This window comes from Hippopotamus amphibius, chromosome 16 (genome assembly GCF_030028045.1).
Source record: "Hippopotamus amphibius kiboko isolate mHipAmp2 chromosome 16, mHipAmp2.hap2, whole genome shotgun sequence".
NCBI classification, from domain to species: Eukaryota; Metazoa; Chordata; class Mammalia; order Artiodactyla; family Hippopotamidae; genus Hippopotamus; species Hippopotamus amphibius.
Genome location: NC_080201.1, coordinates 47,433,696 through 47,556,123, shown reverse-complemented (window position 1 = coordinate 47,556,123; position 122,428 = coordinate 47,433,696). Strand labels below are relative to the sequence as shown.

The following is a 122,428-nucleotide window of genomic DNA, read 5'->3' as shown; positions in this document are numbered from 1 at the left end:
TCTCATGCCTGCCCTCAGAGTCTTTTCCCCAAACGCAGCCAGGGGGAGCCTGTGAACACCTGAGGCAGATCAGAAACCTCCTGGCTGAGCCCTCCTTCGGCTGTATCACACCACAAGTAAGAGTCAAAATCCTCACCATGGCCATCAAGTCCCTAGTGATCTGTACTCTCACCTCTCTGCCCTCATCTCCTCCCCCTTAAGAAAGTGAGAAGAAGCCCTACTGGCAGCTTGACCTGAATATTTCCAATTGAATGCAGACAAGACACAGACGAGGAGCATCTGCAAATGCAGCAGCATCCAAAGAGTCCCTTGGGACTTCCCTGGTGGTCCAGTGGCTGAGACTGCACGCTGCCAATGCAGGGGGCCTGGGTTCAATCCCTGGTCGGGGAACTAGATCCCACATGCCGCACATAAGACTCGGTGCAGCCAAACAAACAAAGAAATCCAAAGAGTCCCTCTCTGGTCCCACTTGGGGGCTGATACTCCATTATCAAGGCCCTCTCTAACCCCTCCTTAGTGCCTCACCTCTTAGAGCCTCAAGACTACACCTCTCAGATCCTCACTTTAACCCCACACTCCCCATTCCACCTGACACCGCTCTCACCATGTATCATCTGCTAACATACTATACAGTTTAGGGACTTCCCTGGCGGTCCAATGGTTAAGACTCTGAGCTTCCACTGCAGGGGGCTTGGGTTCGATCCCTGGTTGGGGAACTAAGATCCTACATGCCACATGTCACAGCCATACTATACAGTTTACTTATTTATTCAGTTTCTTTTCTGTTTCCCCCACTGGAATGTGAGCTCCTCGAGGGCAAGGATTTCTGTCTGTCTTGTTCACTGCTATGTACGCAGTGCCTAGAACAGTGCCTGGCACATCTTAGGTACTCAGATATTTGTTGAATGAATGAAATGTTTTGTGTGGATTTTCTCATTGATTTTCAGCACCATCCATGAGACAGTACAACAAGCATTACTAAAGTCTTCCACCATCTTCCAGACTCCTTTGAACTCAGACATGGTTATGTGACTTGCTTTGGCCAATAAAAATGTGAATGGAAATGTTGGGGGTGTCACTTCCCAGTAGTAGCATTTAAAAGCCAGCGCAGGATGCTCCATGCTCTAATTCTTTAATGCCCTCAGGTTGCCTAGGCAACCCTGGAAGCTATGCAAGCACAGATATGCCACAGGAAGGAAGCTAGTTGGATCCGTGAGCCATGGCATGGAGGACATCTGCTGGTTTCTGTGAGCAAGGAATCTGTGTTAGTCCTCTAAGGGTTAGAACTCATTTGTTATCTTCACATAACCTAGCCTATTCTGACTGATGCAGGTAGAAGTTATTATCATGCCATGAGTTAACCAGAGAGATGGGATTACTTGTCCAAAGTCACACAGCTAGTAAGTGCCAGAGTCAAGATTCGAACCCAGGAAGGCTGATTTTGTAGCTTATGCTTTTTTTAGTTTCTCTTTTTTTGGCCATGCCGCAGAGCACGTGGGATCTTAGTTCCCCAACAAGGGACTGAACCCCCACCTCCTGCAGTGGAAGCACCAGAGCTTAACCACTGGATTGCCAGGGAAGTCCTGTAGCTTATGCTTTTAATCCTCACAATTTGCTGCCTCAAAGATGTTAATGTTACAATGCCGCCACCAATTAATAAAACTCAAAATAGTCATAACTACCCTAGCTAATGCCTCCTGAGGGTTTGATGGCACCAAGCTGGAGTAACTGCATTACAGGCATGTCTTGCAAGGCCTTTCACAACCCTCTGAGAAAGGAACAAACATGAAAGGAAGTGGAGGTTCGGAGAGATGGAGTCATTTGCCTGAGGGGATGGCAGAGCCAGGTACGAACCCAAGCATGGTTGATGCCAAATGGTTCTGTGATGACTAATTCAGTTTACTGTCCTTTCACTGCACTCCCTTCACTGGTGTAGTAGTCAGGGTTTTCCAGAGAAACAGAATCTATAGTATAGAGAGAGAGAGAAAGAAAAAGACTTACAGGAAATGGCTCACAGGATTATGGAGGCTGAGAAAACACATGATCTGCTTTCTGCAAGATGGAGGCCCAGGAAAAACCAATGGTTTAAGCCCTGGTACAAGTCTGAAGGCTGGAGAACCAGGGGAGCCAATGGTGAAAGTCCCAGTCTGAGGGCAGGAGAAGCGGAGAAATCTGATGTTCCAGCTCAGTGGTCAGGCAGAACATGAATTATTCCTTCTGAATAAGGGCCATGCCCTTTTTAGACATACAAAATATTCGGCTTTTTGTACCAATTCATTTATCTTGGGACTTCCCTGGTGGCACAGTGGTTAAGAATTGACTGCCAATGCAGGAGACACGGGTTCGATCCCTGGTGCCCGTGTGCCACAACTACTGAGCATGCACTCTAGAGCCCACGAGCCACAACTACTGAAGCTTATGTGCCTAGAGCCCACGCTCTGCAGCAAGAGAAGCCACCGCAATGAGAAGACTGTGTACAACAACTAAGAGTAGCCCCATTTGCCACAACTAGAGAAAGCCCACGTGCAGTAACAAAAGCCCAACGCAGCCAAAAAAATTAATTAATTAATTAAAAAATAAATTTCATCTATCTTTTACTTGGTGGTTTGTTCCCCCACTACGTTGAATTTCTGAAAGACTTTCCTCATACAGAGGTCATTTACTATTTGCTGGTGAAAATCTTTAGCTTTTCATAGTGCAATTCCTAATTACACACATCAAATACCTAATTGATGTTTCCCCCCAAAAGGTGAGGGATCAACACAATTGTTGTGACATGATGCTTCTATTGTCTTATAAATTCTTATATTCTCCAATCTGGCCAATGGTTCTTTTATATTACCCGGTAGATTGCTCTTACACTAAAACCACTCGTTAAATTATGTAAGCTCCATGAAGGCAGGGGTTTTGTCTGTTTTGGTCACTGCTGTAGCCATAGAACCTAGAAACGTGTCTGGCATGTGGCGGGATCTCAATAAATATCTGTTGAATGAATGAGTGGGTTGATGGGTGAATGAAGACATATTCCAGGCCCTGTGCTGGCATTGTGACATTTTTGTTTATGTATTTATTTACCTTTAATATTTATATATTTATTTTTAATATTTATTTATTTATTTATTTACGCTGTGCTGGGTATTAGTTCCAGCATGCAGGATCATCATTGTGGCATGTGGGATCTTTTAGCTGCAGCATGCGAATTTCTTAGTTGCAGCACACTAACTCTTTAGTTGTGGCATGCATGTGGGAATCTAGTTCCCAGACCAGGGATCAAACCCGGGCCCTCTGCATTGGGAGAATGGACTGTTACCCACTGGACCACCAGGGAAGTTCCCTGTGATTTTTTTTGTATTGTGAAAAACATGTAATCCCTTCTTCTGCAAAGCCAGAAAACATTTCCTTAATCCTGTGTCAGTTAGCTTTTGCTCCATAACAAACTATACCAAAATTAGTAGCCCACATGAATAATAATTAACTTTTTATGATTCTGTTGCTCAGGAATTTAAACAGGCATGACTTGGTCTTTAAGTAACATCTAAGACAGGAGCAGGGAGCTATCCAACTGGCGACCAATGTGTACATCAGGAAAGGGTCTGGGCTGGAGATAGGGCTGGGAATCCCATGTAGATGGTGATTAAACTCACCAGAATAGATCAGAGGAGAATGTGTAGAATGAGGACAGAGAAAGCCCCAAGTTAATGATTTAAAGAATGTTCTTTACAGGAGGGTGGGACTATTTGAAAAATGACCACCAGGGCTCTGACATTCCTTGTATCAAGAATTCAGATCTGGAAAAAAAAAAAAAAGAATTCAGATCTGGGACTTCCCTGGTGGAACGAGAGAAGCTCAAGCACCACAACGAACACCCAGTGCAGCCTAAATAAATAAATAAATAAATAAATAAATAAATAAATAATACATAAATAAACAAACAAATAAATTCAGATCTATGTGGCCTCCTCTTGAATCTGGATGGGTTTGTAATCACAGTGATCAATATACAGCGGCAGAAGTGATACTATGTGACTTCCGAGGCTAGGTCAGAAAAGTCTATGAAAAAACCACTTCCCTGGTGGTCCAGTGGCTAAGACTCCGAGCTCCCAATGCAGGGGGCCCCGGTTCGACCTGGTCAGGGAACAGATCCCACATGCATGCCGCAACTAAGAGACTAAGAGTTCGCATGCCACAACTAAAGATCCCACATGCCACCACTAAAAACAAAAAACAAACGTGTTGCATGTGGCAAAGATCCTGCATGCGGCAACAAAGATCCTGCATGCCTCAACTAAGACCTGGCACCACCACCCTCACCCCCAACAACAACAACAACAACAACAACAAAAAATAGCCCATGCAGGTTTTGCCTGGTTCTCCTAGGACACTCACTTTGGAGAAAGCCAGCTATCATGTAAAAAAGTCCAACTACCCTGGGACAGCCATTATGGAAAGAACATGTGAGGCGCTCCAGTTATAGTCCCCACTCAGATCCCAGAGAACAGCTAGTGTCACTGCCAGCCAAGTTGCTGAGTCACTTTGGACATCCAGCCTGATCAAGCCTTGAGATGACTCCAGCCCCAGCCAACTTCTGACTCAAACACAGGAGAGCTCTCAAGCCAAGCTCGGCCCAAATTCCTGATCTACAAAAACAGGAAAACAGGAAAAATAAAGTGGCTACTGAGGTTTAGATAAAATTTAATGCAGTTATAGATAACTGGAACAGTTGCATTAGGGAGCTATTGCTACTAACAAATTAAAACCAAAAGTTAATAGCTTAACACAATATTATCTCACATTTTCTATGGGTCAGGAACTCAGGAGTTCCTACTCCTACTGGCTACTCCTGGCCTATGCACAGCACTGTTGGCTGGAGGCCTCAGTCAGTTCCTTGCTGATTCCTGGTAGGACTCAGTTTCTCATCTGTAGGACGGCTTGAGTTTTATCACATATGGAAAGCTGGCTTCTCCCAGAGCAAGTGATCCCAGAGAGAGAGCAGGATGAAGATACAATGCTTTTTAAAAAATATTTATTTATTTATTTATTTATTGGCTGTGTTGGGTCTTCTTTGCTGCACACGGGCTTTCTCTAGTTGTGGGGGCTACTCTTCATTGTGGTGCGTGGGCTCCTCATTTGGTGGCTTCGCTTGTTGTGGAGCACGGGCTCTAGGCACGTGGACTTCAGTAGTTGCAGCACGTGGGCTCAATAGTTGTGGCTCACGGGCTCTAGAGTGCAGGCTCCTTAGTTGTGGCGCACAGGCTTAGTTGCTCTGCAGCATGTGGGATCTTCCGGGACCAGGGACCGAACCCATGTCCCCTGCATTGGCAGGCATATTCTTAACCATTGCACCAGCTAGGAAGTCCCGATACAATGCTTTTTATGACCTGATCTTAGAAGTCCCACACCGTTACTTCTGTTATGTTCTATTCCTTAGAAGGAAGGCAGTAAGTCCACCCCACACTCAATGGGAGGGCTCTTAAAGAGAGAAGTGTCAAAGAATTTGTGGACATATTTTAGCTATTATTTATTTATTTATGTTCTCTTTTTTTTAACTGAGTTGACATACCATGTTATGCTAGTTTCAGGTGTGTTGTGGACATATTTTAAAACCACCACAACAGGGATTACACTTTTTTTGTTTTTTAAATTTTTTGGTTGCACTGTGCAGAGGATCTTGTTTCCCCGGCCAGGGATCGAACCCTTGCCCCTTGCATTGGAAGTGTAGAGTCTTAACCACTGGACCGCCAGGAAAGTTCCAGAGATCACACATTCAACTTCTAACTCTAATCCTAAAGCAGCCAGACATGTCATGTAAATCAGTGAGCAGGGCCGGGTCTGAACAACAGGTCATGGTGGGAACTCAGGTGCAGAGGGTACCCCATGCTGTGCTTCTCTGGGCTGTATTTGCCCCATCTGTTCCTTGCCCTCCCCTTTCTGCTCCAGGCCACAGTTCCCAATCTCCCCTTCATCTAGATGCATCTGAAGCTCCACCACTGGGAAATGTGGGCAGGACACCAGAGAGAGGGAGGAGCTGTAGCAGCTTCCTGCTGCACTAGTTTCCAATTGGTTTACTGGCTCCTGTTTGGACCCTCAGCTCCTCCAACAGCTGTGTAACCACCTCCATGTCCTCTGTTTTCATATAGGAGTGGTTTCAGTATCCCAGTTAGGTCCTGACAGGTACAGCAGACCCAGCCCATTGGGCCCAAAAGAGAAATGGGCTCTGTGTTGTCAGATATCCCAGTGTGGTAGAAGCCAGAAATCAGGATTGTCATGTTGAATGTTTGCATATTTCAAATACTGGGGACACCTGGGTGTCTCTGAGACCTTTTCAGGGGGTATCTGAAGTTAAAACTATTTTCGGGACTTCCCTAGTGGTCCGGTGGGTAAGACTCCCAATGCAGGGGGCCTGGGTTTGATCCCTGGTCAGGGAACTAGGTCCCATATGCAGCAACGAAGATCCCACGTGCCACAACTAAGACCCAGTGCAGCCAAAACAAATAAATATTAAAAATAAAATAAAGTAAAAAAAAAAACCTATTTTCATAATAATACTAAAACATTTTTTCCTTTTCCACTTGCATTCTTTCACAAGTGTACAGAGGAGTTTTCAGAGGTTATATGATAATACTCAACAGTTTGCATGCAAAAGCAGATATGAGAATCCAGCTATCTTCTCTTAGGCCTGACATTAAAAAGGTTTTTTGTTTTTTTTTTGTTTTTTTTTTTTAATTTTTTTTGGCTTTGCATCGCTTGCCAGATCTTAGTTCCCCAACCTGGGCCCTTGGCAGTGAAAGCGTGGGGTCCAAACCACTGGACCACCAGGGTTTCCCTAAAAAGATTTTCAAAACGTAAAACCATGCCACTCTTCTTGTTAGTTTTTTTCAAAAGTTACTTTTTATTAAAAAAGTTAATAATGTTAACATGTAATGGTTTATTACTTTCAAAATGAATGTTTAAACATTTTAATTTCCAAAGTGATAAATATCTACAGATATAAGCCTCATAAACAAATGCTCTTTGAGGCATCAACAATTTTTAAGAATGTAAAGAAGTCCTGAGACACAAAAGTTTGAGAACCACTGGTCTAAATGTCAGCTGTCATTGCAGTACCAGTAAGTTGAGATGAAGAGTTGCCTCTTGAGTTTTAACAACAAGGAAGGGCTTTAGCAATAAAAAGAGTTTAGTTTTCGTGGAGTTGGGAGAGGGTTGCAGCAAGGACCGTGTAGACACCTCATTCCTACACTTTGGCCGTGGTTTTAAAATGGATGGATCTGGCAGACAACACAAGAATCCAGAACTGGAGCTTAACATCACAAAAAGAGAGACAACCTCACAGTATGTGCCTCCTGATGGAAAAACTCAACACCATCCATGAAGTATAGTTATCCTAAAAGTGAACCTGGATTTGACCCAGTTTTTGGATCTACCAGTTTGTAGAATACACAGGGATAGAGGGGTCTCCAAACCCCACTATCAGTCCGCAGCCTGTTAGGAAGTGGGCTGCACAGCAGGAGGTGAGCCGGGTTGAGCAAGCAAAGCTTCATCTGCTGCTCCCCATCCTTCCCCATCGCTTACATTACCTCCTGAACCATCGCCCCCATCGCTGGCATTACCTCCTGAAACCCCCCTCAACCCCCACCTCCCCACCTGAAAAATTGTCCTCCACCAGACTGGTCCCTGGTGCCAAAAAGGTTGGGGACCGCTGTATTAAAGGGCAGCAGGGGGTACAACCAGCCAAATCCCACAGGGAAATTACTGTAGAATAGAAGACTTAGAGCTCTATCAGCCAGATGCAGTCTGAACCCTATTTGGATTCTGATTTCAACAAGCCAACAGTAAAAAGACATTAGTGAAACAAATGAGGGCTTTGTTTCATATGTAATAACATTGACCGTATATTAGATCATACTAAGGAATTATTGCAATTTTTGTTAGGTGTGAATGAAGACCTCATATCTTTTAGACAAAGACATAGAAACAGAAACATTTGTGGATGAGATGATATGCTGCCTGAGATATGCTTTAAAATGACAGGAAAAATAAGGGGAGGCCAGAAACGATTGGCCTTAGGCTGACAAGATGGGTGACAGGTAAGAGGGGAAAAAGGATATTTTTTCAAGACAGCAGCACCTTGACCCAGCTTGAGAGTTGACCAGGAGCCTGCAGAGTGACCGGTTGAGATGCGGCAAAGCGGACGGGAGGGAAGAATGCGCCAGCCGGGAAGAGTTTGCCTGGGTTCTTCCACTGCAGCCAGAAAGTCAGCTGAGGCGCCCCCGCCAGGACATTGCTTCTCACTCTCTGATTAAACCATGGCGGGCACGACAGGCCTCCCGCGCTTGCGCAGCCCCATCCTCCGCGAGGGAGCCAAATCCCTCCCACCCCACAGTTCCCTGCGCCGCATGGCGGGAGCAAAACCTCCGCTTCCAGACTTGAATAGGCTTAGACCGAGGGTGTCGCATGGTTTTCTGGGAAATGCAGTTCGCGTGTCAGGCTGGGAGATGCCGCCCAAAGACACGAAGACTACGCATCCCACAGTGCGCCCCCAGCGCGCTGCGCTGGGCAGTGCGCTGCTGCCCCCACGTGGCGACTGAGAGGTTATTGTCCGAGTCTGGGACCGTGCAGAGGCTAGGGCTGCTGAGGCTTCAGGGACTTGGGAGGCGGTGCCCTCCTGGTAAGCTCACTGGGGAGGGTGGCACCCAGAATTGGGTCAGAAAAGATAGGATGAGGAGGTAAAAACGGTGAAGAAATTGGGGATAGCACCTGCTGTGAGAATTAAATGAAGCCAGCAATGTAACTGTTGACTGTATACTGGCTTTTAAAAAATTAATTAATTTATTGGCTGTGTTGCAATGCAAATAGAACTGATTGTTCTTTTTCCTCTTGAGAGCAAGGAAGACAAAGAACGTAGAACAGGCTAGAGGAGAAAGATAACTTGGCCTGAAAAGAGTTAATCATTCCTTGTTTTACTTTAGCTGTCACTAATCTGTAGTAACTCGATTTTTACTTCACAAAACTAACTCCCTGATACTTAACTCTGTGTGAGTTACATCCTGCCTTTCACTTGCTAACCTTATTTACAGCTTGGAGGCTGCATTCCCATATGACCGTTGTAACAAATCAACCTCTGTGATTTGTTTGGCATTTCAGAAAGAAGTTCCCCAGCTGATAGACTGGAGGCAAAAGGACAACCAACAAACTGCCAGACCCCAGTTACTGGGTGGCCTGACGCCAGCTATGACTGTTTTAGAATAACGCGAAGGACAAAGAATGCAAGACCTCCACCAACTTGATCCTTATCACATACCCCAGACTGCGAGCCCCCCACGTATAAAATCTTCCCCAACTCCCAAGGACGAGGTTGGGGTGGGGGTACAGTTCTTGAGGTGCTAGCCAGCTGTGTCTTCCTTTTGCCTGGCAAAGGAAAATAAAGCCATCTCTCTCTTCCTCCAAAAATCTCTGTCTCCGTATTTCTATTAGGCCTCAATGTACAGAGTAGCCGTTATTATGGTAACAGCTGTGTTGGATCTTTGTTGCTGTGCCCGGGCTTTCTCTAGTTGCAGCCAGCGGGGGCTACTCTTCATTGTGGTGCGTGGGCTTCTCAGTGCGGTGGCTTCTCTTGTTGCGGAGCATTGGCTCCGTAGTTGTGGTAAGCGGGCTCTAGAGCACAGGTTCAGTAGTTGTGGCGCTCAGGCTTAGTTGCCCCATGGCATGTGGGATCTTAGATCCCCCACCAGGGATTAAACCCAGGTCCCCTACAGGTTCTTAACCACTAGACCACCAGGGAAGTCCCGATGGTTGACTTTCACATAGCAAGTGTAGGGTTCCTATTTAGAAATTACCAGCATGATCCCTTCCACTGTCATCAAAATTTTTAATGTTTTCCCATGTTCTGATGTGGACAGCTTCTTCCACGCTGACAGCTGGAAGGCATTAAATCACACCCTGGAAGTTTGTGCTTAGATCTTCCACTGCAGTTTGACAGATCCTCATATACACTGATGCTGACCCTTGCTTGGAGCTCAAAGGTGTGATTTTGGGTGATCGGGGTCCCGGAGAGCATGTGATCATCTCGCTGCCCCTATTCTTTGGCCTCATCACATGCAGGTGCACACTGGCCCTGATCTTAAAGTGAGCCTCAGGTCCTCAGTGCTGACCCATTAGCTGAGCTAATTCTGCTGAACTCTGGCTGAACTAAGGTTGGTAGGTTCTGGTTGAGAATTTGGGGACACCCCCTCTAATGCTCCTCACTCTGAAAACTCCATCATGTGGAAAGGACCTAAGCTTTGGGGTCCTTTTATAAAGTAACCAGTTTTGTAGATTGACAACTTCATTGATTTGTGTGTGTGCGTAGGTGTTATGTCTATCCCAGGTGGGTGTCTGATGTGACTCTCTGAGTGTATCCTGTGTGTAAGTCTGGCTACCCTGTATGTGTGGGACAGAATCTTTGTGCACTGACTTCATTTCTGCACATGTGACCTCTAGGGTCTGTGTTTTGGGTGTTTCTTCAGTGTTTGAGTGTGAGTCCAGGTGTGCAAATGTTCTATGTATCTGAGTGGGTCCATGTATCAATACATTACAGTGGACATCAGAGGATGTACGTAACAGGCTGTCTGTGCATGTGAGCAGCCTCCCCAAGGATCCCTTCAGCTCTCAGGCATTTCAACCTCACTCTGCTCACTGCAGTTGCTCCCACCACTGCCAACTTCTTCTCCAGAAGTTATAATAAAGTAATTGCAACAATTAAGTAGAATCTCCCAAATAGTCTTCCCATCAGGAATCCCTTCAAGGAGCTAATGAGGAGTTACTGCGCCTGCAGACACATACATGGTGGAACAGGCTCCCTAGAAGGCATGGGCTGCTTGCACACATGCCACATACCTGAGGGCACAGTGCTTTTTGCCCAGGTCTACACCACTATGAGGGGCCTCATGCTTTTTTTTTTTTTTTAAGATTTTTTTTTTGATGTGTACCACTTTTAAAGTCTTTATTGAATTTGTTACCATACTGCTTCTGTTTTATGTTTTGGGTTTTTTGGCCACGAGGCATGTGGGATCTTAGCTCCCCGATCAGCGGATCAGGGATCGAACCCTCACACCCTGTATTAGAAGGTGAAGTCTAAACCACTGCACTGCCAGGGAAGTCCCATCATGCTACTTCTAAAGACTTGAGATTTCTTTCTTCTTTCAAATATTAACTGAACAGGTCCCCCACCTGCAAGGACAGTGGTAGAACTACTTGTTGACCCCCAATATCCCTTTTCCCCAGCTTCTGTAGCACAGGAAATTCTGATATTTGGGTAGGAAATGGCCACCCAGAATAAAAACTACATTTCCCAGCCCCCTTTGTGCAACTACAAGTGGCCATGAGACAGAATCCTGGCCAAAGAAATAAGAACAAGTTTTGAGGAATATACATATTCCTTAAAAACAAGGGGTACCCCCCTCCCTCTCCTTTTCCTGACGCCTGGAGCAGATGAGGTGGGAATCACGAGGAAGAGATGGGAGAGCAATATGATACATGGAAATGGAGCCTGGCCCCTGACATGGAGGGGGTATTAGCTCTTGGTGATCACACGAGACTTTACATGAGGAAGAATAAACTTCCACCTTGTTTAAGCCACTATTATTTTGGGCTTCTCTGTCATAACAGCATAACATTACATGAACTAATAAAGGACAAAGAATAGTCTCATGGCCTCCAGCTACCAGCTACGGGATAAAGCCTCACCCTGCCCAACTTCAACTGTCCTCAGCCTATCTCACCCTCACCTACCCAGCTGTCCCCAGCACACCCTATAATTTTTGAGTCCTCCAAACACTTCCCACATTTCCGGCAAATTTAATACATGTGTCTCAAAAGTCAATGGCAAGGGTAAAGTGAATAAAATAAAAACGGGGTCACGGGGAGAGGGCATGGGCACACACAGGGAAGGGCGATGAGTAGGTGAGTTAGCTGGAGCAGAGGGATGCCCTTCCTTGGGCGTCACATCTCATCCAAACCGTAGTCCTCCTCAGGGAAGTCCCCCACTGTCACAACGGATGGCTTGACGAAGGCGCCGTACTTGGCCTGGCATTCAAAGTAGCGTTTCCCATTCACACTGCAGGGCATGACGGGGAGGCAGTGTCAGAGGGCTCCTACTCCAGATGCTAGCCAGCATGGGTGGGCTCCCCCAGTGGTACATGCATGCACTTACACATAAACGCACACATATGCACGCACAGGCACACACACAGATACTAGAGTGGGAATCTTTACCTGCCATCGTTTTTCCCTAGAGGCTCATCATAGCGGACGCCGATCCAGTAGCCAGGCTTGAAATCTGTAAGTCCTGCCCAGGGGAGAAATCCTAATTAAACCTCTGTACGCAGCTCACCCCAGGTTCATGACTGCCCACTGAGTGTAAAGCCTGTCCTGGCAAAAACCACTCCTCACTACCACCCAGGTCAACTGCCATCTCCTGCCCACACCAATATGGTAGGCCCCCTTCACTGGTCTCCCTGTTCCTACCCTGACCCCCTATTCACTCAACACCCTCAGCCAAAGGGGGCTTTGTAAAAAAACAAAGCGAAATAGCACTACTGCCTTGTCCCAAATTCCTCAAAGGCTGCCCATCCCACTCAGCATAAAATCCATAGTGCTTATGACCAAATGATTTCTGACAAGGGTGCCAAGACAGTTCAACAAGGAGAGAAGAGTCTTTCCAACAAGTCATATTGGGACAACTAGATAGTCACATGCAAGAGAATAAAGCTGGACTCCTACCTCACACCATACACAAAAATTAACTCAAAATGGGTCAAAGACCTAAATGTAATATGTAACAGTATAAAACCCTTAGAAGAAAATACAGGTTTAAATCTTTGTAACCCTGTATTAGGCATTGGTCTCTTAGATATAATACCATACACATATGCAAAAAAAAAGAAAAAAAAATTGGATTTCATAAAAATTAAAAATGTTTGCGCTTCAAAGAACACAAGAAAGTAAAAAGACAACCAACACACAGAATGGGAGAAAATATCTGCAAATCATATATCTGATAAGGGAATTGTCTCTAAAGTAACTAAAGAACACTTACAACATGTAATTATGTCCCCCCAAGTTCACATGTTGAAGCCCTAACCCCCAGTAGTTCAGAATGTGCTTGTATTTGGAGACAGGGCCTTTAAAGAGATAATTAAGTTAAAATGAGGCCATTAGGGTGGAATCTAATCCAGGCTGACTGACAGCCTCATAAGAGGAAATCTGGACCAAGACTCCAGGGATGTGCTTGCACACAAAGGAAAGACCATGTGAAGACAAAGAGAAAAGGCGGCCCTTTGTAAGCCAAGGAGCGAGGCCTAAGAAGAAATCCAACCTGCCAAGGCCTTAACCTTAGACTTCCCACCTCCAGAACTGTGGGAAACAAACTTCTGTTGTTTAGGCCACCCAGCGTGTGGTACTTTGATACAGCAGCCCTAATACACCACTCAACAACAAAAAGACAAACTACCCAGTTAAAAAAATTGGCAGAATATCCGAATAAAAAATTTTTCTAAAGAAGACATACAGGGAATTCCCTGGCGGTCTAGTGGTAAGGACTCTGTGCTTTCACTCTTCAGTCCCTGGGAGGGGAACTAAGAGCCCACAAGCTGTGAGGTGTGACCTAAATATTATAAATAAATAATTAAAATAAAGAAGATATACAAATGGCCATTAGCACCTAAAAAGAGGCTCAATATCATTAGCTGTCACAGAAATGTAAATCAAAATCATAATGCTCTACCACTTCATACGCATTAGAATGACTATAATCAAAAAGACAGATGATAGTAAGTGTTGATGAGGATGTGGAGTAATTGGAGCCCTTATACATTGCTGGTGGGAATGTAAAATGGTGCAGCCACTGTGGAAACACTGTGGCAGTTCTTCAAAAGGTTAAACAGAGAGATATTATGTGACCAAGCAATTCCACTCCTAGGTATAGAGAAATGAAAATACACGTCCACACAAAACCTTACACAAGAATATTCATAGCAGAATTATTTGTAATAAGCAGAAAGTGGGAAGTGCCAAGGTGTTCTTCAACTGGTAAATGAATAAATAAAAGAAATGAAATACTGCTACACGTTACAACTGTTAACATGGATGATTCGTGTAATTAAGAAGCCAGTCACAAAAGACCACATATTACATGATTCCATTTAAATGAAACTTCCATTATAGGCAAATCTATAGAGACAGAACATAGATTAGTGGCTACCTATACGGACTGAGGGAGCTGGGGTTTCAGAAATGGGGAGTAGCTTCTCATGGTTATAGGGTTTCTTTATGGGGTGATGAAAATGTAAAACTGACTGTGGCGATGGTTGTGCAATTCCGTGAACACACTAAAACCTAATGAATGGTACTCTTTATTATTTTTTATTGTTTATTTTTTTCAGCCATGCCGAGGGGCTTGAGGGATCTTAGTTTTCCGACCAAGGATCAAACCCGTGTCCCCTGCAGTGGACGCACGGAGTCTTGACCACTGTACCACCAGCGAAGTCCCATGAATGGTACCCTTTAAACGGGTGAGTTTTATGGTATATAAATTATATTTCTATAAAGCTGTTATTAAAAACAAACCAACAAACCCACACTGCTCTCTCCTGTCTATAAGCCCAGCACAGTCCAGCCTTGCCCATGGCCCGGGCCTGCCCTGACCACTTCGGCCTGTGCTTCCCCCCATCACAGCCGTAATAATTCTGCCTGTTTCCCCATCTCAGCTCTGACCACTGTGCCCCAGGCTTTCACCTCAAAACTGATCACTCTGGCCTCTGCTTCCACCATCACAACCCAGGTCATCTGGCCTCCGCTTCCCACTTCCCTGCCGTGAACATACTGGGCTCTCAGTCAGCCCCTGGTCTGCCTCCCCTCCTGAACCGAGATCCCCTTGAGGGCTGGGTCCCCAGCCCTGCCGCCCTCAGGGCAGGGCATGAGGCCTCAGTGGGCTACGTACCTACATACATGACAGTGCCCCGGCGAGCGGGCTGCCCAGGCGCCCGCACCTCACAGCGGCTACCCACGGGGATGGCACCAGCCTGGGCCTCCTCCTCGATAAGGCGCTGGGAGCTCTCAGCCTCTTTCTGTGCCCGCTCTTCTTCATTGTATCGACCCAGCTTGTGGCGCTTCATGAAGGAGCGGACTGAGTCTGTGGGTGGGGTGAGGGGGTCAGACATGGGAGACCACCTGGGAGACCTCTGGCCTAATGAGATAATCTGCCACCCCCACAGGGCCAGCGTTCGTAGAGAAACCCTTCCATTCTGGGTGGGGAAGGGCTGTTGCCCAAGACCCTCAAGTCTCCCACCACAGCCCTGGCCTCTTCCCAGGACCCCTTGGCCTCCCCACTATCCCGAAACTAAAGGGAAGATGCCTGTCTCCAGCTTTTCACGTTACCCCATCTTCCCCGTTCCTTCAGTATCACGCTTGCCTCCATCCAGGCCCTGAAACCTTCTGCATCTCCCCCACCACACAGTCTGATCTGTCCCCACATGCCTGCACTCATCACCACACTGTCCTGTCCGTTCCGCATGTTCTACCATGCTCTGCCTGCCACACCGTGCTCCCAATGTGACCCTAACCAGCCCCCCACACCTGAGCCCCCTACACACCCTAGACCTTCCTCTCAGGTCTGCTCTACTTTCCCATGGCCCTGTCCGCCTGCCCACACCCCCCCCCCCCGCCTCCCAGCCTGTCCACCCCGACTGCTCTCCTATGACCCGTCTGTCCCCATGCCAACCTTACCCCGCCCCCTCCACTCCCCTACGCTTACCTGCCCCACCGCCCACACCAGCGGCTTCCCCTCAAGTGTCCCTGTCTCTCCGCTCTGCCCCCCACACCTCCACCCACCCCGACACCCTCCGTCGAGCTCCCACAGGCCCCCAAGCATCCCGGTACGCCCCGTACTTTGCCTCTGGTCGTAGGCTTCTTGTGCGATCTCGTATTTCTCCACCTTGGACATGTCCTCATACTCCCCAAGGTGGGCACCGCTGTGGTCAATGACCTGTAGTGAGGGGAGGGAGGTCAGTGGGGATCAGGGTCTGGGCAGGGAGGCCTGGGATACTGTGCGGGGGCGCGAGTGTGGCTGCACACTGGAGCATTCGTAGATTTAAGTCTCTCCTGTCTCGAAAAAACCACATGCCTCTACCCTCACCTTTACCCCAGCCTTCTCTCCTCCTCCCCTGAGCCCAGCCGAGGTGGAGGTGCGAGCAGGTGTCTCCAATGGCCATCTCCCCCTCCGCACCCCATCCAAGGCCCTGAGGCTGCATCTGCCTCCAGACGACCTCCACATGCTGGCATCCACATCACTGATGGCCCCAGGACACTGGAACGAAGGGCAGAGCTCGGGCCTTGCTTATGAGCCCTCTGGGCAGGGTGTCTACCCTCTCTGGGCCTCTGGGACCCTCCTAAGCTGACCGCAACTTCCAGATCCTGCAGCATCTCTTCCTGTACCACCCCCAACATTCATTCACTCATCGCCTGCTGAGCTCATCCAAGGTGCCCAGTGGTCCCTGCGCTGGGTACTAGGGACATGGTGCAAAAACAGATCAACCCCTGCCCTCAAGGAGTGTTCATTCTGCTCAGAGCCAGACCAGAAACAAATGCACAGAGATATGTATTACACACCAGACAACAACAAGATTCTGTGCAGACAAATACAACAAAGAGGCTTCTGGAAGGAGGGGATGTCTGAGACAAGCCCTGAAGGAACAACAGGCACAAAGTCCCAGATGTAGAAATGTCTTTAGCCCCTTTGAGGAACAGCAGGGCCAGCATGCCTGGAGTGAAGTGAGCCAGGGGGAGAGTGGGAGACACAACAGATCACTATAGACTTTGGCTTTTATCCAGAATGAGATGCAGCCAGGGAAGGGCTCTGAGCCAGGAGGGCTCTGATCTGACTCAGGGGTTCACAGGCACCCTCAACTGAGTGTGGGAAGCAGACAGAGGAGCACAGGGATGGGAGCAGGGAGACCAGGGAGGAGGCTGTCTGATGGTCCAGGAGGGAGAAGATGGAGGCTGGGCCAGGGTGGGGGTGGGGTGGGGAGGAGAAGAATTTGAATTCTGGATAGATTTTATGGGTGGAGCCCATGGGGTCTGCTGACAGATTAGATATGGGTGTGAGGGAAAGAGGGGTCAGGAAGACCCTGAAGTGTTTGGCCTGAGACACTGGGCAAAATAGAAATAGTCCTTATCTCTGGCCAAGGATCACTAAGAATTTCTATCTTCTATATTAGGGATTTTTGTAAGTTTGAAGTTGCTATCATTCGTTGCTGCAAGAAATATGGGTGATATTTATAAACAGAAAAAGACTTTTAGAAAAAATACAATTCTCCAGAGGGTCCACCTCTGGGAAACTTTCCTTGTATGGCCTCAGAAGTCAGCAGCCTGTCTATACCTGAATCCATGTGTAAAACTCTTCTGTTTGAGGACACCACTGCCCTGCCTGAGCCACCAGCATCCCTAGGCTGAGACTGCCCAGGTCAGCCCAAAGTCAGTCCTATGAGCTCAGCACAGTCCTGACCCGCTCCCACGATGGTCCAGGACCCATTCCAGGACTATGGAAGCAGCCTCCTCTGGTCTCCCTACTCCTCTGTCCTCCACAGTCTGTTCCCCACGTGTAGTCAGAGGGAGCTGGTGAACCCCTGAGTCAGACCAGGACCCTCCTGGCTCAGAGCCCTCCCCTGGCTCCCACTTCCCTCCATAATAGGAGAGGTCACCCTTCAGCCCCTGTACTCACTCTGCTGCCTCCCACCTCAGAGTGTTTGCGTATGCTGTGCCCTCCTCCTGGAGCACGCTTTCTCCTTCTTCAGTTAACTCTTCCTATTCTTCAGGTCTCTGTTCAGGCAGCACCTCCTCCAAAAGGCCTCCTGGATCTCACTGATGGGTCAGGCTCCCTAGTATAGAATCTCCCAGCTCTGTGATCTCCTCTTGCATGGCCCTCATCTCACTGACCCTTCACATTTACTCCTGTGAATATTTAGCTAACATCTACTTCACACACTGGACAGAGCTAAAACACAGACCGTCTCAGACTTGATTCACAGCTATGTCCCTGGCGTAACACGTATGCTCAATGAACAGCTATGAATAATTGAAAGAGACAAAAAAGACCCAGTTCTCTGGGTACACTGAGTTCTGGAGCCATGCAGACTGAGGTAAACATTCTAGCTATGTTCCTTCTCAGGAAAGTAAATTCCATCCTGAAACTTGGTTTTCTCTTCCGCAAAATCGGGTTAATTACACCATTTTTCAAGTCTTACTTTATGGATTCAACTCATCATTCAACAATGTTTCACTGAGCATCCTCTCTGTGCCAGGCACTGTTTCAGATACTGGAGAAAAATCCACGGTATGTCACTGGATGATCAGTGAGAAAGACAAAAATTAAATAAAATTTAAGTAAAGACTAGAAGGAAGAAGTGTGCCATGGGGGCATAGAAAAAAGAACCATTCAGGTACAGGGAACAGCATATGCAGAGCTCACCTGGGATGCTGGGATGTCTGAGGAGTTTTTGGGGGGAGACTGAGGACAGAGAGGATGATGTGAACTGATGCGTGCAAAGGTCCTCTGTGTTCTGGCTTCTCCCACTATGTGAGCCTCTTCGCTCACCCTGACCCACCTCACACTCTGTCCCCTCCACCTGGCATGCCCCTCCCATCTCTTCTCTTAGGTTGCCCTTTCCTCATCCTTCAGGTCTCAGCCCAGGCATCTCTCCCTTCATGAAGCCCCTTCTGATACCTCCGGGTGGAGTCAGGCAACTCTTCTGCATGCCTCCAGTCCCCTAGGCTTTTCTCAGCCCAGTCCAGACCACTCTGGCTGCCAGTGTCTGGTGATGGGTCTCTCTCTCTCCCTGCTGGACTGGGAGCTTCATGCAGTTAGGGCCTATCTTGGTTATCACACAGTGCAAAGCACAGCAAGCATCTGTTGAATAAATAAATGAACAGAGGAGAGACCACAGGTGGGAAGGCCTCACATGGATGCGACAGCCATCGTCTACGGGGTAAGAGCCAAGCAATGCGTCGTCCTGATCCAGCTTGCTGTACAACTTGTCGTCGGGTCCATACAGCTCCAATTCCATGCAAGAAGCAGGGCTGCCCACAACCAGCTGTAGTTTACACTGTGGGGGTACAAGATGGAGAGGCGGGGAAGAGGTCGAATGCTGTCAGTGGCCCCACCCTCTGCCCTGAGGCTCCGCCCTTTATATCAATAACCATCACCCCTTCCTTGCTCCTCCCAGAGACCTACCATTTAGGACCAACCTGGTTATCCCTGGTCCTACCCTCTTGGGTCTTGTCCCCACTCCCTGCAAGCTCTGATCTTCCCTGGCCCCTCACCCATTCTCTGGAACCTCAGGTTCCCTCTGGCCTCACCCCGCTGAGGTCCGGTCCCCAACCTCTGTAACCTCGGTTTATCTCTGGCTCCTTCCCTGCGTCGGGGAAGACCCTCCATTTCTTCCAGGCCCCGCCCCCTCAACCATACGCCCCGCTCCTCCGGACCCCACCCCCACGGCCACACCTTGAACTCTGCTATGGTGAGGCTGCGACTGTACCGCTTCTGGGAGCGGAAGCTGTTGAGAGAGCTACTGATGAACACGGTCACTGTGGGCGCCACCAGCCCCGTCACCTCCATCTCGCTGCGCCCTGTCTGGGCCCGCAGCCCGCTCCTCCGCCTCACACCGGCTCCGCAGCCGCCGCCGCCGCCGCTGCTTCTGGGATAGCCCCGCCCCCTGCTCACGGACCTGGCCAATCCGCGCCCTCCCGCCAGGAGGACCCGCCAATCGCCGCGTCTCCTCGCCGCCGCCAGGAAGGGGGCTCTCCGGTAGTCGGGGGTAGGTCCAGCCAATCCTGAGAGGTGCACAGTTCTTCCAATCGTGGCACGAGAAACGGCCTGGCGGGCGCAGGCTGAAGCCGAGGAAGGACTGGCGAGAGCTACCCGAGTCCGCGAAGGGTAAACTCGCGCATGTGCACTGGCCTTCAGCCCGCAAAGAGCCAAAGGCGTCTTCATTTATGCTCAGGACTTTGAGGGGTACGTGACGCATCATTTTACCGGCTCCCGTACCACACTATTTTGTAAGCTGGGGGAGCGAGGCCCAGGAGGTGGAAACAGTTATTCTAGGATATCGAGGGATTGACGCAGGTGATTAATCAAACCTCAGCGCAGAGAGGCGAGTACAAAGCCGCTGGGAGCCAGCACTTGTGTGCAGCTCCGCCCCTCTTTTGGCGAAGCGAGGAGATCTGACCCTTCCCGCGACCTGTCCCGCGGCGGAGCAAGCGCGGAAGGCTGGGCGGGCCGCGAGTCGCTATGGAACCCGACGGGACCTACGAACCCGGCTTCGTGGGTATTCGATTCTGTCAGGAATGGTGAGACCCGGCCAGCACTGGGGAAGGGGAGCAAATAGTGGCCCCAGTACTGACCTCTGACCCCCCTCCCCCTCCCCACAGTAACAACATGCTTTACCCCAAGGAGGACAAGGAGAACCGAATTCTGCTCTACGCGGTGAGCGCGAGCCCGCCGGGCGCCCGGGTCTTCCATGACCGACACCCTGGTTCCCAGCGTGGCCCCGTCCTACTCCCAGTGCCGCCCCCAACCTGTCCTGGTTTAGCCGCCCGACTCTCCCCCTAGTGAACCCGACTTTCTTGTCTTCCCCATCCGGGAGGTGATCCTCGATTACACCCCATGAATCCCAGCCTCGAGACGCCACCCCCTAGTCATCCCCTCCGTGGAAGACCCTGCCCTTCCTTCCATTCCCATCGGGGATCTCTCTGTGACCCCCTTCCCGCCACACCCACCCTCTCGCAGTGCCGGAATTGTGATTACCAGCAGGAAGCCGACAACAGCTGCATCTACGTTAACAAAATCACGCACGAAGTGGAGTGAGTGGCAGGACCGGAGCTCGGGGACGGGGTTGTTGGCTTGGGAGGCCTGGTCTAAGCATAATTATTCACCCTCCATTCTCTCAGTGAACTGACCCAGATCATCGCTGATGTGTCCCAGGACCCCACGTTGCCGCGGACCGAAGACCACCCGTGCCAAAAGTGAGCGCGCAGCTGGTACTGGGGAGGGAAGGGAAGGGAATGGCAGGCTCTGAGCGGCTGTCTGTCTCCTCAGGTGCGGCCACAAGGAGGCGGTGTTCTTCCAGTCACACAGTGCTCGGGCCGAGGTGAGTGGCTTGAGCAAGGCTTTCTAGGTGGGCCTGCTCCTTCCCCGGGGGTGGGGATACCAATACTGGGGAGACCTTGCCCTTCCAGCCATCCTGAGCTGGACCTTTAGCACTGGGGAAAGCCCCCTAGTCTGTTCTTTTGGGGTGAGGCTTTTCTGGATGGAGGTTCTGTGTTGTACACCCCCCACCCCCAACACCCTCCTCACGTGGATCTAGACCCTTCCTAACCATGCATCCTTTCTGCCAGGATGCCATGCGCTTGTATTACGTGTGCACGGCCCCACACTGCGGCCACCGCTGGACCGAGTGAACCACTCTCCCCCTTGTGTAATAAATGCTGTATTCTCTGCGTGCCTTTCCTCTGTTTATTTCCCTCTCATGGGTTGGACACGGGGTTCCCAGTCTCAGGCAGCGCGGTGCAGGGCACGGTGCTGCGCGTAGGTGTCGGGCCTCGAGCTGGTAAAGCCGCAGTCCTCACACACGTGCAGCTTCTCACGGCGCTCACGATAAGCGTAGCTCGCTGGCTGCCCGTGCACCTTGGCAAGATGCGCTTCAAGTGAGCAGCGCTGCGTAAATGCTTTCCCACAAGCTCCACAACGGAATGGCCGGATCCCTGCGCAGGTGGGCCAGAGGGAGAGAGGACAGACAGAGCAATGGCTCGCAGACCAGACCTCCTCCACCTCTCCCTCTGTGAGCATTTCTCCTTTCCTATTCCAAGTTCGCCAGACCTCGGCCAGCATCCCACCATTTACTACCTCCGCCCAGAGCAAACATGGGCCAGACACCTGTGTCCCCACCCTCCTCACCAGGATGTTCCCCTGGAGGGGAAGGTGGAAGGATTTCCCTTGCACCCTTCAATCTGGGACCTGAATCCTGTAACTAGTACCTGTTTTCACCGTGTATCTCTCAGCAGGCCCCTAGCTTGGCACCACCTGACACCCAGTGGCTGGGAGCTGAGGTGCGTGGTGTTCCCAGCCTCCTGATGGCTGAGTCTGTGCCCCACAAACACAAGTGCCACTTGTGCACGGAACTCAAGTGCACGGAACCTCCACATCCATTTTGTTCCATCTCCTCGCAGCAGCCCCTCCCAGTCTCTGCCACTGCTCACCTGTGTGAGTCCTCATGTGCCGTTTGAGGTCGAAGGCGTCGTGAAAGCCCTTGCCACAGCAGTGGCACACGTGGCGGCGGGCAGGGCTGTGGCACTTGAGGTGCCGGGTCAGCATGCGCTGTAACGGGAAGGCCTTGGGGCAGAGCGGGCAGCCAAGTGTCCCAGGGCCCCTAGAAGTGGCTGTCAGAGTGCCCTGGGAGGGCTGTTGGAGGGACATGGGAGTTAGGACCCCACCCCACCCCTCCACTGGACCAAATGGAGCGCCTAGAACTGAAAACCAAGGACGTCTGGGAAGGCTGGAGACTGCAGTTTGTATATACAAATGCCACCCCTCTCCAAGGCCTTCCCTGACCACTTGGCCCCCATTGCCCTTACCTTGTTTTATATTTCTCCATAGTACATACTATCTTCCAACATAATATTTCCCCCCCTAATTTTATTATCTATACCTGCAGCTCTCACCAGATTATAAGCTTCAGGAAGGAATGAGTTTTTATCTTACTCCTAAACACCCATTGCCTAGAACAGTCCTGGCTCCCAATAAAAACTGAAATAGTCTCCAGCACATTTACATCCCGCCTAGGGCTTTCCTTCCAGTGCATGCACAGCTGATATCCCTTCTGAGAGGCCCCAAAGCTCCTCCCTCATCCCCATCACAGCCAGGGTATGTCAGGACCCTTACCCCAGCACTCTGGCCCCCATCCCACTCCTGTCACCTTGTCTAATTCTCTGACATAAAGCAAATCACCATCCACTTACTGGTTTCAATCCTTACTGGTTCTTCTGCCCTGCTGGGCAGAGAGTCCCTGAGGGCAGGGGCTGTGGCTGCCCACCCTTGGGAAAGGGTACTTGGAATGAGGCCTGACAGTGAGCCCACAACTAAGAAAGGAAAGGCATTCCCAGCAAAGAGGACAATGCATGGAAAGGTCCTGAGGCTGGAGGGGCATGTGGGGATAAGGGGCAGGCAGGTTCTCTGGAGGCTGAGAGTAGGCAGGGGTGAAACCGAGCAGGGTCTCATGGGCCAGCTACAGACTCACCGCTGCCCAAGAGTCCCCTCGGCTGGAAGGCTGGTGTGCCAGCGGCCCCCCCAGGCTGCTGCAGTCTGAGGAGAGAAGCCAGATGGTGATGCTTTGTGTCTCCCCTGCCCATCACCTCCAGGCCCAGTGAGGGGCCCACCTGGGACATAGGCATCTCCCCGGAGCTGGTCAGGCAGGTGGCCCCAGTTGGGTGGCTGTGGACGCCGACTCCTGACCAGGAAGACACGGGGCATCACCTCCAGGGACAGGGAGATGGCTCCACACACACACACACGGCTGCCTCCTCCACCTGCTGTCAGACCTCAGGCCCAGGATGACTATCCCAGGTGGGAAGGAAGGGGGAAGCCACAGAGAAGCCTCATTCTCTCCATGCAAATTTTGTGACAGGCTCAGGGGGCAGATTTAGCTGGCTCCAGTTACCTCTGCCTTGGGCCCTGCCATTCCTCCCTATTCTCCTCTGCCATGTTCCTAAGGACACTCTCCAGCCTCTAGGGGAAGACAAGCGCTAGGGCCCCCAAGGAAGTCAAGCAAGGGCAAAACTGGAACCTAGGTGGCTCTTGGGGGTGGGGAGAGGAAACAGAGACCCCAGTGGGGCTGAGTGTCTTTCCATAGTACCAGCAGGGTCTGTTTGCCAAGCAAATCAGTCACTACTGGACATCCAACAGCCTGCTTGGTTATTCAAATCACAGCAGCTGTCTGAGCAAGCAGGGGAGGAGGTGACTGTGATTGCTTGCTCCACAGGGTGGAGGGAGAGCAGAGTCCAATTGGTAAGGTCAAAGTGAGGCTCCAGCCTGTGCATCAGGCAGGAAGCTCTACCTCTCTGATCCTCGGATGTCCAGAGCTGACGTTCAGCCAGAAGCACTGTTCAAATGTAGCAGGTATCACAATACTGGTTTGTTACTAGTCCAACTCCCAATAACTGCACGGAACACCACTCTCTCACTCTCCAATGGTCCATGAACTATAGGTGGTCACCTGACACAGCCAGGGGATCCCAGGACCCTTACCCCAGCACTCTGGCCAGGTTCTGTTCTAGATTGGTCATTGGCTTCTTAGCCAGGGGTTAAAAGTTTTTTTTTAAAGATTTATTATTTATTTGTTTTTTATTTTTGGCTGTGTTGGGTCTTCATTGCTGCACACCGGCTTTCTCTAGTTGTGGTGAGCAGGGGCTACTCTTCGTTGCGGTGCACGGGCTTCTCATTGCAGTGGCTTCTCTTGTTGTGGAGCACAGGCTCTACATGTGTGTGCTTCAGTAGTTGTGGCACGTGGGCCCTAGAGCGCAGGCTCTGTCGTTGTGGCACACGGGCTTAGTTGCTCTGTGGCACGTGGGATCTTCCCAGACCAGGGATCGAACCTGTGTCCCCTGCATTGGCAGGCAGATTCTTAACCATTGCGCCACCAGGGAAATTCCAGGGGTTAAGGATTTTGAATATTCCCTATGCTTACTTTCTCTCACTCACTCACCCAACAATTTTCTGCATTCCAACTATAGGCCAGGCCTAGCTCAGCACTGAAAATGAAGACATAACTTGGTCCATGGGGGGAGACACACCAGTGACAGCCCAGAATGACCAAGGCTATGATGGGGGAAGCACAGGCAGAGTAACCCAATGGGAAAAAGCCAGGGGGCTCAGGGAACCCAGGAGAGGCTTCTGATCCAGGCTAAGGGTTCAGGGATGACTTCCTAGGTGTAAGCCTTGAGGGAAGAAGAGGTTTCTGGTAAACAGGGAGGGTTTTCCAGGCAGAGGAACAGTCTATAAAAGTCTATTCATTTCTTCACATTCCCTGAGAGTCAGTCTTGCTAATTCATTTGTGGAAGCGACAGAGGAAGCTCTGGAAGTCTGCTGGCCCAGAGCTTTGCCAATGATCTCTGCAGGACCTGGGCCAAGTCACGTCTTGTCTTGCTGAGCCTCAGATCCTTCATCTGGAAATGGGGCTAAATGAGTCTTCTCATCATTGGTTTGTGTTGAAATTTCATGTAGATCACCTGGGGAGAGGGTCTGGCATGTGGCAGACATACAAACAGGGGTTGTTCGAAAGTCTTGAAGGGTGGGGTGACTAGGCAAGCATCTGAGTTTCAGTCAGCCCATGTAAAATGGGATTTTCTGGCCGCACTGCACAGCTTGTGGGATCTTAATTCCCTGCCCAGGGATCGAACCTGCTCACCTTGCAGTGGAAGTGCGGAGTCTTGACCTCTAGACCACTAGCAAAGTCCCTGTAAAGTGGGATTTTAAGTGTCTCCATCTCCTAACTGTTGGACTTTACGCAGCCGTGACTGGTGTGCCTGGCCTGGGTCTGGCGGCCCAGTATCTAGGACCTGTCCGATGTGGGGCCAGATGCACTGGGGTCAGATGCACTGAAGAACGAGCCAGTGAGAGGGTTACAGGAGCCATTTTGTTCCTCTCAGGTGCCCAGTTCTGCATGCCCAACCCCATGTCTCTTGGGACAATTGGCTCTTGAGTTGTTGCTGAAAACACATTAGGGAGAGAACCCTGGGGCCTGGTATCTTTACTTGCCCCCAGGTCCCCTTTCTGTCCTGCTGTGTCCTGGGAGGCTGACCTGGGTGGGTGGCATTATTTGGGCTCCTGTTCCCTCTGGCTTCCAGCAGGGTTAAGACAATGGGGAGCCGGGTAGACGATGGGGGAGGGGTTCCCCCAACGCCCTCCCTGTGGGGTTGCCAGGAACACAGCTCCTCTCAGGGCAACTCTCTCCAGGATTTGCTCTTCTGGGCTCCACTTTGCTCCCTGTGCCTTGTGGCCTGAGCGGGGAGTAAGAGCTCTCCTCTGGTACCAGTCTGGAGTACTGTACTGGCCCTGAGGTTTCCCTGTTCCCTGCCCACATCTCTGCAAATGATCCCTTTGCTAAACTCTCTCTGCAATATCCCACATGAGCATGCTGTCCTCTCCCTGCTGGGACATTGTCATATGCACACACATTCATCAGCAGTGGTTTCTTAACCAGTCGGTTTGTCCAAGGAAAGTCTGGTCCTTCCAGGGCTGAAGAGCTCCGCATTAGGAGGTGGTGACTGACGGACACACTGATCCTCTCTACCAGCCCACCTTCCTTTTGTGCTGAGAACCCAATTTTGTTGGAACATTAACATGCCCAGGACAGGGGAGATGGCTGGTCCAAGAAAATTAAAGCTGTCTCCATTCCTGTTGCCTGCAACTGCTCTGAAAGGGAAGGCAGCAAAGAAAGCTTTGTACTTTTTTTCCCACTACCCTGGTGGCTGCCCTGGTTTGTGCCTTTGCTCCTGGTTGGGTGAGGGTGTACTGTTGGGAGCTATGGCAGCCTTGTTGCCACCATGAGGACCTAAGCTAGAGAGTGAAACCAATGCACAGTGAATGAAACAAGCAGGAACAGAATCAAGAGTAAAATGTCCCTATAGCTTGGGGCCCTGTAAGCCAGGTGTTTGCTCCCTGGAGTTGAAGACTTAACAATGATACAGGGTGGGAGGAGGGGTAAAATCCATGAGGGATAGAGGCTCAAGGTGGTCCCCTGGGTGTCCAGGGGCCTGGACACCAATTGCCTTAGAGATCTTAGGCATCTGTGGCCAAGCCAGGCAGGGGCAGGGCAAGTGGGTCTCCAGTCTGCAGGGGTGGCCGGTGAGCCACAGCAGGAAACGTCCTGGCAGAAGTATGGCCCACCTACAAGTTCTGGACCGCCTGGGCTCCCTAAGGCAGGGAGAGGGAGCCTTGAGAAATAAACAATACTGGGCATCTTCCCAAACACCGAGATCAGGGATTTTGTTTAGGGGAAAAAAACTGTATTGTGAATGTGTCTTGGATTCAAATGTCATGAAGCAACAAGGCTGTGCCCAGTGGGACCCATTCTTTCTCCCACCTCCTCTCCTACCCTCTCCCTGAGCTCACTCCATTCCAGCCTCCTGGCTTCATTACTATTCCTTTCATGTATGTCTGAGCTTGCCATCGGGCCTTTGCATTGGCTATTCTGTCTGCCTGAATACTTGCCCAAGTGTCCACATGGCCTGTGCCCTCTATCAAGCCTCAGCTCCAGTGTCACCTAAGAAAGCCCTTTAACCAACATAGGGAATTCCCTCAGTTTACGTACAGTTAGACAGTTATTTTAATTCCTGTCGTGTTTCACTTTCTAGAAGGTGAATGCCATGAGGGCAGACGCTTTGCTTGTCCTGTTCCTCACTTTCCCCAATATGTAAAAAAGTGACAGCAGCTGGGGCCAGTAATTCCTGGGGGCTGGTAGGATTTTTTCAACAACTGCATAATTGCTTCAATGTTTACAGGGGCAACAGAGGGCCACATCCCCTTGTTGAAGAGTCTGGCTCTACCACCAAGCAAGCCTGGTTTGAGTCTTAGCTCTGTGGTATCCTAGGCGAGACACTGGATCTCTCTGAGCCTGTTTCTGGTGGACCATGATCACCAGACAGAGCAGGAAGGAACTCACAGGCAAGTGGGGGTTCAGGCCAAGCAGGCGCGTGGTAGGACTGTGCTTTAGGAGAGGGCCCTGCTCTTGCTGGCTTCCTTTTATAGACTTGGGACAGTGAGGGCTTCTGTGGCCACAAGAGTGGCCTTCTTAGCAGACATGCCATGTGGCTAGATGCCTGCTGCCTGGGGAGGCTGGTACTAGTGCTGGGAGCTCAGGGGATGTTGAAGCTGGACACAGTCCTGCTGGGGAAGGATTTACTGGTCCCAGCTGCTGGGTATCCTTGGTACGCTGCCTGGATTGTCCAGTGGGTGAGCCTGTTTGTCCTTGCTCACTTTCCCCTGCTGCAAATGGGGACAAAAGCCTGGCGCTCACAGGATCCAGCATGGGCCTGGCCCAGGGGCTGTCAGACGGTGTTGTGGCAACATGTGAACTGGTGGCCAGGGTCTGGCACGTGGTGATCACAGTGCCTCCAGTGGGTTCTTGGGCATCAGACGGGAAGAAGGGCTGGCCCCTCCCTAGGATACAGCTGGGCCCCACTGGGCAAGAAGCACACGTGACTCCACAGCAACTCCTTGGGCTGGGGACAGGTGATGGGGGAGCCAGGAGCTGGGGTCATCATTACTGCAGTTTCCAAACAGTCCTGTGTTCCCCACGACAGAGTCCTGGATCAGGGCCTGGCACTGGGGCATCTGTGAGTTCCCTGGGCTCTCTACCCCCTCTCCCTGCATCCATCCGAAGGGGGCTTTGCAGATGCGCCAGGACAGGCACCAGGAACCACGCCTCCAAGCTGTCAGTTTATTTGCTTAAAATACCTATTTCTTCAGCTACGGTGGAGGGGGCTGCTGGCCCTCAGTCCCCCCGTGCCTTCCTCCGCACGGCCTGCACCAGAAGCTCCGAGTAGTGTTCCAGCAGGGCACGCAAATCTGGGTTGGCCAGGGGGCACAATGTAGGTGGGGAGGGGGGGCCTGGGCTGGGCAGGGTCTGGGCTGCAGCCACATGGGTCCCAACCACCCAGTCGTTGGCCTCTAACTGGCTGTGGATCCAAAGGAAAGTGGAAGCCAGCTCAGTCCGTGCCTGCCTCTGCGCGGCGCTCACCTCGTCACTGGAGACCATCTGCAAGGGGTGCCCATCTTGTTAGGGGCCACCCAGGCCAGGCAGTGCCGGGAGCCCCTCGGCCCTTTCCCCTGACCCTGAGGCTTGGCTCACCAGCTGGTAAAGGTCCAGGGCTTCTTGGAAGGCAGTCTGCAGTTTGTGCACGATGGTCCCCACATTGCTTAGCCCAAGGGAGTCTGGGGGTAGGACCCCAGCTGGCACCCTGGGTTCCCCGCAGTGTCCAGCGCAGCCCTGGACTGGACTGAGCACATCTGGGGATGGAGGGGAGGAAATAAGAAAGACATTTCTACTTTCTAGCTGCTCTAAAGAGGCCAGGGTGGCTGGGCTGATCCCAACTGTTGTCTCTCGGCCTGGGACACTTTCCTCAGTCCCCAAGGCTCCCTTCCCACCCCTCCTGCAGGTCTCTGCTCAAATGCCACCTTCTCCCTAAAGCCTTTTCTCATCATGCTGTTTGCAACTAACCACTGCGCGTACCTGTCACTCCCTAAACCCTTTCTTTCTCTTCTTTTTCTCCTTAGCACACATCACTTCGTGATACACTTAACACTTTTCTTATAGATTTAGTCTGGGTATCTCCCCCAGTTAGGGTATCAATTCTCTGTAGTCTTGTTTACCACCAGATCCCATGTCCCCAGGGCCTAAAACAAAGCCCAACACACACAAGGTACTTGCTAAATATTTAAGGCAATGAATGAATGAATGGCACAGCGCCTGTGGCCAGGTCAAGGGCCCACCTTTGGAGCTGAGCCAGCTGTTACACAGGATGAACGTAGAGGACAATCCCTTGTCCCAAGGATGGTACTCACCAGGGGTGGGCTCCAGGAGGGAGGTGATGCTGCCAGGGACCTCAGGCCTGGCCTCTGGAAGTGGGGGGCTGTTGGGATGGGCAGGGGTATTGAGGGACTCAGGGGCCAGGAACCTTGGGAGAAAGGTGGAGCTGTGGAGCCTCGGGGAGCTCCCATCCACAGGGCTGGGGGCCAGGAAGCTGGCTGTTGTGACCGTGACATTGGACTGGGTGGCCACAGGCTCCTGGGACCAGGTACAGGTGGTGGGAGGCTCCAGTTGGGGTGGGGGCAGCAAGAGCCCATCACAGATGCTCGACAGGGTGAGTTTCAGGTTGGTGCGGGCCTCATGGTTGCCCCGGGAGGGCAGGGCAGGTTCTCGGCCCTCGGTGTCAGAATTGGGTGTCACTGCAGTGATGATGGCCTGGAGCTCCTGGCTCAGGGAGGCCAGCTCCCCCAGGGATGAGGGCCTACAGAGGGGCCTGGCCATCTCAGCCAGGACATTCCCCTCACTGCCCTCGAGGGAAATGCTGCGTGACATCTTGGCACGGAAACTGGCAGTGGCCTCCATATAGGAGCGTGTGGCGGGGGTGTGGACACCCTGAGCCAGGCCTGGAGTGGGTAGGGCTGTGGGTGTAGGAGGCTTCTTGTCTGTGGGCAGCACAGAGGAGGAGGGGATGCAGGGCGCCAGGCCCGTGAGGCAGGGGGCTGGAAAGGAAGCAGGCGGCTTGCTCTCACACCCCAGCTCAGAGCTGAAGGACAAGGACCCCCACCCAGGGTGGCTGCAGGGTCTGAGTGGACCCTGTCCATCCCCACCATGGCTCAGCTAGGCACCCAGGGCCATTTGCTGAGAAGCCCAGGGCTGTTCACCTGGGGATGGGGACACTCACTCAGTGGGCACCAGGCTTCCAGGGTCTCCTCAGCCTTCCCCCCAGAGATGACCTGCAAGCACAGCCTTGTGAGGACGAGCCCTCCCGGCTCCCAGCCCTATGTCTTGAGGGAGGCGGCCCGAGTACTCACGTTGGTCCTGCCTGGGGAGGTGTAGCCAGTACCTGCTCTCAAGGGCTCTGCTCTGGGCTGGCTGCCCCCGAGGTCCGTGAGTTTGACCTCTGGGGATTTCACAAGGTGCAGGGGCAGCCGGGAAGGGAAGGTGTGGGTGAACCTGTAGGGAGGACAATAGGTGGCTGTGGCTGCCCTGGGGGTATCTGGGCACACAGCCCCGCCCTGCAGGGAGACAGAGGGCTGGAAGCTGGGGTGGGGGCTCACTAGTTCACCAGCTCCCACCTGGATGTCTTCTGGAGGCGTGAGAGAAACTGAGCTGAGATGCTCAGCCTGGGATTGAAGAAGTCGTCCTCGGCCTCAGAGGCCTTCAGGTCTCTCAGGGATCCGTGGAAGAGCTCTAGGGCAAGATGCAGAGGGAGCCCTCAGAATCCCTCCAGCCAGCCAGCCCTGGGCCCAGGCAGACCCAAAGACCAGCAGACAGATCCTCAGAAACCCCCATCAACAGACAACACACACCTCGGAAGCAAATGACGCAGGCAGAGGAAACCGTGCAGCTTTGGCTCCTAAGTAAAACGTACGCCCTCCCACCACCCTCGCCAGCCCTGCCAGGGAAAGCCCTATCCTGGAGACGCCTATACTGGGCTCAGCCCTGGATGCCACCCAGCCAGGGGTTAGAGGTGGGCAGGGCTTACCCTCGGGGTGGGCGTCAGTAAGCGTCTCAAAGTGGTGGCGGAGGAACTTCTCTTGCTCAGGAGTCTGGGGCAAGGAGCTGTTGGATATGCTTGGCACCTCAGGCAGGGACAACTCTTCTGCAGCACCTGGGCAACCTGGGGAGAGAGAAAGGGGGTGGAGGAGAGGGAGTGGGCAGGAGAGAACCGTCAACACCATGAGTCAGGGCAGACGCCCTGAAAAAGCCTCTGGCCGCTTAACAATGGGGAAAGCTGGACGCGCCCATCACACACCCTGTAGCCACCGGGTGGAGAAGGAAGGGCTAATGGCTCTGTCTTCTAGGGGAGGAAATTGGGGCTCAGGGGCCACCAAGTGCAGGGCTGATGTCAGGCCAGTGGTTATTTTTCATGACCATCCCCGAATCTGACCCCTCTTACCTGGTGTGGGGGGCATCACCTCAAACTGAGGGTCTGGGTGTGGCTGTGGAGGGGAGGAATGGATGGTGGTGAAGCTGCACTCCAGGTCAGCCTCTGACTCCCCCGACTCTGGAAGAGAGGGTGCGAGTGGTCAGGACCCCAAAGCTGGGTCCTGACTGAGTCAGGTAAGGGGCTCTGGGTCTCAAGGCGTCAGTTTCCTCATTTGGAGAAGCAGGCTGATAAGACCTGTCCCCTATTTTTATGGACCAGCAAGGCTACACTTCAAGGAAGGTGCAGAGCTGGGCTCCCACTGGTGGGCTGCTGGGTTCCAGAATTCTAGGGTGACAAGAGTAGGGACGATGTCTGTCTCTGTGACAGACTCTGAACTTCAGGAAGACTGGATCAAGGTCACCATCAGTGCCCAGAGAGGGGCCTGGCCAAACGAACAGACTACTGCAGGGTATACCGCCTGGCGCTCACTCACCCTCAGGTGGGCTCTGATCCTTCGAGCTGATGGAGGGGACCCTGAGGTAGGAGTCACCTTGCTGGTCTCCAGGCGCCCTCTCTACCTCCTCCACACAATACTCGCTGCAGTGCCGGTGCAGGTGGGGCGAGGGAATGATAACATACTGGTTAGTAAACAACTGGCCCCCACCCAGAACCCCTAGGCATCTGCACCTACTCCTACTGGGAGTACAGGCTTGCCTCTCCTGCCTCCTCCAGAGGCTTCCTGCACCTCTTCCTGGAACCAGGGAGACAGGCAGCAGCAGAGGCTGCAGGGCTCCTGCACCATCTGGGCCTCAGCCGTCTTGCCTCCCTCCTACAGGTCCACTGGGAGAGCGGAGAGCAGTTCTCCCAGGGTGTGACTAACCAGCTGAGGCTTCCTCTCTCCAGCTAGGGCTCCCCTTGGTGCAAAGGACACCCACCTGTCTGTCCCTATGACTGTCACTTCTGTCTCCAGAGGGTAGATGATGAGCTCGCGGGTCTCAGAAGACTCCCTCTGCAGAGGTGTTAAGGAGGGATGCCCGCAGCCATCCTCCTGGGGACTCTCTGACTGTGGGTGAAGAGAGCACAGCCATCAGAGGCAGCCGTGGCAACCAGGACCCCCACAAGCTGCTAGGTTTTCCGCCACACAAGCTGCTAGGTGTTCCGCCAAGACTGACAGTAACAGTAAAGCTGTCGGGGGTGACGGCAGCCCTCACTGTTTTTTTTGTTTTTTTTTTAATTAATTAATTTTTATTTATTGGCTGTGTTGGGTCTTCGTTGCTGCACACGGGCTTTCTCTAGTTGCGGAAAACAGGGACTACTCTTCATTGCGGTACACGGGCTTCTCATTGTGGTGGCTTCTCTTGTTGCGGAACACAGGCTCTAGGCATGTGGGCTTCGGTAGTTGTGGAGCATGGGCTCGTTAGTTATGGCTCGTGGGCTCTAGAGCGCAGGCTCAATAGTTGTGGTGTACAGGCTTAGTTGCTCTGCGGCATTTGGGATCTTCCTGGACCAGCAATCAAACCTGTGTCCCCTGCATTGGCAGGTGGATTCTTAATCACTGTGCTACCAGGGAAGCCCAGCCCTCACTGTCGGAAGCTCCCTGTGAGCCAGGGCCTGGGCCGGGGCCATCATGAGCTCATTCCATGCTGCCCCTGCACCATCAGCCCCCTTACAGATAAGAAATGGGTATGGCTCCTCTAAGAGTCTATTCATATGAAGTTCAAGAATAGGCAAACCAATCGATGGTGAGAGAGGTCAGAATGCTGCTTACCTCAATGGGGGTAGTGATTAGAAGGGCACAAGGAGGTCCCCCCAAGACCCCCTTTCAAGAGGTAGAAAATGCTCTATACTTTGACTCGGGTGGTGGGTACATGGGTGTGTACACAGGTAACAATTCATCGAACAGTATATTTATGATTTGTGCACATAACTGTATGTATATTAGGCCACATAAGAAAACTTATATAATAGAATAAAAAAGAATTTTGTTTGGAAAATAATAGAATAAGAGCTAAAGTTGCTTCAGCACCTTTTAGGGCCCAGACCCTGTTTCTGGCACCGGATTACTGTAAAAGCCCTCTAAGGGCTTTTTTTAGTGACCATTTTAAAAAATGACTTTTGAAATCTTTTTTCTTAGTCATCTTTTTTTTTTTTAATTAGTTAAGTAATTAATTTGGCTGTGCTGGATCTTCGTTGCCGCATGAGGACTCTTTTAGTTGTGGCATGCAGGATCTTAGCTGCGGCTAGACCAGGGATTGAACCCAGGCCCCCTGCATTGGGAGCGAGGAGTCTTAACTGCTGGACCACCAGGAAAGTCCTTTTTTGGTTTTGTTTTTTGGAAATGACAATATTTTTGAAAACCAAAGCCCAGAGAATCAAGCCTTGCTGCAAGTTACAGTGCTGGGAAGGGGTAGGACCAGGGCTCCACCTGCTCAAATGCCCCCCAACTCAGGCATCAGTCTGCCCTCAGGCCCAAGCTCTTAACCCCCAAGTGACTGCCTCCCCACTTCCTGGTCTGCCCTGGGAAGTTTCATTGTGCACCAGGCCCAGGGCTCACCCTCCTGCCCTCTACCATCTCATGTAATTCTCTCGCACCCCTGGAGTGGGACAGTCAGTCTTATTTTCAGAATGAATGCGCTGAGGCCCCAGGTCCTGGGCCAGCAGTCATGGTGCAGGGGCTGTAGGCCAGGCTGGGGCTGGCGATCTGTACCTCACTCAGCAGGCCCACCAGTCTCTGCGACTCCACTGTATCTAGAACGGAATCCTCCAGGCTCTCGGGCTTCATGGGGGTAAAGCAGCAATCCAGGTCCCGGGCATCCAGGATGGTCTTGAGAGGCTCCTGGTCAGCCCGCTCTGCCCAGCGGCCATGTGGCTGGTAGCTGTGCTTGGCGTGGAAGGCCGAGCTGTCTGCCACATCATCATCTCCTAGCTGAGGGTGACAGAGGACGGTCAGGCAGGTGGCCAAGTGCTCACCAACCCCAGTGAGGCCTAGGGACACTGCATGGATCCTCATCCAGCCTCACAGCTTTAAGCATCACTCAGAAACAGCTTCCAGATATTTGTCTCCAGCCTGAACCTTGCACTTAAACTTCAGAAGTGCACGTGCAACTGCTCCACATCTCCACATGGATGTTTAGTGATCTCTCAAGGCAAACATGTTGAAGACAACTGACCTTCTCCCTAAATCTACTCCTCCTAATGCCTTCCCTGTCTCAGTGATTCCTTCCCAGCTGCTCAGGCTCCAAACACTGAGGTCCTCCTTCATTCCTCTTATTCTGTCCCTCATACTTCACATTGTATTTCTTCAGCTCTGCCATCCAAACACATCCAAGATATGACCACTTCTCTTCCACGGTCCCCTACCCAGGTCCTACCCACCCCTGCCTCCTACAAAGACTGGTTTGACAGACAGTGGAGGGGGTGGTGCTTGAGAACTCGGGCTCTGGGGCCAGCCTTCCAGGATCAACCCCACCTCCTCTAATTCCTAGCTTGACTGCAGACAAGTTACTTAACCTCTCTCAGCCTCAGTTCCCTATCTGGGAAATAACAGCGGAAATGAAAAGCCTGCACATCCCTGAGGATTAAACAATACACACAAAAGACTCAAGAGAACCTGTACAGAGAAAGTGTGCTGTGAATATTTGTTGGATGTAATTCCAATTATAATACGCACTGATAAGGGGAAGCTTGGGGGCCTGAGAGATCACAGCCAGATGCCCTGACCTGGTCAGCAGGGCAGGGGTTGATGACAGGGAGGATTTCCCTGAGGAGCTGACATTTAGGATTTCATCTGAGGTCTGACATTTTTCCTTAAATAAATCCTTCAAACCTGGGGTTTAGGATTCTGCTGCCAACTTGTAACCCACCTCCTCCTGGCCTGCCCCTCCCTCAAGTTAATGATCCCTCATTCAATTCCACCTTCATCTTGGTCCCTCTCTTTCTCTCACATCCAGTTGTTCCACTCCACCTTCAAAATCCATCCAGAATCCAACCACTTCTCCCCCCAGGTCCAGCCTCCAACCTGTCCTGCGGGATTATCAATGCACTCTCCTCCCTGGCCCCCCCTGCTTGCCCCCCAGTGTCTGTTTCGCATTTTGAGGCAGCCATAGGGACCTGTTAACACCTGAGTTAGAACATGGCCTTCCTCAGCTCAGAGCCCTCCCTCCTGTCCATCCCACTCAGCTACAGGGGAAAAGATAAGTGGAGAAGGACAATAAGGGGTGTGGAGGGGATGCAGCAAGGGCACACGGCCCCTCACCACCTGGCCCCCGTTGCCCCTCCGAGCCCTTCTCTGCTGTTCTGCCCTTATTCACACTCGACCCAGGTACCGGGCCTCCCTGCACCTCCTGGAACATGCTAATAAGCACGATGCTGCCTCACGGCCTCCGCCCCTGCAGACTGGTCTGTCTGGAACATTCTTGCCCAGGCTCTACACTTCTCACTTGCTTCAGTTCTGCTCAAATATGTGAAGGCTTCCCAGTGAAGCCTTTTCTTTTTACTCTAAAACCGTCACCTCCCCTCAACGCTTCACATTTTCCTTTTCAACTTTTTTGTCCTCTGTGGTACTGATTATCAGTTCCCCAAATACTATACAATTTACTTGTCTAAAGTGGCTGTTGTCCATTTCCCACACTAGAGAATGAGCCTGTGAAGGCAGAGGCTTCATCTGCCCTGCCAGTGCTGTATCTAAGGGCCAGAGCAAGGCCTAGCACAGGGTAGGCACTCAGTAAATACATGTGGCATGAATGAAGGGCTGTCTAAGCAGAGACTGGAAGCATGATAGGGCTTCTCCAGGGAAAGGACACATGTGGAGGGGGAAGGGGGTTCCCAGAAGAACGAGGAGCATGGAGGAGGGCACCCCTACTCTGCCAGGTCCTAGGCTTCCTGCTCCCCAGGCACACTCACCAGACGCTTTGCCCAGAGTGGCAGCTTGCCGTTGGTCAGCAGGCACCGAGGATCTGGAGAGATACACGAAATCCATGAAAAGAGAATAAAGAACCCAAGAGACAATGGGCAACATGAACAGCAGTTCTCCAGAGACAATACAGGAAATGACAGACATCCAAAGATGGTCTGCCTCACTAGTTGTCAGGGAAGTTCCAATTTAAATAATGGGATATAATGTTTTACCCATAAGATTGACCAAAATTAAAATGCTTCAAATGATCAAATGTCAGCAAAAGTATGGGGGAAATGGAGGGCTTAATACTGACTGCTGGGTGGGGCAGTAACTGGATTTGCAGGGCCCCTGAGGTTCTCTTTTAAAATAAAAAGTGTATTGGACTTCCCTGGTTGTCCAGTGATTAAGACTCCACGCTCCCAATGCAGGGGGCCTGGGTTTGATCCCTGGTCAGGGAACTAGATTCCACATGCACGCTGCAACTTAGCGTTCGCATGCCACAACTAAAGAGCCCACCTGCTGCAGCTAAGACCTGGCACAACGAAATAAATACAAATAAAATAAAATAAATATTTTTTAAAAAGTGCAGGGAAACGGAGGACTTAACGCTGACTGCTGGGAGAGGGGGGCACTAAGTGGATTTGGAGGGCCCTTGGGGTTCTCTTTTAAAATAGTCTATCAGACTTCCCTGGCAGTTCAGTGGTTAAGACTTCGCACTCCCAATGAGGGGGCATGGGTTCAATCCCTGGTTGGGGAGTAATGATCCCATATGCCACGTGGTGAAGCCAAAAAAAATAAAACAAATCTTAAAACAAAACAAAACAAAACAAACAGAAAAAATCATGCATTAACCCCAGGATCCAGCAATGCCAGTCCTTGGTCTCTGTCCTGGAGAAACACCCTCACACATGGCCAAGGAGGAGGCCTAGGGGCAGTCAGCACAGCCTCATTCACAGTGGTGTAAAGTCAGAAAACACCCAAGTGCCCACCCCGAGCTCAATCTCTGGTTACACCGATGGTGAAAAGAGGGAGGCCTCTGCTTTGTATTCACCAACCTACAGGTCAGTAAGACAGTTTTGAGAAGAAGATACAGAATATTTGCAGTATTATACAATTTGTGGACACAGATGTTCCCTATGGAAACGCACACATGTAAACTACTGTTCAGGAAAAGGCCTATAAGGATTCACTCCAAACTCATAAAAGTGGCCACCCTGGAGAGGATGGTGGATTGGATGTGAGAGTGGTGACAAAGAAAACGAGCTTACTCTCTATTTGATTTTTTCCCAAGGCTGAATTGTCACATTGCTGTTGCCTACCAATCCGCCATCCACAGGCCCTGCCTGTTTCCTCCTTGTTGGCAGAGTCCATCACCCTCATTAAGAGCACCCAGCGCTTGTCACTGTTCCCTGCCCCTCTCACTGCTGCGGCAATCATGGCCAATGGGACCTGCAAGAAGCCTGCAGTGGGAAAGAGTTTCTTCTCCAAAGGAGATTCCAAGAGGGAATGTCCTCTTCAACCATATCTCTGATGCCTGGAACTTAAGCTGCCACCTTACAACATGAGGGCCTAAGCCAAGGCGATATGCAGAGGGGCAGAAATTTACAGAGGGCCTGGCCTCTCATAAAGTCGCTGAGTTACTACTCTTACCTCTGCCTGAACAAGAGAATCTGGTCTGTCTTCTGGCTAACAATCACCCTGTTTTTCCCCTGGGACACCCCCTTACACCCACCCCTGGTCAGGTGGTTCAAGGGGAGCTGACTAAAGCCTCTGCCCTCAGGGATGACCACATGATTCAGGCCTGGCCAATCACAGTGACTGGCTCAGAAATGGGCAGGAGACTCATAGCAGGAACATGAGTCATGAACACAGGACTTTGAGCTACTGGGAAAGAGGTGCTCTCTTTTCTACAGAGTGTTATAACCTTGAGCTGCCAGGGATACTCTGTCCCTCATACAGGGAGTCTGCCTGAGAGCAAAGTCAACATGGAAAAAAGCAGAGGCAGGAGATGGAGAAACATCTATTTCTTTAACATCACCTGACTACCTGGATCTAGCCATGCCTGAAACAATACTCTCAAATTTTCATTTACAAGAACCAATAAACTCTCTTTCCAGCTTAAGCCAGTGAGAGTCTAGTTGCTATTACCCTGAAAGAGTCCTGAGTGACGTGATTATTGAGCTCAATATGTGCCAGGCTGTGAAAACAAAGTAGTGGCCAAAACCCAGCAATGATCCCTCCACTGAGAGTTCAAAATAGGGCCCCTTTTCCAACCTGGATCTAAGCTCTCTTTTGATGGCGTCTTTAGCAACTCCTCAGGTTCACAGTCTTCCTCCAACTCATCCTCCGTCTGCCCTCCAGGGCTTAGGGAGCAAATCTCGCTGGGCATGGATGCATACGTCTCCTGCCTGAAGCCAGGAAAAAGGACGGCAAGGAGAGAAACGTAAGTAAATGGGGTGGTAGGGGGGACCTGCCTAGGGCTGGGCCCTGTGCTGGGTTCCATGTGAACATACTCTTGGCTTCAGGTCAAGACAGTGCTGGGAGGTCTCACCTGTCATACCTCCTCTGCTAGAAACATATGGCCACAATAAATGAGATGTAACAAAGGCCGGGCTCAAAAAATAAGACAAACTCTTCGAGGGCCAGGCCACAGCAACAGAACAGAAGGCAAAGCAGATAGTAGGGCATGAGTCCTAAGCTGCTGGCTTCTGTGCTGGGAAGTGGGGTTAGCAATGAGATTTTGGCTCCAAGAGCCAAAGAGCTGCCCACTCCCTTGGTGCCTAGATCTGCATTACTGCAAACTCACTGCAAAACAGATGGCCCATGTCAGGCCTGGTCCCCATGGGGAGGCAATGGCAAAGACTCAAGACACAGACAGAGACAGGGACCGCTCCAGAGGCAGGAGAGAGGAAAATTCAAAACCCCCTACTTCAACTGAAACCTCCAAACCAAAGTCCCAAATCAAAAACCAGAACAGGAATTCACTCCAAATAAAACTGGTCTTGCAACATAGACTTAAAAAATACGTTTAGGAAATCAAACTTCCACCGAAGGAACAACTTCCATTAAAAGATTAAGAAGACATCTTGGCTCCACTGGACCCTTCCCTGACCTCCTGCCTCCTCACTGTGGACTAGATCAGGGCCTCCTCTGGTCCCCACAGCCCCCGGGGCTTCCCCACCAGAATGCTCACTGGCTCTTCAAGTATTTTTGCTTTTACACTTCAAAAGCCCTTCTCATACATATTATTATAACTTCATATTCAAAGTCCGTCTCCCCTTCCAGGCCCCGAGGGCACAAAGGGCAGGCCTTGGGGCTGTCTGGGCCATGGCTGTATCCTCAGCCTCACTCCTCATGGGGCCCAGGGCAGGAAGACATCCCTCTGGTGAATGGACAGATAGGGGACGGAGAGGTGGCTGCCAGGACCTGGGGTGGCCGCTCCACTTTCCGTCCTTCGTGCTCTGCTGCTGCTGCTCCCGGTGGTCAATCTCTAGCAAGTGCTGCTTCATGCAGTTGGTGATCTCCAGGCCCAGGTGCCAGATGAACACGCAGCTGCAGAGGCCACGGAGAGATGTGGAATAGGGGGGAACAGTGGGTAAGGAAGCCATCTGACCCTGGAGACACCTGGTTACCACAGCTAAGACCCTACTCTCTGGCCTGGAAAACACCCCCCATCAGCTTAGTGCGGGGCTCCGGACCAAGTCAGGTCTACACCCTGGGTGGGATCCAGGTCATCCCAGCAAACCAAGGCTGCTCTGAAGACCTTGAGACCCAAGGAAGGGGGCTATAAGGAAGGACTGGAGTAAATCAAAGAGAGTGACAAAAGGGACTTCCTCGGATACCAACCATGTGCTACAGAACTTATATATGTCATCTCATTTGACTCTCCCCATACGATTTTCAAGGTAGATGGGGTCATCTCTCTTTTACAGGGGTTCAGAGAGGGGAAATGACCTGCTTGGGGTCACAAGTAATAAGTGGCAGGCCCAGGATATGAACTTAAGGCTGGGCACGCTGTCCGAGGAGACTAAGCTGGCACGCTCAGAGGGCTCTCTGCACAGGCAGGCTGTGGGCATGGGGTTCTGGTGTCTGAGCCCTTGCTCTCCTTGCAGGATAGGTCCCACCCACTCCTAGAAGGAGGCCAAACCAGGGCAGCCTCCAGGCTTTTCCCACCTGTCTCCGGATACTGTGATCAAGTGACGACAATCATAGGTGAACTTCATGCCAGTGACGATTTCTGCAAGCAGAGCAGAGAAGCTGCGCTGGCCTTCTGAGCCACGAGGCTGGGTGGGGGCAGATGGGGAGATGTCCCAAGCAGGGAGGCATACCCACCTGAATGGCCAAACATCTTGGCAACGCACTCGCCCGAGTAAAAGTCTATCACCGAGATGCTTTTGTCAGAGCAGCTTGTGGCCAGGAAGGTGCCTGAGGGGTCCACGTGGACCTGCCGAGAAGAGGACCCATGTGACACTTGGGCTGCCTCCTTCTGCAAGAGGCCTGGGTCTCAACACACAGACCCACTGACTGAGGAACCCCTTGTGCCGGGCACTGGGCATATGGACTCGTCCCAGGTAACCCTTACGACACACACCGTGGTAGGTAGAAGCTCCTGCTCCCATTTCACAGGTGAAGAAATAAAAACCACAACAAGGGTACTAATGGCAGCCAGGCCCTGGGCTAAGAGCTGTACGTGTGTGAACTTATTTCCCCCAGAGAACCCTGTGATAGAGGCTATTTTTATTTGCATTTTACAGATGAAACAGGTTCGAGAAGGGATGACGTTTGCCCAAGGTCATAGTCAGCCCAAGGCACAGCTGTAAGAGGGTCTGACCCCGGAGTCTGAACTCATAACTGCCCTAGTCCAGAGGCTCTTGAGAAGGTCCTCACCTCATCCTGGATAACACTGGTGGGGGCAAGCCTGGAGAGGAACCCCAGGCCTCTCTCATTCTTCCCACCACACTCTATTGCCACTCAAAATGGAAACCACTCAAATGTCCCAGCTTGGGGAAGGGTTCAGTAAAAAAAGGTACAGTAGTCGGGGCCACCCCCGTCTCCAAGCATCCTTGGTCAGCCAGGCCTGAGTGGAGGCTGGCCAGTGTGTGATCCTTTGATCCCTCTGATCAGGTGCCAAGGAGGACCCAGGTCTCAGGTGGCCCAACAGGGCAGGAGAAACATGGGGGGCCTTGTGCACGGGTGTCTATGTATGATTTTCACCTGGGGCCCCAGCTCCTCACCTTCAGCAGGGACCCTTCGTCACCCTGGGAGCCCTTGTAACACTTCTTCTGCTTCCCGTTCATGGTGTTGTAGACTCTGGGAAGGTGAGGGCACAAGTGGCTAACATGGCCCTGCCCACCCGCCCTCTCTTGCCCTCTTGTTCCAACTTTACCTGCTGCCCTCTTCTTCCCCGGAAGCCCCCAGTACCTCCTGTCCCCCATCCGATGCCTGGACTGAAACCCCGTATCAGGGAATGAGACCCTTTCTCAGGCTGAGGTCACGTAGGTTATATATTGGGGTGTCCATTGAGTTAATGTCCATCTCCTGGCCACACAGCAAGCTGAGTCCCTGGCACCCAATGTGAATGAGCAAATGAAGGAGACAGAGAACCTCTTTGCACATGCTCATTTCTCCACATCCTTCCCGGTCAAGCTCAGATGTCCCTTCTGGCAAGCCTTGCTTGAGCCCCAGTAGGGCCAGGTGTCTTCCCAGGGCCCCCCAAAGCTCCTGGGCTCCCCTCACTCCAGCCCTGACCGCTCCATGCTGTCACTGTCTGGTCACTGTCTCTCCTCCACTGCACCACAAGCTCCACAAAGGCAGGGCCTGTGACTCCCTCACTGTCCCTCCCAGACAGGTGCTCAGGGAATGAGGGTGGGTGAATGACCTTATGAGCCACACCAGCAGCTCTTGGTTACCCCCACATAGACTTCTGAGAGCCAGGGGAACCCTCTGACCTGGAAACTAGGCCTGGGTGAGCCCAGCTCCTAAGAAACACCCACTGGGTCCCTCCACTCCACCCAGCTTCTCAGAGACCAGATGAGCAGGAGAAGGAAAGCAGACAGCCCATGAGAAGACAGCCCAGGCCAGGCCGCCTAGGAGTCCAGGGCAGCTCCTCACCTTACGTTGCGGTCCTGGCAGGCCACAGCCACGTACTTCTGGGTAATGTCAATGTCCATGTCATACAGGGTAGTCTTCTCTGCCACGTGGTGAGTACGCACAAAGTGTAGTCCATCCGAGGCCTGGCAGGGCAGGCGGGGCCTTCAGAGGACACCCCTGACAAGCCCCCTGCCCAGACCCCAAGGAGGTCGCCCCACTCTACCCGCTGGGCACTGCGGAAGTAGATGCTCTTGTCGGCGCCACAGCTGATCATCTGGATGTCTCTGTTGCCTGGAGGAGGAAGCAGTGCACTAGGCAGGGCTGGGCCACTGCTGGGCCCAACTCAGGCTGGAGATTCTAGCTAGGGAACTCTACCATAATGGAACTCTGCTGCAGGTCAGGGAGGGCTTCCCAGAGGAGGTGAGGTGAGTGCTGGGTGCCAGTAGGACTCTCTAAGCTGTGAGTTGTGTGTGAGAGGGGGCACAGATGGTGCAATGGGCAAGGCAGAACTCTGCAGAGCAAGAGGAGACAGAGAAAAAGAGGCCAGGGAAACAGCAGGGGCACCATGTTTAATTTGGGATTTGGAAAGGTGACTTGGCTGCAGAGTGGAGGTAGGACTGAGGTAGGGAGCAAGAGGAGACAGGCTTTCCTGGGAGGCTTTCGCCATCAACAATGATCAGAATATCCACACAGGGACTTCCCTGGTGGTCCAGTGGTTGGGACTCCTCACTTCCACTGCAGGGGGCACGGGCTCGATCCTTGGTCGGGGAACTAAGAACCTGCACGCCGCGTGGCGTGGCCATGAAAAAAAAAAGAATATCCACACAGACCTTGGGCCAGGGCCCGTGCCACATGTGCCTCCCCTTCCTGACTGTCACCAGCCACTTGTTGCACAAATGTGAACCCAGGAGCTCAGAAGTCACACAGTCCTTGTCCCAGGATGCAGAGAGTCAGGACTGGGCCAGGGCCGACCCCAGGTATTCTCTGGTTAAACACTGCGCTCTGCAGCCGGGCTTCCTCTCTGAGCCTCAGCTTTCTGTCTGTTCAGTGAGCCTGTATCAGCCACTGCCCCGTGGAGTGGTGTGAAGCCCTTACTTGGGACAGTAGCTGCCAACTGGTAAGCACTATCAAGGTTCTTGCTTTTATTCTTCTTTCTTTACAGACTAGGAATAATCACAGCACAAATACCTCACAGAGTTGTGGTGAGGATGAAAAGACAGAACAAACATAAAACACGTAGATTCTTGGTACAATAGGCACTGCCCCTTCGTGACAGGACTTTCCAGAGCGCCCAGGCCCGACATACAAGTTAAGATGTTACTCAAGCAGCAGTCACTGGTTTACAGAAGGGAGCAAGCCCTGTGTTGGGGAGGAACTCAGTAAGTTACTGGTAATGTTTTGCTTCTTAACCTGGGGTGTGAGTCCAACTATTTAGCAATATTAGGACAGGACCAATCAGAACAGTCGCTGGCTATAAACAATAGGTGTGTCTAGTTCAGACCTACTGACTATGAACCTTGATGTGGATACTCACTGTATTATTCTATAAACTATTCATAGATTTTTCTGTCCACTTTTTGGATATATGTTTCATCTAAGAGAGTTAAAAGACTGACTCATTCTTTAGCGGGGTACCTTCCAACAGTTTATGACTGGCTGGTGCCCAGTTTATACGAACTGTCCATATTTTCAGCATAACGCCCAGCTGAGCCAGCCCAGCCAGAGCAGGGCTCACAGGAGCTGGGTTCAGGATATGCATCCTCTCAGACTAGCTGGGGCTTTCACAGAGGCTCACGCCTTCAGAAGGTGACCTAAAGGACCCACTCCTGGGCCACCCCCTTGGTCAGTCATCCCCTCTCCTGGATCTAGATCATTCATTAAAGGTGAGGTTACTGCTGGCCAAATGGCTAGATTTACGGATCTATTCTAACTACCTCTACCCTGCGGAATGGGATGGTCTGAACAGTTTTTTTAAGGATGTCTGAGAAGTTTCAGCTGATCAGCTTTTGTGAGGCCCTCATCAAGACATGGCAAACTGTTAACCTATTTCTGCCCAACTCCGGACGACCTTAGTGAGACAGACAGGGCAGAAAGCGGGGAAGACCAAGGGACATTAATACATTCTCGGCCACAGGCTTATTTGTGCAAAACTCTTCACTGTCAAGAACTTGGAGGACATGGAGGTATTCTTTCCATGAATGGATTTTTCTTGAATATAGTTTTGGGTTTTTTTTCTTGAATATAGTTTTGAACATGTTCTTGGGTTCTGATCAGTTAAACCCCCACAGGGCCTACTTTCCCTCCTCTTGGAATCCCTTAGGGCCAGGGATCTCCAGACTGAATCTTTCCAATCTCGGAGGGATCCCTTCAGTTGCCTGGATGAGTGAGGGCCTTGAAGGACATTCTTATGCAAAATACCAGGCCTGCCCCTACTGGCTGTTTGACTCTGGCTATAAAGTGGGATACCTACTAGGACAGCACAAGGATCACCACCCACCACAGAATTAGCCTCCAGCAATTGTTGCTGTCACCTATTTTTCTGCCAAGGTCACCAGCACCTATCCCACCCTGGACTGGCATTCTGATTTCTTTTGGGGGACCAGCACTCGCCTAACGCCAGTCCTCCTGGAGCGGGGTGGAGGCAAGCGGGGGCTGGGGGCACACGAGTCACACCCGGCTCAAGAGGACACCCCAAAAGTCTGGCACCGATAACTGTTCCGGAAAGGGCAGGTGCCTCAAGCCAACACAAGGAAAGTCAGCTCCCAACTTCTGCCAAAATTGATAAGAAGAGGGGAAATCTCTTTCCACTGAGATTCTGCCTGCCCACCAGAGAAAGGAACAGCTGACAAAGGCAGAGAGTCAGGATAACTTTTAAAAATTCAACCTTTGGATCCAGCTGTGCCTAAAGCCAGAGCACGCCTCTCCCTTTTTCCTCTAAGCTAAAGGGGGCTTCTGCTGGTACGTGCAGCCAAATGGCCCATCTAATGAGGTGCAGGAAACAGAGGAAGGGCTCACCGGCAAACTTGATGGCCGTGATGGAGGAAGAATGGTCGTCCAGGGTCTGCTCCAGGTTGTAGTTCTTCTCCACGTTCAGCACGTGGATCAGTCGGTCCCGACTGGCCGAGGCCAGCAAGGTCAGTCCTGTGGGTGGAGAGGGTGGCCCTGGGTTCCTGGGAGGCTGCCTGATGGCCTGGGTCTCCCAGAGAGCAGCATGACCGAGCTTTCCTGGCCTCGAAGAAGGGGCCTTTGGTTTCATAACTGCAGCTGACTTGCCCCAAACCCAGAAAGGGGCCACCCTCCCTCTCTGTGCAGTGTTTCACCAGAGCCCCAAACCCTGGCCTTTTATATCCCTCGCCACTGGTTCGTGTACACATGGACGCTCCTCCACTTGTGCCCACACCAGACATTCCAGCAGAGCCCGCACTCCTTCCCACCAAGTCCAGCTGCTTGGCAGCCATGTGAGGCCCTGCCAGCTTCTCAGCCTCCCCAAAATACCGCCCCCTCACTCTCCAAGCGCTGGCTACACGAGCTTCATCTAGGTCCTACTGACTACTTGCTGCCACCCTTCCTCCACTGGACCTTCATGCTGGCCCCCTCAGACGGTGCCTACCCTGGGCACCTGCTATGTCTGAAGCCTAACATGTGACCTGAGGTGGAGGGGAGCTCAGGAGAGGTGTACTGAATGCAATTTAAAGGATATCTGGTGGAACAGAGGGTGCGGAGGAAGGAAGGAGGAAAGAAGAGCATGAGAAAGAACATTAACATTGTCAGGACATAACTCCACCTACATTATATTTTCTAGGAAAAATGTATCATCGGAATCAAATCGTGAGGAAAACAAACAAACCCAAATTGAAGAAAATTCTACAAAATGACTGATCTATATTTTGCAGAAAGTCAAAGTCAAAAGACCAATTAAATAAGGCTATGGAAATATTCTAGAACAAAGATGACAAAAGAGCCACAACAACTAAAGGATGAACCTGGACTGGAAAAACAAAGGTGCTGTAAAGGACAACACCAGGATAACTGGCAAAATGTGAATAAGAACCCAAGATGGATGACAGTACAGTATCAAAGGGAAATGCCCACATTTGATAAGTGTACTGTGGTCATGTAAACAGATGGCCCCATTCTTAGGAAATGCTCCCAGAAACATTTAACGGTGAAAGGGCAGCATGCGGGCAACTTACTCTCAAGTAGTTTAGCAAAAGAAAAAGAAAATGTACGTGCTATTATTTGACGAGTGTGTATACACTCACACACACACACAAATACAGAGAGATGGAAAGAAGGGAAGCAGATAAAGTTATATATAGAGAGACTTCCCTGGTGGCGCTGTGGTTAAGAATCCACCTGCCAATGCAGGGGACATGGGTTTGATCCCTGGTCTGGGAAGATCCCACATGCTGCAGAGCAACTCAGTCCGTGCGCCACAACTACTGAGCCTGTGCTCTAGAGCCTGCGAGCCACAACTACTTAGGCCACGTGCCCTAGAGGCCGTGCTCTGCAACAAGAGAAGCCACCGCACTGAGAAGCCCATGCACTGCAAGAAAGAGTAGCCCCTGCTCACAACTAGAGAAAGACTGGGTGCAGCAACGAAGACCCAAAGCAGCCAAAAATAAATAAATAAATTTATTTTAAAAATAAATAAAGTCATATGTACAGTCACAAGGTCAGACAGATTTAAAAGAAAAAACTTTGGGAGCCTGAGTGAAGAGGCTACAGGTATTCATTATAATATTCTTACAGTTCTTCTGTAAGCATCAAACTTTTTCAAAAGAATAGTTTTGACTATTGACCAAGTGCCTCCAGCAGAGGATGAGCTCATTCATACATTCACTCACTCAACATTCACCTCTTTAGCCTGAGTACTGCTGGGGCGCTGGGGAGCAAAGTAAGCAGTCGAGTCCTGCTTGTTGGTGTCCTGCTTTCTGGAGTCCCAGTTGCCCTGGTCCCAGGGTTCAGCAACAGGGGCTCTTATTAAATATAGGACCCCTAGCTGTCATTCACAGCCCCACCAGACACCAACTACCCCTCCCTGTGGCTCTGCCAGGCCGGCTGCTGCCCTGCCACGGGCTCACCTGTCTCAGGCCTGGAGTACTCCAGGCACAGCACTTCAGCATCATGGGCCTCCACCTTGACCAGCTCGTCCATGAAGTGCAGCTCGTGGATCCTGGGAGACACAGGCTGTCTGCTATACCCTGTCCGCGGAGCCCCTACCCCTCAGCTCCAGGTGCTCTGCCATTAATACTGAGTGAGCCAAAAAATTTGTTCGGATTTTCCCACAGCAGAAAAACCTGAATGAACTTTTTGGCCAACTCAATACAAAAGGTCAGAGCAGCCAGGTAGGTGACATGGAGAATACCCTACCCTGGCCAATTAGGCTACAGGTGCCCAACCACTCTCCTTATCTAGAAACCTGCCAAGCCTGGGAGCACCTCCGCGGGCACCCCACTCCTTGCAGTTCCATGGGTAACATCTAGGATGGTCCTCTGGGAGAACAAGGGTTAGGACAGGGCTATATCAGAGGTGATCCCTGGGGGTGGGACAGGGCTCAGAGGTCATACTTTAGGACAGGACCTATGGGTGGGAACATTTGAGTGCAACCTCTCATTCTTTTTTTTTGGCCACGCCGTGCAGCTTGTGGGATCTTAGTTCTTCGACCAGGGACTGAACCCGGGCCCTCGGCAGTGAAAGCAAGGAGTCCTAACCACTGGACCGCCAGGGAACTCCCTCTCATTTTTAAAGAGTCTCAGATCCAGACTTTCCTCACATTCTTGCCAAATGAAATCAGACAACAGGTCATCCAGGACTGAAATAAGAAACAGTCATCCCGGCTCCTCTACTCTCCACCTGTGTGATCTTAGCCTAGCTACTTGGCCTCTCTTCCCTCAGTGAACCCATCTGAAAGTGGAGCGAATAACAGCACTTACAGCAGAGGGTAGGGGATTAAATCAGTCAGTTCTCAAGGCACTCGGGCCAGCGGCTGGCCTGGGGGAAGACCGCTATGCCCGCGTTAGCTCTCCTTACTGTTTTCGCCATTCACAGCTGAGTGCTGTCAACAGGAGCAGCCCCCTGACATGTCCACTTTGCCTCAACAGTGATGGACATCAAAACAAGCTGCTGACATTTAAAAACCATAAAATTTCACAGAAAAAATCTGCACTTTCTGTTCTTCTTGGAGAACGGGAAGATATGACAACTTGGAGGTTGTACTGCTGTGCTGTGGGGTGGCTGCCCCTTCATGGGCACGTGCTCTCCAGTGCCCCGGTCCCTCCCATCCCGCAACAGCCCCAGGACCCAGGTGGCACAGCTGTCATTCGTCACCTTAAACCTGATCCCTGTCACAGGGCTCATATTCTGTCAGCACCTATTGGGCCTGTTACGTCTTGAAAAACTTCTGAGGGGTGGTAAACAGCCAAAGCCCGCAGATGTCCCATCCTCTGGCCCCTCTCCCAGGGCCACCAGGAACCCCGAGCTCCAGCTGGCATCTTTTCTGAGGGTTCAGCAGTGGTACGATGTAGCCAAGAAGGTGTCACCCTGCCCTAGAGTCATGCAAGTCTGCCTGTCCACTCTGTCGGCAGAATTCGCATGGCCCAGCTGCTGAGGGCCCAGTAGTTACCTTGATCTACCTGGAGCTAGCCCTTCTGGAAGCCCCTTCGCAGCTTATGTTCCCAAGGATGACTGGCTACCAGGTTGCTACTCACAGTCCCTCATTCCCAACAGGCAGCAGGAGGTGCCACGGCCAGGGTTCCTCCCCACCGTCCTTAGTACCCGAGCCAAAGCTGGAAGGGGTACACCATTTACCTCAGATTTCCACTTCGGTCACCTGAAGCCAAGTGTTGGCCATCAGGACTGACCTGCATGACTCGCACCCCGGCTTTCATGTCCACAGGCATCCCATTCTCACTCCCTCGGTCTGGGAAGTGTGACATGTCCTGCAGATGCTGGATGTCATTCTCCACATACACAACCTTCAGCAGGGTCTGCAGGAGGGAAAGGACTGAGGTCAGTGCTATGAGAAGCTCTGAAGCACTTCTGCAGTTCTGTCTCCCAATAGCCAGTCTCCCATTCTTCATTAGTAACAGAACTCCAATTTTGACCTGGGAGCTTCACCACTCAGAATAATAACTATGTTTCCCAGCCTCCTTTGCAACTAAATGAAGCTGTCAATAAATTCTGCTCAGTGAGATGCAAAGCAAGTGAAAACTCTTTCTTTTTCCCACTGTCCTGCTGCCTGGAACTTGGATATGATGACTGGAACTCCAGCAGCCATCCTGATCATGAGGACAAGGCCCCCTCCTTCAAAATGGCAAGAGTGGAGAGGTGGACGGCTCTTGGGTCTCTAAGGGCTTTCTACAGCTGCCAAAACAGCCTGGACTTGTTATCTCTAGACTATGAGTCACAAAATCAAACTTTTACCACTGTTTTGGGTTATTCTATTGCGTGTAACCAAACACAACATGTATATCACAGGTGCAGAAGAGAAGATGGTGGAGGGAGGGGGCGCTGCTGAGGGGAGTAGTATAGGAGCACTTGCTGTACACACCCTGCATTAAGAACTTTTTTTGTTCCAGCCACACTGACCTCTTTTGGGTTTTCCAACTCACCAAGCTCTTTCCAACCTCAAGGCCTTTGTCCCTTGGTGTAAAACACTCTCCCCCCACCCTCTGTATTCCTCCCAACCCTCCATATCTCAGTTCAGTTATCTCTTCCTCCAGGAGGCTGCCCCTAACGCCACAGATAAAATCAGATGACTGTTAATACATCCCACTCGTACCTGACAACTCTCTTCCATGGTGCTTATTATGCTTGTGATTATATCATAAGTTGTGCAGTTATTAGCTCACTGTCTGCCTCCCCCCACTAGACTGTAAGGTGCCACAGGGGCAGGAGAAGGGTCTGTTTTAGTCACTGATGTGTCCCCAGCATGCAGCACAGCACCTAGCACTGACCTTAATAACTATCTGCAGAATCAATGAATTCATGATACAGGCCTCAGTTCCTCAGAGAGGCTCCCTCAATGACGTAGCAACACCAACCACTTCTTCAGCAAAGTGTTTTCTCCCCAGCCTCTCATCATGGCTCTCCTTGGGATCCTGCCAGCACCCCCACCTCAGGCCCCACTGTGTGGCAGCTACGCCCCTGTCTGGTCTGGCCCATCAGGTGCTCTCCCAGGGAGTTCTAATTCAAGACTTGGGGAACAATTTCTTCTTTGTTGAGTATGTCGGGTTGCCTGGAGTGGCTGTGTGCACACACACCTAGAGAGCAGGAACTGATTAGTAATGCAAAACGGAGAGGAAAGACCATGCCACCAAGAAAGAAAGAGAGGGAGAGAGAGAGAAACGAGAGAGGAGACAGAGAGTGACCCACCTTGGTTCCTGGTTCCTGCCCCGAGTGAAGCCTAACACCGAGGTTCCATAAAACTCCCTCCTGCCCCCATATCCTACCTTCAAGTAGACCTTTGTTCCTCCTAAAAGATGGTTCACAATGAAGCCACTCACATTACTGAAGATGTTCTTTTGCCAGTGAGAGTCAGGGCTGCTGTCCATGTTCCAGAAGCGGATCGTGTTGTCTGAGGAACAAGTCAGAAAAGATCCTGATGGCAGACAAGCTCTCTGATCTTCAAACTCAGGATACACCTACCGTCCCCAGAGAACAAGGCAAAAGGCGATTCATTACAACGACTTTAATGACAGTACTATGATATACTATTGCACTTTGGTGAAAAAAAGTAAGTTGCAGATAAACAGCCTTAGTGTAATGCCTTACAAGAAAAAAAAGACACAAAATGCTACCATATATTACCCATGCCCCATCTTGAGTCCAGTCCGTAAAATATCCCCGCAAATAAATTTCTAAAGAAAATGGGCAGCACAAATCACTAAGCACAAAAAGAAACAAGGTACCATGAGCAAGAAGCAGCAGAAACAACAGAGTCCAGCTTCAAATACTGGAATTATCCAACAGAATATAAAATAACTATGTTTAATATGTTTAAAGAAATAAAAGAACTCTGACAAGATTAAAAGTATGAGTAGCCAACCAGAAACTATAAAGAATAGCCAAGCAGAGCTGAAAAGGAACAACATAGAACTACTTCTAGATATGAAAAATAAAACATATTAAAAACCAAAGATTTAGGATGTCCCTGGTGGTGCAGTGGTTAAGAATCTACCTGCCAATGCAGGGGACATGGGCTCAATCCCTGGTCCGGGAAGATCCCACATGCCGTGGAGCAACTGAGCCTGTGAGCCACAATTATTGAGCTCGTGTGCCGCAACCACTGAAGCCCGCACGCCTACAGCCCAAGCTCCACAAGAGAAGCCACTGCAGTGAGGAGTCCATGTTCCACAATGAAGAGAGCCCCCACTCGCCACAACTAGAGAAAGCCCGTGTGCAGCAATGAAGACCCAACGTAGCCAATAAATAAATGAGAAATCATAAAATAATTTGAGATTAAAAAAAGTAAAAGACAAAGGCATAAGACAATAATTTAAAATCAGTGTTAATGAGAATGCAATGCATAAAGATATAATTTGTGAAAATAACAACATAGAGGGGGAGGGACAGAGGCATATAAGGAGCAGAGTGTTTGTATACTATTGAAGCTAAATTGGTATTACTTCAAACTAGTTTGTTAATAATTTAAGACGTCACTTGTAACCCTCCAGAAAGAAAACAACTTTAAAATATACTGAAAAGGAAATCAAAATGTAACATTACAAAAAATCAATGAAACACAAAGAAGTTAGTGATAAAAGAACTAAGAAACATTAAAGATATTATATAGAAAGCAAATAGCAAAATCGCAAGAATAAGACCTACTTTATGAACAACTGATTTAAATGCAAACGGATTAAACTCTCCAATCAAAAGGAAATAAATGACAGAATGCATTAAAAAATATCCGACTATATGTTGTCCACAAGAGATTCACTTCATATCCAAAGATACATACAGGTTGAAAGTGAAGGTATGGAAAAAGATATTACATACAAATAGTAACTAAAAGAGAGCTTTCCATGTCTATAGTAATGCCAGACAAAATAGATTTTAGGTAAAAAATTATTACAAGTGAAAAAAAGGGTCAATTATCAAGAAGATATAACAAATACAAACATTCAGCTAACACAGAGACCCAAAATACATGAAGAAAAAATTGAGAGAATTGAAGGAAGAAATATACAGTTCCACAATAATAGTTGGGGACTTCAATATTCCATTTTAAATAGAAGATAGATCTAGAGAGAATATCAATGAGGAAATGGAGGACTTGAAAAATACTATAAACCAACCAGACCTAACAAATATATAAAGAATATTCCACCCAATAACAGCAAAAAACCTTCTCAAATGAACACGGAACATTCTCCAGAACAGACCACATACAGACCACAAAATAAGTCGCAATAAATTTAAAAGACTTTAATCATGTAATCTTCTCCAACCACAATGGAATGAGACTACAAAGGAATAACAAAGGAAATCTGAAGAATTAACAAATATGTGGATATTAAACCCTTACATAACCAATGGGTTAAAGTAGAAATCAAAAAAGAAATTAGAAAATACTTTGAGACAAATGAAAATGAAAACACAGTGTACCAAACTTATGGGATGCAGCAAAAGCAATGCTCAGGGGGAAATTTATAGTTGTACATGCCTACAAAAAAAGATCTCAGGACTTCCTAGGTGACACAGTGGTTAAGAATCCACCTGCCAATGCAGGGGACATGGGTTCGAGCCCTGCTCCAGGAAGATCCCACATGCCGCGGAGTAACTAAGCCCGTGTGCCACAACTATTGAGCCTGCGCATTAGAGCCTGTGAGCCACAACTATTGAGCCCATGTGCCGAAACTACTGAAGCCCATGTGCCTAGAGCCCCTGCTCCGCAACAAGAGAAGCCTCAGCAATGAGGAGACTACGCACCACAACAAAGAGTAGCCCCCGCTCGCCGCAACTAGACAAAGCCTGTGTGCAGCAACAAAGACCCAACACAGCCAATAAATAAATAAATTAATTAATTAAAAAAAGATGTCAAATCAGTTAACCTCTCACCTTAAGGAATCAGAAAAAGAAGAGCAAACTAAAACAAAAGCTAGCAGAAGGAGGAAATTATAAAGATTACAACGGACATAAACAGTCTTTTTTGCAGAAATGGAAAAGCTGATCCTAAAATTCATATAGAATTGCAAAGGATCCCCAAATAGCCAAACCAAATCATTACACAGCTACAGTAATCAAAGCAATGTGGTACTAGCATAAAGACAGACATATATCAACAGAATAAAATTGAGAGTCCAAAATTAAACCCATACATCTATGGTCAGTTGATTTTCAACAAGTATGCCAAGATCACCCAAGGAGGAAAGAATAGTCTGCTATTATCTATCCACATGCAAAATAAGGAAGCTGCACCCTTACTTCATACCATATACAAAAATTAACTTGAAAGAGATCAAATACCTAAGTGGAAGAGCTGAAATAATAAAACTCTTAGAAGAAAACATAGGGGTAAACCTTCATGACTATGAATTTAGCAATAGTTTTTTAGATATGACACCAAAGACACAAGCAACAAAACGAAAAATAGAGAAATTGGACTTCATCAAAATTAAAAACCTTTGTTCATCAAATGACACCATCAAGAAAGTGAAAAGATGACATACAGAATGCAAGAAAATATTTGCAACTCATATACCTGTTAAGTGTCTAGTATCCAGGATATATAAAGAACTCTTACAACTCAAAAGCAAAAAGACAAACAACCCAATTAAGAAATAGGCAAATATGTATAAAATAGATAACTAACAAGAACCTGCTGTAAAAAAAAAAAATGGAAAAGAGCACAAATAAATCTGTTATGGAAAAAAAAAATAGGCAAAAATCTTGAATAGACATTTCTCCAAAGAGGATATACAAATGACCAACAAACTCATGAAAAGAGGCTCAAAATCATTCACCATTAGGGAAATTCAACTCAAAACCACAATACCTTGCAAATACTACGATGGCTATAATTTTTAAAAAACCAAACAGAAAAATAACCAGCGTTGGCAAGGATGTAGAGAAATTGGAACTCTCATACATTGCTGGTGGGAATGTAAAATGATGCAGCTGCCATGGAAAAGTCTGGTGGTGGATCTTCAGAAAGTTAAAGAATTACAACATGACCCAGTAATTCCACTTTTGGGTATACACCCGAAAGAAGTGAAAACAGATGTTCAAACAAAGCTTGAAACTATAGCACTATTGACAACAGCCACAAGGTTATTTTGGCTATTATGAATAGGAAATAAACCAAAAGGAAACAATGCAAATGTCCAGGAACTGATAAATGCATAACAAAATTTATTATCCATAAATGGAACAGTATTATTCAACCTTAAAAAGGAATAAAGTACTGAAACATGCTACAACATAGATGAATGTTAAAAACATTGTTAAATGAAAGAAGTCAGACACAAAGAAGTCAGTCCACATATTCTGTGATTTCATTTATATGAAATATTCAGAACAGGCAAATCAATAGCAACAGAGAGCAGATTAGCTGTTGCTATGGGCTGGGAAGAGTAGGAATGGAAAGTGATTGCTTAACGGGTACAGTTTCCTCTTGGGGTGATGAAAAAGTTCCAGAACTAGACAGTAGTGATGATTGTCCTAAATGACACTGAACTGTGTATTTAAAATCATTTTAAGTGGTAAATTTTATGTAATGTGTACTTTACCATAATATATATGTACACTTACACTCCCCTCAAATAAATGGAATCAAAAGGGAGAGAATATAGTATATAATGGCTATATGATGTATGATCAGATCATACAGATACAGAATAATTAATCTAAAAATTAGGGGATGGACTTCTCTGGTAGTGCAGTGGTTAAGAATCTGCCTGCTAATGCAGGAGACACAGGTTCGATCCCTGGGCTGGGAAGATCCCACACGCTGTGGAGCAACTAAGCCTGTGTGCCACAACTACTGAGTCTGTGCTCTAGAGCCCACAACCACAACTACTGAGCCCATGTGCCACAACTACTGAAGCCCGTGCACCTAGAGCCCGTGCTCTGCAACAAGAGAAGCCACCGCAGTGAGAAGGCTATGCACAACGAAGAGCAGCCCCCGCTCACCACAAATAGAGGAAGCCTGCACAAAGCAATGAAGACCCAACACAGCCCCAAAATAAAATAAAATAAAATAAAAAAGTAAAATAAAATTAAAAAAATAGAAAACTAAAAATTAGGGGAGAATGGGGAGAACATATGCAAAAAAAATTGTTTTAACTATTTTCAGAATTGAATTATCATTCTTAGACTGTTAAACAAGGAAATGATTAACTGGGGATATTCTAATTCCATCATTCCCTATGCCTTTGAGAATTAGGATTCTGGAAGGATCAATCCAACAGCTGTGAGCATCCCGAGCACCCAGTGATTTTTTTTTTAATTAATTAATTTATTTATTGGCTGCGTTGGGCCTTCATTGCTGCACTCCGGCTTTTGCTAGTTGCGGCGAGTGGGGGCTACTCTTCATTGTGGTGCACAGACTTCTCATTGCAGTGCCTTCTCTTGTTGCAGAGCACAGGCTCTAGGCGCATGGCCTTCAGCAATTGTGGCACATAGGCTCAGTAGTTGTGGCTCGAGGGCTCTAGAGTGCAGGCTCAGTAGTTGTGGTGCACAGGCTTAGTTGCTTCACAGCGTGTGGGATCTTCCCGGCCCAGGGATTGAACCCGTGTCCCCTGCATTGGCAGGTGGATTCTTAACCACTGTGCCACCAGGGAAATCCCCAGACAGTGATTTTGAAATACCAATTCAAATTGAAAAAACAAAACAAAACAAAAAACAGGGCTTCTTCAAGAAATAGCTGATTCCAGGTTTGGGGCAGAAAATGTACAAGATGAACCTAGAACACCTTGTCATCCCAGATAGCAGACTATTGGCATCATGTCCAAAGGACTCAGGAGCCAACCTAGGGGACCTTCCACTAGCCAAAGATGGGACAATTTGAGCTCCAATAATGTTAGTAACTGCAATGAATTAAAATATATCCAATATATTTAAATATATGAATTTATAATGACATTAAATAAAAACAACTAGTTACCTTTAGAGTATAAGGAACCAATTCATAATCTTGAAAACTGGTAATTAAAGGGAAAGAATCAAGCATTTATCCTGCCTTTCCTATAGGAAGTGTACCAATGGGTGACCAAATGGTAGATGAGGGGAAGTTTCTCTTCATATAAGCAGTCCAACTAATAAAAAGAAATGATAGAATTAGAATATCACCATAGTGCAACCCCAGTGAATAAAACAGATCTAGGTCCTGAGCAACAACAGCTGCTAACATTCATCAGTAAACTGTATGTTTCTTTTTTGTGGTTTTCTAGATCTCTGTTTTATTGAAAAAAAATATGAAGGATAGAGAAAGACTGTACATTAGAGTAACAGAAAAAGAGAGCATGGGGTAGAGGCAATTCTGAAATCCATATTGGCTAAGAACTTCCCGGAACTGATAAAAAGATCTATCCACAGATATTTTCATTTTCATTAAGTATATATATATACACAGATACATATAACAAGCAGATACAAAGAAAATGAACTGAAGAAACACATACTAAGCTGATAACAAGAGTGAGGGTGAAAGAGAGAGCAAGACTCGGGGCTGCGTAGGTGATCAAAATAGACTTTAGCTTTATCTGTAATATTTCACCCGTTTTTTCCAAGGAGAATATATTTATATATAAAGTTTTAAAGTTATTTTAAAACATTCTTGTTAAGTGAGAAAAGTGTTATCAACAGAAATGTCAGATCCATAAAGGCAGATGTATTCAAGTAAAGGGCTGAATAATGCCTATTCAAAAGGATAAAGTTATTTCTCACAATCCTGAACTGGGCCACTGAAAACATAATTTCTCTAGTAATAAGAAATTTTCAGGAAAAAACAAAAAGCAGACTACAATTCTTTCTCTACCAGTTGTCTCATCTGCAAGAAGTATACTTAGAACAGCTTCAGAGGATGAAAAATCTCCAGACTCACTCTCAGGAATAAGACTTCTTCAACACTTAAAAGAAAGCCATGAACTACATAAATGCCCTCGACAGAAAGCTCCCTGAAGAAAACACGCTCCTGCTGCAGGACCTTTGCTCTTACTGTACCCCCAATGGTGGCGTGCCTCACCCCTGAGTTCCTGCAGGTCCTCCGTTCGAATGTCACATCCTCAGAGAGGCTTTCCCTGACCACTCTCCTTTCTAGAATAGCACCCTTGATCCCCCTTTCCCCTTTGTGAAGTCCCCTTTGCGACTTTGTTTTTCTTCAGAGAGGTATTGTACCTGACATGTTCTATACTGATACATTTACAGGTTTACTCTACCACCCAGATGTGAGCTCCAGGAGAGCAGGACTTGTGTCAGTTTCCTGCCCAGCTGGGCCCCCAGCACCCAAAACAGCAACTGGCACATAGTAGGGGTCCATGAATATCTTTTGTAGGTATGGCTGAACAGGTTCCCCAAACTCTGCAGAAGCTTTCTCAGCTAAGCCGCCAGATGGGGGCGGAGCGGGGGGTGGGGGGTGGAGGGCAAGGAGAGAGGGGCTCACCTCCACGTTCCAGACGTAGGAGCTGTGGAAGAGCTCTGACCACACCTTGCCTACTTTGTTGATGTCTTTGACATCCCAGATGTAGATGCTGTGATCCTTATATACGCAGGACAGCCACTGGTGGATGGGGTCGAAGGTCAGCGCCACTGTATCTGGGTAGACAGCTTCTGCCTTCCTGTGGAAGAGGAAACTGACAAGGCCACGTGAGTCATCAATCACCATCGACGTCGCTGTGAGTCATGACAGCTGCCTCCTGCCTGGCAATGCCATCCCTTATGAGCTTTGTGATGACCCATCTCTCCCACTCCAACTCCAGTTCTCCCTCCTTCATCTTCTTCCTTTGCTTTGCTTCTAATACAGAAACTAAACTGGAAGCTTCTGCCTGGCCCCTGAGAGCATCTGAATTTTCAACTCCTGTTAACACTTCTCTCCCTTCATTTCACCTGGCCCAAGCTCCATCCTCTCTCTCAGAGGGATAACGGGCACAAAGCTCAGGCCTTCTCTCTCAGCCTCACCAGCACATGATCAAAATTCCCTGTGCAAGGGGGCTGGGAGCCGTCCCCTGGCTTGGGGCCTTCCTACCAAAGCTACAGTTTACTGAACACTCACTGTGTGCTGAGCCGAGAGCTTCAGCTGTGCTGAATTCCCACGATCTCCATGAGGGGTAGCTACTATATTTTACAGATGAGGAAACTGAAGCAGTGGTTGATATAGACCTGCCTGAGGCCACACAGCACACAACAGAAGGTGGCACAGCTGTGCACCCCAGCCAATTCAATACACTACTGTCTGTGGGTTGATCACCCACCTTCCCTTTCCCTTGCGACATCCAATCACCCCCTCCAAGCACTCTCTTAGAAAAGGTACACCCAGGAGGTAGTGTCCAGCAATCTACAAAGAGGCAGCCCAGGCACCCAGCACCCTCTGGTTAGGTAGCCCCTCCCACCTCCACAAAACAGACTTACAGCAAAGGGGAAGATACACCACAGCTCAGCCCCTCCACCCTCTCTCAACATGTCAGCCAGAGGATCTACTACTCAAGGCCTGACCAAGTAACACCAGTGCCCGAGGTCCCAGTGGCTGCCCACTGACCTCAGAATAGGCTCCAATTCCTCTCAGCAGCTTCCACCAATGCTGGCACCTGTCTCCTACCACCCTCCTCCCTGGCACACTGGGCTCCAGCCACACAGCCCCCAGCTGTTCCTGGGACACACCGAGCCCAGTGTGCAGTCTCCTTAAGGTCTGCATTTGCTGTCGGGACCCAGCTCTCCACACAGCTGGCTTCTTCTTACCAGAGTGGCCTAACCCCTGGCCACCCAATCAACAGAGCCCCAGACACTCTCCTTCTTGAGTCCCTGCTTTATTTCACCAAAACATTTACGACTATCTGAAATGGTCTTATTTCTGTACTCGTTTATCATCAACCACCCTCACTAGACGGATGACTTCATGAGATTCTCCTGCCTCCTTACAGCCCGTATCCTGCTCCCAGCCCAGGGCTGGCCAGCAGGTAGATGGATCTGGAAGCATGGATCGATACCAGCAGAGAGACTCTAGGTAAGCCCCCTCTCCCTCCTCATGCCGGGCAGTACCTGGGCTCCAGGCCCTGGGCCACATCCACCCCGAGGTAGTGCGGCTTGGGCAGGTTGGCGAGGTATTGCAGGCTGTGGGCTTGGAAGATGCGGACTATCCCATCTGTGCAGCCGCAGAAGATGAGCTCCTGGCTGACACAGAGGCAGGAAGACAGGGAGACCTGTGGGGGGAAGGGGGATCCAAGTGGACTTAATGCTTCATGTGGCCCAGTTCAGGGACGTGGGGGCTGGCAGGACAGCCTTGGGCCGCCAGAAAAGCCTTACAGTTTTTGGGTCTAAGAAGCCCATTTTTGCAAATTTTAAGATTTTTGACAGGATACAGTGTCTAGTCACTATTGAAGGAAAGGTGGAAGCAGGCAGACAGAGGCACAAATTGGGACAGAGTTGTCACTGCTATAGAGGAACTCAGCTGTGTGTGGAAAATAACCTCTTCAGCTGATTTTGACTTCAGATAGGTCACTTGCAGTAGCAGCGTTGAATTTTACGCTTAGATTTTATTCCCTACTGCTTAAAAATAACTTCATATAGATTATACTTCAAAGAAGCATAGAAAAAAGTTATTATATGTAGGAAGGACTGTCTCTTCTGCGCAGGCATGCAGATAGAAGGGGCAGGAAGTGCCAGACCTCTGGATACAGCTTAGAGGAGTTTTTCCAAATTTAGAGGGACTTAGTTTATGAGTCATTTAAGACACCTGCTTGAAACAGAGACACAGAAGAGGAGAACAAACATATGGACACCAAGCGGGGAAAGCGGGTGGGGGGAGGAGGGGTTGGGGTGGGATGAATTGGGAGATTGCCATATATATATATATATATATATATAACTAATATATATATATTACTAATAAGAAAAAAATCAAATTGTACACTTTAAATATATGTAGTTTATTGTATGTCAATTATATCTCAATAAAAGTTCTTTAAAAAAAAAAAAAAGACACCTGCTCTGCAGCTAAACATCTGTCTATCTTAAGCGCCCGACTTGCTTAAAAGCTGCATGAGTTCTAGCAAGAGGATTCAAACGAGAGAAATAAATGATGTTTAACTAACTAGGAAAGACAGATAAAGCGTGGAATTCTTCCACACACCTCTTGCCCTGCCCATTAACCCTAAAGCAGAGCTGCAGAGGGGAGTCACAAGAGCAGGAATAAGACGAGGAAAAGTGCGATGCTCCTGCTAACAGCCAAACGGCATCCAGTGCTGGGATGGGAAGACAGCTTGGACTCAAACCCTCAGAACCTGAAGAAAAGTGGTTCTGCAATTTACTGATGTATCATCTTTTAGTTTAAAATTTTATGTATTTTATATAGTCTTTGACTATAAAAATAGTATAAAAATTATTAAGCTAACGATACCTCAGATTAAAAAAGAAAAAAAAGCGGTCCTTCCACCAGCCAAGAGTGCCCAGTGAAGGAAAGAAACATGAACTGAATCAAATGGTGATGGGAAAGCAATTGTAGCCCTGACCCCTGTTATAGGGGAACTAGGTACTGTGCTAAGTGCCTTACATATATTATCTCTCATGACTCCCCTGTCAACTCTGGGAGGTAGGCAACAGTAGTTCCATTTTACAGATGAGAAAACTGAGGTTCAGAGAGGGAGTCACTCTCCCACAGTCGCACAAGCAGAATAAGAAGTCAGACCCAGAGCTGGTGTGACCAACTATCACTCAGGGGCACTGTTGAGCGTCCCTGGAGACACGTGTCATGGGAAGAATGTTTCCCTCACTGACAGCAGAGGAGGCAGCTGGGGTACCTTCAGGTTGATCCACTTCTCCAGCACCCTCTTCTCGTTGAACTGGCAAAGGAGGCCCGAGTAGGACACACAGAAGGTACTGCCGGCCATCTGGCCCCGGCCACAAGCCACACCACAGAAGATGTTGTCATGCAGTTCACCCAGGATGCCTGAGCGCCCCACGAGGGGCACTGTGCCTGTCACCTGGAGGCAGAGCAGGGCACAGTGAGATGCTGTCCACATGGCCTAGCCCCCAGCGAGGTCACGACAGACCTCTCACAGCCAGTGGATATGACACAGTGAAACACGAGAACTCTCAGAAACTCCTCCAAATGGAGAAGGCAAGAACAAATAGGACACACACTTCTAGGCAGAGTGGCTGGAGGCAGCAGGCCAGGAATGAGGGCTGGCACCAGGGTCTGGAAGGGGAGGTTTCCTGGCAGGGCCTACCAGTCAGTCAGCACCCGGAGAGCAGGCCGAGAAGCAGAAGGCAGATCCCTGAGAGGCTAGACAGCCTCTGAGACCACTGCCCCTGAATCTCAGGTAGAACCAGGAGTGCCTACTGCCCCTGACAGCTCCTCCCCTGGGCCTGGCTGAGGTGGCGGGGACAGCAACTCACCTTGGCTTCAGTGGAGACTTCCAAGAACCAGAACCTCACGTGCCGGTTCCCAACGGTGACGAAATAGCTGCTGTCCTCTGAGAAGGAGAGGGCAATGACCCTGCACGATACCTTGTTGGAGGCCACCACAATGTCTTTCTGGAAGAATCGGTGTAGAGAAGTTCACACCGGCACCCACCTCATCAGACTCTTTGAGCCTTTGCCCTCAGCCCTGCATCTCCCCGCCCTCCCCTGGTCCAAGTCTGTTTTCCTTGGGCCTCCTTTTTGGGGAAACCTCCATGTGACACTCTTATCATTCTCAACACAGAGGAGACTGAGGCCTGGAAAGGTTCCCATGTGAGAGTAAGTTCCAGAGCTCTCCTCAAGAGTCCAAGCCCTGCAGCCCACACGTGGTGTTGAGGACAGTCATAGCTGGAAGGTAAGGACAACACGACCCACGCTGCTGGAGATCGGGCTCTCACTCTGGGCCCCGCTGAGCCCTTCACAGGATAACTCATGCAATCCCCTCAACAGTCTCACAAGGGAGGTGCTTCTCCCCAACACCTTGTCATGCTCAGAGGGGACTGTCACATGCTCAAGGTCACAGAGCAGGTCATGAACAGAGCCGGGACTTGATACCCGCTTGATACCAACTCCAAGTCCTCCCCTAGCTGTTACAAAGTCCAGCCTTCCAGTGCGTATCAACTCACTGAATTCTCACAACTCAACAAAGCAGATACTATTATACCCATTTTACAGATGAGGAAACAGACTCACAGAGGTTGGGTCAGTTCCTCAAGGTCACAGCTGGTCAATATAAAAATAATTATATGTTCTACTAGTTGAGAGCTTGTCACATGCCTACAAGAAGTGCCTAGAACAGGGATCAGCATGTAGTAGGTGCTCAATAAATATCTGCTGGATAAACACTTTACCAAGTTGTCTCATTTAGCTCTCCCAATGCCCAAGCCTCAGGGTGTTTTGGAGGCCATCTGCCTGCCACACACCCCTCTGTCAGCTCTTACCTTCCAGTCCCAGACGTTGAGTACCATGTCGTGCTGGTAGCCCATGGACACAATGTGCTTCATATTGGGGGAGAAGGCCACACAGGCCACACCGTACTTGTGGCCCAGCATCTCTGCCACCTGACTCTTCTCTTCCACGTCCCAGATGCGTACAGCAGGCCTGTGCCCATTCTAGGGAAGATTGGGGCCATTTACTGCTGTTGGGTTCTGCACCAGGCAGGGCTTGCGGGGCTGTCAGGGCTGAAGTTGGCATTGCCCCAGGGTGTGCCTGAAAGCCACCTCCCCCATCTGTCACAGGGCTTTTCTAGCCCAGGAAGGAGCTATTCCAGGGATTCCTCAGGCCTCTTGGAGGCAGAAGGAATGGCCCCAAGACCCCTCCCCACCCACTCAATCATGATCATGACTTACCTCCCCCGTCACTATGTACTTTCCATCAGGGGAGAAGGCCACAGCACTCAGAGACTTCCTGGGGGCAAGAAAAGGGGTAGATGACTGGTTCCACTGAGGGTGGGCAGCCAGACCCCAGCCTGGTTGTGCTCACAGCACTCAGCCCACTCCTCGCTCCCAAGAGGCCAGGAGAGGCTCGCCCCCGAGCCAGTGCTGCATGCTTGCCCAGCACAGCACCCAGTGCGTTCCCTGCACTCCCTGCTGCCGGGAGAAGGGTCGGGGCAGTGGCATAGGAAAACAGGGTTTTGTAAAAGCAAAGGCCCCTTCCGCCCCCAAACCCCAAACCCTGATGGGGTGGAAGCTGTAATGGAAACCCTCCTTCCCTCTCCCTAAGACTCCATCCACCCTGTAACCCTGAGAAATTCAGATGCAGGAAATGGTACGGATCTGGCCTAACTATGGAGGCAGTGCTGATGGGAGGACCTTGGCTGACATCACACTGAGACAGCCTGCAGCGTGTGCTCCACTGCTAAATGCTGAAGGTGTCCCAGAAAACCCATAAACAACCAACACGCTTCTCTCCAACACTCCCAGCTAGCCTGCACAAGCCTTGAACGACCAGTCTGCTTTGCATGTTTTATGGCACCAAGCTTCACTGTTCCCTGACTGTGTTGTTTTTTCTCTTTCCCCTCTCTCTCTTTTTTTTCTCCCCAGATCTTTATTGGAGTATAATTGCTTTACACTGTTGTGCTAGTTCTCATTGTACAACAAAGTGAATCAGCTGTATTATTTATACATATATCCCCATATCCCCTCCCTCTTGAGCCTCCCTCCCACCCCTCTAGGTCATCACCCTGCCCTCTCTTTTAATCCTGTTTTTACCTCTGTTCCTCAATAGTCTAGTAACTGTCCACCTCGAATGAGTAAACTGGTGTGCAGATAACTAAGTCAAGGCCTCTCAGTGAGCCGCTGACAATCTCACAGAAGATTTATCATCATCAACTCAACCCTCTGCGGCTTCCCACTGCTCCATAAAGCAGCAGCCAAGGTGCGCTGCCTATCCAATATCCACTCGCCCCTCGTTCCTCACTAAGGGAAGCCCACTTGTCATCGGGATGGCAAGGGCTCCAGTTGGAGTACATCTCCTCACCTCTCCTGCAGCCACAGCGACACAGCTATATGACATAGACTGGCCAATGAGAGGTAAGCTAAAGTGCTGTGTGGGACTTGCAGAAAAGCTTCTTGAAGGGAACTCTTTGCCCTACTTCTCATTTGTTCCCACACGACAACCAGAACTTCATCCTGGGCCATGAGGTGACCTTACAACCAGAAGCCTCCCAATAAGCATGGTGAACAGAAAGACCGAAGGAGTGGGGTAGTGCCTACTTCCAGATTTTGTACGTGCAGAAGAGCATGTTTAAGCCATGTTTTCTGTCGTCTGCAGCTGCTCCTCGCCCATTGCACACCTGACCCTGAGCCTGGCCCTCTGCCAAATGCCATACGGGGATCACTGCCCTGACTTCTCATGCAACACTCCCTGAAGTCAAGGCTCTTATTAGCCAGTTTTGAGATGAGGGGGCCTCAACACAAGGAAGTCCTGCCAAAGTTACCCAACCAGACAGGGCACATGAGAATTCCCCGGGGAGCCTTTGAAAACCATCAAAGTCATGCTAAAACTAGTGAGTGACATGACAGTTGGTGAGGAACAGGGTAATATTTGCATAGTTTCAGAGAAGCTCCCCACAAGATACTTACTAATTACAAAGGGGGAAAGAGAGGCTTCACGGTGGAGAAACTGGGCAGACACCACCTTAACCAAGGGCTCAAGGTGATCACCAGCAGCCCCTGGAGAGAACAACATCACACACCTCCTGACAGAATGCACTGAGCAGAATGCAGCATTCCTCCTGAGGTGTTCCTGCAGAACCTGACTCTCTATGAGGAAAGAGCACACATTCTACAAAACACCTGGCCTGTAATCCTCAAAGGTGTCAACATTATGAAAGTCAAGAAAAGATGGGGCGGGGGAGGACTTCCCTGGTGGCGCAGCGGTTAAGAATTCGCCTGCCAATGCAGGGGACACAGGTTCGATCCCAGGTCTGGGAAGATCCCACATGCCGTGGAGCCACTAAGCTCGTGCGCCACAACTACTGAGCCTGTGCTCTATAGCCCACAAGCCATAACTACTGAGTCTGCATGGTGTAACTACTGAAGCCCATGCGCCTAGGGGCCATGCTCTGAAATAAGAGAAGCCACTGCAATGAAGAGTAACCCCCTCTTGCCACAACTAAGAAAGCCCTTGTGCAGCAACAAAGACCCAACGCAGCCAAAAATAAATTAAAATTCAAAAATTAAAAAAAAAAAAAGAAAAGATGGGGAAACCACTTTAGACTGAAGGGGGCTAAAGAGTCAACTCAAGGCAGTGTGTGATTCTGGACAGAATCCATTTTTGGAACAAATGGTGAAGCCTGAATGAGTAGATGGTAGTGATGTACGAATTTTAATTTCCTGATTTTGCTCAATGTTTTGTGGTTTTGAAAAATCTTTTTTTTTTCCAGTAAATTCACATTGAAGTATTTAGAGGTACAGGGGCATCATGTCTGCAAGTTATTCTCAGATGGTTCAGAAAAAAATTACTATGTATATAGACAGAGAATGATACTTTTTTTTTTCTTTTGGCTGCACTGGTGGCTTGCAAGATCTTAGTTCCCCAACCAGGGACGGAACCCGGGCCCTCGCTCTCAGCAGTGAAAGCACAGAGTCCTAACCACTGGACTGCCAGGGAATTCCCATAGACAAAGAATGATAAAGCAAATGCAGTAAAATGTTAGCATTTGGGAAATAGGCGTGAAAGGTGTATAGGTGCTCTTTGTACGATTCTTGTAGGTCTGAAATTATTTCAATATAAGTAGTTTAAAAATTGCCAGTGCTTAGGCCTCACTCCAGACTAACTAATTCAAGCCTTCTCTGGGGAGGAAGCCCAGGATCAGGTGACTCTGAAATGCAGCCAGAATGGAAACCTCCACTCTGGCCACACCAGCTCCTAAGACAGACCCACCAGCGACTGAGAGTGGACATGTCTATGCTATCTGCTTCAGATCAAGGTTACCTACTCTACCACCTACAGGAATCGGGCGGCAACAGGGAGGATGAGACGAATTGGCCAACAGGGATTCTGACAAACGCCACCAGGCTCCAGCCCAATCTTGCCATAGGGGAATGTGGGCCCCAGAGATCTGAATCTCTCACTTTTTCAAAACGAGAGGGCATCTGGATTTTTGTGTAGAAAACTTAAAATGTTGTCAGGTAAGTCTGATATTTAAAACATACTGTCAGACAAGTCTGCGGGCCTCTAGTTTGTGATTACTGCCAAGAAGTATGTCACCTGAGATCACATAGTGGATAAACACTTAAGCCTTGATTGGAACCCACCTCTGCCCTCACCACCAGTGACAGAACCCACAGTCAGAGTTAAGGGTCCGAGAAGCCCCTTCCAAGAGGGAGTCTGTATCTGCCAAACCATATCTTAGGGACCCTGCCTTAGGGGTCATATGGGAAGAAGAAAACCCACATCTTATCCGTCCACTTAGAGAGCCAGGCCAAAGGAGCTAAGCTTCAGCTATCTGTGCAGTATTTGTGGAATAAAAAGTTGCAATGGGGTGCCTCCCAAAGGTCACAACCCAGTTGGGACAAAAGCCCCAGGATGACACAGTGATCAAGGCAGCCCCCACACACCAACTTGGGCCTGCTCAGGGGCCAGGGCCTTCCCCAATATACTGGCAGCTGGAGTGATCTTTCTAAAACCCAAATCACATTCAGGAAACCATAAGTGCCGTCAATGTGCTAGACACTGATCTAAGGTACAGGGACACAGAAATTAACTACGACAAAACCCCTGTCTTCAGCTCACACTGTGGAAAGAGACAATAAATATAATTGTTGAGGAAATTAGACAGCATATCAAAAAGAAGTACATTTTGTGGAAAGAAGTAAAGCAGGGAAGGGAGCTAGAGTGTGCTGGAGGGCTGGGGTGCGTGAAGCACACCCTTAGCCTACAAACGCCCTCTAGTGGCTTCTCTCTGCAATCAGCATGATAGCAAACCCCTCCCCAAGGCCCACGTAATGTGGCTTCTGCTGGTTCCAGCCTCATCTTTCCCTCACCCACCAAACCCTGACTGCTCCTCAAACAACCTGAGATTCTTAACCACTGCAGGGCCATTGCTCTTGTTGTCCCCTCTGCCTGGAATGCTCTCCTCACACCTTCACATGGGTCACCCCTCACTTTCTTCAGGTCTCAGCCTCAGGGAAGCTCTGATAAGACTCTGCTAAGAGTCCTCTGCCTGCGAACCTGCCCTAACACATCCCCACCATTTCCTGCATAGCAACAGTCATAGTCTCATGGTCGGCTAGTAATGTGCCAACTAGTTTAGTCCGTCACCTCCCCACTAAGCTGTCAGCTCTATGAGAGCAGATTCTGGTCTCTTTTGTCCACTTCTGTGTCCCCAACTCCTGGAATAGAATCTATCACAGAGCAGACCCTTGGTTGATGTCACTAAACCACCCACAAGCACTTTCCAACAGTGTGGGGAAGGAGGGATGTGCTGGGACCCTGGTCCTACCCCTACCCCATGCCCAGGCCTCGACTTACCTGGCAGTATTAAAAATATGCTGCTGCTTATTCTCCTTGGGGTTCAAAATCACCACCACACAGCTGGGGAGAAAGAAGAAAATGTGCCCAAACTGAGGGGAGTAATGGGGTCCAGGGATGATTCTATTCCCAACACAAGAGCCCACATATAAACAAGGCTCTTTCTCAACAGATGCTTCTCTCTTTGGTCTCCTCCTCCTCCCCCATCATCTATGCTGAGAATTTAAGGGCACTTAACACTATTGTTAATATCAATATATTCTTAAATAGAAGCCAACACTCCCTCTGGGGTAACTATTCTGTCAGGCTCTGGGCTAATAAAGACGTACTGTGCATAATCTCTTTAAATCCTCACGACCACCAGGTGAGGTCAGGAATCTTGGTCCCAGATGATGAAACTGAAGCCCAGAGAGGGGAGTCCTTTGCCCAAGGCTCCCTAGCAGGTCAGGGACAGAGTGGGGAGGTGAATCCACACCTGTCAGATTCAAGAGCCCACCCTTGTCCTCTATTCTGGCTGCTTCCCAAAGACACAGTAACAGATACTGTTCATCAGGAATTACTATGGCCCTGCCCTGCCCTGCCCTGCAGGGGTAAGGGGTCCCTTTGGTGCCAGTGCCTAGAACAGTGCCAGGCTAGACCAGTATTTATGCAACAGATGGTTGCAGATGTCTTTCAGTCCTCTCAACTCACTACCCAAGAGGAGGGTATCACCAGTTTTGTTTTACAGAAGCAGAGGCTTAGAGAGGGGCACACATGGTGGAGCTGGGACATAAATTCCCATTGCCTAACACCAACCATGGCTTGGATCTTAACCACTTGTCTTTCCCAGAATCGCTGCCACCTCCCGCCTGCAGTCACAATAAGGCTTTCTTAGCATTCACACATGCCAGCTACTGTTCTAGACACAGAGGGGCCTGTAGAATCCTTCCCACAGCCCTCAGAGGTAGGCAGCATTATCTGCATTCTACGGATGGAAACTCTGAGGCCCAGAGAGGTTCATCAAAGACTTCAGGCTCTGAATTCAGGATCAGTGATTAGAGGCCAAGGCCCACCCACGCACTCACCCTGCCAAGTAGGCCACGTGGCCTGTGCTGGGGTCACAGGTTAGGCCACTGCTGTTCTGGGCTGTGATGCCAAGCACCTTCTCAAGTGATACCTGCAGAGAAAAGGCCCAAATCAGAATCACCTGCCCCAGCAGGCTCCACATGGCACAGCAACCTCAGCCACCCATTCAGCCCCTGTTACTTTCAACACATTCACTGAGCTTCTAGAGTCATCTACCAGCAGCTAATGCATATCCTTCTCAATGTTGCTTTGCTAAATACAGTGCTAGGTGAAGGGCACAGAATGGTAAGGAAGACAGACAAAAAAAAAAAAAAAGAGAGTACAGAGGAAGGGGAGAAGGCCTTGCTGAGAAGGTGAATAATTCTCTAAGTATTTTATATGGATGAAAGACCTGAGAGCCCACAACACCCAAGGATGAAGGCGCTATTATCACCACCATTTTCCAGATGAGGACACTGATGCCCAAGGCCCCACACCTGTGCAGTGGCAAGGCTGGGACACAAACCCAGGTACTCTCTGGCTTCAAAGCCAGCACTGTGTGTAGCACTTTGCTCACAGCAGTGAACAGAAGTGGACATTGTCCATTCCATCAATAAATTCACAGTCTAGAGGTTCAAAGAGTAAAGAAACAAGTGAATTTGAACAATCACGAGTAAAACTTAAAAATTCTCTAAGCGGACTTCCTAGGTGGCGCAGTGGGTAAGAATCCGCCTGCCAATGCAGGGGACACAGGTTGGATCCCTGCCCCAGGAGGATACCACATGCCGCGGAGCAACTAAGCCCATGTGCCACAACTATTCAGCCTGCGCTCTAGAGCCCGTGAGCCACAACTATTGAGCCCGTGTGCCACAACTACTGAAGCCCACACGCCTAGAGCCCATGCTCTGCGATAAGAGAGGCCACTGCAATGAGAAGCCCACGCACCACAATGAAGAGTAGCCCCCACTCGTTGCAAAGAGAGAAAGCCTGTGTGCAGCAACGAAGACCCAACACAGCCAATAAAATAAACAAATAAATTAATTAATAAAAAAAAATTCTCTAAGCAAAATAAGTCAAATAAGCCAGTCCCCATCATGGCCGATTAAACAATTTAGAGTATGGACTAACAGACTGTGATATTTTCATATTTTGAAGAGACTAGTTTCTAGTTATTATAAGGTAAAACATTCTCAAGCAAGGTGATGGGCCTCCCAAATGAGAGGCAAACAGAAGATAGTAATAAGTAATATTTATTGAGCATCTAACCAGGAGACAGGCACTGTTTAAATACCTGTAACTGTATTAACTGATTTAATGCTCACAATAACCCTGTGGTATGAACACCATCATCATCTCCACCTTACAGATGAGGAAGCAGAGGCCCAGAAGGGTAACCCATCTGGAAGAAGCAGTGCCAGGACTAACCAGGCAACGGGACTCATGTTGTTTTTGTAATCTGTTAATCAGCATTACTGGGTATTAGCATAGCTGGTTATTTTTAGACTAGGTCTTTTGCAAGCTGGATGGACTCTGCACCACCAAACAGGAAAAACAATGACATCAACCACCCAAAATACTGAATACACAATCACAGCAGTAGTAACTAACACCAATAAAGTACTTACAATGTGCCAGGTATTGTTCTGAGTACTTAATATGTGACCTTACTTAATCCTCACAAATACCCTATAAGGGAACATTTATATTATTATCCTAATTTTACAGATGAGGAAACTGAGGCACAGAAAAGTTCAGGACTAAGGACAGAACTAAGGTTAAAGCTCAGGCAGTCTGGGTCCAGAGGCAGTGCTCTTAACCACCTCGCTATACTGCCTCTCTGATAATTACTATTGTTATTCCTCTCCTTTATACACTTTACAGCCCACAAGGCACCTTCAGGAACATACAAGATAAGGGCTATGAAGTACAGGGCCCTGGGTGAGAGACTGAGGTGGGTGTTGCCTTAGGCTCAAGAACGGGTTCAAGAAGGCCTCTCAGAGTAGGGATATTCAGGCTGAGACTCGAGGGGATAGGAGCCAGCCAGGCAGACTGTAGCAAAAAGCCCAGAGAGAGGACTCATCAGACACAGAGGCTAAGGGGCAGAAAACAGCTTGGAGCCTCAGGAAAACAGAAAGCAGGCCAGTGTGACTGAACCTTCCTGAGAGGGAGGCCAAGGGAAGTATGGCCAGAGAAGCGGGCAGGGGCCACCTGCCCAGTGCCTTGCACCCAGGAGTGGGTGATATAATTAGAGTGTAGCAGAAAGCCACAGAGCAGGAACAAGACCCACAGCAGCTACCACGTACTGACCGTTCATCTGGACTTTGTGCCAAGTAGGTCACATTCACAATTTTGTTTCATCTCCCTGCAGCGCCATGGTTATTGCCATCTCCATTTTATAAAAACAGATTTTGCAGCTCATGGAGTTGGCAAACATTTTTTAAATTGCTGCTCTGCTATTGGAATTTCTTCTGCCTACTCCAAAATCTTTGTTTTTGTGTCTCGGGATTTAAGGAACTGTTCTAGACGCTGTCTTCCTACCCCCTGACAGTGCTGCTATGATTGTACAAATATTACCCACATCCTCTCCATAATTTAGGGTGGCAATATGGACTAAGAATCCCACCTTGGTAAGGGAGAAGGAAAAAGAATGCAGGGGATGAGGGACGGCTGGCTAGAGCTGAGGGAAGAATTGGAACAAGTAGGACTCGGGACTGAACCCTGGTAGGGACCCTAAGGACAAAGCGGGGGGTGAGGTCAACAAAAGTGAAAGGGCCCAGAGAGACGTTTAAAGGAGACTAAAGGGATACGCAGGACTAGGAGGCGATTAGCAAAACTAAACTGCGATCCAAGGGACAAGGCTAGGGAGGAACCCCGGGAACGCTCTAAGGGCTGCGGGTGGGGCCAGGGTTTGAGAGGTGGGACTAGGAATGATGGGCAGTACCTGAGAGAGGAGAAGGGGCGGTGGGAGGAGCCTTGGCTAAGGGGGCGGGGTTTAGGGGTGTAGGCGGGCCAGAGAGCTGGAGAAGGGTACTAGCCGGGGGCCGACGGGCGGGGCCAAAGATCTAAGGGCGGGGCCACAGGAGACCCAGGGGAACCTGGAACTGAGATGGGCAAGGCAAACAGCTCCTCACCCGGTTCTGCACCGTGTCCTCGGGCGCCGCCGAGAGTCGCGTCCGCCGCCTGAGGCAGAGCGGTGGAGCGGGGGGCGGGGAGCACTGGGCCCTCCGCGCCGGAACTCCCGCCATGATGGATGGCAGCTTCTCGACTGCATCGTTCCGCGCGTAACCTCCGGACCCCAAGGCCGCCATCGTCGCGCCGGAACCGGGCGACCGTTACACTCCTCAACCGCCGCCGCCGCCGCCACGACCCACTCGAATAGCGAACTGCCGCGGGAAAGCCGGAGCTGCCGCCCATTGGACGCAGCCGGCTGCGGGTCTGGCCAATCCCAGGCTTGCCGGGCGGTGCTTTTGCCCAATGAGAGCTCAGAGGCGGAGCAGAGGGTCTGGCAGGGTGTAGCCGGGGCTCCTCCGCTTGATGCTTGGCCGAGAGCTGTGGAGTTTTGTTTTTTTTTTCTAATTCGGTCTGTGTTTTCATCATTCACTAAATATCAGGTTTGAACTTTTACAAGGCTAATGCCAAAGCCTCCTCACCTCCCTTTTTGCATCCAGGACAGTCGCCCGGATGTCAGCGTAGGGTGGGGCCGAAAAAGACTGAAGAGTTGGCGCAGACTCAGAAACGTGACGCCGCCTCTTCCCCCAACATGTGATAAGGTCCGGGTGACTAAGAGCCGGCTTTACGCAGACACATTCGCTTTCCTCCTTTTGCACGTGATGAGGGCGTAGCTGTGGTAACGCGGCCCGGCGCCTAGTACGCAGGCGCTCTCTCCCCTCCCCCGGCACGTGATGAGGCCCCAAGGGCCGGCACGTGAGGCAGGCGGCAAGCACGTGGGCCGGGCGGGGTCCGGCGGCGCCCGGTGAGGACCAAAGTGCGTCTGCAGACCGGGCAAAACCCAGTTGGGTTGGACAGCCATGCCCAAGTACTGCCGTGCTCCGAACTGCTCCAACACTGCGGGCCAACTGGGCGCGGATAACCGCCCGGTGAGCTTCTACAAGTGAGCGCAAGCGAGGGGCGGGGCTTGCAGGGAGGCGGCGCCATGTGGGGCGGGGCCTGAGGATGAACGCAGCCTTGCGGGGACTCTGGTCCAGCTTGCAGGTGTTTAGAAGCAGGGTTAGCAGACTGAGGAGACCGTGTTCCTAGCGTTCCGTTAGCAGTAAGCACGGCACGTGTAAAGGTGCAGATGTGTGAAACAGCAGGGGTTGACGATTAACTGCAGGTAGTGAATGGGGCGAGCGGAGGAAGGGAAGGGCTGTGTAGAGAGAAGTGAGGTTGGTCCAGGCTCAGAAAGAGCTTACAGTTGCCCACTCGCCATCCCCACAAATTTGAGGCATCTCAAACTCAAAACATCCGAAACCAAGCTCCTGATTTCTGTCTCTCCTAAAGCCTCCCATGACCTTTTCTATCTTAGTTAATAGCTTTCCATCCTTACTATCTTTCAGGCTAGAAACCCTTACAGCCATCTTTACCTTCTTCTCTTTTCTCACACTTTAGAAAGTAAAAATTAACTTGAACTGTAAAAAACAAAAGCCAACCAAACAACAACAACAAAACCTGCCTTCTCATTTATTTGGCTGAAGAACAGACATGGAAAAAGCTAGCTGAAGAGTTCATAGGAAAAAATATTTCTGTATTTTTCTCAGGGACGTGCTGCAGATGTAGAGTGATGAAACTCCCCTTCTTTGAGTGACTGCTGTTTAATTACTAGGAAGCTTTGTTCTCTAAAATCATAGGCTATCACAAAGTTTGCTGTTTGAAATTACATCAGTAAGAATGAAATGCCTTACTAAAGGCCTGAAGAAGTTAAGTCAAAGTCACTTTGACACAGAGAAGCAACCTTGATTTATGATCCAGGTGCAGAGCTTCAGGTAAGGGGTTTCTGGACACAGTATTCTACATCTATCCAAATTTTATTGCTTCCAAGGAGACAGACTGAGGGCCCACTTTGTAATCCGGGTCTGATAGTGATTCCTTTACACACAGTTCTGCTTTGCTTTGAGCCTATCCAAACACCATTTCACTTACATTTCACCTAAACTTCACCAGTCCCTCAAAGCCAAAGAATTTTTTTTCTCTGTTTGATTAAACTCCCCACAGTACCTTTGGTGTGCAGTTCCCCTTATTGCCATGGTAGATAAACTTGACTTTCTTAGACTACAGGTTTGTCCTTGGTATTCTTAGTCTAAGTGGGCCAGGACATATTCCTCATGCAGTCCATCAGCAAATCCTGTTGGCTCGCCCTTTAAAGTCTATCCAGAACTGACCACTTCTAACCCCTTTCTTTGTCCCCACCCTGGTGTTGGCCACTGCCACCTCCCGACTGCATGACTGCACTATTTTAGTAGGCTTTCCGTTTGTTAGCCTGCTCCCACAGTCTGTTCTCCACACGCTGTCACAGGGAACCTATAACCCCTGAGTCAGGTCAGGGCTCAGATCCCTCCCCTGGCTCCCAAATGACTCTGTAAAAGATAAGAAGGTGAGGCTGGAGCAGGCAGAAAGCAGGCCTTCTCCCTATAGAAGCTGGATCCCCAATCTCTGTATGACCTTATCTCCTCCTTCCTGCTCCTTTCTCACTCGCCTTCAGTGTCACTGGCCTATTCGATGTTCCTCTAGCATGCCACGCACATTGTTGCCCCAGGGCCTTTGCCTGTGCCGTTCCCTCTGCCTAGAAAGATCTTCCCTTTAAGACCACCACTTTGTAAAATGATAACCTTCTCCCAGTACATACACACTCTCCCTGTTCACCTCCGGCTTTATTTTTCCTTTTAACACTTATCACTGTCTGGCATACCACATAGTTGATATATTCATTTATTGGCTCCTCCACTAGAATGTCAGCTCCATGAAGGCAGGGATTTTTGTCTTATTCCCTGTAGTGTCGCCACTACCTAGAATAGTGCCTGGCGCATAGAGGGTGCTCAGTAAATATTTGTTGGGTGAATTTAATGAATGCATTTCAGATGGGCTCCCAAGGAAACCCAGAATTCCACATCTCAGCTATCCCTTGAGGGACCCTGGCTCAGGGTAGGAGGAGTGCAGAGGAGTCTTTGAACCTAAATCAGTAGGTCCAGACTTGCTTTTTAAAATATATCACTCTGACATCGTTTATTAATTCAGCAACTCTGAGTGTCTCCTGGAGTAAATAAGCCCCTGCTGGATGCAAAGTACCCTGACAGGTCTTGTTCCTGCCCTGACAGAGCTCATGGATACGTGTGGGGTCAATCACTGAAGAACTGAGGACACAACTTGATCCTTTGTTTTCTTCAGCACCACCGCCCCCAGTCTAGTCCACCCTTTGACCCTCCCCTCCAACACCGTCCCATCCTGCAACACTCACAACAAAAGCCCTGACTCCTTGGCAGTACAGTTATAAATGCAAATGGCAGAATCCTCACTAAACTATTAGGAAATAAGGAAAGAAAAAAAAAAAACCCATCACATTCCCAGTCTGACCACTTCTGATCACCTCTGCTGTCCCAGCAGAGTCCAGGCTGCCATCATTTCTTAATGAGATGCTGTGATAGCTGCTTGCTGGTCTCCCTACTTCTACACTTGCTTCCCTTACAGTAACAACAGTAATAACTGACTTAGAAAGCACTTACTGTATGCTAGGTACTGTTCTAAGTGCTTCACACATAATAATAAGGAGAACAATGAGAACTGTACATAGCAGCCAGGTGACCGTATAAAAAACAGTTCATGTCTGTGTTGTTTAAATCCCACCCATGACTGCCAGGCTGTTGCTCACACAGGCTGACCCATTCCCACCTCAAGGCCCATTCCTGAGTCCCTCTTGATGAAGCCACTTAGCTAAGAGTTTGGTGAAGAGCAGTCTCCAAAGGAGATTCAAGAGAGGGCATGGATGCTAAGAGCAAACAAGGTGAAACATTGAGGGAAATGGCTGCTAGGAAATAACTGGAAATTCCTGCCTGGGTGCCAAAGGAAACATTCATTAGTTGTGATTTAGGCCCTTTCAGGAACAAATGACAGTCATCTTTCACGGGGAGGGGACTGTCAGGTAGGAATTGCGTCTGCCTGGCAGTAACAAAGTCCTGAAATAATAGTGGCTTTACCAAATTATGGGGTCTGTAGGAATCAGCATAGTTAAGTTATGCTACAGTAACAAACTCACAGAATCTCAGCGGCTTACCACAACAAAGGTTTATTTCTCACTCACACTAATGTCCTTTGTAGGCCATTTGTGGCCCTTCTCTACTGTACCTTAATGGGGGATTCAGGCTGAAGGAGCCACCCGTATGTGGAATGTTGCCGGTCTTGTGGTGGGGGGAAGAGAAAGTGGGGAGAATCACCCAATGGCTCCTGGGAAATTGTGTATTTAGCAGTGACCCATATCACTTTGACTTCTTTGGCCACAGCAAGTGTATGGCAAGCAGCAGGACAGTAGAGTGGAAATGTGTATCTTCATTTGAGGAAGGGCAGCAAATGTTTTGAACAGTAATACAGTCTACCACAAGGTTTATTTTTCTCTCATGTAAAACAAGTATAGAGGTTGGCAGACCAGCACTGGTGTCTCAGTTCCACAGTCATCAGGAATGAGGGTCCCCTCTTTCACATCCATCCTATGGCTGCCAAGTGCCCCAGCCATCATGCCCAGCCATTTCTGGAAGGGAGAAAAGAGAAAGGAGGAAGAGCAAAAGGGACACAACTCTAAACTGAGCTGGTCCCCTTTACAAAGCCTTCTCAGAAATCCCACTGGCCGCCCCCAACTGCAAAGGAGGCTGGAAAATGTAGTCTTTTAGCTGGGCAGTTAACCACACTGAAGACATTTTGAGTTATGTTAGTAAGGAAGAAAAGAACTTCTAGCAGTGCTTTAGATAAAATGGCCAACAAGACTAAAATATTTCTATAAAAAAGAGGACACTGGCTGTCCATTTAAGGCAGATTTTTAGACAGGGACATTTCCTATTATAGAGGTTCCATCCAGAGGAACAAAAAGAGAATAGAAACAAGACCAAATTAGGAAAAGGTTTTTTTATGATATTACTTTCCTTCTTTGCCCCTTGAGCTGCTTCTGATTCCATTTGAGAACCCTCTCACATTTAAGTTACCATCCTAGGTGTCTCACCCAACATGAAAGTATTGATTGGCCAGAACTTAGTTACACGGCCCCACCTACCACGAAGGAACTGGGAAACAGTCATTGAACGGTACATCATGGCCTCAAAAAAGTTGGAGTTTGTTAGTAAGGAAGAAGAGAGTGGATATGGAGTAATCAGTTGGCAGTCTCTGCTCAGGAGCGGGTGGGAAGTGCTGCTAAAAGGGATTTAACGTTCATGTCCAGGCAGAAGGAGGCTGGTGAGAGCATTTGGATCTCAGATTGAGGCTGAAGGAACTGCAGCAGCCAGAGTTCCTGGCTCTGTGCCCTGGGGTTCTGCTCTTTGGATGCCATAGCTCTCCTCTGAGTCAGCCCTTCTGTCCTTTTTCACTAGCTACCCCCCGCTTTGCTCTCTGTCTGCCTTTTGCCTGAGAAGTCTTGGTCTGCACCCCACCACCAACTTCTGTCCATCCCATCTACCTCCTCCCCACTGGTGGCCTCTTTAGTTTCTTATGTCTTTCCCAGTGTTTCTTTATGCAAATACAAGTAAATCTGAGTATGTGTTCTTATTTCCCCCTTTATTACTTTGTTCGTTTCCTGTGGCTGCTGTTACAAACTGCTGGTGGCTTAAAACAATAGGAATTATTCTCTCACAATCCAGATCCCGGTTTTACTGGGCCAAAATCAAGGTGTCAGCAGGGCTGCATTCCCCAGGAGGCTCTAGGAGAAAACCTGTTCCTTGCATCTTCCAGTTTCTGGTGTCCGCAGGCATTCCTTGGCTTGTGGCCACATCACTCCAGTCTCTGCCTCCGTGGTCACATTGCCTTCTCCTCTTTTGTCTGTGGTAATATATTCTTCTGCTTCCCTCTTATAAGAATACTTGCGATTGCATTTAGGGCCAACCCAGATGATCTAAGATAATTTCCCTATCTCAAGATTGTTAACGTAATCACATCTTTTGTCATGAAATGACAAAGATTCCACGGATTAGGACATGGATGTCTTTTGGGGGACCATTATTCAGGCTGCAACAGTTACTAAAAGCTGTGGAATTTGGAACCTTGCTTTTTTCATATAATATATGCTTAACAATAGCATATCAGTTCATACAGTGCCTTTAGCCTGTTTTAGAGCTGCATAGTATTTTGTGTGCATATGCCTGAGTTTATTTGTCCTGTCTCCTATGGATGGTGTTGTCCGCACTCTCTAACTCCTTACTCTTCTTTTTAATGAAGAGAGAACAGGCCTTATAGTCCTCAGCAAGTAAAGGTATCTAGGTCTGTTTGTTTGGTTTCTTTGTTTTTAAACAATTCCCCCCCCCCCTTTTTTTTAACATTTTTTGGTGTGGACCATTTTTACAGTCTTTATTGAATTTGTTACAATATTGCTTCTGTTTTATGTTTTGGTTTTTTGGCCACCAGACATTTGGGGGTCTTAGTTCCCCGACCAGGGATCGAACCTGCACCCCCCTGCATTGGAAGATAAAGTCTTAACCACTGGACTGCCAGGGAAGTCCCTATCCCGGTTTTTTCTATGGTTAACTCCTATTTATGGAATTGATACTAGTTTTCCATTTTCAATTGCGATTTAAAATTTCTCTTTTAGGTACCTTTGTTTAATACTTAAGTTGGTTAATTTAAGAAAAATATTAAGTAAATAATGTCACAGATATGGAAGACACTGTGAAGGTGGGATGTGGATGACTGACTATTATCTAATGCCACATAACAAACTATCCCAACATTTAGCAGCTTAAAATAAACCTTTAATATCTCACAGTTTCTGGCAGCTGCCACAGAACAAATTGGCCAGAACTTAATCATGTGGCTACCCCTAGCTGCAAATGAAGCTGGGAAATGAGGTCTTTATTGTGGAAAGTCTTGAGCCCAGGTCTAAATAGAAAGTATATTGCTATAAAAGAGGGCAAAAAGAGACGTTGGGGACAATGGCAGCCGTTAACGGGTGGCATTACTTCTAATGGACACAGTAAGTAGTAGAGCGCCAGTAGAGGGTGCCTTATCAGATAATCCCCATCCACTCCCACTGGGAAAGCTTTTATTTAGTTCATTTAAAAAAAAAAACTTTAAAATTGAAAAAATTTTTAGTCATGGTAAAATACACATAACATAAAATCCACCATCTTAACCATTTTCAAATTCAGTAGTATTAAGCATATTCACATTGTTGAGCAACCCATCTCCAGAACTTCTTCATCTTGCAAAACTGATGCCCGCTGAACAAGAACTCCCAATTTCCCTCCCCCTCCCCGCCAGCCCCTAGCAACCACCATTCTACTTTCTGTTCCTATGAATTTGACTACTTTAGATACCCCACATATGTGGAATCATACCGTATTTGGGTTTTTTGTGACTGGTGTATTTCATGTACCATCATGTACTCAAGGTTCATCCATGTTATAGCACGTGTCAGAATTTCTTTCCTTTTTCAGGCTGAATAGTATTTCATTGTGTGTATATACTGCCTTTTGCTCATCCATTCACTTGTTGACGGACCCTTGGGTTTCTTCCACCCTTTGGCTATTATAAATAATGTTGTTATGAACATGAGTGTGCAAGTACATCTTTGAAACCCTGCTTTCAATTTTTTTTGGGGGGGTCTATATCCAGAAGAGGGATTGTTGGATCATATGGTAATTCTGTTTTCAAGTTTTTGAGGACCAGCCATACTACTTTTCATAGAGGCTGCTCTATTTCTCATTCCCACCAACAGTGCGCAGGGTTCCACTTTCTGCACATCCTTGCCAATACTTGTTATTTTCTGTTTTTTTTTAAAATAGTAGTCATTCTAATGGTTATGAGGTGATAGCTTGTGGTTTTGATTGGCATTTTCCTAATGATAAATAATGTTGAGCATCTTTTCATATGCTGGTTGGCCATTTGTATCTTCTTTGGAGAAATGTCTGTTCAAGTCCTTTGCCCATTTTTTAATTGGGTTATTTTTTGTGTTAAGTTGTTTAAAAACTTTTTAACATATTTTCAAGCATACACAAAAAATAGAGTTGTTTGAATCCTCATGTATCGATCACTCAGTTACACCAGCTGTCAACATTTTGCTAATCTTTTTCATCCACCTTCCTCCCACATACATCTTTAATGCAATATTTTAAAGTAAATTCCAGACAGTAGGCCTTTTATCCATAAATATTTCAGAATATTTTTTCCAACAGATTATTTTAGAAGCTTAAACCAATATAATTATCACACCTAACACAATTAACTTCTTACAATTACCTAATACCCAATTCATGTTCAGTTTCTCCAAATTGTATTAAGATGTCTTTTTATAGAATGGTTTGTTGCAGATGAGGTCCACATGTGCCTTTGTTTTTGTTTTGTTTTAAATATATATTTATTTATTTGGTTGTGCTGGGTCTTAGTTGCTGCAGACAGGCTCCCTAGTTGAGGCATGTGGGCTCCTTAGTTGCAGCCTGTGAACTCTTAGTTGAGGCATGCGTGTGGGATCTAGTTCCCTGACCAGGGATCAAACCTGGGCCCCCTGCATTGCGAGTGCAGAGTCTTAACTATTGTGCCCACCAGGGAAGTCCCCACATCTGCCTTTGGATGGATGTTTCTTAAATCTCTTTTAATCTTTAACCCCAACCCTACCCCCACGAATATGGGATCTCCTACATTCTAGATTTGTCCGATTTTGTAAACTGCTTCCTGAGGTTCATATGGAGGAACAGACTGGGGGGAAGGAAGAGTGGCAGTGGGCAAGGAGACCAAGAAGGAGACTGTTGCAAAAACCAAGCCGGGGAGGCTGAAGACTGGATGGGAGGGACAGGAGAGGTGGGAGAGGTGGGCTGATGCTGGATGTTTAAAATGATGGATGTTTAAAAAGTGGAGCTCAAGAACTGTATATGAGTAGGAGGTTGAGAGCCTGTTTGGGAGGCAGGGCCAGATTCTGGCCCAGGGGAGGCAGAGGTTTGGAGCTCAGGGCCCTCTGGGTGTGCGTGTCCTCAGGGAGGGATGGGGTTGGGCCTGATATCGCTGACCCCGCCCCCCTGGCAGGTTCCCACTGAAGGATGGCCCCCGGCTGCAAGCCTGGCTGAGGCACATGGGGCGTGAGCAGTGGGTGCCCAGCTGCCACCAGCACCTCTGCAGCGAGCACTTCGTCCCCTCTTGCTTCCAGTGGCGCTGGGGCGTGCGCTACCTGCGGCCAGATGCTGTGCCCTCCATCTTCTCCGGAGTGCCGCCCGCCAAGGTGAGCGCAGGGAAGTCCCATTGCTGGAGTCTGATGCCTAGCCCTCCCCTCCTGAGGGAGGTCCCTTCTGCAGGCTGACTCTCAGCCCTCCACTCCCTAGGAATTTTCCCTTGGAGTCCGGCCCTGATGTCCCCCATCCCCCATCCCATGCCTTGTCTTCCAGAGGCAGCAGAATTCCCGAAGCACCGAGAAACCAGTCATGCTTCCGCCTCCACAGGAGGCCACGTCCCTGTCCTCTGGCCCCGTACAGCTTGTGGTGCTGGGGCCAGCCTCCAGGGCCCCCGAGGCTCCAGCCACTGTGTTCCTGACTCCCCTGCCGCTTCCGTCGGTTCCCACGGGGCCGCGCCCTGGAGCGTCGGCCCCTCACCCCCGGGCCGGGCTGGGCGCGGCGCTGGGAGCGCTGCAGCGGCGGGTGCGGAGGCTCCAGCAGCGCCACGAGCGGCACCAGGCGCGGCTGCGGGCTCTGGAACAGCTGGCGCAGCAGCTGCGCGCGGAGAGCCTGCTGGCGCGGGCGCACCGGGGCCGGCTGCGCACGGTGAGTGCCCCGCCAGGCCCACACAGCCGGGGTGTTTTCGTCCAAACCAGAGCCCAGAGTTAAAAGTCACAGCGCTTCACCCATGTTTCCAAGTTTCTGGCTTAAAAAAAAATCAGTCTGTCAATGCCAAGCAACTATCGGTGGGAGCGGAGTAGCGGCTGCTCCATTTATTAATAATATTATAATATTTAAGCAGCCCTTACTCTCTTCTGGACACAGAGTTAATAACTTACTGAAAACTCACTGTGACCTTGATATTAAAACTGCTCTTGTGCCCATTTTCTATATGAAAAAACCGAAGCACAGAGTGGTCCAATAACTTGCTCAAAGCCAGATATCCAGTAAGTTGCAGAGGCTGGATTCAAACCCAGGTGTCTGTCCCCTATAGAGTTTGAATTCGCAGCTCTGTACTAGAGTCTCCCAAGGCCCTATCTAAGGCCCTTTGCCTCTATGTTTTACTGCTGAGTATTTTCAGGTGTGGGGAGTGGCGAGGATCCTGTCTTTTTTTTTTTTTTTCCTGGCTGTGCCTTGCAGCTTGCAGGATCTTAATTCCCCAACCAGGGATCCAATCTGTGCCCCCTGCAGTGGAAGCTCAGAGTCCTAACCACTGGACCACCAAGGAAGTCCCGAGGGGATCATGTCTTTAAAAATCAAAATCTGACCAGGCCTTTCTCCTGCTTAAAACCCCAGCTTGAGGTCCCAGGGCTCCTGTTCCTGCCTGGAAGAGGGAGGTGGGAGGGTGTTTCAGAAAGCCCCTGAGGTACCTCTGTAGCTAAGTTGTCTCAACCTGACAGCCAGGAGGTTGGACCTGGCCCACTGATATTATTCTTTTAGTCTCAGTAATGCTTTCATATGTTTTCTTGTCTTTCCTGAAGGCTCAGCAGATCTAACAGCACTGGGTTCATATCCCCAGATAGTAGCCGTCAGCTGGAGCTGCACTGGCTGTCCCTGGAGGCTTCATGTTTGACACTGTTGCCCGAATCATGCTGGGGCACAAGAGGGACATATGGGCATAGCGGGGGCGGGGGGGGGACAGAACTCAGACTCAGGCCTGGGGCTCTTCATGGAGCCTGCCAGGGCCCCTGGGCTGACAGTGTCTCTCTCTGCCTCCCCTGCCCCATTCCATCCCTGTCTCAACCTCTCCCTCTCCCACATTCATCTTTGTCTTTCTGCCTCCCATCTCTCTGTCATCCTATCTATCTCCCCACTTCCCGTCTCTCTTCATGTGCCTCTTTATCCCCCATATCCATGTCCCTGTCTCCCTGCCCCTACATTTCTTCACTTCCCACCCATATCTGTCCCTCCGTGTCTCTCTCCCGCACATCTCTCTCCCTGTTTCCCCATACCTCTTTATTCCTTCATGAATGTCTCTCTGGTTCTCACATCTCTCTCCTCACATCTCTCTCTGCCCGTATCTCTGTCTCCTGACACCCCCTCCCACCTCCACCTCCCTGTTCATCACCATTTCTCCCCCTGCCCCCACTTTTTGCTTCCCTCCCCTCACTCCCCTCATTCCCATGTATCCTCCATCTCTATTACTTTTTTGCCTGGGACGGCCCAGCTCCCTGGACCTGAGGAATCCCAAGCTTTCACCATCATCTATGGAGGGACTGACATAGCTGTGGTCCTTGCCCAAGGTCCTGCACCTCCCACCCTGGATGCCGAGCCTGAGCTCCTGGAAATTCAGACTCCCAGTGCATAAGGACCAGGACAGATAATGTCACAGGACAGGTGACAGAAGACAGAGGAAGAGAGATACATCACGCATGGGCTTGGCGCAGCCTCATGACCCATGCCTGGTGCATAGCAGTGCCTCCCTCAAGGGCCTGGCTCCCGCCACCTCCTCCTAGGGACCCCTTGAACCTTAGGGCCAATCTGGGCCCAAGACCCCTGTCAGCAGTGATTACCCTGGGTACCAGGTCCCAACCCCACCTTCAATCTTTGCGGTCAGCAAAACATCCTCAGAGCGGAACAAGGGTTGTTTGTTTGGGGAGAGTTGTACCTGGTTCTGAAGAGCTCCTCATGCCCTTTCCCAAGCCTGATGCCAAGGTGAGGATACAGCAGTGAACACAGCTGACAAAAGTCCTGTCCTCATGGTGCTCACATTCTGCTTGAGTAGAAGATGAACTAGTAAACGAATAAACAATATAATTTCAGATTGCGATAAGTGCTATAAAGACTGAATGAAAATGTAATGGGCTGGGTGGGAGGGAGGACTGTCTATGGAGACAGTGTTTGAGCAGAGACTGGTGATGAGAAGGAGCTGGTCTGGAACGCATGTGGACTGGATGTTCCAGGGAGAAGAACAGTCCCTGCACATGCCCCACGATCTAAGGTGTAAGCTGGAGGAGGGCAGTGTTGCTGTGGCGAACACTGAAGCAGGGAAGGGAGTGTTTGTGTGTGAGGAGGGTGGGGTTGGGATGCAATGTTAGAGCAGAAAAGGTCTCATCGAAAAGGTATCAATAAGTGAAAGCCTAAACAAGAGGAGTAACAGAACCAGGTATCTGGGGGAAGAGCATTCCAGGCAGAAGGAACAGCCAGTGCAAAGGTCCTGGGGTGAGGAGGAACAAGGAGGCCAGTGGGGATAGAGTAAAGTGACGAGGAGGGGGGGGGCGGTGAGAGGAGGTGAGATTGGAGAGGTGACAGGGCGATATGGACTTGTGGGCTTTGGTTGAGACACTGGCTCTAATCTGCAGTGAGGGTAGCAAGCAGATGCCTTTAGGATGGTCCTGATGTGACAGGTGTTAATAGGTCCCTGTGGCTGCATATTGGGGTGTCGGGAGCAGGGAGAACAGGGAAGAGGCTGCTGCCATACTCCCGGTGGGAGAGGATGAAGGGTGGACCAGGATGAGGGCCTGGGATTGGGGTGAGGGATGAAATTCTGGAAATATCTTGAATGGAGCTGCTGGGCCCACCCATTAGAAGGATGAGAGGTGGAAGGCAAAGTCAGCCAGCCCTGTTGAGGCTGGGATGCTTGTGGACAGTGCAGGTGTGACAGTCAAGCCAGGATGATGGAGCCAGGGAGGCCTCATTCCTGGCGTGGCTCCTGGAGGCCTTTCTGGGGGAGGGGTCCATTGGCAGATCTATCCCCTACACTGCCAAAGCCATGTAGCATGGTGACTAAAAGCCCAGACTCTACAGCTAGGCCACTTGGGTTCAAGTCTTAGCTCCATCGCCTACTTGCTGTATGCCCTTGGGCAAGTGGCTTAACTTCTCTGGGCCTGCTAAGTGCTATGTGAGCACTACGTGATAATGGTGATGACGGTGATTACAGGAGTCTGCACAAAATCATTGCTCTGAGACACCCCTTGTCTAGGGCGAACATGGAGAAGAGGTCAGGTTTGATATGTGTGAGAGAAAACATCCATCACTAGCACACATCGAGACCCCTGTCCTAACTGGTGTGGTTTGCAGGCCTGCAGAGAGGCGCTATCACAGCGGGATGAGGGCGGTGCCCATTTCCCCATCCCTCTCTTTCTGCCCTTGTCCCTGCTTCATCTTTCTCCTGTCTCCGTGCCTCGCATCCTTCTTCGTGGCCATTTCTTCTTCTCCCCATTCTCAGGGTCTACCCACTTCCCAACGCTGCCTCCAGCCTTTTCGTCAATGCAAACAGCCTCACGGTGTCTCCGCCCCCGCGCCTGGTTGGGGGTGACAAAGCGCATGCGCCATCAGCGCCCCTCCCTCTCCACCCCCATCCCCCGTCGGCGTCGGGGCCTCGTCCCCTTTTCTCTGTCTCCTTCTACCCCATCACTTCCCCAGACACTGACACCTCATTACTCCAGTGTCCCCGTTTTTCAGCTTTGGTCTCCAGCCCCATCCACCCGAGGTAAGATGGGTAAAGGGGAGGCCCGCGGAGAAGGGGAGGGGCAAAGCATCCTGCATCCTGTGATAAACAAACCGGGGGAGGGGGCGGCCTAGACTGAGGGGTCTGACGCGAGAGGAGAAGAATGGGGGACTGGCCTGGGGGAAGTGGTAGGCGCTGGGCCCACAAACCAGGGTCCTCTGATGGGTGACTGGCGTCCCTATGATTGCCCAAAATCCGGAGCTGGGGGCGTGGGAGCCACCCGGAGCCCTGGGAGCTCTGGGGGCTCAGATTCCCAAGACCGGGGGGCACCCTCTCTAGTTGACCTCTGCCCCCAGGATTTGCCTGAAGGCCACCCCCAGCTCTGCACCTGCCCTCTGAGGGCCACCAAGGACCATGACTAAGACCGATCCCGCCCCGATGGCCCCGCCGCACAGGGCGGAGGAGGAAGAAGAGGAGGAGGAGGATGAACCTGTCCCAGAGCCCCCCAGCCCCACCCAGGAGCGCCGACAGAAGCCTATTGTGCACCCCTCAGCACCTGCCCCCCTCCCCAAGGACTACGGTAACCACCCTCCCCATCCTGCAATGTGGCCTGGAGCCTTGGGTGGCTAGGGAGGTTTGGCTGAACTCTGCTGGTGGAGATGGTGGGAGGATTCTGGAGGATTTGAAGGTGGTCTGGAGGAGTCGTGGCTCTTGGATCCCCTCCTCTTCATTCATTCATTCATTCACCCATTGGAGAATGGAATTGGGATAATCCTAATATTTGATTCATGACACATCATTCAGTCGTTTAGTCATTCAACAAGCATTTTCTGAAAGCCTGCTATGGACCTGGGAACTGGGGGCACAGCATGGAGAAAGACAGATCTAGTCTTTGCCTAAGAGAACTCATAGGCCTCAATGACAACCACACAAATAAGTATAAAAATATAAATGTATAATTACAAGACATGAGGAGGATTGTGTTTGCCAAGAATAGAATTTTGCAAGAGCTTTTTAAGATACGGTTTCCCTGAGGAAGTAACATTTGAGGGAAACCCATGGATGAATTGAGGGTTAGCAAGGGAAGAGGTCAGGGGAAGGGGTCCTAGGCGAGGTAACCACAGGAGTAAAGGCTCTGAGGTAGAAAGATGTGGAGCTGAGAGGGTGGCCTCTTGGAGAAACGGAAAGTGTCTACTCATTCACCAAGCAATATTTATCCATCACTACTACTCTGTGACGAGCCTTCTGCTGGGAGATGGAGATTTAACGGTGAGCGATCCAGGCATGATCCCTGCTCTCAGGGGAGAAGGCGAGACTAAACAAGTAACAGATATATATATCAGATAAGTTCAGGGACTTCCCTAGCAGTCCAGTGGTTAGGACTCCGTGCTTCCACTGCAGGGGGCACGGTTCGATCCCTGGTCCAGCAACTCCTGCATGCCGGCCAAAAAAAAAAAAATCAGATAAGTTCAGATTGGAGTGAATGCTATGAAAGAAATAAAAGATGGAGATATAATAGAGAATGGCCAGGGAGCAGCACCTTGAGACAGACTGGTTAGGGTGGGCTTTCTGCCGAGGTGGCATTTAGGCTGAGACCCAGAGCATGAAGAGGAATCAGCCATAGAGCTGGAGAAAAGAGTTCCAGGCTGTAAGCAGCAAGTGCGAAAGCCCTGAGGCAGGACTGAGCTTGGAACAGAAGGAAACTCATGGTGTTGCAGTTAGCAAATGATCGGAGTTGAAGTGAGAGGCTGGCAATGGCTAGATCTGGAAGGACCTTAAAGACTACTGTGAGGACTTTGGATCTACTCTAAATGTGATTGGGGCGGGGGTTGGGGGTAGGGGAGAGCAGTTGGGAGGAGGGCGAGTATTTAAAAGCAAAGGAGTAGCAGGTCTGATTTATATTTTTAAAAGCTCCCTCTGGCTGCTGGGTAGAGAGGGTGGAGCTCAGCCAGAACTGGATGTAGGAGGAGGCTTTTAGAAGATGGCTGGGAATCCCCAGCAGGTGTAAGTACAGAAACAAGGTTCCAAGTTCAGAGACAGTTCCAAGTTCAGAGAGTAGGTTTCATCAGGATAGGGCAGGAGGGATGGCGTCTGTGGACATGTCACCCACTAAAGGTGGGTCAGAGAGACTACAAGTTGCCCTCAGTCCAATAGAAAAATAAACGTTATCTGGGTGTCCAGGGCGGGGTATCCACCCTGGGAAACTGGAAAATCTCCACTGGAAGTGTGGCTGGGGCCTGTGGCCCTCTGGGAAGTCAAAGAGTCTAAGGTGTCTTCCCCGCCCCCCACCCCCAGGAATCCTGTTTGTAGAACAAGGAGGGTTTGGCCACAGGATGTGAAGGGATCTGAAAATGTGGTCCAGGACAGAGAGAAGGCTAAGGTGGACTCCAGGAGGAACTCGTGTATTTGTTTATTAAATTTGTACATCAATTCAACTAGACTGACTGAGCAGCTCCTGCATGCCACGTGCTGTGCTGGGCCTTGGGGATAAGGGAGTGAACAAGGCAGCACGGAAACATCCTAGTGAGGGGGACAAGTGAGAAAAGAGAGAGAAAGAGGAAAAAAGAGGGAAGAAGAGAAAGAGAGGAAACAAGGGAGGGAGACAGGGAGGGAGGAAGGAGTAAACAAGTTATGTTAAGTAGTGATATTTTTAAAGAAATGGAAAAGGGCAAGAGATGAAGAAGGGCAGAGCTGCTGATTTAGCCAGGGTGGTCTGGGGAGGCCTCTCTGAAGCCTTAAGAAGATCTGAGGGAAGACTGGCCCAGGCAACAAAAACAGCAAGCACAAAGCCCTGAGAGAGGAATTTGCCTGGTGAGTTGGAAGGACAGAAGGAGGCCAGTGTGGCTGGAGGGAAATGAGTGAGGGGAAGAGGGCAGAGAACAGATGAGGCCAGTTTGTGTAGGGCCTGTGGGCCAGGGTGAGGATTTGGGTCTGTACTCTGAGCGTGATGGGAGCCAGGGCAGGGTTCTCAGCCAAGGAGGGCTGCGTCGTGACTGGGGTTTTAAGAAGAGCACACAGGCTGCTTCCTGGAGACACCTTCTATGTGGTTCTTCCCTGGCTCTTTATCATCATTCATTTGCTCATCCATTCAACATGCACTGAGCTCCTGCCATGTGCCAGCGCTGGGCTGGGTGCTGATGTTACTACAGGGCAACACTCAGAGCCTAAAGGGGAGGGGGGAGATGGAAGTTCCTCTGGGTGCCCCCCTGGCTGGCCACAAGTTGGATCCTGTCCATGGAAACATTTTATGTGGACTTCACAGAAGTTGAAAAATTAGGGAGATTTTTCTTAAAAACCATGGTTTCTGGCTTTTTAGTTTTCTTTACTCTGGATATTTGGCTGAATCATGCCCATACTCTGACAGGGCAGCATAGGCTAGAGCAGAAGCAGCCCCCTTGGGCATGCAGACTCTTTACCACACTCTTGTTTAATGGGGGGGTGGGGGGTGGGTTGCTGCTGTATAAGAATTGCTTAATCTTCTAATTTTTCAAAACACACTGGGCATCCAAATTTTTATTTGTAAAACCTCCTGATTTTGTTTTTTACCCTGACCGTGCTGGGAGGCTTGCAGGATCTTAGCTCCCCAAGCAGGGATCAAACCCAGGCCTTCTGCCGTGAAAGCTCAGAGTCCTAACCACTGGACCGCCAGGGAATTCCAAACCTCCTGATTTTGAAACCTCATGCTGGCCACACAGAAAATTCCTGTGGCCCATGTGCCACCAATTTGAGACCCTGTATTAGAAGATCTTAAAGGCAGAGACCTAGAGCTCCTGTGCTTCAGGATGAAAGGAAGGGGGCCAGTTTGCCTGGAGTGACCTTAGACCTCTCACCACCCCAGCCTTCACCTTCTTCGACCCCAACGACCCTGCCTGCCAGGAGATTCTGTTTGACCCGCAGACCACCATCCCTGAGCTGTTCGCCATTGTGCGCCAGTGGGTGCCCCAAGTCCAGCACAAGATCGACGTCATTGGCAATGAGGTAAGAACGCTGGGGAAGCAAGGGAGGGGAGGATGGGGGTCTCTCACGTGTTTGAGTAACCCTCCTGGGTCCCCTGGTACTCCCAGATCCTGCGTCGAGGCTGCCATGTGAATGACCGTGATGGGCTGACCGACATGACATTGCTCCATTATGCGTGCAAGGCTGGGGCCCACGGAGTCGGTAAGGGTCCAAACCCCCAAACCGTAAACCCCCAAACCCAACTCCCACGCCCAACTCCCTCAGAACTCCGGCCCTCAGACCTCCACCCTGAACCCGCAGCCTAAGATCCCGAAGTGCAGTCCCTGAGGCTCTGGGTCTTCCCCATGCCCTGGGCCCACATCTGGAGGAGAGGACCCAGGCTGACCTGGACTGTCGCGCAGGGGACCCCGCGGCGGCTGTGCGCCTCTCGCAGCAGCTGCTGGCACTGGGTGCAGACGTGACGCTGCGCAGCCGCTGGACCAACATGAACGCGCTTCACTACGCGGCCTATTTCGATGTGCCGGATCTCGTGCGAGTACTACTGAAGGGTGCACGTCCCCGAGGTGAGGGGGAGGGGCGGGCTGGGAGGGGCAGGACCCAGGCAAGGAAGGAGGGCTGAGAGCAGAAGGAGAGTGCCCAGGTGTCGGGGGAGGAGACGGAGTGAAGAAGGCCGGGAAGGCGACTGATGGGGCCTGGTATGGGAGGCCAGGGAGGGAGGCTGGAGCTGTGGGAGATGGGGCTCAGTGGCCCATAACGTCAGGGCCTGGAAGGAGCTGCTCGGGAGGGGTGTGGCCGAGGAGGGGCGGGGCTCTGCGTCAGAGGCCGCGGGAGGCGCTGGGGCGGCTTAAGAGATGGATGAAGAGATGGACTTCCGAAGGCTGGAAGGCAGCAGGAGGGCTGGGGTGCCGAGGGTGCTCACCCAGAACCCTCCTCTCACCCACTTCGCAGTGGTGAACTCCACGTGCAGTGACTTCAACCATGGCTCAGCCCTGCACATCGCTGCCTCCAACCTGTGCCTGGGCGCGGCCAAATGTTTGCTGGAACACGGCGCCAACCCGGCGCTTCGGGTACTGCCACCCTGGCCCAGTCCTGCTATCTTCCTTCTCTGTCCTCCCCAACCACTTTCCCAGCCAGCAGGCGTCTGCAGAGGATGGGAGTGGGGGTGGAGGGGGCAGGACCACTTGCCTTTCTTGAAGCTCTCATTCCCCATTGGCCCGGTGGACCCTTGACCCGGTACCACAGGAGCCCATTTTCAGTGTTTGGCCTTCACCTGGCCCCATTCCGGGCTTGGGGTCTTGGCCCTGAGGGCATGACCTACTGCACTGAAGTGGGACCTTCATTCCCTATTGGCTCCATACTTGACATCCCCAGCCTGAGGTCTCAGGGGTGGACTTCCCTGGGGACCAATGGTTTGTAACCTTAATGCCCCACCCCTTCTTATTTCCAAGTTGGCCCAGGGTGTGACCTACTCCCACCTCTGCTTCACCTTGACCGGGGGTCTCTGGGGGCATGGGCTCAGTGGGAGTGCAGCCTATGCTGCTGAGACTTTACCCCCCCTCTTCCTGTTGGCCCCCAGAACCGAAAGGGACAGGTGCCAGCGGAGGTGGTCCCAGACCCCATGGACATGTCCCTGGACAAGGCAGAGGCGGCACTGGTGGCCAAGGAGCTGCGGACGCTACTGGAGGAGGCTGTGCCACTCTCCTGCGCCCTCCCCAAGGTCACGCTACCCAACTATGACAACGTCCCAGGAAATCTCATGCTCAGTGCACTGGGCCTGCGCCTGGGAGACCGTGTGCTACTGGATGGCCAGAAGGTCAGGGACTGGAGCAGGGAAGGGAGGGAAGGACTCAGCCCTCATCCCGCAGAGCTGGGTCCTTGGGCAGAGTGCAGACTCTCCCCTTTCCCTGCCCACCCTCCCAGTCACGCACAAAGTACTTATTTCATCTAACAGTTGTTCTGTGAGTGCCTCCTTTGTGCCCCACCCTAGGCTGAGCTCTCAGTCCAAGGGGGAGGACAGATCCATCTCCTGACAGTGACAGCCCAGAGCAGTCGTGGCTGTCACGAGGAAGCACAAGCAGAGTGATCAGTGCAGCTCTGCGCCATTTGGATCCCCTTGGGCCTTGTGGTTCCCATTTAGGGGTCACCTGTGCTCCCAGAGAGATTGCTACTTTGCTTGAGAAAAAAGTACAGTTCAGAGCGATCGGGGGGTGTGATGAGGAATGCACCCACTTGAAGATGCAGAGGAGTGAGCCAGGAAAAGAAAAGGAGAGGGGTGTTTTAGGGAGGGGGAGCAGGTATAAAGCCCCAGGGGACAGGGAGAATCTTCATTCATCCAAGCATTCCAAGTTTGATTTATTTACCCAGTGTCCCTCAGGCTCCATGCTGGACCCAGCCTGTCCTTGGCGATAAAGGCCTGTGTCAGCCCCAGCCCTCACAGAGCTCCATTTCTATTGAAGAAGAGACAGTCAATAAAGTAAACCCATAGTTAGGATAATTTCCAGTAGCAACAAGGGCTTTGGAAACCATTAAATGCTTGGATTTAATAAATTGGTCCTGGCTGAGGGCAGAGGTGGTTTTAGCTAGGTTCTTCTGAGAAGGCTTCTCCGAGGAGGTGATATCTGAGCTGAGATGGGAAGGAGCGCACCTTGAAAAATATGGAGACAGAGGAAACTGCAAGTACAAAGGCCCAGAGGAGGGAAGGGTTAGTGTTACTGGAGGGGAGTTATCTAGGGAGGGCGAAGTGGAGAGGTTAGCAGGGGCTGGATCACACCAGACCTGCAGGTCACTGAAGTGAATTTGCATTATGTTTCTTTGTACAGTGAGAAGCCATACAAGTCACATCCTGTTTCCTAGTCAAGAGTTTTGCACGCATCAGCCCCATCTGGAAAGTTTCTATACACGATATAATCAAATCAGTGTGACAATTTTGAAAGCAGGATGGGTTGACTCTCTCCATTTTACAACATAGAAGACTATAAGAAGTCCAGAGAGGTGAAACCCTTTGTCTGAAGACACGTAATGACAATCTGCCCATAGAGAAGCAGCATAGCACCGTGGTTATGAACTCAGGCTCAGGCATTTGCTCAGGCAAATCTCAGCTTTGCAGCTTACCAGCTGAGGGGCCAGTGATTTCACCTCTCTGGGCATCAGTTTCTTCATCTGTAAGATGGAGCTAATAGTACCCACTTCAAGGGGGGTTGTATGAAGTTTATTTTATTTTATTTTTACATTAATTTTTATTGGAGTATAGTTGATTTACAGTGTTGTGTTAGTTTCCACTGTACAACAAAGTGAATCAGTTATACCTATACATACATCCACTCTTTTTTAGATTCTTTTCAACGTTTAAATTTGTTAAAATGTGTAAAGCCCTTAGAATAGGGCTTGGCACACACCAAGTGCTCTTTGTGTGCCAGGCACTGTTCTGATCTCCACACCAACTCTTCAAAGTAGGCACTTTTATTTAGCCCATTTTATAGACAAGGAGCTGAGGCTTAGAGAGGTGAAGGGGCCTCAATGCAATTGATAAGAACCACACTCACTGCAGCTAAGCGTCTTCACGTATATTAAAAATGTTTCCACCAGACGACCAGCCTCTGAGGCAGATTGTTACCTCCATTTTCCAGATGAAACTGAGGCTCGTGATGTCCCTTCACCAAAGTTACAGCATCATAATAGGCAACACTTACTGATCCCTTACTCATCACCAGGCCCTGTTCTGAGGGCTTTCATGTCTCTATAGCATTCATGTCCAATAGACCTTTTAGTGAGATTGGAGATGTTCTGTGTCTGTGTAGTCCAAGAAAGTAGCCACAAGCCACATGTGGCTCTTAAGCACTTGAAATGTGGCTAGTGCAACTGGGGAAATGATATTTTAACTTAACTTTAGTTAATTTAAATTGTCATATTTACTGCATCAGACAGGGCAGCTCTGTAACAATACTGTAAGGTGGGTGAGATTTCTGTTCCCATTTCGCGTTGAGGTGCAGTACAGTTTAGTCATACAGCCACTGAGTGGTGATGTCCAAGCTGAGATTAGCGCCTGGGGCTCCCTCACCCACCCCACCATGCTGCCTGTGTGCCAGTGATCTTATTATGGCCTCTCAAGGTGCACCCAAGCCATATCTTCCCTTGTTTCCTCAGACGGGCACGCTGCGGTTCTGCGGGACCACGGAGTTCGCCAGTGGCCAGTGGGTGGGCGTGGAGCTGGATGAACCTGAGGGCAAGAATGATGGCAGTGTTGGGGGTGTCCGGTACTTCATCTGCCCTCCCAAGCAGGGTCAGTCCCATGGGGGCCCAGAAGGATGGTGGTGGGGTCCACTCAGTAGTTCTGATGCTGCTGACTGAGTGATGGGGTTGGGAGGTGATGGCGGGTTGGAGGCAGAGGCGTGGACAACTCCCAGCCTGTGCCCCCAGGTCTCTTTGCCTCTGTGTCGAAGATCTCCAAGGCAGTGGACGCACCTCCCTCATCCGTCACCTCCACACCTCGGACTCCCCGGATGGACTTCTCCCGTGTTACTGGCAAAGGCCGCAGGGAACACAAAGGTCAGAGGGAGAGCCCTAGGGCTGAAAAGAGCCAGTCTTTGATTGATTGATTGATTGATTGATTGATTGATTGATTGATTGTCTGTGTTGGGTCTTCGTTGCTGCACACAGGCTTTCTCTAGTAAAGGCGAGTGGGGGCTACTCTTCTTTCCGGTGCGTGGGCTTCTCAGAATGGTGGCTTCTTTTGTTGCGGAGCACAGGCTCTAGGCGCACAGGCTTCAATAGTTGTGGCATGCAGGCTCAATAGTTGTGGCCTGCAGCCTCTAGAGTACAAGCTCAGTGGTTGTGGTGCACAGGCTTAGTTGCTCCGTGGCATGTGGGATCTTCCTGGCCCAGGGATCGAAATTGTGTCCCCTGTATTGGCAGGTGGATTCTTAACCACTGCGCCACCAGGGAAGTCCCGAGAGCCAGTCTTGAGGATATTCTGTGGGTAGCCCAGCTTCTGTGACTGTTTCTCCTCAGACTCAAACTCCCATTTTAGAGGACCATCTCTGAGTTCCTGACTTTTGTACCTCGGTTTCTCCTTTGACTCAGTTCTGGTCCCACCCAGTTCTTGGAAGGACCTGTGTGTTCCTGCTCCCTATGACTTAGTTTCCCCTCAGACCCAAAGGTTTTCTTCCAGTTTTAGGGAATAATCTGTGGGGTTCCTGGCTTTAGTGACTTGATTTATCCTCAGACCCAACTCCCCCCTTCATTTTAAAAGGACAGTTTTCTGGGTTTCTGACTTCTGAGGCTCCGTTTTTCCTTTGGCCCAAATATCCTCAACTTTGAGAAGGAGTTTTGAGATTCTCTAGGTTCTTGACTTAGTTGTCCCTCGGGCCTAAAGCCCCACCTCCAGTTCTCTGGCAACTGGGATTGTTTCCTTTCAACTACACCCCCTCCACCCCCCTACCCCCATTTCAGAGGAAGGCTCTGTAGTTCATTTCATTTGAGCCAGGACAGAGTTTCTATCCTGTGGTTCTCTGGGAGACATGGGGCCCCCAGGGCTGGCATCTGGAGGCCTCACCCTCACCCCTTGTCCCCTCTCCCCCAGGTAAGAAGAAGCCCCAATCATCCCCGTCTCTGGGCAGCCTGCAGCAGCGTGAAGGAGCCAAGGCTGAGGTTGGAGACCAAGTCCTCGTCGCAGGCCAGAAGCAAGGGATTGTGCGCTTCTATGGGAAGACAGACTTTGCCCCAGGTGAGGATAGCTATCTCCGCTGGTGGCAGGCAAGGCCTCGAGGCATCCTGACACCCTCCTGTTGCAGGTTACTGGTACGGCATCGAGCTAGATCAGCCCACCGGCAAGCACGATGGCTCTGTCTTTGGTGTCCGGTACTTCACCTGCCCCCCGCGGCATGGAGTCTTTGCACCAGCATCTCGAATTCAGAGGTGAGCCGAAACTCTGATCCCAACTCAGGGCACCACCCAGAATCCTGATTTTCCCCCTCTTGGGTGTCTACTCCTCTTGGACCAGGAGGACAGTGTGGATACCCCCCCCCCACACACACCCTAGCTGTTTCCTCATAGGCCCCCTGGGGCTCAGCTCCTGGTCAGACCCTGGCTTCTTGTGGCTCTGACTCCTCCCACTCCTCGTGTCTCCCCAGGATTGGTGGACCCACTGATACCCCTGGGGATAATGTCGGAGCCAAAAAAGTGCATCAAGTGACAAGTGAGTTGGGGGCTGGGTGTGGGGAGGAGTGTGGGTTTGGGGATAGAAGGAAAGGTCTTGAGTCCTCGGGTATATGCTGGTGACAGAACCTCCAGTATTGGGGGACACAGGGTCTAGGAAAATGATAAGACAGGATCCCAAAAAGGATGGGTGTTATAGGGATAGGGATGTTAACGGCAGCTCTCAGCAGGCACTGGGGACATGGGTAGGTCTTGGAGGTCACGGAATATTATTGATAAGAGGTCTAGATGGCTATGGGGAATGTAGGATACTGGGGATGTGGATAAATATTAATGAAAAAGAGTCTGGGTGGATATTGAGGACAGAGGTGAGTCTGTCATCCCCTCACCTGAGACCTTGCCCTTCCCTTCAGTGACACAGCCCAAACGCACCTTCACAACAGTCCGGACCCCAAAGGACATCGCATCAGAGAACTCCATCTCCAGGTGTGTAGCAACCCTTGGCCCCCTCTCTTGTGGGATATTTAGGGAGCGGCATCCATCAGGCCATTGGACACAGGGGTCTGGAATTCTGGTTGGGGCCGAAAATAGAGGTTAGGAAAACATATGACTAGTTAGCTTACCCAGAAACAGTCTTTAGGGAGTGAGGCTGCACAGTGAATTCTGGTGACTTCAACTTTTTTTCTTTTTTAACATTTATTTATTTATTTATTTGGTTGTGCAGGGTCTTAGTTGTAGCATGAGGGATTTTCGTTGCCATATGTAAGATCTTCGTTGTGGCACGCGGGATCTTTTAGTTGCAGCATGTGGGATCTTTAGTTGCGACATGTGGGATCTAGTTCCGTGACCGGGGATTGAACCCCGGCCCCGTGCATTGGGAGCATGGAGTCTTAACCACTGGACCACCAGGGAAGTCCCTGGTGACTTCAACTTTTAAGGGGCAGGTAAAGGAGGCAGAACACCGTCCACTCCACAGGAGCCTGAGAGGGCACAGCCAGAGAGACAGAGGCAGAATCCAGAAAGGCCAAATCCCAGGCACTTGGGGAGGAGCTGGGTGGTGATGGCTCCAGATGCTCTGCATCTGCACCAGGTGTGACACAGTTCTCTTCCCCAGGTTGCTCTTCTGCTGCTGGTTTCCCTGGATGCTGAGGGCGGAGATGCAGTCTTAGAGGCTCTGGACATCCGACAGAGACACAGAGCCCTCTCTAGCATCTCCTGACACAAGGAGCCCCCAAGTCACCCTGAGATAGAGATTCCCAGTAACACATCCAGAATAGAGACCCCCATTAGCCAGCCCTCGATCACTGAGGCCCCATTATTAACAGAGTCCCCCGTGATAACCCCCCAAATACAGACCCTATGTTACCCAGAAAGAGATTCCCAGAGTGTAGTACCTTCAGGCTAGTCCCAACCCCTCAGAGCAGACCCCCCAATAACAGATTTCCACATCATCCCAAATGACAGTGACTTTCTCTACATAATGCTCCACAGCAGAACACTCCTGAGTCACTAGTCACTGGATCAGAACCCTTCTGTATTAACAAAGACTGCCCCCCACCCCCAATCAAGTCCTCTTGAAAGAAACACCTCCAGAGCAAGAGTAACAGATCCACATTTAACATCAGTCCCCTCAAGATGTTGTGACGCCCATGGTCACCCCCAAACCCTTACACTGCAATTAGAGACTCCCTCCATTAACAAACTCCCTTGCTCTTACCCCGCAAGAAAAGACCCACATTAACCAGCCCACTGTCACCCCCAATTTGAAGACACCAAAACAGTCCTGGAAGTGCTAATTACAGGACCCCCAAGTCTTCCTGTCCTCTGCACCCTCAAGAAACCCCCAGTGCCTTGTATGAAGCCCACCCCAATTGGCCCACAGCACCTGTGCTGGCCAGGCTCCCAGAAAATTCTCTATTTTTTAAGTAATTATTTCCCCCTTTGGGGGGACCCCAAAATTTGGAGGCCCCATTCTGGGACTCTGAGGATCCCAAGCCCCAGAGTACATGTCCCAAACTCCCTTGTGCCCCCAAGCCCTGCAGCCCCTAGGAGACCCCAAAACCCTAACTCCCAGCATCCCCAAGTCATGGAATCCCCAAATCCCCAGGGAATCCCAAATTTTAAAAGTCCAATCCCAAGCCCCCAGGAAACCCCAATCATGGAGGTCTTTGTGCCTGGGATAGAGGAGACTGTAGTCAGGAATATGCATCCTGGGCCCCCAGTGCACCTCAAGCCCTATTCATAGGCACCAGAGGACCCCAAAAAGGAATTCTCATCCCTGGAAACCAGAGGACTTCAATGTCCTGAGTCCATGGATCTCAAGACACCCAAATTCCAAGAGCCCCAGCCCCAAGGGAATCCCAGATCCTCAAGCCTCCATCTCTAATACATGAGGGGCACCAAGGCCTTGAGGGGATCCCAAATCCTGGAGCCCCCATTTCAATCTACGTTTTGGTCGCAGGTCCAAAACACCCAATCAGAGTAACTGGCCCTGAAGGACCTCAGAGCACCCTGGCCAGACTAACAGCCCAACGGAGACCCTGAAGGCCCAGGGGGTCCAGGGCAGACCTGGGGCCCTGAAAACCAAGGACAGCTCACGACTGCCCCTTCACTGCATGTCCCCAAACTCAGCATGACCCCCTACCCCCTTCAATAAAGATGTTTCTATGGCTCTCTGTGTCGGGTCTGTGTTTAGGGAGTTATGACGCTGCCGCTGTACCCTTGCTGGGGGAGGATGGGCAAAGGAAGTCCTTCCCGCAGTCTCGCCTCCCTGCGGCTTGGATATAGGATGGCCTAGCCTTGCGGGGAGTCCTCCCAACAGTCGCGTTTTTCCTGAGGCCGCCACGGCTGCCCCTCCCCTCTGGACTCTCTCCGCAGGGTGGGCAGGTTCGGTTCTGGAGCTCTGACTGGTCGGTGCCAGACGAAGACCAGTCTCTGAAGGGCCCCCAGTGGCTCGGAGCACAGGAGGCACAGCCTATCACCGAACGAGAGTGAGGGGGCGGGGACATACTGTGTGAGAGCGCCGATTGGGTGGAAGGCGGAGCCTTAGAGCCTTTGAGAATTCCCATTGGTCTGAGGATTCCTGCATCGGGCATGTGGGGCGGAAGTGGCAGGGAAGCGAATGGGGGTGTTGAATTTGGATTTCCGAGTGGTCACTGGTGGACGGTCAGTTTGCGGGGTGGCCGAGGGCGGAGATGGGGGTCCGAGAGGGCTGAGACTGGGGGGCCCGGGGAAGCGCAGATGGGAGTCCGAGGACGTTCAGAGTGTGGGGTTCAGAGTCGGGGGAACCAAGGGGTTCAGGGAGGGAAGGTGTGAGAGGGCTCAGGCTCAGGGTCAAAGGTCCAAGGGTGCTGCAGTGAAGGGGCGCTCGGGAAGAGAAGTCTGAGGGGAATCTAGAGTGGGGAGATGCGAGGAGACTGAAAATGGGTGAGTCTGAGGCACAAGGGTGCTCAGAATGGGGCGTCTGAAAGGGCTTGAAGCGGGAGGAGGGTCTATGAGGACTTCGAATATTGTTAGAGAACCGGGCTCAGGATTGCAGGTCTTAAGTTTTTAGGATGAGGTCTCAAATCAAGGTGTTTAAAGGGGCTCTGGGGTGCAGCCCTGGGGGGATACGTGTGGCGCTCTTGAGAATGGCTCCCAGTGGAGTCAGAGGTTGTTCTGGGTGAGAGGCTTGGAGGGCAAATATGTGTAGTTTGATGGCTCCTTGGTGGATGGGGTTTTGGGGGAGTAATCTGGGTGCTTATTGTGTCTGGGCAGGGATCCTGGGGGTGCATTTGGTGGCTTTTGAGATGCTGAGGACTTAGGTTTTAGAGACCAAGTGAGTTTCACTAGAGGGCTGAGGTGAGGCCCTGGCCCATGATAAGAGCAGAAAGCTGGATCACAGTCTGAGGGTGGGAGGCTTGGTGACTTCAGCATGTTCTCCCTCCCCACAGGACTGACCGGGTACACGGAGTTGCTGCCAATGGAGGATCAGGACGCCAGGGTCCCAGCTCTGGAACCGTTCAGGGTGGAGCAGGTTGTCAGGACTGGGAGTGCAGAGGGTGAAGGTGGGGACTAGAGGGCGGGAGGTAGAGTAGGGATAGGCAGGCAACTTCTGGATTTGTGGGCTGGGACTGCCCCCACCCTCTCAATTCATCCTTACCCTCAGGGTCCAGCCCTACCTTCACCCCCACCTCCCCATCCCCCAAATAGCCATTGGTCCCTCAACTTAAGGCCCTGGCCTGTCTGGGGACATCCTGAGCTACGCTCCAGAGGAGGGACTGCTCATGGATGCTAGCACCCCTGTGTGGGTCCAAAGGCCACACCTTCAGGGGGATCTCTCTATCCTAGGCACCACCTGTAATCTACTATGTCCCTGACTTCATCTCCAAGGAAGAGGAGGAGTATTTGCTTCGACAGGTGACTTCAACACCCTTCTGGTCTGTTTTTCCCCTCTTCCTAGACCCCTCTCCAACCCCCAGCTCCTGTGTGAGAGCCTGCAAGGCCACAGTGAAGCTCCTGGCAGGAAGAGAGTGCCACCTGGCACCCATCCCTCACCACCTTCCCTATTCCTTTCTCAGCACCTGCTGGGGCCTGTCAGAAAGAGCTATTCCCAGGAGGCTTAGGGGAAACCAAACTGATTCTTAGAAAGGAGGTAGTTATTATGGCACTCAGACTCCTTGTGCTAAGACAGCCCAATCCTGCTACCTTGGAGAGAAGGAGGTTATAAACATAGGCTGACATGGGCCAGTTCAGGCCCTTGAGATTTGGGGAATGAAAAATTTGCAGTGTTCAGATTTCTGTGCTGAGATAGCCCAGGCCTCCGAATGTTAAGAGTAAATGCCTCCCTGTGCTGAAAGCTCAGCATAGACCCACAGTCTTGGGAACAAGGTTACCAAGCACAGACCACCTGTGTTAGATAGTCCAGTCTGTATTCTGTTCTTGAGGTTTGGAGAAAGAAGAAGTTTACAAAGCTCAGAGTCTGTGCACTGAGATAGCCCTTTGCAGAGCCTTTGTTATAGAGCACAGATCTTCCCTGTGCTATCCCAACTAGTCCTGTCTAGTTGGAGTCCCAAGAATGAGTTAGCTCCAGAACTCAGACTCTCATGCTGAGACAGCTCATTCCAGCCCCATAACCATGAAGAAATAGGAGATTTCTTAAACTTCCTTGAGACAACCCTTTTTAGACCTTTGGGGTCTTGGCAGTGAAGAATTTTCAACATATTCTCTTGGCTATACTGAATAGTCCAGTTTAGCACATTTTCTCTCCCAGGCAATAGGGAAAGGAGGTTCCAGAACTCAGACTGTGCTGAGATAGCCCAGGAATCAGGAAATTACAGAGTGCACCCTGTTTGCTGAGCTGAAAGGACCCAACCCAGCCCAGAGCTCTGAGTAGATTCACACCCTGATTGTGTAGCCCTGGTTCCCTTCGTCAATCCCGGTAGACACAGGTGGGCTTTGAGGCCAGCGGCCTCCATCAGGAAAGGGCAAATAACAAAATCTTGGGGACACTATCCCAGAGAATGATCCCACAGACACTGAGATGACCCATTTCCATCCCAGGTGAAAACTTCTATGTTGGCGTGGGTGAGAGAATCAGAGAGGGTGGTCCTGAAAATGGACTAACCCCCTTCCCACCTCCCAGGTCTTCAATGCCCCAAAGCCAAAGTGGACCCAGCTTTCTGGAAGGAAGTTACAGAACTGGGGTAAGTGTCCCTGGCTGTGGGCATCGGTGATTTAGGGCTGGGGCCTGGGGTAGGCAGCTCAGGTTGGATAGTCTCAGGACATTGAGGTGTCAGGGTAGGGAGAGGTCCTTGAGGGTTCAAGGGGTCCCAAGGGCCAGGAGGATTCTGAGGGGTCAGTGGAGGTTCTGAGGGCTTAGGGATTTCCTGATGAGTTGGGAGGTATCTCTAGGGGTTTGGCAAAGTCAGGAAAGCTTTGAAGGGTGGAGTGGTGATCTCCAAAGACTTAGGGGTCCCTGAGGAGGTCAGAGTGCTACCAACCACTGGTATATCCCTAATGAGGGCTCCACATGCCAGAGCTCCTTGGTTGGGTGCCCTCAGCACCCCATTACCGTCCCCAGGTGGGCTCCCCCATCCCCGGGGGATGGTTCCTGAGCGGCTGCCACTGTGGCTCCAGCGCTATGTGGACAAAGTGTCTGACCTCAGCCTTTTTGGGGGTCTCCCAGCCAACCACGTCCTTGTGAACCAGTATCTGCCTGGGGAGGGCATCATGGTAACCACACTGTCACCCCGACCCCCAGACCTCAGATCCACCATGGGGCAGGGCATCATGTTGACCCACGTCCACTCTCATTAAGCAGATGAGATATCCCAACCAAGCATTCACCTGCCTGTCCCCAGCTGGGGAGCTCCCCTTTCACCCCAGAGGGTGGGGGGTCTGTACCCCTTCCCTGTCCAGCCCTGGTACCCACTCCCCAGCCCCACGAGGATGGGCCACTGTACTACCCGACCGTCAGCACCATCAGCTTGGGCTCCCACACCATGCTGGACCTCTACGAGCCTCGGCAGCCGGAGGATGATGACCGTACAGAGCAGGTGGGCCCTGAGACACTGCCCCAGCCACTTATGGGCGCTCCAACATCCCATATCCTCCAAAAGGCCCCAGTCCCACCTGCCTGTGGGGTACCCCTGATACCCTTCCAGACATCTTCCTCTGTCCCCTCCTGGAGTACATCCATATCCTCCCAGATGCCCTACCCATCTGCCTGCAGGGTGCCCTAGAAATCATGATATCCACAGATACCCCAATACCTCCACCTCCTGAGTGAATATCCTGACATCCTACAGATCCTCTGGCCCCATACATTTAGGGCAAGCCAATAACGCATGCAGGGCTCCCCCGTTCTCCAACAGACACTGATATCCTCAGATACCCCAACACCATCCACTCAGGGGCATCTCTGACATCCTCCCAAACACCCTGACTCTCAATAGCCACTGCACAGGCACTGACAACACTGACCTCCTCCCCCCCACTCCAATAATGTGATCTGTCATGCAGGACACCACCAGATTCTCCTTGGCACCTCAACACATGACTTGCTGCTCAAGGGCCCCCAGATATCCTGCCTCCCCTCTCTGAGGGTTGCTCATGACAGCAGCTTTCCTGACTTCCTTCTTCGATGTATGTCTGACACCTCAGCTGCTCCTCAGGGGTTTACTTTTTAATCCTACATGTTCCTGGACACGCTGACACCCCCTCCCACTCTGCGCATGTCCTCAAAACATCCTGCTATCCACGCATCTGCCCTGACTGCACCTGCCCATCCCTTCCTCACTTCCTGGCTTCATCCAAGTCCTCAACCCAGTTCTTTCCAGTTTCCTGGGACCACTGATCCCTCAGTTCCTGTCCCCTCCCAAGGGATTCCTGACACCCCGTCCCACCCCCACACTCCCTCTCCATTACCCCACCCCCACCCCCGCAAGCCCTAGCCCTGGCATCCGCGGGATTTTCACTCCAAAGTCTTGATCCCTGGGAGCACACCTGCCCCTCAGCCTTTGCCCCTGGGACTCGCTGATCCTTGCCCCCTGAACCCCTAAACCTGCTGACCTCTCGCCCACTCGACCCCCGATTTCTGGGGACCCGCTAACCTTCAGCCTGCCCCGCAGCCCCGGCCCCCGCCCCGGCCGGCCACCTCGCTGCTGCTTGAACCGCGCAGCCTGCTGGTGCTCCGTGGCACCGCCTACACGCGCCTCCTCCACGGCATCGCAGCAGCCCGCGTAGACGCGCTCGACGCTGCCTCTCTGCCGCCCAACGCAGCCGCCTGCCCCTCGGCGCAGCCCGGAGCCCGCCTGGTCCGCGGCACCCGCGTCTCGCTGACCATCCGCCGCGTTCCCCGCGTGCTGCGCGCCGGCCTCCTGCTCAGCAAGTGACGGCAGGACCCAGGACCCGCTCGGATTCCTGAGCTCTCGCCTGCCCTGGACTGCTGCCGCCCTGTGACCTTGGAACCTTGTGACCTTGGAACCCGGGGGCAGGGGCACCTCCTCCCGGGTTCTTTTCCCAGTAACCGTGTGGGAACCACAGGAAAAGACCCCATGCCAAATAAACCAACAAAGAAATCTTACTCTGGTTTTGGACATTTGGGGCTGGGGGGCCAGATGTTTGGGTTCCTGAGGGGCGCTGTGTCTGGGACCTAGCAGGGATGGTGTGGGCTCCCTGGGTCAGATGTTTGGGTCACAGAGTGGAGAAGAATCCAGGGTTCTTGAGGAGCAGGGTTGTATCTGGAAACCCCTTAGGTGGGTCCGGTGAGCATGGGAGGTTCAGCTACTGGTCCACCAGGGAGGAAGGAGTTAAGTGGTACTACTGTCACCTGAGCTGGGCATCAAATTACCTGGGTCCAAGTTCCACCTGGAAAGAGGTGGAGCTGAGCCTGCCCCTGGGCTTCTGGGTGCCTCGGGCCAGGGTGAGTTCCGAGGAAGCCTGGGAGGATACTCCTGACAAGGAAAAGGGCTCCTACTGGGGATCCTCACTGACCGTCCTGGAGTCTGTCCCTAGGCTCCCAAATATGGCCCTGCCCCCACCTCTGGGCCCCACACCCCCCTCAGAGCCCTTCAGCCACCCCCCTGGAGCCCCCAGGCAACTGGACGCAACTGGATGCACCATCTGGCCTGCATCTGGAGAGGAGAGAATCAGGTAGGGGCTGGAGCTTTTGAAACTGGGCTCCCAGAAGGGTGGGGGCAGGAGGTATTGTGGCTAAGATCACCTGGGGATAGGGGAGAGGTAGCTGAGGACAGGGGTAGCCAGGTGGGTAATGGGGAAGCTATGTTCACCCAGGGGCCTGTCAATGCCTCCCACCTCCCAGGTCAGAACAGGCCCAGAACACCTCGCACCCTCCCGAGCACTTCCAGGGTGGGCTGAGAGGCACTGAGCCTGCTGCTGGCCTCCCCAGCTTGCCAGCACCCCCTTCTCATGAGGACTCAGCTGGGGCCAAACGCCGTGAGGTGAGCTGAGGTGACCTGGCCCTTGTGCCAGCCCCTACCTCCTGTCTGTCTCCAAGAATCTGGCCTCCACACTGGGGATGAGGTGATGATTCTGGAAAAGTGTTGGGCATCAGCGTGGGGAGGGATGCTCTAGACAATGATTAACTGTCACTATTTTACCAACTGAGAGAGAATTATTTTATCATTGGCTCCAGGGTAGCCCCACTCCTTGTGGGGGTAGCCAGCTCCATCACCTCCTCCCTCTCCAGACCCCCAGACCCCCAGGCCCTATGTGTACAAGTTTCTAGGAGCCTTGTAAACATGGAGAATTTGAACTAGAGGTTCTCAGGCCTGGCTTCACTGGAAAGTTTCTCTAGTGGGGGAGCAGCCCTGGTGCAGAAGATCCAGAGATGGACTCTGCTGCAGAGAAGCATCCAGAAGGCAGGAGCCTGGGTGCAGCGGAAGTGGGGGCAAGGTCCTGCTTGGCTCACTGGCCCCGACTCAGCCCTCTGTGTTCCCCAGCACCCCATCTCTGGCCACGAGGTATTGGAGGCTGAGCAGGACAGCCTGCATCTTTGTCTTTTGGGGCTGGGCCTGTGGCTGCAGGACCTGGAGCGAGGCCTGAGGCCCTGGGCATCAGCTCAGTGTGGGATGGTCCAGCTGCAGGTAAGCAGTGGGAAGCCAAGATGTGGGAGGGTGGGCACGGCCTCAGGAGTGGGTGCCAGCTTCCCAGGGTGGGAAATGGGTTTATTCCATGTTCCAGGTGTCTGGATGGGAAAGGGGGTGGGGGTAGAAACTCCAGGTCCCAGATCTCTGGTGCTGGTGTGTGTGTGTGTGTGTGTGTGTGTATGTGTGTGTGTGTGTGTGTGTGTGTGTGTGTGTGTGTAGGCAGGGTGGGGGGGTGTTGGTGATGTCCAACCATGTGTACCCAGGCCCTACAAACAGACCTACGTGGGGCAGCTGAGCGTTTAGATGCATTGCTGGTGTTCGGTGAGGGGCTGGTACAGCGGAGTGAGCCTCAGGCCCGGGCATCCCTGGAGCAGGTCCTGAAGGCCTTCAGAGCCCACCAAGACAGCATCTTCCGGCAGCTGTGGCAGCTCCAGGCCCAGCTGGTCAGCTACAGCCTGGTATGGCCCACCCTGGTGGTCCCTGGTGCAAGTGCCAGTCCCAGCCCTCATGACCTCTATCCTCTGATCAGGTGTTTGAGGAGGCCAGCACAATGGAGCAAGACTTGGAGGTCGAGGGGGACTCAGACGGGCCAGGACCTGGTGGGGTCTGGGGGCCCTGGGCATCCAGTAGCCTCCCCACTCCTGCAGAGTTGGAATGGGACCCAGCGGGGGACGTTGGGGACCTCGGGCCTTTGGGGCGAAGGACAGCCTGGACACCTGGGGCTCCCTGTCCGCTATGTGGCCACAGGGGCCCCCAGGGCAGGGAACAAAGCCTTGAGGTGAGAGCAGGTGGGGTCACCTCCCCCCAGGCACTCACAGGACCCTCTGCGTGTCTCCTAGCAGGGTCTTTCCCTTTTGAGGAGGTCTGCATGGCTCTGTCTCTCCCGGTGTCTCTTTCTCTTTTGGAGTCTCAGTGTTCTGCTCCCTCCCTCCCTCTGCCTCTCTTGGCCTCTGGGTGTCTCTGTTTTACCTATATTTCCTCATTTCCTCTCACTCTCCCCCTCACTCACCCCACCACAGCCATACTAGTCTCCTGGCTCTTCAAATATTCCAAATACATTCCCATCTCAAAGCCCCCAGATGCACACCCAGCTCACCTCCTCACTTCATTCCAGTCTCTCCTCAAATGTCACCTCTTCAGAGAGGCCCTGGTCTCTAAACATTATCACTCCTCATCCTCTTACTTATTTCCTAACAGCACTTACCACATCTTAACATCATACATTTATTAACTTATGGTCTCTCTCTCTCCTGCTAGAATGTAAACTCCATGGATGCCAGGACTTTGCCTATTTCCATGCCCACTGTGTCCCCAGCTCCTAGAACAGTACCTGGCATGTAAAAAACGCTCATTAAATATTTGTTGAGTGAATGAATAAATAATGTCTCTCTTCTCTTGGTTTCTTTGGCTCTGCCCCTCTCTTCCTCTCTCCCTGAGGTCTCTCTCTTCCCCAGAATCTCATCGCTATGACACCGCCCATCTTGGCCCCTCCCCAATTTTGCGTCTCTTTGTCACTGATTCTCCAAGGACCCCATCCTCCTCTCTCACAGGACATGCTCATGTCAGGCCTCAGTCACCGGAAACACTTAGCAGGTCACCGAAGACGATCCCTGCTCCGGAAGTCTCAGGTGAGTTGGTCCTCGGCCAGGTGTATCACTCAGGAATCTTGATGGCAAGTGACAGCAACCCAATCCAAACTGAATTATATACAAAACAAGCGATGCTATTTTTTTCATGTAACTGAAAATCCCGGTGCTGTTGAATTCAAGACCTCAAATACTGTCAGGGCTCAGTCCCTCCCCATCTTGGGCTCTGCTTCTGCAAGGTGGATTCCTTCTCAGCAAAATGACTGCCCCAGCAGCTACACACTCACTTCACCACTGACTTACCCTCCCCAGGAGGAGAGAGTGTTACTGACCTACCTGCAGCAAAGTCCTAAGGTTGACTCCTGCTTCCCTGGCTTCAGTCAGGGCCTACACCATGAACCAATCACAGTAGCCAAGCTGAGGGCTCTGATTGGCCAGATCTGGGTCACATGCCTAATCATGGAGGTGGAGTTGTGAGTTCAGAAAAGTAGGGAGGTGTGATACCCTCCTCCCCAAATTGAACCACTGTTACCAGGAAAAAGGAGGTTGGATGGAAGGCAGGCACAAATAGACATCAGCTACACGTGGATTCCATGTCCATGTGGGGTCTTGGGGATGGAGGAGGAGCTAGGAGAGGAGAAGAAATAACCCCAGCTCTATGGGTCTATGGTAGTAAGGTAAAGACTACATTAAATGCCACTTCCACCCATTCTGCTGCTGGCTGCTCTTACCTTTAGGACAAGATGAGGCAAACATCTTCCAATCTCCAAGATGTGAGGCTGGAGGTAGACCCAGGGTGAGATGCGTGGGAGATGGGTCTGGGGGTGTGAGGGACGGAGCTCATGGGGGCAGCCCACCTATGCATTTAACACTGCATTCCCCTTTGCAGAGCCCCGACTCCTGCATCCAGGCGGCCCCTGACTTTCCTCCTTCTCCTCCTTTTCCTTCTCCTGGTGGGTGTCACAATGCTCCTGCCCACGTCAGGGGACTCCTGTTGCTCTCCTGCCCGACTGGCTAGGACACCTTACCTGGTGCTCAGCTATGTCAATGGTCCTCCCCCAACCTGAGCACACAGTCCAGACATACATAATAAATGATCACTATCAAAGGATGTGTCTTAGTCTGTTTGGGCTGCTGTAACATAGTAACATAGACTGGTGGCTTATAAACAATAGAAATTGATTTCTCACAGTTCTGGAGGCTATAAAGGCCAAGATCAAGGTGCCTGTAGATTCAATGTCTGATGAGGACCCACTTCATGGTTCATAAACAGCCATCTTCTCACAATATCCACACATGGAAGAAGGGGCAGGGAACTCTTTGGGGTCCCTTTTACAAGGGCTCCACCCTCATGACCTAATCACCTCCCAGAGGCCCCACCTCCTAATACTATCACTTTGGGGGTTAGGATTTCAACATATGAACTTTGAGGAGACCCATTCAGTGTGTGTGAGGATACTGGCTGCTTGAGTACTGAGAATCTTGGATATGGCCTGGTACATCTGGACAGCCCCCTCCACAGATCCCTTTGCCTTGAGCACAGAACACAGAACCTCAGTTCTGATTCATCAGCCCATCTTGGGTTGGGTTCCCTCAGACCTTGAGACAAAGATTCAAGCACAGGTAGATTTTTAGGAGGGGGGCACCCTAGGCAGATTGCTAGGGGAGTGGGAAGTGAGCCAGGGAAGGGAGTTAATGAGCTGGTTGCTGCTCTGGGCACCTGGACTGCCATCCCTCTGGGGACCTCTGGGAGACTGTGGGACACAGTCAAAGTTGTTCCATCCAAGCAGGGAAGAAGTCGTGGCATATATGTATCAGCTCCCACCTCTCACTGGTTAAGGATTATTCCTGGAGATGTTAACTCCCCAGCACTTGCAGCCCCTCCTGCCTGTAAAAGACATTCAGGCAGAGAGGCACAGGTGCTTGCCACAGGACGCTAGAGGGGTGCAGGTGATGTGGGTGGGTTGCTGACAGCACTTGCTGTAGCCCCTGCCCTGCATTCATCCAGGTGCTCTGTTCAAACATTCTATATGGTGGGCTCCCAGGCTGGCCATCACTGGTGCAGGACTGTGAAAGCCCTCTTCTCCTGGGTCACCAAGCTGAATTGCCAGGGCTCAGTCCTGGAGTCCAGTTCCCGCCTCAGGTGCCTAAGCTCAATCCTCTCCCCAGAGCTTAAGGTCTCAGGACAAGAGGTGGCGCAGAACCAGACTCAAGAACAGAGGCAGGAGCCCTGTGCTAGGCTCCTGGATGTACACTTTAGACAGATCCCTTCTCCTCTAATTCTCACAACCACCCAATGATATAGCCCCACTTAACAGAATGGGAAACTGAGGCTCTAGATGGGAAGCCAACAGCCTGAGGCTACACAGGGAGCAAGTGACCAAAGCCCAATCATCACTGATTTAAAAAGAAATGGGAATTTATTTTCGGGGGCAACTGAAAACTTCAGGACTACAAGCACAGCTGGATCCATAGGCTCAGTTCTTTCCTCTATTTCAGCTTCATTCTTATGCAAGTGATGCCCAGAGTGCCCCTCAAAACCTCCAAGCCTACATCCCACCAATTTAGCAGCCAATAGGAGAGTTACTCTCCCCTTACAGTTCCAATCAAAGTCCTGAAGCCAGCTCCTCTGGCTAGTGTCTCTTGCTTCACTGGGGGCTGCAGTCAGCCTTGATTGTACTGAAAATGGAGGGCAGGGAGTGGTTCTCCAAAAAAAGTCAGGGAGCTGTTACCAGAAAGGGAAATGGACCCTGAGGGAGGGGGGCAGGAAGCAGCAGATTCTGGGAGTGACTCCAGGTTCAGGGAGAGGTCAGGATACAGACCTGGGTCTGTTCTATTTCAAATGCCAGGCTAGGTCATGCCCCCAGCTGAGGAGGAGGCATGATGTCCCTGGGGTCACCAGCCAGTAGGATGGGCAGGGTCTTGGCAATATCGACTCAACTGATTGGGTAATGGAGCAAATCCGTGGCACTCATTCATTCATTTAATATTGACTGAGTCTGCAATGAACCAGGTCCTGCTCAAAGAGCAGGGCTACGTGGACAAGACAGGCTAAAATCCTGGTCCCTGTGGAGCTGATGTGCTAGTGGGGGAAAGCAACAGTAAGTAAAAGAAACAGGTAAAATATGTAACAGGTCAGATAGTGGTACATGCTAAGGAGAAAACTAAAGTGGGCAAAGGCAAAGGGGGAGGGGGTATAATTAGGGTGGTTGAGAGGGAATCAGGGAGACATTATATCATGATGCTAGAATTAAGTCATTATACCAAACTGCAGTGAGGACACAAACCACGGAGACTGTTAGAGGGGTGCTGTCTGATAAAAATATTGGATTGGCCAAATTAATGTGAACCACAAATATAATTTTAAATTTCCTAGTTGTCACAGTAAAACTGTAGAAATGCATGAAATTAATTTTACTAATTTAATTTATACTATAACCCAATATATCCAAAATATCACTTCGATATGTAATCAATATAAAAATAATGAGGTATTTTACAATCCTTTTTTCTTACTAAGTCTTTGAAATCTGGTGTGTTTTTTATACTTTATAGCACATCTCAATTCAGATGCTTAATTTTCAACAGATAAAATGAAATGTAGTGCTACCAAAACAATACAGTTTTGTTTAATGACAAAATATTTTACACTGCTACAGTTTAAAATTTTAAGTTACTTAAAATTTATAAAGTTAAAATAAATTCCCCGGTTACACTAATCATATTTTAAATGCTCAAGTCACAGGTAGCTCCCGGATACCATACTAGACAGTGCAGGCCTGGAGGAAGAACATTCTGGGTAGAGGGGAAAGCAAGTGCAAAGGTCCTGAAGTAGAATTGTGCCTGGCACGTGGGAAAGCCAGTGTGGCTGGAGCGGTAGAGTGGAAGGAGGTAAGGTGAGAGAGACAGTAGGGCCAGATCAGGTGAGGCCTTGTGGACCACAGTGAGGACTTCTAGTCTGAGTGAGATGGGCAATGGAGGGGCTTTTGTTGCTGTTGTTTTCAACTTTCATTCTGGTAATTTCTGAACTTGTACAAAAGGAGAAGGAACAGCATTACAAGTCCTTATGAACTCATCATTGGCTCCAAATATTATCAACTCAGGGCCAGTCCTGTTTAACGCTCCCAGGTGCCCACTCCCCTCTTCCTAGGTTACTACTTTCAAGTCAGTTCCAAACATAACACCTTTTTCTTCACCAGCAATTCAGGGAGAATCTCCAGAAGATCGATTCTGTTTTAAAATCTAATCACAAAATTTCCTGGTGAGCCAGTGGTTAGGACTCCGAGCTTTTATTGCCTAAGGCGAGTGAGGGTTCGATCCCTGGTTGGGGAAATAAGATCCCACAAGCTGTGTGGCTTGGTTCCACCACCCCCACCCCCAAATCTAATCACAACACATTTTTTATATAATTTTTTAAAAAATTAATTTATTTTTGGCTGTGTTGAATCTTCACTGCTGCACGCGGGCTTGCTCTAGTTGTGGTGCTCGGGCTTCTCAGTAAAGTGTTTTCTCTTGTTGCAGAGCATGGGCTCCAGGTGTGTGAGCCTCAATAGTTGTGGCACACAGGCTCAGTTGTTGTGGCTCACAGGCTCTAGAGTACAGACTCAGTAGTTGTGGCACACAGGCTTAGTTGCTCTGCGGCACGTAGGATCTTCCCGGACCAGGGCTCGAACCTGTGACCCCTGCATTGGCAGGTGGATTATTAACCACTGCGCCACCAGGGAAGTCCCAACACTCTTACTACTATAAAAAAAAATTCTAGTCATTCCTCCACATGATTTACACCTAGGACGTCACTATTTGAGGGAGTGAGCTGAGCAGGAGTGCCAGGAACTTGCAGGGGTGGCTGTCTCCTCATCCTAATCAGGTACTGTGAGTTTCCCAGAATTCCCCAAGGCCCCACTGGACCACCTCATGCACCTGGTCACCCCTTTGGGACCACTAAGCTTGTGGCCCAAGACAAGAACATATTCTAGTGACCTGTCATTCCCAATAGGGTGGAGATCAGAATCTGTAAGGGAGAACAGATGTTATTATTTCAAAGGTCAGAAATTTAATTTAATTTAAATTGATTGCTAAACCTGTGAAGAAGGTATGCATGAGAGATTTAGAAGTCTCAGAAAATACAGGATTTACTTTTTTCAAATCTCTTGTAAAAATGTATCCTCTGTGTGAAGATCGCTGGTGCCCAAAGAGAAATGACCAGTGATATGACCACTGTCTTTTTTGTAACTTTTTGTTTTGTTTCAATTACTGGAAAGATTTAAGGCGAGTACAACAGACCCCCATGTACCATTTACCCACATTCACCAATTGTTAACATTTTACCCCTTGGGCTTCACCATTCACACTCTCACTAATATATATGTGCACATATTTTGGAACCATTTGAGAATGTAGACATGATACTCTTTACTCCTAAATACTTCAGTGTATAGGGCATTCTCAACGAGAGTACAGTTATTGGAATCAGGAAATTTTAAAAACTCAATTCAATTCTCTTATTAACCCACAATCCATATTCCAAATTATTCCAAGAACCTTAAGCCCTTTACAGCAATTTTCTCAGATCAGGAGATTCTTAACAGACAGGTTGAGAAGCACTGACCCTGTTCCTTAGAAGAGTGAAAAACACAGCAGCAGACAGAGTACCAATGGGGTGCTTTAGCTTCAGCACATTCTTAGCCAAGGACTTGAGCGAGGTGGTTTATTTGGGATGTGATCCCAGGACGCAGCAGTTAGGGAGTGGGGTGAGTAAGACAGAGCAGGGGAAAATCAAAAAAGGTGCTTCATGGAGTGGTAGCTACTGTGGGCAACTGAGGCTCAGTTCTATCAGACAACAGGCAGCTGGGGCACTTATCCAGTGACTGCTGTCCCTCACAGGCTGTACTTTGCTCCCGAGGGCATGAACCCCCCTCCCACAATTCCTAGAAAGCCCTCAAGCAGCAGAGCAGAGATGCAGGGGCTCAGAGCAGGAAGCTGGCAGCCTTTTGGGAACTCTCCTCTGCAGCTACAAGTGAACTCCGGTAGGCAGGAGGGTTTTGGGGTTGGGACATCATCTGCTGCCAGGTGTATTTAATTCACGATATCATCATAACAGCTACATGAGGGAGGCACTATTAGTATGCCCATTTTGCAGATAATGGTGTTGAGGCACAAAGGGGTTAAATCGCTTGCCTCCAATCATGTAATCAGTAAGTGTTGGAACTGCAATTCAAACCTAGGCGTTCCAGTTCCAAGGTCCATGCTCTTCACCCCTGCTTACTCATCTACAGCCTCTAAATCAGGCATTCCCCTCCCTCATCCTCTCTACCAGGCAAACTCCATTCCTCTGTAATACCCGAGTGAATGTCTTCCTTCCTGACCAGGACACCCAGCCCCAGGGAGAACTCGCTCATTGCCTGCAGCCCTGCCACAAGCTCCCATCCTGGAGCTTATTAAGGCTCAAGATCTTGGAGCCAGGAGCAAGCAAGAGGAAGAGGAGGGAGATGCAGGTGGAGATGTAAGGGGGGCTGGATGGGTAGGACTTAACCCCATTAGCGACTTTCAAGGTTTTGGTTTTTACTATGAAACAGAGTCAAGCTAAGATTACCAGCATTACCCTGGTGAAAGAAACTGAGGCGGAGAGATGAACATGGCTGTGGAGGCTGAGTGCCAACCAGAGACAAAGCTAAAGTAGAAGTCACTTGCGCAAACCGCACAGCCTGTGCTCTGGGGCACTCCAGGCCCCAGCATTTCTCCCCTCGCCCTCTCCAGCCCTTTACCCACACTGGTCCCCCTACTTAGAAGCCTATCCCTGCATTCAAACACCTTATAATTCTTCAAATTTCACTCCTAATTTATAACTATTTGGGTACCTGCCTCCCCCACTGGGGTTGGGGCAGAGACTGTGTTTCTCTTCTGTCCATACTATCTTCGATCTGAGGTCTGGCCTCCTTTCCTGAGGCCCTCCTCCTCCTCTCAACTGCTTTCCACTTACTTAACCGACATGGGTGCAAATACAGCTGAGGGATGCAAAGTGCAGTACCCCAGACAATGTCTAGGGCAGGTCCATGGGAGGAGGTATGCCTGTGGCCGATGGGTCCACCTCTCCTCCCCTACCCCTAGGCCTTGCTAACAAAAGTCCCAGCTTGTAGCTGAGGCTGGACTCCTCAGCCAGGTTTGAGGGCCCCACTACTACCTCAGGGGTTACCAGCCAGGCCTCCTCAGCTCTACCCTTCCTCTCCCGCCTCACTACCCTCCTTTAAGAAGCCTACTGGGGCTTCTTTGGGGTCAAACCACGGTGCGTCCCCCCCATGGATTTGCCCAGGAGAGAGACCTATGCTTCTCCAACCAATCTGCCCCTCTAGAGGGCTCCAGAGGGGAAGAGACAGCTCCCCACAACCACCCCTTGCCAGAGGCTCACTTCTTGGTGTCTGTGTGTGGGCCTCTTCAAAAATCCCCAGACATACTAAATCTTTAAGACCACCAATAGGGAAGTAAGCACATCCCCAATTTTATTGCCTTTTTGTCCGACAGTCCTGAGCAGGGAAAGGGGCAGGAATCGGGAGTCCCCCTCAGAACCATCATGTAGAGGTAGAGGTCTTGAGGGGGTCTTTAACTGATTAGCTGGGAGGAGAGACTCCCTACCCCCTTCCTAGTTTGTCACAATGGGGGAAAGATTTTCCTAAGGGGATTCCAGGCTTTTCACCGTCCATCAGGGCATCTTCTCAAACTCCTCAGCAAAAAAGTCTGCTCTTCTCAGAGTTCAATACAGGAGAGGGGAGTCTCCTTGAAGAGCCAGGAGTGATACATTCTCAGGGGTCTAGGGAAGGGCATGTCAGTCTCTTTCTGTCCACCAGCGGGGCGTCCTGGCTACCCAGGCTTTCGGGTAAGTAGCTCTCAGCTTGACAGTCGAGCCAGCAGGAGATCCAGGCCATCCCAAGCCCTCATGAGTAAGTTCGACCCGTTACTACACATCGGGCAAAGTCAGGCATCTCTTGCCATCGCATCCCACATCGCCAGGAGGGCTCTTCAGTTCCCCCAATCTGTCGATCTAGTCTCTCAAGACCTCTCACCTTCCATCAGGCGGGCTCCCCGGTCCCCCTACGCAGTCAGGCGGGCCCCCGGTTCCCCTGAGCCAACGCGCGAGCCCTTCAGCCGGTCACCGTCCATCCGGCGGTGTCTTCGGTGCCCCCATGCTGTCCAGCGGTTTCCTCGGGCCATCACCTTCGTCAGGCGGGGTCTCTGGGACCCCCGCGCCGTGGGACTCCTCGTTCGGGCCTCGCGTACGCACGAAGGCACCCATGGCCTTGGCGTGCCCGGAGCGTAGCAGCTGGAGCTGGCGCCGTCCGCGGCGGTACAGGTACTCGATGCGCAGTACATCTGAGCGTGGCAGGCAGGCGTGCTGCCGGAACTCGGCCCGCACGCGCGCCTCTGCCCCCGGCTTCCCGCGCCCGGCGCGCAGCAGCTCGCGATACAGGCTCAGAACTTGCCTCTGCAGCCGGCTGTGCCGGCTCATGGTAGCAGCTGGGCCGCGGGTTCACACAGCTAACCGACCACCGAGTGGCGCCGCAACACCGTTGGGAGAAGCGGTGAAACGCAGCAACAGGCACTTCCGCCTCCTGCTCCCAGCTCTGCGGCGCCGTCGCGCCCCATAAGTTGTCGCCGCTGTTACGTCACAATGTGAGTGAGGGGCGGAGCTTCTGGCTCCCTGGCCCGCCCCACAGAAAATCAGTGTCCTTGAGAGGAGGGTACTTCTTAGGGCCTGGAAGCGGAGAGCGCTAGGCGCTGAGACGTTTAAGTTTGGGGTCGGAAAGAATCAGGGGATCCTGACCTGACTCTTGGGTCCTGCGAGTGTAGAGAGCTAGACTCTAACTGCTAGAGGTTGGGGACTTTGTGACCCTCAGGGCGCAGGGGGCACTGGGAGAGAGAAGACAGACACAGGCATGGTTTTGTCCTCAGTTATTTATTAAAGCAATCTCGGGAAGCTCCGTGCGTTCCCACCCCAGGGCAGGTGTGCGTCAAAAGTCCCAACCCTGGGGACGCGCAGAGGGACGGGGTCACGCGGTGAAGTGTTGGGTCACAGCCGGCAGGACAAGCTTCTCGGTGCTAAGATGGGTGTGAGAGATGGTGTGGGAGGCAAGCCCCCAAAGGCCGCCAGACTCGTAGGGAGTTGGGCTGATAGCGCCCTCTTCGGATGTGAGTCGGATCCAGGGGTAAGAGAGGCAGGGGCCTCCCTAGCTGTTGAAGCCTAGAGTCCAGTTCACTTGGAGCACTTCGACCAGGCTGGCCACCCGGGTGTTCTCCAGGGAGTATCAGGTCGTCCGCCGCAATTCCGTTGTAGCACTTGCAGGCTACGCGGAGGCCCGCAAGGCCACGACCCCCTTGGACACTACCGTCCTGGTCCAAGCGTGGGTTGGAAAAGAATTTCCAGACACAAGGCAGAATGCAGGGAAGATAGTTTATTAGAGAGAAGGTCGCTGTTTAGAACAGCGGGTCAACTTCCTGGTAGCCAGGGAAAGCCAACCCTGAGCATGGGTTGCTTGCCTGTTTTTATAGCCAAGGAACCTGCAGCTATCTGCTGACTGGGCAGAGAATGTATACTTTTGGTGTGCTGAGCGGGAGAAAAATGGGGCAAATGTCTTTCTTTATATGGGATGGGCAAGGGACATGGCATGCTGCTTGAGAAAGTTTGGGACATTGCAATTGTTGCATAGTACAGAGTGATAGGAGTCCTGTAACTCTTTGCTCCGGCAATATTGGCCCTTTGAGTCTATCTTGTTCTTTGTCCTTGGAGCGCACCACACCTCCAGCACCCGCAGCGTGGGGAATAGCCCCGGAGCCTTCCCTCCGGCGTGCGACCACGCCCCGCAAGCCTGGGCGGCATGCTGCAGGGGTCGAGGTTTCTTCTGTGAGAGGAGGGCCAGAGTCAGAGAGCCAAAGGGGAGATCTGAAACCACTGTGAATCCTACCGGTGTCTCTGTCAGAAATACAAACCCAGGCTTTTGCTAGAAGAATAAGGTCTGGGATTTGTTTTAAAATCCACCAATACAAACAAAACAAAAAGAGTGGGAGGAAAAGATGAAAGCAAGAATGGCAAAATATCTGTAACTGTAATGGGGTTTCATAACACTATTTTCTCTTCTTTTGTGATGCTTGAAATTTTCCATAATAAACACTTTCTTAAAAGGGAGCTTTAGAGGGGAAAAAAAAAGCCTCTGGATCCTGTCACATCTCTCTCACTTGTGTCTTCATAATCTAGTATCTCTTTACTGAGCACATACTCTGCTAGACACTCTTTCATATGCTTTGTTTTATTTATAAAATAATGTATGACAGTATGTTAATAAAATATGCAATATGTGATGCAATTTATATTGTAATATATTGCCACCTAATTTATATTATTTTATGTAATACATTTATTTGAAAATAGTGAATGTTTAAAACAGTTTATTAAACGTTTAATTCTTTTTCTTTTAATTTTTGGCTGCGCCCGACCAGGAATCAAACCTGCAGCCCCCGCAGTGAAAGATGGAGTCTTAATCACTGGACGGCCAGGGAAGCCCCTAAACATTTAATATTTTAAGTGATATTAAATCCTCACCAACACTCTGACAAGGTAGATCTGCAGCAACATATGCCTCTTGCCTCTTAGGAAACCAAGGCCAGAGAAGTAACATAGCCTGCCCAGGTTCACATAGCTGGTAAGTGGTGGAGCCAGGTTTTGAACCCCAGGGATCTGATTTCATGACCTGTGTTTTTAAGCATTCTGCTATACCTACTGCCTCTCCAAAGATAATATAAAAATGGCTGCAAGAGCAATCATAGCTCTACTTACCGAGCACTTACTTATGCCAAGCCCCTCATATGTATCTTCATAGCTACCCTACATGGTGAGTACTGTTCTTAGCACCACTTTTTTGTGGGTGAGCAAACTGAGGCATAGAGAGAGGTTGAGTCACTTACCCAAAGTTACACTGGAAGTTTAAGAGACATAGTCGGGGTCTCTTGATCCTTTAACCAAAGGCCAGCTTGCGGCACGTACCCAAGCTCTTCTCTTGCTGGCGCATCCTCCCACTCCTACAATTAATCTTGAACTCACAGGTTATTCTATTTTTCATCATGAGATTTCAGGCTTGTTTTCCTCTTACTTAGAAATACTACCCATTTTGCCTGCCCAAATTTCAATTCTCCTGTTGCTCCTCTGCTTCCAAGTTCCTTGGGGAGGCATGTGTCCTCCACGCTGGCATCTCTCCCTGCTGGATTTCTAACCTCCCCTTGTCTGGTTTCTTCCCATCAATACTTAAACATCCCTGAGTTTCTCCTATCTCAAAATCATCATCATTATTATGAGTTCTAAGATACCCTTGCCACGACTTCCCTGGTGGCACAGTGATTAAGACTCCACACTCCTAATGCAGGGGGCCCAGGTTTGATCCCTGATCAGGGAACTAGATCCCACATGCATGCCACAACTAAAAGTTTGAATGCCACAACTAAGAAGCCTGTGTGCCACAACTATGGAGCCCATGAGCTGCAACTAAGGCCTGGTGCAACCAAATAAATACATTTTTTTTAAAAGGGGGAGGACTGGCCTAGTGGTGGAGCGCGGCGCCAGGCGAGATTCAGTATGGCGGCCGAGCGCAAAACTAAGTTGTCCAAGAACCTGCTGCGCATGAAGTTCATGCAAAGGGGACTGGACTCGGAAACCAAGAAACAACTAGAAGAGGAAGAAAAAAAAATCATTAGTGAAGAGCACTGGTACTTGGATTTGCCCGAGCTTAAAGAGAAAGAGAGTTTCATAATAGAAGAGCAGAGTTTTTTGTTATGTGAAGATCTTCTCTATGGAAGAATGTCATTCAGAGGATTTAATCCTGAGGTTGAGAAATCAATGCTTCAGATGAATGCTAAGAACAAAGCAGAAGCAGTTGAAGAGGAAACAGTGGAGCTCGATGTGTCAGATGAAGAAATGGCCAGAAGATATGAGACCTTGGTGGGGACAATTGGGGAAAAGTTTGCCAAAAAAAGAGACCATGCAAATTATGAAGAAGATGAAAATGGAGTCATAAAACCAATTAAAGCAAAGAAGATGTTCTTAAAGCCCCAAGATTAAAATGGATGCCTTAAAATATGGCTCAGGGATGCCTCATGAGAATTAGCACATTTTGGAACTCATTCTGTTGGTTCCTCTGTAGTTATTAATGTTGTAATGCTAATTTGTGAAGAAATGTATAATTTTGGAAACATGCTGTCTTTGGAACAGATGTGTGGTGGATGTTATACATCCTTGCTTGATGTATTCATCAAGAGTGGATTTCTAACCCTTGATGTTCAACTATACATAGGTACGTGGTTGCTTCCTAAAGAATGTTTTATCTCAGATTTTTTTAATAGAGCTTTCCAGTCACTGACCTTGAATTGCCTCATGTAAACTAATACCAGTGTTTAAATTGCCCTTATGTTTATATGCTCCTTTAAATTGTTAATCATGTCAATTCAATTCATACATATGTTATGGAATTAAATGTCATGAGAATTTGTTATATGTAAATTCATTAAGAACAAACATGCCTCTCTAACCTGAAGTATTTCCATGCTACCAAGTCAATGTCAGTGTGTGGAATTGTGTTTTTTTGTTTAAAACCTTTAACTAATTTTTAAAAATTGTTCTGTAATAAATACCTGTTTTCATATTAAAAAAAAAAAAAAAAAAGGGGGAGGACTTCCCTGGTGGCACAGTGGTCAAGAATCTGCCTGCCAACGCAAGGGACACAGGTTTGATCCCTGGTCCAGGAAGATCCCACATGCTGTGGAGCAACTAAGCCCATGTGTCACAACTACTGAGCCCATGTGCTGCAACTACTGAAGCCCACATGCCTAGAGCCTGTGCTCCACAATGAGAAAGGCCACTGCAATGAGAAGCCCCCACTTGCCACAACTAGAGAAAGCCCATGACCAGCAACAAAGACCCAATGCAACCAAAAAAACACCAAAAACAAACAAAAAAACCCAAACTCTTGCCCTTTGGCTCTTCCTAGCTGATCTTTAGTCTTCCCTTTCTGCATGGACGACTTGTCAAGAGGGGTGTCTATGGCCTGCTGTCTCCAGCTGTCTCATTCCTCAGCCCTGCAATCCACAAGCTGCCCCCTGCTGTGTTGTGTGATAGAAGGAGCCTATGTTCCTGACTTGGAGGAAACAAACTGGGTTATACTTGGATTGTTCATGAGAAAGAAATAAGCTTTTATCAAGTTTAAGCTACTGTAATGTTTGTTTTTTTTTTAAGCTCTTTATTGGAATATAATTGCTTTAAGCTGTTGTGCCAGTTTTTGCTGTACATCAAAGTGAATCAGCTGTATTTACACATATATCCCCAAATCCCCTCCCTCCCTCAACTCCTTCCCACCCTCCCTATCCCAGCCCTCTAAGTCATCACCCATCATCGAGTTGATCTCCGTATGTTATGCAGCAACTTCCCACTAGCTATTTTACATTTGGTAGTGTATATATGTCAATGCTACTCTCGCACTTCATCCCAGCTTCCACTTCACCCCCACCCCACCCCGTGTCCTCAAGTCCATTCTCTACATCTGCATCTTTATTCTTGCCCTGTCACTGGGTCCATCAGTACCATTTTTTTAGATTCCATATGTATGAGTTAGCATATGGTATTTGTTTTTCTCTTTCTGGCTTACTTCGCTCTGTATGACAGTCTCTATGTCCATCCACCTCACTACAAATAACTCAATGTCATTCCTTTTTATTAATCCACTGTAATGTTGAGCCTCTGTTATAGTACAGCATTTAGACCTAGAGCCTACTTAATATAGACGCTAACACAGAAAAAGGAAAAGGCAGGGATGAAAGATGGAAACTTGAGTCCTAGTGACATCATTTGAGTCCCTGATTCCAGCAATGTCTGAAGTCCTCAACTTTATACAAATAAAAGTAGATAGATCCTGGGACTTCCTTGGTGGCACAGTGGTTAAGAATCCACCTGTCAATGCAGGAGACACAGGTTCGATCCCTGGTCCAGGAAGATGCCACATGCCGCGGACAACTAAGCCCATGTGCCACAACTACTGAGCCCGCATGCTGCAACTACTGAAGCCTGCATGCCTAGAGCCCATGCTCCGCAACAAGAGAAGCCACCGCAATGAGAATGCCTGAGCACTGCAATGAAGACTAGCCCCTGCTTGCCACAACTAGAGGAAGCCCACACCCAGAAGCAAAGACCCAACGCAGCCAATAAATAAGTAATTAATTTTTAAAAAGTAGATCAATCCCCTGTTGTAGTTAAGATAGTTGGCATCATTTTCTGTCAGTTACAACTGAAAGTCTTACTGGTATGATGTGCTTCAGGGAATATTTTATGATGAGGTGTGGGAAACTCTGCACCCACCCACCCAGGCATGGGGACCTCTCTTACAGGGATGTCGCATCCATTTTGGAAGCAGCCACAGTGGCCCTGGGATACACAGTCTGTGCCATCAAAGATGAGGCCAGGGTCACACTCACAGCCTTCATGGCATCAGGTAGAACAGTGAGCATGGGTGAGAGGCAGGACACAGCCCCCATGACAGGTCCATGCACAGGTGCTGTAGTGGATTCAGATGGACAAGTCAGGGCTGCAGATGGATGGCAAATATGAGTGCTTGGGATTCAAGTTTCCTTTTCCAATCCTATTGCCCCCTGCACCCAGTCAGGCTAGCTCCCAATTGATGTTTTCCAACCTCCACAACATTGCAATTACAGTTCCCGTTTCCTTGGATGCCCCTCCCACACATTCTCTGGTCAATTCCATCTATGTCAGGCCCTCACGATCCCCATCTGGGGGAGGCGGCTCTTCCTGTCAGCCCGCAACTTGCTGGGCATGCATCCCAGACCCAGTCAGAGCACTCACAGCAAAGCCTGGTGCCCCTCCAGGGCATCACGGGGATCCCAGCCCCCTGACGCACCTGCAGTATAGGCTGTGAGGCAAAGGGGAGAGAGAGAGTGAGAAAAAGAGACAGGCACAAAAAACAGACTTTGTTAAACTGCTGTCCCTCCAGGTCTGGCCGCTTCTTCAAACCTAGTCCTAACTCTTCCAAGTCCTACCCTTCTTTGCCTGGCCCCGCCCACCCAGG

At 50.3% G+C, this 122,428-nt stretch overlaps 10 protein-coding genes across 27 annotated transcripts; 6 read left to right on the top strand and 4 right to left on the bottom strand.

Moving 5' to 3' along the window:
- Nucleotides 1-11,820: 11,820 nt before the first annotated feature.
- Nucleotides 11,821-19,727, bottom strand: TBCB (tubulin folding cofactor B). Its single transcript, XM_057712564.1, has 6 exons — nucleotides 19,532-19,727; nucleotides 18,990-19,133; nucleotides 15,922-16,018; nucleotides 14,975-15,166; nucleotides 12,250-12,322; nucleotides 11,821-12,091 (listed from the first exon to the last, which is right to left on the bottom strand). The coding sequence occupies exons 1-6, from the start codon at nucleotides 19,643-19,645 to the stop codon at nucleotides 11,977-11,979; spliced, it is 735 nt and encodes a 244-aa protein (XP_057568547.1). The 5' UTR covers nucleotides 19,646-19,727; the 3' UTR covers nucleotides 11,821-11,976.
- Nucleotides 19,728-19,865: 138 nt separating this feature from the next.
- On the top strand, nucleotides 19,866-21,530 carry POLR2I (RNA polymerase II subunit I). The gene is made up of 6 exons (XM_057712589.1): nucleotides 19,866-20,376; nucleotides 20,458-20,512; nucleotides 20,816-20,889; nucleotides 20,977-21,051; nucleotides 21,125-21,176; nucleotides 21,424-21,530. The coding sequence occupies exons 1-6, from the start codon at nucleotides 20,318-20,320 to the stop codon at nucleotides 21,484-21,486; spliced, it is 378 nt and encodes a 125-aa protein (XP_057568572.1). The 5' UTR covers nucleotides 19,866-20,317; the 3' UTR covers nucleotides 21,487-21,530.
- OVOL3 (ovo like zinc finger 3) lies at nucleotides 21,502-24,265 on the bottom strand. Its single transcript, XM_057712578.1, is given in 4 exon segments — nucleotides 21,502-21,789; nucleotides 22,285-22,486; nucleotides 23,322-23,423; nucleotides 23,426-24,265. Coding segments are annotated over 4 exon segments (642 nt in total). The 5' UTR covers nucleotides 23,555-24,265; the 3' UTR covers nucleotides 21,502-21,580.
- Nucleotides 24,266-24,497: 232 nt separating this feature from the next.
- On the bottom strand, nucleotides 24,498-72,718 carry WDR62 (WD repeat domain 62). Of its 9 annotated transcripts, XM_057712293.1 has the most exons (33): nucleotides 72,454-72,678; nucleotides 69,343-69,434; nucleotides 68,279-68,341; nucleotides 63,652-63,709; nucleotides 63,244-63,414; nucleotides 62,240-62,377; nucleotides 61,642-61,824; nucleotides 59,885-60,045; nucleotides 58,293-58,482; nucleotides 51,193-51,330; nucleotides 49,496-49,674; nucleotides 47,770-47,861; nucleotides 45,701-45,826; nucleotides 42,909-42,976; nucleotides 42,707-42,828; nucleotides 41,830-41,905; nucleotides 40,928-41,039; nucleotides 40,769-40,832; nucleotides 40,022-40,147; nucleotides 38,870-39,003; nucleotides 36,601-36,653; nucleotides 34,406-34,624; nucleotides 32,634-32,761; nucleotides 32,192-32,295; nucleotides 31,729-31,836; nucleotides 31,315-31,449; nucleotides 30,905-31,019; nucleotides 30,641-30,782; nucleotides 30,511-30,562; nucleotides 29,645-30,328; nucleotides 28,932-29,089; nucleotides 28,538-28,838; nucleotides 24,498-25,308 (listed from the first exon to the last, which is right to left on the bottom strand). In XM_057712293.1, the coding sequence occupies exons 1-32, from the start codon at nucleotides 72,628-72,630 to the stop codon at nucleotides 28,575-28,577; spliced, it is 4,632 nt and encodes a 1,543-aa protein (XP_057568276.1). In that variant the 5' UTR covers nucleotides 72,631-72,678; the 3' UTR covers nucleotides 24,498-25,308; nucleotides 28,538-28,574. The 9 variants fall into 9 exon arrangements, 5 of the variants coding, with proteins under 5 accessions (XP_057568276.1, XP_057568278.1, XP_057568277.1 ...); XM_057712292.1 differs by lacking the exon at nucleotides 24,498-25,308 and having other exon boundaries at nucleotides 25,335-28,838; nucleotides 72,454-72,718; XR_009049712.1 differs by lacking the exon at nucleotides 24,498-25,308 and having other exon boundaries at nucleotides 28,700-28,838; nucleotides 29,645-29,757.
- A 514-nt stretch (nucleotides 72,719-73,232) lies between these two features.
- Nucleotides 73,233-84,412, top strand: THAP8 (THAP domain containing 8). Of its 3 annotated transcripts, none has more exons than XM_057712547.1 (4): nucleotides 73,233-73,433; nucleotides 81,524-81,716; nucleotides 81,880-82,251; nucleotides 83,813-84,412. In XM_057712547.1, the coding sequence occupies exons 1-4, from the start codon at nucleotides 73,351-73,353 to the stop codon at nucleotides 83,951-83,953; spliced, it is 789 nt and encodes a 262-aa protein (XP_057568530.1). In that variant the 5' UTR covers nucleotides 73,233-73,350; the 3' UTR covers nucleotides 83,954-84,412. The 3 variants fall into 3 exon arrangements, with proteins under 3 accessions (XP_057568530.1, XP_057568531.1, XP_057568532.1); XM_057712548.1 differs by lacking the exon at nucleotides 83,813-84,412 and adding an exon at nucleotides 83,127-83,220; XM_057712549.1 differs by having other exon boundaries at nucleotides 73,302-73,419.
- Nucleotides 84,413-84,498: 86 nt separating this feature from the next.
- Nucleotides 84,499-98,810, top strand: CLIP3 (CAP-Gly domain containing linker protein 3). The gene is made up of 14 exons (XM_057712464.1): nucleotides 84,499-86,077; nucleotides 86,392-86,615; nucleotides 89,874-90,013; nucleotides 90,100-90,193; nucleotides 90,394-90,555; nucleotides 90,941-91,059; nucleotides 91,569-91,805; nucleotides 94,136-94,271; nucleotides 94,409-94,537; nucleotides 95,571-95,714; nucleotides 95,782-95,905; nucleotides 96,121-96,185; nucleotides 96,559-96,631; nucleotides 97,260-98,810. Exons 2-14 carry the CDS (start codon nucleotides 86,450-86,452, stop codon nucleotides 97,312-97,314), a joined length of 1,644 nt encoding a protein of 547 aa, XP_057568447.1. The 5' UTR covers nucleotides 84,499-86,077; nucleotides 86,392-86,449; the 3' UTR covers nucleotides 97,315-98,810.
- Nucleotides 98,811-99,219: 409 nt separating this feature from the next.
- ALKBH6 (alkB homolog 6) lies at nucleotides 99,220-104,210 on the top strand. Of its 8 annotated transcripts, none has more exons than XM_057712552.1 (7): nucleotides 99,220-99,310; nucleotides 100,078-100,160; nucleotides 100,475-100,543; nucleotides 101,769-101,829; nucleotides 102,207-102,358; nucleotides 102,565-102,681; nucleotides 103,756-104,210. In XM_057712552.1, the coding sequence occupies exons 2-7, from the start codon at nucleotides 100,107-100,109 to the stop codon at nucleotides 104,017-104,019; spliced, it is 717 nt and encodes a 238-aa protein (XP_057568535.1). In that variant the 5' UTR covers nucleotides 99,220-99,310; nucleotides 100,078-100,106; the 3' UTR covers nucleotides 104,020-104,210. The 8 variants fall into 8 exon arrangements, with proteins under 8 accessions (XP_057568535.1, XP_057568537.1, XP_057568534.1 ...); XM_057712550.1 differs by lacking the exon at nucleotides 99,220-99,310 and adding an exon at nucleotides 99,317-99,571; XM_057712556.1 differs by lacking the exon at nucleotides 99,220-99,310 and adding an exon at nucleotides 99,317-99,571 and having other exon boundaries at nucleotides 102,545-102,681; nucleotides 103,756-104,006.
- A 441-nt stretch (nucleotides 104,211-104,651) lies between these two features.
- SYNE4 (spectrin repeat containing nuclear envelope family member 4) lies at nucleotides 104,652-108,401 on the top strand. Its single transcript, XM_057712529.1, has 8 exons — nucleotides 104,652-104,779; nucleotides 104,949-105,087; nucleotides 105,589-105,732; nucleotides 105,999-106,193; nucleotides 106,265-106,523; nucleotides 107,263-107,363; nucleotides 108,059-108,117; nucleotides 108,211-108,401. Exons 1-8 carry the CDS (start codon nucleotides 104,652-104,654, stop codon nucleotides 108,386-108,388), a joined length of 1,203 nt encoding a protein of 400 aa, XP_057568512.1. The 3' UTR covers nucleotides 108,389-108,401.
- A 6,390-nt stretch (nucleotides 108,402-114,791) lies between these two features.
- Nucleotides 114,792-115,950, bottom strand: SDHAF1 (succinate dehydrogenase complex assembly factor 1). The gene has a single exon (XM_057712591.1). It carries the CDS (start codon nucleotides 115,819-115,821, stop codon nucleotides 115,465-115,467), a length of 357 nt encoding a protein of 118 aa, XP_057568574.1. The 5' UTR covers nucleotides 115,822-115,950; the 3' UTR covers nucleotides 114,792-115,464.
- Nucleotides 115,951-118,909: 2,959 nt separating this feature from the next.
- On the top strand, nucleotides 118,910-119,989 carry LOC130838858 (M-phase phosphoprotein 6-like). Its single transcript, XM_057712582.1, has one exon. The coding sequence runs from the start codon at nucleotides 118,936-118,938 to the stop codon at nucleotides 119,416-119,418; it is 483 nt and encodes a 160-aa protein (XP_057568565.1). The 5' UTR covers nucleotides 118,910-118,935; the 3' UTR covers nucleotides 119,419-119,989.
- The last annotated feature ends 2,439 nt before the right edge of the window (nucleotides 119,990-122,428 follow it).

Bases quoted from the DNA above. Each gene is read 5' to 3' on its own strand.
- SYNE4 (XM_057712529.1), top strand. From the start codon at position 104,652: ATGGCCCTGCCCCCACCTCTGGGCCCCACACCCCCCTCAGAGCCCTTC. The intron at 105,088-105,588 runs GTGAGCTGAGGT...TGTGTTCCCCAG, and splicing joins CTGGGGCCAAACGCCGTGAG to CACCCCATCTCTGGCCACGA. The intron at 106,194-106,264 runs GTATGGCCCACC...TCCTCTGATCAG, and splicing joins AGCTGGTCAGCTACAGCCTG to GTGTTTGAGGAGGCCAGCAC.
- WDR62 (XM_057712292.1), bottom strand. From the start codon at position 72,630: ATGGCGGCCTTGGGGTCCGGAGGTTACGCGCGGAACGATGCAGTCGAG. The intron at 47,862-49,495 runs GTAAATGGTGTA...TGTGTCTCCCAG, and splicing joins GACCGAAGTGGAAATCTGAG to GATCCACGAGCTGCACTTCA. The intron at 31,837-32,191 runs GTGAGTGAGCGC...CCTCTCTTCCAG, and splicing joins GGATCAGAGCCCACCTGAGG to AGTCGGGGGAGTCAGAGGCT.
- THAP8 (XM_057712547.1), top strand. From the start codon at position 73,351: ATGCCCAAGTACTGCCGTGCTCCGAACTGCTCCAACACTGCGGGCCAA. The intron at 81,717-81,879 runs GTGAGCGCAGGG...CTTGTCTTCCAG, and splicing joins CCGGAGTGCCGCCCGCCAAG to AGGCAGCAGAATTCCCGAAG. The intron at 82,252-83,812 runs GTGAGTGCCCCG...GGGACGGCCCAG, and splicing joins ACCGGGGCCGGCTGCGCACG to CTCCCTGGACCTGAGGAATC.
- ALKBH6 (XM_057712550.1), top strand. The intron at 100,544-101,768 runs GTGACTTCAACA...CCCACCTCCCAG, and splicing joins AGGAGTATTTGCTTCGACAG to GTCTTCAATGCCCCAAAGCC. The intron at 101,830-102,206 runs GTAAGTGTCCCT...TACCGTCCCCAG, and splicing joins AAGGAAGTTACAGAACTGGG to GTGGGCTCCCCCATCCCCGG.
- SDHAF1 (XM_057712591.1), bottom strand. From the start codon at position 115,821: ATGAGCCGGCACAGCCGGCTGCAGAGGCAAGTTCTGAGCCTGTATCGC.
- POLR2I (XM_057712589.1), top strand. From the start codon at position 20,318: ATGGAACCCGACGGGACCTACGAACCCGGCTTCGTGGGTATTCGATTC. The intron at 20,377-20,457 runs GTGAGACCCGGC...CCCTCCCCACAG, and splicing joins ATTCGATTCTGTCAGGAATG to TAACAACATGCTTTACCCCA. The intron at 20,513-20,815 runs GTGAGCGCGAGC...ACCCTCTCGCAG, and splicing joins ACCGAATTCTGCTCTACGCG to TGCCGGAATTGTGATTACCA.
- LOC130838858 (XM_057712582.1), top strand. From the start codon at position 118,936: ATGGCGGCCGAGCGCAAAACTAAGTTGTCCAAGAACCTGCTGCGCATG.
- CLIP3 (XM_057712464.1), top strand. From the start codon at position 86,450: ATGACTAAGACCGATCCCGCCCCGATGGCCCCGCCGCACAGGGCGGAG. The intron at 95,906-96,120 runs GTGAGCCGAAAC...GTGTCTCCCCAG, and splicing joins CCAGCATCTCGAATTCAGAG to GATTGGTGGACCCACTGATA. The intron at 96,186-96,558 runs GTGAGTTGGGGG...CCTTCCCTTCAG, and splicing joins AAAAGTGCATCAAGTGACAA to TGACACAGCCCAAACGCACC.
- TBCB (XM_057712564.1), bottom strand. From the start codon at position 19,645: ATGGAGGTGACGGGGCTGGTGGCGCCCACAGTGACCGTGTTCATCAGT. The intron at 19,134-19,531 runs GTGTGGCCGTGG...GTACCCCCACAG, and splicing joins TCACCATAGCAGAGTTCAAG to TGTAAACTACAGCTGGTTGT. The intron at 12,092-12,249 runs GTAAAGATTCCC...CATGCCCTGCAG, and splicing joins CTAGGGAAAAACGATGGCAG to TGTGAATGGGAAACGCTACT.